General features: G+C 42.4%; 3 protein-coding genes across 3 annotated transcripts in view; 1 reads left to right on the plus strand and 2 right to left on the minus strand.

Moving 5' to 3' along the window:
• scn5lab (sodium channel, voltage gated, type V-like, alpha b) overlaps positions 1–17,846 on the plus strand; it is a 208,287-nt gene extending 190,441 nt beyond the window's left edge. Inside the window, 8 exon segments of the mRNA XM_065019402.1 lie at positions 3,264–3,437; positions 5,962–6,084; positions 8,289–8,561; positions 11,881–11,934; positions 12,150–12,291; positions 12,408–12,508; positions 12,734–13,004; positions 14,746–17,846. Of these exon segments, the coding sequence (XP_064875474.1) occupies positions 3,264–3,437; positions 5,962–6,084; positions 8,289–8,561; positions 11,881–11,934; positions 12,150–12,291; positions 12,408–12,508; positions 12,734–13,004; positions 14,746–16,004 (2,397 nt within the window). The 3' untranslated portion in view covers positions 16,005–17,846.
• A 17,895-nt stretch (positions 17,847–35,741) lies between these two features.
• LOC115130189 (nuclease EXOG, mitochondrial) lies at positions 35,742–45,174 on the minus strand. Its single transcript, XM_029661063.2, has 6 exons — positions 44,928–45,174; positions 44,538–44,687; positions 44,254–44,393; positions 43,989–44,065; positions 43,645–43,759; positions 35,742–36,646 (listed from the first exon to the last, which is right to left on the minus strand). Exons 1-6 carry the CDS (start codon positions 45,172–45,174, stop codon positions 36,161–36,163), a joined length of 1,215 nt encoding a protein of 404 aa, XP_029516923.2. The 3' UTR covers positions 35,742–36,160.
• Positions 45,175–53,425: 8,251 nt separating this feature from the next.
• Positions 53,426–114,524, minus strand: acvr2ba (activin A receptor type 2Ba). The gene is made up of 11 exons (XM_029661065.2): positions 114,095–114,524; positions 68,956–69,163; positions 66,604–66,710; positions 65,320–65,468; positions 64,477–64,623; positions 64,246–64,389; positions 63,557–63,705; positions 62,152–62,266; positions 61,790–61,928; positions 61,460–61,590; positions 53,426–55,703 (listed from the first exon to the last, which is right to left on the minus strand). The coding sequence occupies exons 1-11, from the start codon at positions 114,141–114,143 to the stop codon at positions 55,509–55,511; spliced, it is 1,533 nt and encodes a 510-aa protein (XP_029516925.1). The 5' UTR covers positions 114,144–114,524; the 3' UTR covers positions 53,426–55,508.
• Between the last annotated feature and the right edge of the window lie 29,655 nt (positions 114,525–144,179).

The raw sequence follows: 144,179 nt of genomic DNA on the forward strand, positions 1-144,179 counted from the left end.
TTAGCCTACTGTTATGACTTGGTGTTGCACATGTAACCTATAGCCTATTTTAGACAAATGTTATTATTGAATATTGTAAGAGCTTTCATTGTCTGCTTATATGCCCACTTTATTTATCAGACGGTTTTGACTTACTACACAGGGAGAATACTGTAAGAATGGCCCATGTTCTGAATTCTGTTGTAAATTTTAAAAGTTCTGAACAAATAGTTATAATGACTACATCCGTCCTACCTCGCTCATTAATATCTTAATCAAAATTACGGATTGCCTCTCTCTTCGTCATCCCCTTATGCCATAGTTTGTACATCTGTCAGTGGAAACCACATTTGTGTAAGCAAGTCAGCCATATCAGCTTTGTTTTTTTAAAGGCCGTAAATGAGGCTGAATGAACTGTTTCAATGCCAGACAAGGTTCCGCTGATAGTCAGGTGTATCAGTGGTAAAGGTTCACTCCATTGTGCTGAAAATAAAGCTCTGGTGTTGGGACAGCTTTATGTAGGCCCTAACAGTTTGTGGGCACTGTTATAGTGCAATGAATGTATTGTTAAGTGTTGGGTGGCTTTTTTTACCTTTTATTTTACTAGGCAAGTCAGTTAAGAACAAATTCTTATTTACAATGACGGCCTACTCCGGCCAAACCTAGACAACGCTGGGCCAATTGTGCACATGCCCTATGAGACTCCCAATCACGGCCAGATATGATACAGCCTGAATTCGAACCAAGGACACTAGTGATGCCTCTTGCACTGAGGCATTACATTATGAGATGCAGTGCCTTAGCCTAATGCGCTAATGCTGGCATGCATCTAACAAATGTTTTGGAGCTTTCCCCACGATAAAATCGCCACTGGTTGCTTCCTACAAGAGCACAACGTGTGCATTTCTAGCCATCTTTGAAAAGTGAGTCAGGGAAAGTTTTTTTTTATGTCTTAAAGAGGAAGTGTTGTATTTTGAGACAATCTTGAATAAGCTAAGCTAGCGAATAGGCAGAGCATAGTCTGATTCTCTGTAATAATGGAATGGTGATAATAATTTATTTTAGAAAGTGGTTTCTTGCATCAAACACAACATTTTCAGTCACCTCTTTGTCTGATGGACAAGTGGACAAACAGGTTAATGTCAAGCCCTGCATGTTTTGTTTTTTCAAAAGGCTCATGGAATGTAGGCATTGAACACCACACATTGGTTGCTACATTGGTTGCTACATTGGTTGTAGGCTGAATGACAGAACAGCTATTTCCATGTTAAAATGTTATGGTAGGCCTACATAATGATCAAATAGCCACAGTAGCCTACTTGTGGAAAAAACTGTCATTTAAAGCGGGTACAGCATCAGTGTTCATAGTAAATGCGAGCCAGAAGTAGCACATCATTTTCACATTATTCAAGCTTGCGGGTCCGCAGACCTGAACTTTGTTCAGTGACAAAAAAAATGTGAAGGAACATTATTTGTTACTCTTTTTTTGTTGTTGCTCTTTCTCTTCACAGTCATTGATTTGCTCTAAGATCGAAGCTATTAAATAAGATAATAATAAGATAATCTCATCAAAAAGAAGGTCAGCCAATAAACTTTGTACCAAAAAAATAATAGTCACAAAGTCCCATATTTGATGACGGGTGGATGTTAACATGGATGGCCGACTCTTGATCAGCGTGTGTGATGTGCTAACCTTGGTCTTAGGTTGTAATAACACTAACACTGACGGGTGTTTTTTGCATGAGCCCTCATACACTATTTCCCAGAGAGCACCCTACAACCCTCCAAGGACTAACACTAACAGCATTTGTTCCAGGGTGCAGCTCACAAACAAGGTCAGTGACTCTTTCACCTGCTATTACAATCTAACACCACGGTTGGCAGGCATGAAATGCCCAACATGGTAGAATTAGCTGATCATTTAAAGCAGGCGAAATTGAATATATACAGTGTATATGAAAACATTGAATATAAAGTTTCTATTGCAATAAATTGGACACACAGAATCGAGGAATGATTGGTTGAGGTGCAGCTTTTCTTTGCCTCTGCCCGGGCCCTCCTTCTTCTTCTTCTTCCTCCTCAGTGATGCAGTGCATGAGCAGATATGCAGCTGAGGGGAGTCAGGTCAATGATTGGCCAAGCCTTCTCAGCTCTCCTCCTAATTAGCAGCGGATTGGTCGGAGCCCGAACCTCAGCTGTTCTACCAGTGCCGGCCTCTCCCCTCCACCCTGGACCCTAGCCCATACTGCAACCATCCTCCTACTCCTCCCGCTCCATCTCTGTCCAAGCAGATTGTTGTTTCTCCTGGGTATTACCCGGTCTGTGCCCGTGTGACGTAAATGTAGGGCGCCTGGTGGCCGAGCTCACGAGAGCAGAGCAAACAGTTTCCAACGATGACGCGTCTAGCTGGATAGGGCTCTTTGTTCAGCAAAATCCCTCCATTTTGTTTGTTTGTTTGTTGTTTTCCCCTCTCTGAAAGCACTTTCCTTCTTTTACAGAAAACCATGCAGAGGCATATTCTGTATAAAGTATGTTAGTCATTATAATATAAAGAATAGCCACACACTGATGAATGCTCCTGTTGTTTTATTGTGCAACGTGTGTCTATATGACAAAGTCTAATTAATGACACACCTTGTATCACCTGCTTATGTTGAAACTATATATATCACTGCATTTCTCATGTGGAATAAGCCTGACAAAGACCTTTTGGGTTGAAACATTGTACAATAAACAACAGGGGCATTCATCAGTGTGTGAGTATCTATTATCTCAGGAGTTTATTTTGTACCCAGCACCTGCAAGTCATTGGATGTGAGTACACGATGTTTGAAACTAGTCATTATACATTACTAGACATTTTAGAGGTCAAAGTCCCTCACTCGTGAAATGTTATTATAAGCAAAATGCCCTGTTTTCATCCAACTTTATTATCGGGGTAATATTTATAATAACTGTGATGCAAACATTGCAGCATTATTATGTACTGTAGCATATAAACATACCCTTTTTCCCCTATTGTAAAATGAAATTTACTGAAAGGGTTTTTGGACAATAACGTGTAGACTTCCCTCATGGGTGCATACTGTCCAGTGGTCAGAATGAGACACTGCTGCATAGTCAGTAAATATGTCATCGTGATACTGCATAAATATTGCTATGTACGATTGATTGCCGAGTGAATATGAGTCTAGGGGCGTTCCACTGTATTACAACATGATACTAATTTACTATTTAAAAAGCAGTCCCTAATCATTACTCGTCTCTCTTGTATCTTTCACAAGGCCTTTGAGGACATCTACATTGAACAAAGAAAAGTGATCAAAATGGTGCTGGAGTACGCCGACAAGATCTTCACCTACATTTTCATCCTGGAGATGCTCCTCAAGTGGATTGCCTACGGATTCAAGAAGTACTTCACTAACTATTGGTGCTGGCTGGATTTCCTGATTGTGGATGTAAGTACAACGTTTATTTCCAACCCCTCAGACATGATGATGAGATGATAATGTCATTTGCTCAAGCAGCGGCCCACTTCACTTGATTGTGTTGTATAATCTGTCCAGACATTATCAATCGAGCTCGATCTGTTTGTCGAGTGTAATCTGTCCAGGCATGATCAATCGAGCTCGATCTGTTTGTCGAGTGTATTCTGAAATCCCTGAATTCGTTTTGAGACATGGACCATGTGGAATCCAGATGTGCCTTTGTTTTACTTTGTCAATAATAGTTTTCCAAAACATTGAACATTATTGAGCCACTTCACTTTCTGGGTGATTTAGCTGTCGTGCCAGACAGGATGCTCAATGGAGATTCTTGTCCGGGAATAGGCTTAATCTGTGTGCCGGAAACCGTTTCATAATGTAAAGTATACTGGTAAATACTGTCTTGGCAGGACTAGATGAATTCTCACCCGACCTACTGCGGTTCTCAAAAATTCTTTGTCCAAACAGCACAACCCTGAAGCGAGTTTAGCGACCCACAAAGCCCTGAGTTTATACGTCACTTATTTACATGATGTTTGTTAACACTATCCTCAGGGAGAAACATGAGAGGTGAGTTCACGTCAGTAGTTTGGACATATTGGTCTGTGGCAGAGAATCTTTGGGCAGAGAGAGAGGCTTGAGCAATTAGTGTTTGCTCTCTGCACACAGACATACCGCACAAAGGGAGGGAGAGAGTGTGGACAGGGAAGCGGGGGGAGGGAAGAAAAAGAAATAGAGTGAGGGAGGGAGAGAGAGAGAGCTGACTAGACAGATGTAAACAGCAGTTTCTCCCCGGGAAATGTCTCCTGCATGGCTTCATGTTTTATCATTGCCATGAAAACTGCCCAGTCAATACATATTCCCCATACATAGCTAGTTGGGTCTATTTATAATGATAGATTATATCTTAATGTGTCTTTGTTTTGGATTTGCAGCAGAAGTTGTTCTATTTAATTTGCCATGTGTTTCTTCAGGGCGATACATTGCCTTTTCTTCATGTAAATGTGAGATGAAGTGAATTGAAAAGCTGGCATTCAAAATGATGTCTTCCTATTGTCCAGCAAAATAATGGCGACATGCTGTATACAGGTGTACTATCTTAATTTGACCAGTTTCTCACAGCAGGAAACAATTTATGTGGATTAAAAGTAATATACATTTTTGTAGGGGTTGATACCTGTTTAGTTAGAACAAATAAAGTCTGACATTTAAAGTGGAAATGATACGTTTTAGAAGCCTTTTTAAAACTCACTACATGTTTAACATTTCCTGAATTGCAGGAAAGTTCTCCTGCAACAGAGGGATCAAATTGAGATCCTACATCTGTATAGTTCCCTCCTGAGTGAAGTGATTCAATATTCTAAATTGCTGATAAAGATGTGACAAGTGAAGGGGGAATCCCATTGTGTACATGCGCTCGCTGGATCTTCTGAAAGCCTCCTCAACAAAGTGTTTTAATGCATCCTAAAATAGTATGTGTAATGCCAAAAGATCTCCAAGTGCTGAAGTACCAAACCCCTTTAGCAAGAGGATAACGAATGAGTTCATCCCCTTTATCTCAGTGTGCTCTACAGTTCATGTTCAACAAATGATTACAAGTGTTTTCTTACACTCCGAGGCATAAAAGCTCAAAAAGACCCTGCTCTTGAATCGGTGATTCATTAAAACAACATGACGAAGTCTGTGAACCTTTGACAATATTATTTATCTGATTGTGATATTAATCTCATATAGTGTCTGGAGGGCAGTTGAATATGAAGTTGTGAGGGGTTTTGGGGGGGCTAAAAGTTTGCTCCATGCAACGTTTGCTGGTGTAGAAACCTGTGTGTAGTTAATACGTCTGTACTGTATATTCATTTACAAGTAAATAAGCAAGTAAGTAAGTAAATAAGTAAGTATCTGTTTTCACTGAATTAACTATAATTTGATTCACACAGATATCAGTGATTGGCCTGTTGGCCAGTGCCGTCAATATAGAGCAAATTGGCACCATGCGAGTTCTCAGGACCCTGCGAGCATTGCGTCCGCTGAGAGCGGTGGCCCGCTTTGCCGGCATAAGGGTAAGGCCTGATTTGACTGCTGACCACCGCCACGACCATCCACAGTAGACACCTAGAGCTGTAGTTTCTGGTTGGCTTTGCGGTTGACTTTTCATTGACCTCTCTTCCTCCCTCTCTTACACAGTTCCAAGAAGATGTCTTTAACAGTCCTATTTCTATTTCAGTCTGTTAACAGGCTTCTTCATTTCTTCAGCTATGAAATAAACTAAGTTTAACATTATATTCCCTTGAATAGCAGATAGACGTCCTCGATGGGTGACAGCACACCTTGGAGTCTAATGAACTATCCGTTTTCCCCTTAGGGCTGTTGCTAACAGGAGGGACTCGCCAGGGTTGTCCAGTGTTCCCTTTCAGGTTCTGTGTATCACAATTCCTTTTTACAGGTTGTGGCAGCCCCCCTAACCATGTGGGTTCTTGCGCTTTCTGTCCCCACCTAGGTGTCTTTGGTGAGTCTAGTAGCTAACATGCTGGGCTACTCGGACTTTGCTGCCATCAAATCACTTAGAACCCTCAGAGCTCTGAGGCCGCTAAGAGCACTGTCCCGATTTGAAGGCATGCGGGTAAGAGTCTTCTCTCCTCTCTGACTCATCAACTCCCGATTGTCCTCAAACCGTCTTCATCATCACTCTCTCTACCTCTGTTGCCACCCTTTCTTTCCCTGACCAGCAGTTTCTATTCAGAATACTCCAAATGTTTCCCCACTTTATCTCTCCACTTATAGTGTTATAATGCTGTCAAATCCAATTCTCCAGCTAATGCCACTAATCCCTTGACATACTTTCCCTTGGAGCTGGCAGTGGCAATATTAGCACAAAGTGGCAATATTAGCACAAAGAGATAATTTGGTTTTCATATTTCAACTCTCCCCTCTACCTGACATGACTACCTCATTATCCGACTTATCAATTTGGATAAGCTTTATTTCATATTAAGCTTTATTTTGTAGTCTTTTCTACCTGTTATTTACATAGAGCTTTCATGGTGAAATGATCATTAGGCCCTACATCATCATTTGGAAATCATCAAAACAGGCAGTATAAAATGTGTACAACATACTGAAGTTAGAACAGAAAGTGGCCTATTGTTACCACATAATTACCAAGTAAATACTTGACAGACACATGCTGTAACACGTATGTCAAATACAGCATCAGCATCCATTTTTGTTGGATCCTTAAAATATTTCATGACCATCGATGCACCAAATCATGTCTAGTTCTATAATGTCTAATTATACATAATGGTTCAGATAATTATGAGAATAGACCGAAGTGCCCGAGCAGAGTAAATGAAGTAGATAGATTGAATTACAACTGCAGTCTTAGAGCTCTCCAGCAGTATTACATTTCATGTCAATTCTTCCACCCTAGGCTCTAACATGTAACATCACCACACGATTTCTTCCTTAGATTCTTCGATAGCTTCTTTTGAAAGGAGAGATTGCACATGTATGTGTCTAATGAGAAAACCAGTGTAATTACGTAGAAGTTGAGAAATTGCTTGGTAATGGAATTGAGCATTTTTTGTAATTACAAGTTTGCAGTTAGACCAGTTCTCAATAAATCGATGTTGTTACAGGGAATTACAGCATTATTACGCAGGAATATGGACACATTTATGTAGTGTTACCAGAAAAGCTGATAAATATAGCAGCATTATTATTCATGTACATGCCTAATCCACTTAGTACGGAGTATTTCAATTATCTCATTCCAATCTTTCCATCCTTTCTCACATCTATAGTTATCTGTGATATTACATTACAAGTTGTTGCTCACTTCTGACAGTATTAATATTATTCTCCTTGCTGTTCCACTGTTTGTTTCAGCTGTTGATTTTGTTATCACGTTCTCTTGCATGCATCCCCGTGTTCAGATATTCCCATGAATGTTTAGCCCGTAACATTTCCATAATCGTTATTCATTCCCTAAAGCACATCCTTAAACCCTCTTGAACATTTCATGCACACTATAGTTAGGATTTTGGGCTATTGTTCCCTCCCATTACACAGTGTTCGTTTTCTAAGTCGACACCTGTCAGCCTAGCTTGTGGCCTCTAATATGTATATCATTTCCCCTGACATCCACTGGAATTAATTTGAATTCCTGTCCATGAAATTTGCATGCTGTCGGAAATGGGGGGCTGATGTCCGCCGAGCTCGCTGCTCTCCGCCACTGTAAATCTGGCAAATGGGATTAGGCGTCACGCTGCTTTAAAATGACTGGGTCCACTACTCAGTGGTAAACGCAAAGTGGAAGTGCAGCCCGGCTATACAGAGGCGCGAGTCTGAGTGAGCAGCAGATTTCTTTGTGACACTCTCTTGAGGGATGCACGGGGCTAAACCCCCTATCTACTGGTTCCATTAGAGCTGTGATACTCAGGATCTCCTGGCTCAGCACTCATTTCCTCTCAACCAGGAAATCTCTTACCAGGGTGGTTTGAAAAGCTGCTGCTGCTCCTGATTGAATATAAGACACACACTCTTAATAATCTCATTTGCCAGATTCAGTAGTTTGCATGAACTTTGGACATTTTGGGTTTGATTATTATCTTTTCATTAGGATCTCTTTTGTTTGAGTGGTTTGATATTTTGTGTTTTGGGGGGGGATGTGGATTGGGTAAGCACTTAGGGTAGGTGAATTGAACCACAAGCATGTAGACACTGAGTTTCTCTGATTGAGTTACTGTCGTGTATGAAGTGTGGCACGTGACAGCAAAAGGGGGCCGGATGGATACCTGACTTGATGTGTTTCCATGGAAACAGGTTGTGGTGAACGCCCTGATTGGCGCCATCCCATCCATCATGAACGTCCTGCTGGTGTGCCTCATCTTCTGGCTCATCTTCAGCATCATGGGGGTCAACCTGTTCGCAGGCAAGTACGGCCGCTGCGTCAACCGGACGGGCTACATCCACAACGTGTCCGTGGTCAACAATAAGACCGACTGCCTGGCCATGAACGACACGCAGTTCTACTGGACTAAAGTCAAAGTGAACTTCGACAACGTGGGCGCTGGTTACCTTGCACTCCTACAAGTTGTGAGTTTGGCTTTTTTCCCCCTTTCCTTTTATTTTTCCTCACAGTTTGAGACGTTCTTTCCTCCCACTTTGTACTTTATACTTTTTGTCGCTGCCCACCTTGTCTGTCCAGAGAGCCCCGAATCAATCAACAAGTCGCTAGGCTCTTATTTTTAGCAGCGACGGGGGCCATTACAGAGAATTGTGTGATCAGCGAGAGTGCACTTCATTCTTCGTTTTAACTTAGTTGGCGCGGTAGCCTAGCAACAGTTCACTTAGCTCCTTTCTGTCACCTTCTTGTGACTTGCCTCCATTCTACCATTTGCATCTGGAAATAGTCTGACCCTCAGTCATTCACAAAAGCCAGTAATAACACGTAACCAAAGGGAAAAGGCCCACCGGTGTGATTTCTCGCTGATAAGAACTCACTTGTGTTGAAGTGGGGCTCCCCACTCACTCTCCTTTTTCCTCCAACTAGAAAGACACTCCATGCAGTCAGGAGGAAGCCCATATAAGTCCTTTCCACTGCCATTAATAAAAACATAGCTCTCACATGGCACACATGCAATATTTATTTTGTACAGACTTTAAGTGTTTTTTCTCTGGGTGGGGGGGGGGCTTCCTTAAAGGAAAGGTAGATTCCCCCACTCTGTGTCATAGTTTGGAAAAATCCAGAGGCTGGAAATACAAACATATACACTATATATACAAAAGTATGTGGGCACCCCCTCAAATTAGTAGATTCAGCTATTGCAGCCACACAATTTGCTGACAGGTGTATAACATTGAGCACACAGCCATGCAATCTCAATAGAGAAACCAACTGGAACAACTGTCTTCATTGACATTTTCAACCTCTCCCTGACCAAGTCTGTAATACCTACATGTTTCAAGCAGACCACCATAGCCCCTGTGCCCAAGAATGCCAAGGTAACCTGCCTAAATGACTACCACTCCGTAGCGCTCACGTCTGTATCCATGAAGTGCTTTGAAAGAATAGTTATGACTCAAATGAACACCATCATCCAGGAAACCCTAGACCCACTCCAATTCGCATACCACCCCAACAGATCCACAGATGATGCAATCTCTAATGCACTCCACACTGCCCTTTCCCACCTGGACAAAAGGAACACCTATGCGAGAATGCTGCTCATTGACTACAGCTCAGCGTTCAACACCATAGTGCCCACAAAGCTCATCACTAAGCTAAGGACCCTGGGACTAAACACCTCCCTCTGCAACTGAATCCTGGACTTCCTGACGGGCCACACCCAGGGGGGTAAGGGTAGGCAACAACACATCTGCCACGCTGATCGTCAACACAGGGGCCCCTCAGGGGTGCGAGCTTAGTCCCCTCCTGTACTCCCTGTTCACCCATGTGTGTGTGGCCAGGCATGACTCCAACACTATCATTAAGTTTGCTGATGATGCAACGATGGTAGGCCTGATCACCGACAACAATGAGACAGCCTATAGGGAGGAGGTCAGAGACCTGGCAATTTGGTGCCAGGACAACAACCTCTCCCTCAACGTGAGCAAGACAAAGGAGCTGATTGTGGACTATAGGAAAAGGAGGGCCGATCACACCCCCATTCACATCGACAGGGCTGTAGTGGAGCGGGTCGAGAGCTTCAAGTTCATTGGTGTCCACATCACCAAAAAACTATATGGTCCAAACACACCAAGACAGTCGTGAAAAGGGCATGACAAAGCCTATTCCCCCTCAGTAGACTGAAAGGTTTTGGCATGGGTCCCCAGATCCCCACTATCGAGACTGGTTGCATCACCACCTGGTATGACAACTGCTCGGCATCCGACCAGAAGGCGCTACAGAGGCCCAATACATCATTCTGGCCAAGCTTCCTGCCATCCAGGACCTTTATACTAGGCGGTGTAAGAGGAAGGCCCCAAAAAAATTCAAATACTCCAGTCACCCATAGACTGTTCTCTCTGCTACCACACGGCAAGTGGTACCGGAATACTAAGTCTAGGTCCAAAAGGCTCCTTAACAGCTTCTACTCCTAAGCCATAAGAATGCTGAACAATTAATCAAAGTGCTACCCCAACTATTTGCATTTTTTTACACTGCTGCTACTCCCTGTTTATTATCTATGCAAAGTCACTTTATTCCCCTACCTACATATACATATTACCTCAATGACCTCGACTAACCTGTAGCCCGCACATTGACTCTGTACCGGTATCTCCTCTATTTAGCCTTGTTATTGTTATTTTATTGTGCTACTTTTTATACTTTAGTTTATTTAGTAAAAATGTTCTTGACTCTTATTTTCTTAAAACTGCATGGTTGGTTAAGAGCTTGTAAGTAAGCATTTCACGGTAAGGTCTATTCGGCCCATGTGACAAATCAAATTTGATTTGAAACATTGGCAGTAGAATGACCTTACTGAAGAGCTCAGTGACATTCGACGTGGCACTGTCATAGGATGCCACTTTTCCAACTAGTCAGTGTGTCAAATGTCTGCCCTGCTAGAGCTGCCCCGGTCAACTGTATGAGCCGTTATAGTGAAGTGGAAACGTCTAGGAGCCACAACGGGACCGCTGAGTGCTTAATCACGTAGCGTGTAAAAATCGCCTGTCCTCAGTTGCAACACTCACTACCGAGTTCCAAACTGCGGCTGGAAGCAACATCAGCACAAGAGCTGTTTGTCGGGAGCTCCATGAAACCGGTTACCATGGCCGAGCAGCTGCACACAAGCCTAACGCTTCAAACACGCTGACAGCATTTTGGTAAACCAGAATTACATTAATTTCCAATGAAACGCTGCGTTCGCCTCACAGTATTGCATTGCAGAGGCAGTTGCAGTGCGTTCGGTCTGGTGCATATGTTGGATTTATCTAACGCATGCGTCAAACTGTTTGCGTAGACGGCTTGACAGAAATAGTAGCGGAAGGTGAATGTTGAACTTTTGTTGCATATATATCCAGATGATGCTGCATACTATTTTGCGCAACGACACTATGGGTGAGTTCAAAGCGTAAGATCACCATGTGCAATGCAAAGCATTGGCTGGAGTGGTGTAAAGCCGCCCGCGTGGTGTAAAGCCTTCCCAGAACAGTGGAGGCTGTTATAGCAGCGAAGGGGGAAGCTGGTCCATATTAATGCCCATGAGATGTTTGACTACCAGGTGTCCACATATTTTTGGTCATGTAGTGTATCTTCAAATCTGATGTCAAAAGCGAACATCTTTTACTGCATGAACGTTGTGTATACAAATGCATCTTTTGTCCTCTGCATGTGTTTATATGGCGATAATAGTGGCACACCTCTAATTACCTCATCATGCCCATTGAAGTTTATGTCCTTTCTTACAAGGCTACCTTCAAAGGCTGGATGGACATCATGTATGCAGCAGTGGATTCTCGTGCTGTAAGTATTAAACGCCAATGTACTTGTTTTGTATAACATTATCGAAAGGGTTTGGTACATAGAGCTTTGGTATTTTCATTAATTTCATTAATGGCTGTCTTTGTCATAGCCATGCCTTGATGCAATATCACAATAACATTTACCAGAATAACACAGATTTCAACTGATAAAAATGTAACTGAATGATGTATTGCTTTTTCCACTGGCTGGACTAGGTGGAGGAACAGCCTATCAGAGAGGTGAACATGTACATGTACCTATACTTCATCATCTTCATCATCTTTGGCTCCTTCTTCACCCTCAACCTCTTTATCGGGGTGATCATCGACAACTTCAACCAGCAGAAACGAAAGATAAGTATCAAAAGCATCATGGCCAACAAATGGTTTGATGTGAACAAACCAGATACCTGCCATGAAAAAAAGTGTTATTTTCACAGTGAAAATAACAGAAAAGGGGGTCTCTTTACTTAGGTGGGCAAGACATCTTCATGACAGAGGAACAGAAAAAATATTACAACGCCATGAAGAAGCTAGGGTCTAAAAAGCCTCAGAAACCGATTCCAAGGCCAGTGGTAAGCTGGAGCTAATTGAACCCTACTTTCTTGATCTTATTAAAGAGAGAGATCATTTCTTTGAAGGTATTAACTTGTTTTTGATAACACCCCAGATAAGTCGAAAATAAGTTAAAACCTAAATAAAGTGACCTATTCCTTTAATTTTCTTTGCCCTAGTGTATTAGCCTCTTGGGTTCCAAAAGGGCTTTTCACCCACTTCTCACACCTCCTCTCTTCTCCCAGAACCAAGTGCAGGGCTTCTTCTTCGACCTGGTGGGCAAGCAGGCGTTCGACATCATCATCATGGTCCTCATCCTGCTCAACATGATTACCATGATGGTGGAGACGGACGAGCAGCCGGCCCGCATGGAGTACATCCTCAACAAAATCAACCTGGCCTTCATCATCATCTTCTCCTGCGAGTGCCTCATCAAGATCGTGGCGCTGCGGTGCTACTTCTTTACCATTGGCTGGAACATCTTTGACTTTGTGGTGGTCATCCTCTCCATCGTTGGTGAGTCTGTTGCTTGGGCTTAATCAGAGGTTTTCAATTATTCTCGTTACAATTACATGGGTTCATCACCTGGCAGTTATACTGGAATAAGGTTGCTATATGTAGCTATATGTACCTGATGTCTGGCCAACGGTTTGTAGTTCTCTTCTAATGTCACTGTGTCCTTGGGTGTCCTTGGGTATTACAGTTGATCACATGACCTTGCGTTGGCTGACAATGTCACAAAAATTATGCCTGCGCATCGATTGGGCTGGAAGCTGTGCTTAGCTATGATTCTGAGCGGTCAGATAGCTAGCAACAATGACAAGAAGCTGCCATGTGGGGAATCGTAGGTGGCTCGTTTCAGCTAGTTTTATCTTGTTCATGATACCATGTCTTGTTTTGCGGTGTTTTGACTGATTTCATGTCAATGCTAATATGGCTAAAATTCGCTAGCTAGCTAACCAACAATTGAGAGACAACAATGTATTTGAGAGACAACAAGTGCTCCGTGTGCAAATGTATTTCTATTTTCAATAAACATTTGGAGACTAAATATAGTTTACATGTTGTCAAAAATCTAATCCAACCCCATCTGTTTGCCTCATACTTGCTCACACACTTGCTAAACAACCAACCCGTCTGTAAGCAAGGCAAACCACGTCACTAGCTGGCCCATACACAGATTATGACATTTAGCTTGGAACCTTCAAATTTACAACAGATTACAAATAATTTGAATTTAGTTCCAAACAATATCATGCTCAAAGAACACATCTCAGAATCTTAGTTGTGTTTTTCAATGCAACGGACAATACACCTTGGCCATCATCCAAGATTTTAGTGTCCATTTGGCAAGGTTATCTATCATGTCAATCAAGTCATTGAACTTAAGTGGGGCTATATCTGATGAAACTAGGGCACTGTGGGTAAGGTAATAGCCCCCCTGTTCAGTATCCGCCAAACGAATTCCCCGTTCTGGGGGGGGCTGAAGCAAACCAAAGGGCCAGCACATAGATTGAAGCTAAGTAGCTGCCTCCATGCTAACTGATGTGTGTGGACAAGGATGCCCCTGTTGAGGTGAAGGTAATCCTAGCAATCAGGGCTGTCAGTGGGGGTGATTTGGGCGTGATTGAGGTGCTGCATCAGCTGACTGTAGTCGGTGAGGGGGCTGGGGGCTTGACATATGGCTCTAAAGGGTGGCTCCCAACCCCCCTCTCCGATCCATCTCAGGTGACAGTCTTGTTCCATGGAGAGTCACAAATCAGGGACAGATGGTAAATTGGTTGTGGGGGTGAGAGGGTTGGGAGGCAACATGAACGTCATTTGAGGGCAGATAGACTCTGTAGTAAGAGTGGAATCCTTTATCGTGGGCTCATTGGTGATTGAGATGGTGGAAGCTGGAATTTACATGGAGGAGAACGAAGCTAATATTCACTCCTGGTTACCAATTGTCAACCTAATTTTCTAAGATATTGTGTACATAGTGTGTAGGGGTGGCACGTAGCCTAACGGTTAAGAGTGTTGGGCCAGTAACCAAAAGGTTACTGGTTCCAATCCCTGAGCTGATTAGTTGAAAAATCTGTCAATGTGCCTTTGAGCAAGGCACTTATTCCTAATTGCTCCTGTAAGTCACTCTGTATAAGAGCATCTGCTAAATGATGTGAAAAAGTTGACCTTACTCTATGCCGTTAAATGGTTCATGATGGTCTATTAGAAGTACAGAGATCTCATTCATGTTTTTTCCCCTCCTTTCTTCCAGGTATCGTTCTCGCTGACATCATAGAGAAGTACTTTGTATCGCCCACTCTTTTCAGAGTCATTCGATTAGCCAGGATTGGACGAGTACTGCGACTCATCCGCGGAGCCAAAGGAATAAGGACCTTACTCTTTGCCTTAATGATGTCCCTTCCCGCCCTGTTCAACATCGGCCTCCTGCTCTTCCTGGTAATGTTCATATACGCCATCTTTGGCATGGCCAACTTTGCCTATGTCAAGAAGCAGGCAGGGATCGACGACATGTTCAACTTCGAGACATTCGGCAACAGTATGATCTGTCTGTTCCAAATCACCACGTCGGCAGGCTGGGACGGCCTGCTCAGCCCCATCCTCAACAACTCTCCGGAAGAGTGCAACCCCAACCTCATCCACACAGGCACCAATGCCCGGGGCAACTGTGGCAACCCCTCGGTGGGCATCACCTTCTTTGTCACCTACATCATAATTTCCTTCCTCATCGTGGTCAACATGTACATCGCCATCATCCTGGAGAACTTCAGCGTGGCCACCGAGGAGAGCACCGAGCCGCTGAGCGAGGACGACTTCGAGATGTTCTACGAGGTGTGGGAGAAGTTTGACCCGGAAGCCACGCAGTTCATCGAGTACGCCAAGCTGTCAGACTTTGCAGACACGCTGTCGGAGCCGCTGCGCATCGGCAAGCCCAACAAGATCAAGCTGATCTCCATGGACCTGCCCATGGTGAGCGGTGATAAGATCCACTGCCTGGACATTCTGTTTGCCTTCACCAAGCGCGTGCTGGGTGAGTCGGGCGAGATGGATGCTCTCAAACAGCAGATGGAGGAGAAGTTCATGATGGCCAATCCGTCCAAGATCTCCTACGAGCCCATCACCACCACGCTGAGGCGCAAGCAGGAGGATGTGTCGGCCGCTGTTATCCAGAGGTGCTACCGCAGGCATCTGGTGCGGAGGCAAATGAAGCAAGCCTCCTTCCTGTACAGATCAATGCAGATCAGTCTGACGCAGAGCCCCTCGGGCGAGGGGGGCACCGCTCCAGAGAAAGAGGGTCTCATAGCCTCCATGATCAAGGAGCACTACGGGGGGCCTGAGATGGAGCTGATGGAGACCCTGTCCTCCACCTCCTCTCCACCGTCTTACGACAGCGTCACACGGGCGACTAGTGAACTTTTCCAAGTTTTAATTTCCGAACAGTCCAGGAACAGTGACTTGAGGGAACATTGCCCCGCACCCGACAGAGTACCAGATCGCGAGACATTTCTGTAATGGCAACTAGGAAATGCTTTTTTCTCTTTTTGTTGTTTACCGAATGTAACATAGCTCAAATGACACTAGTTTAATACTTGTGGTTGTCCAGAGAATCTGCAGGGGTTTTCATAGAGAAAAGGCTAACTATTTCTTTCTTTTTGGAGAACATGCTTTGAGGGAGTACACAAAGGCAGTGTGTGTAAATCCTAGATAACCTTTGACCCTGCTCATGTCAACTTTGCTTCACAGTTAATATGCATGAATGACCTTTGCAGGGTCACAACAATTATATCACTGATGTAATAATAATTTATTAGACTGAAGGAAATACAGTTTATCAATATTTACAAAGTATGCCTGACCTTATGAGTTCATTAAAGGTCTTACTATTATTGGTGTGATTACTTATAATAAATAGTTTTCAAACTGTGAGATGTGAGAAAAAAACTAAGGGATACAATTTTTCGTAGTAAAGTATAACATTGTTGATGTTACCAGTCTTTCATAGCAGTACAATAATTACTATTTTTTATATTTTTAGAGTAAGAAAAAAAACATGGCCTCTTCTGAATTACAGTACTACCACATTGTATTTGAGCATATTTTGAGCATTTTTGCATTTACGTTTACACGTAAAGATATCCCGAGATATCCGGGGGCCCTGCATTTTATCTGGGCCTAGTTACACAAAGCTAAGAAGCAGTGCAGTAACCATGATCTGTATGTGACAATCAAACCTACATCTATCTCATGGTTACGATTGACAGATTTCTCTTTCTCCATAACTTCTGTAGGATTAAAACTGCCCCAATGGCTATATATTTTATATGACCATCAGCGATCATATTCACTATTAGTCGGACAGATAATCGTCCTATTTATTTTTTATTTAAAGTGTGTTTCGCATGTTTTGACTGCATCATATAGAGACGTTGTGCTCAAGACTGAAAAACAATTATTTATCTATTTTGCACAAACTGTGTTTAGCAATAATTTACTACTTTTTAGGATAAAGGGGTCAAAGTTTGTACAGCATTTATTTTTGCTTGAACTCTACAAACCGTTCAGCTTCTCTTGGTTACCCATAGCTTAGGCCTACTCTCAACTATATCACTGACACTGGTTTCTATTTGACTCCGATAATAATAAGGACACCGCTCAACTTTAATATGATACATATTTTCAGGTTATGGTTGCAGGTGTGTTGAAGGGCTGTTTTCTGTAGCAATAGATCCAGTGTGTGCCTGGTATATACCCCTGTCCTGTTTCGAAATGGACCTCTACTCACATCGTACTCCCATTAGATGCCATGGGTGTGTGACTGGGATCGGACTGCTATTTACCAGTGTCTACGGGGACTTTTCTAAAGACATTTCTGATTGCATGCTTTGTATTGGGAATGTTGGGGAACATGTTTAAAAGTCGGGAGCGATCCTATTCGTTTTTGGGTGGGACATTTTTATACAAAAATGTCATGGTGAAAAGTCAACTCTGCACATCTCTGTCATAAATGCACTGTTTTCATCCTAACGAGAGCTGCTTCATCGTAAAAACATCCAAGACATGCACAGAAAAAGCTTATTTTTCATTCTTATAAACTGTCAGAAATGCAATAACCTACAACAGTCATCTTCTCAGCAGTCCGTATATAATCGTTTTGTTGTTATAATGATTATTTCCAGAGCATTTCTCACTGCTCAACCACAATGCAGTGCCTCAGTGAAGCCCCCGTTGCAGTAAATATTATTCAGAAAGACGTTTTACTACTTTCAGTTGACATTTTTTTTAGTATGTTGCAAACACATGCCTCTGTATTTAAGATAACAACCTCCTGTGAAATAAATGAGAAAGCCTACAATATCACTGATTATTCTTTTGATTTCAGAGTCATGTATGTGGTAGTGGTGCGCGGGTCAGCTGTTTGTTCACCTGCACCCACAATTGCTAATAACCCATCTGCAACTGCCCGACTTCATGTGATAGTGAAAATCTGAGGCCTGCACTCGACCCCAACCCTAATATAGAAAATGCACTGTAAGCTACAGCCAGAGATGGCAGAACGATTTCTTTACGGGGGTACAGGATTTCTTTACGGGGGTACAGGATTTCTTTACGGGGGTACAGGATTGTTTTTGCCTGATTTAGATGTGTTTCTGCTGATAATTCCTGACATTTTGGTCTGGTATTTGTTTGTCAACTTGTCCATAATTAGATACATGCAGCTTCTCCTCTGTCATTATATGTTGCCCTAGAAGAATACATAAACCCTTGCTAACCAGAATAATGTCATAAATCAATAGAATGAATGCTTCTGCTGCTTTCACACAACAAATACATTTAGGGACCAGGGAGAAAATGCAATAACTCAACCCCAAAAAACAGGAAAGATATTCTGTGCAAAATTTCCAAATGACATCCGTTTGATCGGTTGTAACGAAATAGAAAACTGTGAAAACGACCCAATATGTTTTAGAAATCCTATTTTATGTGGTTGAAATACTATCAGCTTTTATGATGCTGATAAAGATGATGCACCTACAGATGGTATCTAACTGGCATTCACATTCAAGATGCTGAAAGAAAGAAATCATATTTCTTCACTCCTGTTCCGAGTCAAACTTTCACCGACATTTGGAGTATCATTTTACTTCAATAAATGCTTACTTCTGCAGGAGTTAATATTAAGGCTATGTGAGAGGTTATAGACCTACAGTCAGTGTCTGGATTTCAGTTTCCATTTAAAACATCTGAACAGTAGGCTACAGTTCCCTTGACGTGCCATAGGCCTATTTGAAGTCCCCATCTTGTGACTGTCGAATTTGTATAGCGCCCTCACAATCATCACACAACATAACAGACACTCCTATCATCCTCTTTAACCACTTTGACAAATCTTTCCCAAACAACTTTTCTGGGCCTCCTTTCTCTTTATTTTCAACTCTACATTTCGCAGCTTTTCTCCAATTGAATTAAACTCAGACATTGTCCTTTTGCCTACATGGATCATGTTAACATTTTCTGTCATTTCCCAAAGCATTTGGCGATTGGTGTGTAGGCTATTTGGCGATTGGTGTGTAGGCTATTTGGCGATTGGTGTGTAGGCTATTTGGCGATTGGTGTGTAGGCTATTTGGCGATTGGTGTGTAGGCTATTTGGCGATTGGTGTGTAGCCTATTTGGCGATTGGTGTGTAGCCTATTTGGCGATTGGTGTGTAGGCTATTTGGCGATTGGTGTGTAGGCTATTTGGCGATTGGTGTGTAGGCTATTTGGCGATTGGTGTGTAGGCTATTTGGCGCATGTACAGTTAGGCCCTAAAGCTTATAGGCTTACACATTAGTACCAGGTAGTCTAAAATGATAAAAGAAAAACTCAATGTAGCCTATAGATATAAACTGTAATAGAATGATACATTTATGGATTTCTAAAAGGTATTGTTTTCAACCCCCAATATTTAATGACCCTAAACCCACCAGCCCCACACCTCGGACTGGGGTTATGACTCAACCCGCTCATCCCTAGTATGTGGCAGACCTGGGTGAAAATATTTTCTTTCAAATACTTTAGCTGCACCTGATTGAGCTTGCTTGGCACAATGGAAACAATGGGATAGTCCGAGCTCATCCCATCTGGAACTGCAGAAAGGCTCCATCAATGTTTTTGAAAGAAACAGATACTATTTGAACCCACGGCTGGTATGTGGTACAGTATAATGCGAGCAATCTTCATTTTGCCAAATGAGAATGGCATTATGTTGAGAAGAAGGCGATGGATTGTACTATGACTCCGCAGCATACATACAGAAGGGATGCAGCATCATGCTACAGTAGCTCAGAACATCAACTCAAGTGACCTACTATGATGTAGGTTACTGGGTGTCAGTAAGTATTACGTCTCTATTATGGTTGCGTTTAGACAGGTAGACCAATTCTGATCTTTTTTCCACTAATTTGTCTTCTGACCAATCACATCAGATCTTTTCACGTCAGATATTTTTCAGAGCTGATCTGATTGGTCAAAAGACCAATTAATTTAGAAAAATATCAGAATTGGGCTGCCTGTCTAAACGCAACCTATTTGGTTATACAAGGAAGATTGGCTACTTAAGCGGAAACCCCACCAGGGCTACAATGCAGATGTTCCCACCGACCCTCAAAAGAGATGATGTAATTTGGAATCAGTTGGGTTAATTCTGGCATCAGTAATTTGGTAATTATTTTTTCCAACACAAATTGAAAGGGACTTAGGCTACCTAAGATGATCAAATCCTAAAGTAGGGCCAATAATACAGAAACTGCAGAAAAAAACATTACATGAAAGTCTTGTCTTGCATGGATGTTAAAAACAGTTAAAAACAGTAGAGGAAATGTCATTGTGCTGTGCATGTCATTATGTGCAACAAGAAGGAGTCAGTCAAAATGGATCCTAAACCTGTCTTCGGGCTCAATTCAATCAAGCGTAAAACACAGTATTTATACAGTAGCATATATAGAAATATTTTTTTTCCTGTAGTCAGAAAAATCACAGAGGATGACGCTGAGGTTCTCTGAGGATAATAAGAATGCACATCCGTAATTACTGTAAAAAGAAAAACCTTCACTCGTCATTGCTTATGGTTTTCCAAGCACAATACACGTGTGCAAGGACAGTGATTTTATACTGAAAGACATTGCATGTTTGACTGGATTCTGCCCAAAGTCTTATTGCTATTGCGCACAACCTGAGCTTTTATTATATGTGTGTGTGTGTGTGTGTGTGTGTGCGTACCCAGGTGTGTGCTTCTAGATTATACAGTATGTGTATATCTTGTGTATTGGGTGTTGTGTGTGTGGTTGTGGTTTCTTGTACGTGTGTGTACTTGTATTTGTATGTGCCTGTGTATGTGGACTTCACCATACCATGGCATACAGTGCTGCGTCTGATCAGCAGGACGAAAGCGGAGCGATGCTGCTATCTCTGTGATCTGATGCTTTCAGATGGGTTCTGTGCCGGAGAAGAGGAGCAGATCGACTTTGACACCTGGACGCAGGGCACAAAGGCCCCCTTCTGTTCAGGGCTTTGTTTAACAGCACATCGCTCTGGCTCCACTTCTTCTCTTTGCAGTCTAGAAGACCAGGAATTCACTGTTTATGTTTTTCTCATTTAAGCAATTACCATTATTTAAAAAATATATTTTATGTGGATGTTTATGAAGCGTGGTAACTTGCGCAGCATGAGACCATACACCTGATATGAGTGATCACTGCTGTAAGTGCACACAATTTTATTTTGTCAAAACGGATGTACTTTGTTTGTTACTTCTATAATTGCTAGTCCTGTCAATGTTACAGCCCTACACACACACGCAGGCAGACACACACGCACGCATGCATACACACAGCTTTCAACCTCCACTGGGGACAGACCTTGGAGTATTTTGTCTGGATTGAGGGACTTCAAAAGTAGAGCTGTTTAGGTTATATGGTGCCAATTCAGACGCACCCCCGACTTGTTGAGATGGAGACCCAAAAAGTGCACAGAAACTCTCTCTCTTTCTCACTGTCTTTTTTTAAAGAACGCCAGATGTCCTCAACATATGAGCAGAGAAAAAACACTGTGAGCGTGAAATAATCTGCATCTCTCTTTGCCTGAAACCTAGTTGTGCAACCAAGGTAAATAAGCCACTGCCCTTGATGCTACTCAGAGCATGTTCACGTCTTCTGCAATGAGGCTTGTTATGAGGAGAATATATTTAAAATAATCTAGTTGTCTGAACAAGGACGTCTATATTGAGTTGTCAACTAACTGCAGGACATGAGTTATTGTAGAACAAAATGCATAATTGTGTAGTCAATTATGTTGTTATTGTACTATTATGACGGTTTTGTAATTCAACAGTGATCCAATTTCTAGTTTCAGACCATAGCTAATCCAGGAATGCATCTCAATAGTCTAAAATAGGTTCTTCTCACTTTCTCTTTTCATGAATCTCCACTGCCTGGAAAGAACTGGTGAGGTGAAAGCAACTCCTTACAAGGCATCAATCATATTGCTTTCACCTAATCCTGTAGTTTCAGATCAGTGCAGTTGAAGAAGATTGAAGGAAGCCACTGTAGACTATTGAAACGCGCCCAGGGGCGACTCCAGGCATAAGCAACATGACCAGACTCTTTGGGCCCCAGGCTGCTAGGGGGCCCTCGGCTCCCCCCAAAATATGTTTTTTATATACAGTATATCTAAAATTTTTTAAAGAAACTCACTGTTGAGAACTAGAATAGTAGAAAACTTAAGGTGCAAGTTCGAAATTTGTACATCAGTACTTTTTCTCTTGTTAGGTTAGTCACTGACAGTCACTCAATTAGCTAACAATGTTTATATTGGTCAGTTAGTCTCACCAGCCTTCTAAACTTCTAGTAACCGAATATCGACCTCACTCAGATATCATTAACGTGTCATACGTCATCGCAAAATATGTAGAATTGCAGGAAATGAGTTTCAAAACTGATTTTTTTTCTCTCTGTCCCATGGCAAAATGAATAGAATTGCATGAAATTTGTTATAAAAACACTCTAATGGGGGGGGGGGGGGAAAACAAATCTCGCTTAGGGCCTGGACGCACCCCTGCAATAAGATTTGAAGAACTGTCTGTGCCCTAATCTGACCCTGGCCTGGTTAATGTCTAAATGCCCTGGACAATATCGACACATGGGCTCTGTGTGAACTGACTGAAAGTACATGACACACTCAACCACTGGCAGGACACAGACACACAAACTGACAGGAAACACACGCACGCAGACATGCACGCATGCGCGCACATGCACACACACACACATATTGGCGAATACCCAGTTTGGAACACCCCTAAGGGATTTGAATATTTTCCTCTGCAGGGTGTTTTTCAGTGAATGAGAAAGGCACCTATACCCATATCCACAACCTGGAGCAGATGGTGCCCACAGTGAGAATCTGAACCTAAAAGATCTTACAGTAAACATCACTGGCTTTAATTACTGTTTTACACAAACACACACACGCTGTACGGGAGACATGTGGCGTAGCCTTGCCAAGTGACAGACAGTGGCGGAAATGTTGACGTTAGCCTGGCAACCCACTCACTGTATGTCCTCATCAGTGTCGTTGGGAAGGAAGTTGCTTTGATGCTTTCTATTAGATTAGTGTTTGTACAGGAGAGAGATTAGCTGTTCCTCCACGATGACCTGGTATCGTCTGAGGACAATGCCCTTTAGAAAGCCTCAGTCCCTTCAGTTTGCTCAACTTTATTTGACTATAGGTGAAATAAAATGATGAAATAATTGACCTGTATTAATATTACTCCCTCCTTTTATCCATTATGATCTGAAAGGCAAAACTGATTCTAGATCAGCACTCATAGGCATTTTCAACAGTCAAAACAATAAATTCTAAGCACATGCAGGACCATGCTGTTTTCTTGTAAACATGTACAAAATTACAAATTATGAGACACTTTGTGTCCTGGACTAAAATACATTTTAAATGCAGATTCTCACTTGAGAATGCTTTTTAATCCAGGACTAAGCTTAATTTGGGTCTAGGAAACAGGCCCCATATATATATGACGTATTTATGTGTGTAATGTAAACACTGCCCATGTAGTCATCTCACCTGACTGTTTGGTGGTCACCTTGGGTTGTGTCTGTCATTAAAACACAGTGACAGCTGTCACTTTGGCTCAGTGTGTAACCTGTTTGTCTTGTTGTTAAGACGCGGTGCTTATTACCATACCTGCCCCGGCTCATTCCTATCAATCCGACAGTGCTGTCGCACACACTCTGCCACAGCACGAGTCAGGACTATGTATCCTCGTTATGTCAGGTGCATAAACATCGCCCAGCCCCCAACGCTTCTCACGCACATACATGTATATGTAACCAGCCTCGTGCTGCCACAGTATAAATGACCTATAGCATAACAGTATAGCTCCCGCCCTCATGAGCTCGCACTGAGACAAGCTCTTGGGACGTCTTTCTTGCAAACATAAGTGACTCTCGAAACACTGGTAGCCAGCTGCGCCACAGAGAAGCTAGCAATTTCATGGTGCGGGTTCGTGGGGGTATTTCAACATGAGCAGTGAGTTTAACCAATCAGCAATGGGGGCATGAGGGGCTCAGCAGATATATTGAAACATATCCCCATGTGACATACCAACTAGTCTGCTGTATGACTGTGATGGCTGAAATTCTTAACAAGTCAATCAGGCATTGTAAATGAACCTCTCATTTCTAATCTCTGAATGGTCATTAAATCAAAATAATGAATATAGTGATATGCTTTAACATGAACCTTAGACAACAGAAACCGTGAAGGCCTCAGGCTACAGTATGTAGACCTGCATAGTTTATTTGTTGCATAAGAGCTGGCCTGCGTTATGTGCCATCCACCCCATACTGCACTGAGTCAGTCTCGGAGTCCTTTCTCATGTCAAAGTGATATGACTGATGTGGCGTCTTGGTCAGAGACTGGATGGGGACTAGGAGAAATTGTGTGCCTCATTTGGGCTGTCAGTGAAGGTTGATGTGGGTGGTATTGGGGATGGGAGGGTTGGACATTTTAAAGGGGGATGGCTAGTCGCTAGTGGTGCACGTGTCAGCTGTTTGTTCACCCGCACCCACCCGCACCCACCCGCAATTGCTAATAACCCATCTTCAACGGCCAACTATATGTGATAAAGTGAAAATCTGAGGCCCACATCCGGCCCTAACACGCGAATATAGAAAATGCACTGTAGGCTACAGTCAGAGACAATGGAGCATTTTTTGACAGGGGGTGAGGATTTCTTGACAGAGGTGAGGATTTTTTGACACGGGATGCAGGATATTATTTTGCCTTTTTTTGTGTCTTTCTGACATTTTGGTAGGCTATATGTTAGTCAACTTGTCTATAATTAGATACTGTACATGCAGCTTCTCTTCCATTATGTTGCCCTGGAAGGCTAAATAACCCTTGCTCACCAGAACAATGTCGTAAATCGATAGAATGAACGCTTCAATCTAGTTGACATTGGTAAACTTTTCTCTGTCATCTGCTTTTTTCGTGGACCAAAGACATTTCGGGACCGTGGAGAAAATGAAAAAATGTCATGGAAAATATATTTCTGATATGATTTCAGTCTGGCTTAGATACATATTTTATGTGGTTGAAATACAATTAGCTTTTATGATGCTGATAAAGATAATGCACCGACAGATAGTATCTAACTGACATTCACGAGATCTCACAATTTCTCGCATGGAATAGCTTTCATTTCTCAGAACAAGAATAGACTGACGAGTTTCAGAAGAAAGTTCTTTGATTCTGGCCATTTTGAGCCTGTAATCGAACCCACACATGCTGATGCTCTAGATACTCAACTATTCTAAAGAAGGCCAGTTTTATTGCTTCTTTAAACAGCACAACAGTTTTCAGCTGTGCTAATATAATTACAAAAGGGTTTTCTAATGATCAATTAGCCTTTTAAAATGATAAACTTGGATTAGCTAACTCAACATGCCATTGGAACACAGGAGTGATGGTTGCTGATAATGGGCCTCTGTACGCCTATGTAGAAATTCCATCAAAAATCAGCCGTTTCCAGCTACAATAGTCATTTACAACATTAACAATGTCTACACTGTATTTCTGATCAATTTGATGTTATTTTAATGGACAAAAAATTAGCTTCTCTTTCAAAAACAAGGACATTTCTAAGTGACCCCAAACTTTTGAACGGTAGTGTACATTCAGCCTCTTGCATATTGAAGGAAACACAGAGAGACGAAAGATAAATAATGAGATGCTTTTTAAAATGTATATTATTGGTCAGATTTTTGGTGCAAGCCTGGCTTCCCTTGGCATCCATGAATACACACCACTGGGGATGTGGGGGTGTGGGGATAGAGGGATACAGTGGCGTGAGGAGTGGAATGGGCAAGGGGGTGGGTATATGGGAAGGGTACGGGAGAGAGAGACAGATGAGATTTGGACTAGTACACCACCAGTTGGGCAAACGTTGTCCTGTGCCCTACCCAGAAGCTGACGTGCAGTTGTATAGTCCTGGTAGGCACTTCACTTCGTCTGGGGCTCATTTGCAGTGTTAATGATGAAGTCAACACAAGTTGGTTAGATGTTAAGAGTTGGAGAGGTGAGTTGGTTAAGAGGGGAGGTTAGAGAGACCTCGCGGCATAGGGCACTCACACAATAGGTTGGTTAGAGGTTAGTGTTGGTTAGGAGTGGAGGTTAGAGAGACCTCGCGGCATAGGGCACTCACACAATAGGTTGGTTAGAGGTTAGTGTTGGTTAGGAGTGGAGGTTAGGGAGACCTCGCGGCATTGGGCACTCACACAATAGGTTGGTTAGAGGTTAGTGTTGGTTAGGAGTGGAGGTTAGAGAGACCTCGCGGCATAGGGCACTCACACGACAACAGCTGGTCTAACTCATGGGAAGGTTACAGGTCCTACTGTGCATAACGTTATCATCAATCTAGCTATTTTATTCTATTGCTCCAGCAATGATTAGGCTTGAATAGTACTTACTCCAAGATGAGGGTCAAATATATTAGGATATCAGCATACTAACGCAGAAAATATCAAGTCAACAGAAATTATTGTGGTTTTAGTAAGAAGTCACAACAACAAACAAATGGCCATAAAAATGAACTAAAACTTGTTGTGTCAATGCAAAACCCTTAATCAACTGAAATAAACTGACTAAACCAGCCATTCACCACAGGTCACTGCTGTGAGGAAGCAGAACAGAGCAGTAGTCAAAGAGTCCTGGGTCCGGTCTTTATCTCTCTCCCTCCCTCTCTTTCTGTAATTACCTCTCCTTCTCTCTCCATCTTCCACTCCTCTCTCCCCGCTCCCTCCCTCCCCCCATGTGTTAAGAGATAAGCGTATGTGTCTGCGGTGGGTCCCGGGGGAGTAGTGTGTTGCTGTATGACGTTGCCATGGCAGCCGCGGTCCTGATGAGGTCTCAGGATGGCCCGGGAAGATGACTGTGTTCTCCCAGGTGGAAGGCTCTGACCTCACTCTCCCAGGGTTAATCCTCCTGTTTGCCTCCCGTCGTACAGACAGAGATGACTACGAACCACACCACTCACACACACGTACATGTATACAGTATGTACAATACACACACATGTACACACAATGCGCAATACACACAGTACACAATTGTGTACACACACAATATTGGGACTATAAATTGTGCATCCTGTATTATACTTATGCTAAAATGTTTATTATATTCTACTGATTTTACTATATTCTACTATTTTCTTGCATTGTTTATTTTTGTTGTTGCATTATCAAGAAGGAACCTGCAGGTAAGCATTTTGTTGGATCGTGTGTATCCTGTACATAAGGCCAATAAAACTTGAAACACACACATACAATAAGCACAGACACATATGCAGGTCCACACATGTACGCCATTTCAATGTGCTAACACATGCTCACGGCCGTAGAGAGAAAATACCCTATAGTGATAGAGAAGGGCACCCCTTACCTTCAGAATCAAGGTTAGGAAAAGTAGCATTTCAAACTTCTGCAAACTGACTCATTGGTGACACCGTGATTGGCCTCGGACTCATTTGGGCTGACATTTTGTCGATGCAAAAAAGCTGTGCAGTTGTCACAACAGACATCATCACTTCAGCATGGCTTATATTAAAAAATTAAATGTTTCCTTATTTAGCTAATACTGCTTATTTTAACGCTAACAATACTTATGTTGACACTAACACTACTTATTCTGATGCTAACACTGCCTATTTTGACAGTAACACAGTTTATTATGGCACTAACACTGCCTATTTTAGTCTTAACACTACTTAATTGGGTCGTCAAAATGAGACCCTGGGTGATTGTTTCTGGAGGACCAAAACTTTAGGCCCGAAAGATGTGAAAAGAAGAGGGACAGTTTGATCATACACTCTGGGTGGATGGGACAGTCAATCCACTCTGGTGTGCTTATCCTATGTGTTCTTCTCAGTGTTGAATAGTGTTCAAGTGTTGAAAAGCGTTCAAGTGTTGAATAATCGCCTTTCTCAAAGACCATCCCACATACCCCCTGAAGTTTAACAAGATCGAGAGTAAACAATTCAAGCCGCTACCAAATCGTGTGGCCAGTGCCTCTCCTTGACGAGCTTCCAGGAAAGTCAAGCCAGCAAACGGTGAGTAGGGCCTAGGAGGGCCACAAATACAACAATACCGGAAGCCCCTCCGACAGCATATCGACTGCAGCTCTCCTTACTCAGACTTAATGCGAGTGGTCCTCGGAGCCAAGCGTGTTGTGCTGTCCTCTAGAATGCCTGACCTCAGAGCGTCTCTGTGTTTTCCAAATCTTTCAGGGTGGCATTGTCACGCTAATTCAACGTGACAGCTCGTTAGGGGAAAGAGAGAAAGAAAGAGAGAAAGAGGGAGAGAGAAAGAGAGAGAGCAACTGAAGTTCATTATGTCGACTTGCAAGTGTCAAGGGAAAGAAAGAGAGAGGGAGAGAAAGATAGACAGAGAGAGAGAAAAAGAGAGAGAGACCGAGAGAGAGACTCTTCACAAAGTCCATTACGTTGACTATTATCAGCTGGCCTAAACTTCTACACAAAGCATAATATTATCCGGCCTACTTCACAGCACTTAAAAAAGTTAATTGTTTCTATTTTTGATAGGTCTAGTTATAAGAATAAGACGAAGGAGGCAAAAGTGGCCTAAAAAATGGAGATTCATATTACAGTAAGCAGAACAAGTCCATTGTACAGGGCTAAGCTATAAATATTAATGAACTGTTTAAGTCTGTGTGGACAGACATGCCTGGGTCGTATTCATTGAGGTACCAAACAGAAGGAAACAGACAAACAGGGAGGGACTAGATGAACTGTCAAATAAGAAATGCTTGTTTTCGTTTTCCATTGCAAAACATTTTTCTATAGTGTGCCCTAAACGACATTACCTGTGTGGTTCTTGAAGCACCTTTAGGAGGATGATATTAAGGAACAGGGCAAAGGTCAGTGTAATTTACATGAATGGGAGAGAAGGCTAGTCTTAATCACAGATCCTTTGACCTCAATCCCCTCAAGGAGTCTGGGCTTGTTCCCCCCTCTCTCTATTTCTCTTCATCTCCCTCCATCTCTGCCACTCCTGTATCCTCTGTATCAACACATGCACGCACGTATGCACACACACTCACACAATTCAAGACTTCTGTGCTCCAAAGCAAGATCCTAAACCTGCTGGTATTAAACTACACTGTTATTACCATCAACTCTAAAGACGTGTGGTAATCAACTCACAAATAATATAGCACTGATACTGTCAGGACATGGTCTAACATCTCCCCCTGCTGGATTCTACAGGTAGGAACCAAGAGTGTCCTGAACACAGATAACCTGCTCTCGGCTGAAGGAGACACACCCTCGAAGGAATTACCAACAGTTTCCCTTATATCTGCTTTGACTGAGCGGAGATAGTCAGTAGTACTCATTGTCAGTATCCAGTGTTTACAGATCTGAGCAGATGATGGGAAGGAGATGAGGAGAGTAAGTTGTATTGAGCCTATAGAGCCCCAATGGTAATGCACTCTATGGAAGAAATTGATGAGTCAGGGTATTTCAATGAGCTATAGCTTTGCCACGCTTGGAAAACACTGGATTAAAGACAGTGGTTCAATAGATTCACAACAACTTTGAGCTTGGTCTATGAAGGGACACAGAGGAAGTGAGGGACAATGTGAGAGAGTGATTCCCCCCGCTTCCCAGAAGTGTGTAGGCCTACATACATAGCAAAGTTGATTATAAGTCAGCACAGTAGCCTTGTGTAAGCCAGATCGGCCCTCCTACTGTGCTGTAAACCAGAGGACGGGCAGAGCATAGATGGACTAATTGCTTACATGGCATGTTGTTCTGAGGGGGAATTCACTCCGACACAGTGGCAGACTGGGGCAGCTAATTACAGCCTTGGGTTGGCCAACGCAGCTGCTCCACACACAGTAACAGCACAGGTCTGCATGGGGAGGAGAAACACTGCAACTTCACACATACACACACACATGCATGAAAGCCTACACAGACACACACTTTCACATGCACGCAGGTACACACACTCACTTGCAGATATGACACTCACAAGACTCACAGACGCTACTCAAAACCGCCCATGCCATCGCCAAAACCGCCCATGCCACCATCAAAACCGCCCATGCCACCGTCAAAACCGCCCATGCCACTGTCAAAACCGCCCATGCCACCGTCAGAACCGCCCATGCCACTGTCAAAACCGCCCATGCCACTGTCAAAACCGCCCATGCCACTGTCAAAACCGCCCATGCCACCGTCAAAACCGCCCATGCCACTGTCAAAACCGCCCATGCCACTGTCAAAACCGCCCATGCCACCGTCAAAACCGCCCATGCCACTGTCAAAACAGCCCATGCCACCATCAAAACCGCGCATGCCACCGACAAAACCACCCACGCCACCGTCAAAACCACCCATGCCACCGTCAAAACCGCCCATGCCACCACTCGCTCCCACTATTTCCTGCTTTTGGAGATTTGAAGTCCTGTGGAGGTCATGGGCAGCAACTAGTAGTTTCTGAATGCTCTCAGGGGTGGAAAGACACCCGATAGTGCTCCTGTGTCAGTAGTAGTTTCTGATGACTTAAGCTGCACTGTGAAAAATAGAGTTAATTTTATGTTTAATGCACACGTGCAAAAGTAACCTGCAATGCTTGATAGAGCCCTGTGGGTTATATAATCTGGTCTAATATGAATAACAATGCTTCCAAACAGGGCAGTAATATATTTAAGCTTCATCTTTGGGTGGTGCAAATAGCCGTCCTACATGAATTCAGCCTGGCCTCAAATGTTCGACGTAAAATAGTAAACGTAAGTCTGTGACACTCAAATTAGTATGATATGTTACGTTTGGTATGGTTACATAAGACAGAAGGTTACTTAAGCCAAAAACCAAAGGAGGAAGGTTGGTCAGGGAGGTGTATAATGCAAAAGTCTAGCAACCCAAAGGTTGCGGGTTCGAATCACATCACAGAAAACTTTAGCTAATTAGCAACTAGTTACTACTTTTTTGCAACTACTTAGCATGTTAGCTAACCCTTCCCCTAACCTTAACCCTAGACTTAACCCTTAACCCATAACCTTCACCCCTAACCTAGCTAAAGTTAGCCACCTAGCTAATGTTAGCCACAACAAATTGTAATAACATATCCTACAAAATGGGTGATGGACATCCACAAATTAATACATACCATATGAAATGTAACATTTCATACTAAATGGAGGGAGACAAGAGTTACACTTGCTATGTTACATCTACCCCTGAGTCCAGCTTGGAATTAAACATAACCTTTTCCACGCCATAGTTCTTGTAACCATGCAACCGAGCAGCACAATACGGTTTGTAAGTATTTCTCTTGCTAGCATATTCAGATTCCATTCACATTTTTAACACCTGTAGCCAACACCTTTGAAAATATTATGATATCTCCCAAAGGCCATGTGAAGTTATGAACTCTCTCATGTAATTTACAATGTAATGACCTGGATTACACAAAAAATGTGATTACATTTGATCCAGCTGCATTCAATTTCCTTTATGGCGTCTGCCTTATTAGTAAGGTTAAGAGGATGTAGGTCAGTGGTCACCAAACTACGGCCCGCGGGCCGGATACGGCCCGTCAGCACATTTGGCCCGGCCCTCTGAACAATACCAGAGACGCTATCGAATTTTTTTCCTATTTGGCCTCCAGAAAAAAAATCCTAGGCCCGGCCCTGTCAAAGAGAGAACGGAATAATGGCGAAAAGGTTAGGTAAGAGAAAAATTGATTCAGAATGCAGGGTATTTAACCTGCAGTGGACAAACAATTTTTTTTTTGTTCAATGCAAAGAAAAGGCTGTTTGTCTCATCTGTCAAGAGACGGTGGCGGTATTCAAAGAATACAATCTTCGCCGACACTATGAATCCCGTCACAAAGACAAGTACGATAGCTTGCAAGGCCAAATACAAGCAGACAAACTCTCAAAGCTAAAAAGTGGACTACTATCTCAGCAGAATACATTTGTACGCCAAGCTCAGCTGAACCAGGCATCCGTTCGGGCCAGCTTTCGGGTTGCTAAACTGATAGCAAGAAGCGGTAAGCCTTTCACTGACGGAGAGTTTGTTAAGAAATGTATGGATGCTGTCGCGGAGGAGGTGTGTCCCGAGAAGAAAGATGCATTTAATGCCGTAAGTCTGTCGGCGAGTACAATCACCAGACGCGTTGAAGAAATCGGGAGTAATGTATATGCCCAGCTGCAGCAGAAGACGAAAGAATTTGACTTTTTTTTCATTAGCACTGGATGAGAGCACGGACGTGCAAGACACAGCGCAACTGCTCATTTTTATTCGTGGAGTTAGCGCAAACTTTGAGATATGCGAGGAGCTGGCAGCCCTCCAAAGTCTCAAAGGGACTACAACGGGAGAGGATATTTTTGACAAAGTGTGCCAAACCATGGAGAAGTTGGACCTGGACTGGTCAAAGCTAGCTAGCATCACGACTGACGGGGCTCCTAGCATGGTGGGCGAAACTCGCGGTCTAATAGGACGCATGAACCGGGAGTTGGAAAAAAGGGGTCTCACCGCCCCGCTACGAGTCCACTGCCTAATTCACCAGCAAGCATTGTGCTGCAAAGTGTTGAAGTGGGATTCTGTAATGAAGGTTGTGGTGTCGTGCATAAACTTCATCAGAGCAAAGGGACTTAAACACAGGCAGTTCCAAGAATTCCTGTCTGAACTGGAGTCTACGCACGGAGATGTGCTGTACTACACAGAGGTCCGATGGCTGAGCCGGGGAAGAGTTTTGAGGCGTTTTTACGAGCTGCTACCCGAAATTAACGCATTTCTTCATTTAAAAGACAAAACGGTCCCAGAGCTGATTTACCCAGAATGGAAATGGCACCTCACATTTTTAACAGACGTGACAGAAATACTTAACAGCCTTAACTTGCAGCTACAAGGCGAGGGGAAACTCATTTGCGACATGTATTCACACATAAAAGCATTTGAGGTGAAATTAGCGCTGCTTTTGGAACAAGTGAAAAAGCGCAACTTCGTCCATCTTCCTGCTACCCAAAACCTGTCGACAGAGAACCCAGCGGTCCCGTTCCCAGCTGAAAAGTGCGTGGAAGCACTGGAAATGCTGAAGGCGGAGTTCGGTGTGCGATTCAGTGAACTACATGTTCATGCAAAAGAAATCCGTCTTTTTCAGAACCCCTTTGTTGCCGACATTGATGAAGCCCAGCCTTCATATCAGTTTGAGTTGGCTGAGTTACAGAACTGTGATGTTCTGAAAGACGCATTCAAGCCCAACAGTCTCATTGACTTCTATGCCGCCCTCCCAAACGACACATATCCAAACATCAAAAAACACGCAATGAAAATGTCCACAGTTTTTGGCAGCACGTATATCTCAACAGCTAATAAAAAGGAAGGTTTTCTCGCATGAAACTGCTGAAAACCCCGATGAGATCAAGATTGACAGATGAACATTTGCATCAGTGCTTGAGACTGGCTGTAACTAGAATGGAACCTGATATTCAACTTCTCACCAGCCAGATGCAGGCCCACAGTTCACACTGATGAACATACATAGGTAAGCTCACTTTTCTGACTTGAATGAGTCATTCTGAGCATAAACAAATATAATCATAATAAAATCTACTGGGATAAAATCCATCTTTACAACCATACTGGTAGTGAAATGTATTGTGCTGTGTAGGTGCTGTATCACTTAGTTCAGTTTCTCAACCTGCTTCTTTTGTGGTTTTCACAGGGAAGTTGATGAGAGAGAGCTGCAAACAGCGGTGTCTACAAGCCTACTGGAACCTACAAAAGGATTATAAGGAAGGAACACAAGAACTTTCATAAGAGACTGCTCATATGTGTCAGAGAGATTCTGCTCTGACAACTGAGCTGAACTTTTATCTGTTAAGATTGTGCATGGCACGACAGAAAGTTAATGTTCCATGGCTTTTTTTTCTATGAAGAACCCAGAGAGAGTTATTTAGTTATTATTTATTTCCTGTTTTTTCTGTGAAGAACTCAGAGAGGGTTATTTAGTTATTATTTATTTCATTAATAGTGTTATTATTTGTTTCCTGACTTTTTTTCTGTAAAGAACCTGGAAAGGGTTATTTGGTTATGTGTGGCTTTCTGGAAAACAATAAATTTTTTAAGCTCCCCTACGATCGTCACACTTTTTCTGTTACAAACTGACACCGGCCCCCCATCAGAGAAGGGAAAAGTTATGTGGCCCTCACAGGAAAAAGTTTGGGGACCCCTGATGTAGGTGATCAAAAAAAGTTAAAAGGAAAATCTGCTTTAAAATGGGACAAGGTCCCATCTTCCAAATGAGAACTTCTCTGCTCTTCATATTTATTAGCTGTTGGGAGAACTTGATCTTAATGTACAGTTGATTATTAATAAAACCATGCCATACATTGGAAAAGTAACAACGTATTTCTACATAATATATCATCACATGGTTCCCAGTGCCACCCTTGCCCCTGACCTTCCCTGGCTGGTGATCCCTGACAAACACAGTGGCACAGTGGGAATCTAACCGGTAAAGCAGTGCCAGCTGAGCTTAGACTGGATTACTGTCGCCCCAACCTACTGTAAAGTGGCATCAAATCATTTAAGATAGACGAATCACAAATATAGCATCTCAATAGTTGAAAATGGTCACCTATCTATCCCCTGTATCCTTTTAGTCACCTTTAGTAATCTTTTTATTTTATTTTTTAACTTCTACCCCTTTATCTCCCCAATTTCATGGTATCCAATTGGTAGTTACAGTCTTGTCTCACCACTGCATCTCCCATACGGACTGGGGAGAGGCGAAGTTCGAGAGCCATGCGTCCTCCGAAACACAACTCAACCAAGCAGCACTGCTTTTTGACACAATGCCCACTTAACCCGGAAGCCAGCCACACCAATGTGTCGGAGGAAACACCGTGCACCGGGCGAACCGTGTCAGCGTGCACTGCGCCCGGGCCGCCACAGGAGTCGCTAGTGTGCAATGGGACAAGGACATCCCTGCCAGCCAAACCCTCCACTAACCCGGACGACACTGGGCCAATTGTGCGCCGCCCCATCGGTCTCCCAGTCGCGGCAAGCTGCGACAGAGGCTGCACCTTTAGTAATCTCACAAGACTGGAGAGGTCCAAGCAAATTCCTGGTAGGCATCAAGCATGAGAGTTTCAAGGAGAGAACACAAGCAGAGTAAACTGCATCGTAATATTGAGATGCAGCTCTGGTCTGCCAGACAGTGTGTGTACAGTAGACAGAGTGTGTGTTCATGTGTTCTCATTTGTCAATTACACTGCATTAGGCATAATACTTCTCATCCTGGTTCCAATAGGCTATGGTTGATTTTTCTTTGGCTGAGTAAGATCCTGTGTGTGTGTTTGTGTGTGTAAGGTGGATGATGGGTGAGTGATGGGGTCTAGGCTAGTCTTTAGTGATGTGATACTACTGTATATCTGATATCTGCGTGGTCCATTTGGCGGACGGCAGTGGTTGAGTGGTAATGTCCTGAAGTCAGCTATGAGGTAATACAAACAATAAAGCGACCCATAGTGCTTCTCGGCCCTTCTTTTTCCTGCGGTCCAATTGAAATGTCTCAATGCAATTAGTGGCGACAGGAAACACATGATTCCGCCTGGGTCTCTATTAACGATTAGTACCCATTAAAAGCCTGATAAGCTGATTGAGTTAGACGGGGGGGACAATACATTTATTTAAATTGACTGATTTCCTTATATGAACTGTAACTCGGTAAAATGCTGAAATTGTTGCATGTTGCGTTTATATTTTTGTTCAGGGTAAATAAAAAAAACAATCCACATTTAAAAAAAAAAAAAGGTTTTGTAATTCTGGCATGGGAAATACACCTTCCAATGGGAAAAAAACAAAGAAATATACAGAAAAACAATCTAACAAACTATGTAACCCAGAGCAAAACAGCCACTTGACCAGCTGCTCGTTTCACAGAGCCATAATGGACATTCCATCCAGGGTTGTGTTCATTAGGCACCAAACCAATGAAAACAGGAGGGACTATGTGGACTTGTCCAATTAGAAACCCTCATTTTCTGTTTCTGCTACAAAACGTTTTCTCTTAGTGCCCTAAGGAAGATGAGCCAGGTTATGCTCTTTGTTTTCCAGCTCCTTCTTCTTCTCCTGGTACAGTTTGAGTACGTAGTCGTCCGGGGCGATGCCTTGCTCTTTCAGCTCCGCCATGCTCTTCTCCAGCTTCACCGTGGTGCGGGCACTGCCCACCTTCCTGGCCGTGAGGTACAAGGTGAAATCCTTAAAGTCCATCAGTTGGCAGGAATCCCTATCGCACAAGTTGGGGAGGCTCGGAGTTGTCCGCTCCACATTGGGAAAGAAGGTCAGGCCCGAGATCTTCTCTAGTTCCGATAGACTTACCTGGAAGTCCGTCAGTGGGCGCTTGAAGCCGATTGGCTGGTTGGGTACGACAAAGGCCCCGAGGGCCAAGGTTTCTGATGCCGATTGGTTGTTAGTCAAATTGCCCGATGCCGATTGGTCTTTCCCGACGAGGATGACTTTGAAGAGGTGGGTGGGGACGGCCACGTCGTCTTTGCCTATGACCTGCACAAATAACAACATATTACGTTAAATCACACATTTTTTTTGCATTTTGCATATTTTGGTCTACCCGTGCCTCGATAGATTGTGGGCTAGGCTGTTCCGAGATACGACAGTGTTAGTTTATGGAGGCCTCGTAAAGAACAGATGGACTTATGCCTTCAGCGCCCTGAGATCTCAAGGAGAGGTCCACGCTGATTTATGGTAAAGGTTGTTTGTTCTAGATTAAAGTAGCCTCGTTAAATAATCCAGGAGCCAGGCAGATCCGCTTCAGCCGACATCCGCATATCTGTAGCTGTTGTTTTGATGGTGTCTGAGGTGGAACTGCATTAGAGCTGTCAAATCCACAAGCGGCACCTAAATAGGACAATGCCATTTGTTAGAGGGGCAATAACCATTCAGTTAAAGGGAGAATCATTCACCACACCTGCCCAGTGCCCGGGTCTCCAACTAAGGCCTTGACAAATCAAGGAGACCTCTCAATCGGTTACATTACTCGAATAAACGGGAGTACAGACTGTACACTAAGATCACATTTCCCTTCATAAGGTCATATAATAAAATTGGGGTTGTGAAGGAAAGTACCGAAAATAAAACACATATATAGGCTTAGACATAGTATCAAGGGTGGCTACTTGAAGAACCTAAAATATATTTTGATTTGTTTAACACTTTAATCGTTACTACATGATCCAATACGTGTTATTTCATAGTTTTGATGTCTTCACTATTATTCTACAATGTAGAAAATAGTCAAATAAAGAAAAACACTTGAATGAGTAGCTGTGTCCAAACTTTTCGACAGGTACTATATACATATATATATACATATATATATACATATATATATACACACAGTGGGGCAAAAAAGTATTTAGTCAGCCACCAATTGTGAAAGTTCTCCCACTTAAAAAGATGAGAGAGGCCTGTAATTTTCATCATAGGTACACTTCAACTATGACAGACAAAATGAGAAGAAAGAAATCCAGAAAATCACAATGTAGGATTTTTTATGAATTTATTTGCAAATTATGGTAGAAAATAAGTACTTGGTCAATAACAAAAGTTTATCTCAATACTTTGTTATATACCGTTGGTTGGCAATGACAGAGGTCAAACGTTTTCTGTAAGTCTTCACACACTGTTGCTGGTATTTTGGCCCATTTCTCCATGCAGATCTCCTCTAGAGCAGTGATGTTTTGGGGCTGTTGCTGGGCAACACAGACTTTCAACTCCCTCCAAAGATGTTCTATGGGGTTGAGATCTGGAGACTGGCTAGGCCACTCCATTACCTTGAAATGCTTCTTACGAAGCCACTCCTTCGTTGCCCGGGCGGTGTGTTTGGGATCATTGTCATGCTGAAAGACCCAGCCACGTTTCATCTTCAATGCCCTTGCTGATGGAAGGAGGTTTTCACTCAAAATCCCACGATACATGGCCCCATTCATTATTTCCTTTACACGGATCAGTCGTCCTGGTCCCTTTGCAGAAAAACAGCCCCAAAGCATGATGTTTCCACCCCATGCTTCACAGTAGGTATGGTGTTCTTTGTATGCCACTCAGCATTCTTTGTCCTCCAAACACGACGAGTTGAGTTTTTACCAAAAAGTTACATTTTGATTTCATCTGACCATATGACATTCTCCCAATCTTCTTCTGGATCATTCAAATGCTCTCTAGCAAACTTCAGACGTCCATGCCTGGACATGTACTGGCTTAAGCAGGGGGACACGTCTGGCACTGCAGGATTTGAGTCCCTGGCGGTGTAGTGTGTTACTGATGGTAGGCTTTGTTACTTTGGTCCCAGCTCTCTGCAGGTCATTCACTAGGTCCCCCCGTGTGGTTCTGGGATTTTTGACCCCCCGGGGTGAGATCTTGCGTGGAGCCCCAGATCGAGGGAGATTATCAGTGGTCTTGTATGTCTTCTATTTCCTAATAATTATATATATACACACAGTTGAAATTGGAAGTTTACATACACTTAGGTTGGAGTCAACAAACTATAGTTTTAGCAAGTCGGTTAGGACATGTACTTTGTGCATGACACAAGTCATTTTTCCAACAATTGTTTACAGACAGATTATTTCAATAATAATTCACTGTATCACAATTCCTGTGGGTCAGATGTTTACATACACCAAGTTGACTGTGCCTTTAAACAGCTTAGAAAATTCCAGAAAATTATGTCATGGCTTTAGAAGCTTCTGATAGGCTATTTGACATCATTAATGTCAATTGGAGGTGTACCTGTGGATGTATTTCAAGGCCATCTTCAAACTCAGCGCCTCTTTGCTTGACATCATGGAAAAATGTAAAGAAATCAGCCAAAACCTCAGAAAAAAATTGTAGACCTCCACAAGTCTGGTTCATCCTTGGGAGCAATTCCCAAATGCCTGAAGTACTTTGGTGCGAAAAGTGCAAATCAATCCCAGAACAGCAGCAAAGGACCTTGTGAAGATGCTGGAGGAAACAGGTAAAAAAGTATCTATATCCACAGTAAAACGAGTCCTATATCGACACAACCTGAAAGGCCGCTCAGCAAGGAAGAAGCCACTGCTCCAAAACCTCCATAAAAAAGCCAGACTACGGTTTGCAACTGCACGTGGGGTCAAAGATCGTACTTTTTTGGAGAAATGTCCTCTGGTCTGATGAAACAAAAATAGAACTGTTTGGCCATAATGACCATCATTATGTTTGGAGGAAAAAGGGGGAAGCTTGCAAGCAGAAGAACACCATCCCAACCGTGAAGCACGGGGGTGGCAGCATCATGTTGTGGGGGGACTGGTGCACTTCACAAAATAGATGGCATCATGAGGTAGGAAAATTATGTAAAATAATTATATTGAAGCAACATCACAAGACATCAGTCAGTTAAAGCTTGGTCACAAATGGGTCTTCCAAATGGAAAATGACCTCAAGCATACTTCCAAAGTTATGGCAAAATGGCCTAAGGACAACAAAGTCAAGGTATGAGAGTGGTCATCACAAAGCCCTGACCTCAATCCTATAGAAAATGTATGGGCAGAACTGAAAAAGTGTGTGCGAGCAAGGTGGCCTACAACCCTGACTCAGTTATATCAGCTCTGTCAGGAGGAATGGGCCAACATTCACCCAATTTATTGTTGGAAGCTTGTGGAAGGCTACCCAAAACATTTGACCCAAGTTAAACAATTTAAAGGCAATGCTACCAAATACTAATTTAGTGTATGTAAACTTCTGACCCACTGGGAATGTGATGAAAGAAATAAAAGCTGAAATAAATCATTCTCTCTATTATTATTCTGACATGTCACGTTCTTAAAATAAAATGGTGATCCTAACTGACCTAAAAAGACAGGGAATTTTTACTAGGATTAAATGTCAACTGAGCTTATATGTGTATATATATATATTTACAGTTGAAGTTGGAAGTTTACATACACCTTAGTCAAATAAATCTAAACTCAGTTTTTCACAATTCCTGACATTTAATCCTAGTAAAAATTCCCTGTCTTAGGTCAGTTAGGATCACCACTATTTTAAGAACGTGACATGTCAGAATAATACTAGAGTGAATTATTTATTTAAGCTTTTATTTCTAATTGTTATAATGGACAAAAAAAATGTGCTTTTCTTTCAAAAACAAGGACATTTCTAAGTGACGCCAAACTTTTGAATGGTAGTGTATATATATAATATCCCCATAAGGACAAAAGGTAGACCTACTACACAGAGTTTTCATTCTTCTCTACGCTCTCCTTCTCCACTCCATCCCTTCCTCTCTCTCTGTTTTATCTTCCTCTCATTCTCTTTCTCTCTCTTCTTCCTCTCTAGGTGGGAGTCCTGTTCCTGCTGATGGGGGGACAGTGTGTTGGCCCCTGATAAACCACAGGGAGACCCCACTCCAGGGGAGTTCATCTGGGATAAAGACACTGCACTCCAGGCCTCTCCACCACGGATGTTAGAGGCTGGCACTACCAACCTAAGGCGGGCATCCCCGGAGCCCTCTAAACCTCTCAATCCCTCACAGGAAATAAGGACCGCCTGGCAAAGCCCAGGTGGCACTGCCATGGCAACTGGAGAGCTAGCAAAAGGAAACAATAAACTGTGGGTGTGTCGTGTGTGTTTAATCCCCACCGCTGCAGCTCAGGCCCCAGGTGGGTTTGGGGTTTCAATGGGTGGAACACGACCCCTGTCACAGATGATCTGTGTGTCTAGGTAACAGCCCTAGGGCTAGGTTCCCCAACTGGCGGGGAACCCATACACCTGTCACTGTGACATTATTTGGCCCCCGAAAAAGTGTTATTTTATTTATTATCATTTTTTATTGGAAGACATAAAAGACTGTAAAAACACCAGCAAATCAGCTCCCAAGTTATTTTGATGTAAAAAAAACTGTTCCAAAGTATTCCCACGAATAATAGAGATATGTGATCGTATACAAATGTAAGCAAGGTTTGAAATGATGTTTTAGTCAAATACTATATCTGTTTGGGCGTCTTGCGGTCAATTTGCAGTCTACAAATTATTTAAAATTATGTTCTGGCCCCTTGACCATCGACTCAAGAAAAAATCTGCCTGCGGCTGAATCTAGTTGATGATCCCTGCCCTAGGGCAACCGTCTGTCCTTGTGGGTTTACACTCTGGGCCTCACTGGAGGACAAAGAAACATTCATAGCACACTCTCTCTGATAGAACAGCCACAGGGGGGCAAAGCATCGATGCAAACCTAACTAACGCAGAGGAAAACAAACACTAACCTAACCAGCCGACAGCATCCAGATATTCAATTTCTTTTTAAATGAAAAGCTACTAAACAGCCAGTCAGAATCTAGCGAGTGTTGTCCGAGAGTGTTGGCATATTTTATTAATGAAAATATGGGCAGTGTACAAAAGTCTCAGTGAATAAATAACAACTTAGTACTTGTGTGCTTTCTGTGGGTTGGAAAAACTTGAAAAAAAGATGGGCTTCATCAACAAGAGGGATTTTTGTGCAACAGTGACATCTAGTGGCCATGAGGCTGCACTGTGATATGTCCAGGAAATAACCATCATGTTACCTCCTCCCTCATTGTATATGTAAGGGATAATCAACGAGCTGCATTTGGAAGCAACGGTCAAATTGAAGTTATTGGCATTGCTGAAATCTATTTTCATAATAGCGAGCAAGGACTAATGGGTTGGTTAGCTAAACTAGTAAGTCTGTTTGTTTGGTTACCAAGGCAACTACTGTAGCTATCTAGTGAACTTGCAAATTATTTCAGTAGATGTTGAACACATTTATTCCTGCAAATGAACACATTTCTAGCGGCAAATGTGTTAAATTATAGCCATGGTATAAAATAGATAATCAACTTGGGGCACTATGTGTTCTCTGGAAAATAATGTAACTCCTTGAAAGGTTAGTTCCACTCCCCTAGCGTGTCGTGGAATACACCTTCCATATCATACACTTTTTCTCCAGAGAACGCATAGCTCCTCGTTGATTATCCCTTATTTATAAACTGGGTGGTTCGAGCCCTGAATGCTGATTGGCTGACAGCCGTGGTATATCAGACCGTATACCACGGGTATGACAAAACATTTATTTTTACTGCTCTTATTAAGTTGGTAACAGGTTTATAATAGCAATAAGGCACCTAGGGGGTTTGAGGTATATGGCCAATATACTCCACATTGTGTAGTGCTAAGAACAGCCCATAGCCGTGGTATATTGGCCATATACCACACCCCCTCGTGCATTATTGCTTACATAATAAAGCACATTCTAGAATGTCCTTCAAGCCAATTAGAAACGAGTATTCAACAATGTCATGGTAGAATTAAGTGATGATGCCCGAGCATAATTAAGTGACTCTTCCTAGAGCTGGCCTCCCGGCCAAACTGAGAAATCGGGGAAGAAGGGCCTTGGTCAGGGAGGTGACCAAGAACCCGATGGTCACTCTGATAGAGCTCCAGAGTTCCTCTGTGGAGATGGGAGAACCTTCCAGAAGGACAGGTTCTGCAGCACTCCACCAATCAGGCTTTTATGGTAGAGTGGCCAGACAGAAGCCACTCCTCATTAAAAGCCACATCACAGCCCACTCTCAGACCATGAAAAACAAGATTCTCTGGTCTGATGAAACCAAGACTGAACACTTTGGCCTGAATGCCAAGTGTCACATCTGGAGGAAACCTGGCACCATCCCTACTGTGAAGCATGGTGGTGGCAGCATCATGCTGTGGGGATGTCTTTCAGCGGCAGGGACTGGGAAACTAGTCTGGATCGAGGGAAAGATGAACAGAGCAAAGCACAGAGAGATCCTTGATGAAAACCTGCTCCAGAGCGCTCAGGACCTCAGACTGAGACGAAGGTTCACCTTCCACACAGCCAAGACAACGCAGGAGTGGCTTCGTGGACAAGTCTCTGAATGTCCTTGAGTGGCCCAGCCAAAGCCCGGACATGAACCCGATCAAACGTCTCTGGCGACACCTGAAAATAGCTGTGCAGCAACGCTTCCCATCCAACCTGACAAAGCTTGAGAGGATCTACAGAGAAGAATGGGAGAAGCTCCCAAAATATAGGTGTGACAAGCTGGTAGCGTCATACCCAAGAAGACTTGAGGCTGTAATCGTTGCCAAAGGTGCTTCAACAAAGTACTGAACAAAGGGTCTGAATACTTATGGAAATGTGATATTTCCATTTTTTTTTTAAATACATTTGCAAACATATCTAAAAAAACAACTGTTTTTGATTTGTCATTATGGTGTATTGTGTGTAGATCGATGAGGATGTTTTCTTTTTAATCAATTTTAGAATAAGACTTTAACGTAACAAAATGTGGAAAAAGTCAAGGGGTCTAAATACTTTACAAGTGCATTTCTTTTTGGAGCTCTCAAACAAACCACTGACATTGAGTGGACACTGTACAGTTGCCCCTAGTCGCACTTCCCCCATTAATGGTTAAGGTTAGGATTTGGGGAGATCCTAGAGCTGTGCACCCTGGACAGCACAGTGTGGTCCGCCTAACAGCTTCAGTTACCTGGTAGGACACTGTCTTTTTCCCATCAGCCCTCTCTTCAGAAAGGACCAGAGGTCCCGATATGACCCACACGTCATCAAAGCGCTTGGCCAGGTCCCTGCAGTACATCTCCAGTCTGAAATACAAAACAGTATATTATACTGGGGCAACACACAGATCACGGACTTCAAAATGATCATTACATTGATCATAAGTCAAGTTTGGCTTCAAGGTACAATAGCTTAGATTAAGAGAGAGTTTTATTTCAGCATAGGTCCTTCTATTTATATACAGTACTAGGACCAAGTAGTATCACCTAACTTGTGGAACAAATGCAATGAATATCACTGGGGGTTCCCATATACCTGTTCCAGTATCCAGCGTTGTTTTCATAGTTCTGGGGCACAATGTTGGATAGGTAGAAGGTTTCAGCCATTGACTGCTGTTAATAGGAACAGAAAGGAGAGAATTCTGTAAGACCAGTTCACCTCACATACCATCAAAACGAGAAAAGGTCTTAACAAACCACTGGTGTAAACCACATCAACTAAGGACAAGACATTACTCCAAGCTCAATCTATGACACTAAATGTCACCAATATGTTGGATAGGTGTGATGTTGCTGGGTACCTCGGAGGTCTTGTTGTCTCCTGCGGGGGCCATGTGGCCCCTGGACCAGCCACTGCCCAGGTAGTCAGCATTGTGTGCAGTGAAGGGTTCTGGGATACTGGGGTCTGGCTTGAATTTACAGTGCTTTCTGTCGGCTTTCCCTGCGGCAGCAAGAAGAAGAGAATTAGCCTATATCTAGAATGTCTGTATAACAGCTGCCTATGACTATCCCAGTGAGCACAATACATTTTTGCTCATAGGGATATTATGACTACATTATTAGATTATCATTACAACATTATTACCCAATAGTTTCTCATGTGACAGGTGCTCTGCGACCCATCTTGGTGTTTTCATGGCTTGGTTGTAGGACAATGTGTGGTTGGCGTAGTATCGTATCTCAGCTCCTGTCAAGGGGAAGCCATACCGCCCTATCTCCTGCTGTGCCTGAGGAACTGTAACAAAGAATTGATGTTATTTACATAGGCAGAACTCACAAATATTGCAAAATTCTACCACATTTGGCTGGCCTCTGAACTGGCTAAGTTTAATATGAATCATTTGGGTACTTGTGTATCAGCTATGATAATTGTTCATTAGGTAATCATTACGTATCATCTGTGTATACTGGCTAATTTCATTACAGGTGACGGCTAACTTAACTTAGCTAGCTAAATACTAACTTAAAAGCAAACCTTTCTCGGGCTCTCTCTGGTCCTCTGTGTCCTCATCCTTGTAAAGTTTCATCACTGCAACACATGATCCAGTGGTGACGGCGGCGCCGCACACATAACCACCGACAAATCTAAAGAATTTAACATTCCCTGCCATCTTTATAATATTCAACTGATAAAATACTTTGAAATAGTTTGTCTTGTTGTTTTGTGTTTTTAGGTAGAAGCGATCACCAGGGTCTCGTGGGCAACACAAAGAAAAGTACATCCGGGTCACGAAATTTCGAAAATTTTCAAAATAAAAGTCTCCTACGTTCATGATATGTGAAAAATACTAGTCTAAACATGAACAATAATCCATATTTGTTTATATTTATGTGACTTTTGTACGTTTATTTGGGTCAAATAAATGCCCCAATGAAATACACTGTATATGCAATACAGTACATATTGGCTTATTATATTATTGGCCTACATATTGGCTTAGAAAACTACTCCAGATGCTGAAGTAAAAGTGGGGTTGAGGTTACTCACTAGAGAATGTAGAATCTATATATGTTATTTAATGGGGGACTGAGGTCTATGTGCCCAGCAACACTTTCTACTCCACCCACTCCATTCGTCCCAATGTAGTCTCGTCTTGCCATACCTCCCATATCACGTTCTATAGCAAAAACGGTTTGAATGGTCCGCTGGCTCCCAGTGGCAAGATTTTGATTGGATGTTACATTTCAAGAACCCTCCCCTTACACGCCCGTAGAAGGAGGTGCTGTATGTCATGTGAGTCACTGTTCCGTCATTGTAATTGTTGCCTCTGCTAGATTCAGGCAGTGTTGCCATGTCCGCGGTTTTCCTGTTAAATGGGCTACTTTGAAAACGATGTCGCTTGTGAATGTTTTTTTTGTTGTCGCAGGTTGCTTTTTGCGTGCCCAGTTGCACCGCAGCCGCAATGGAATTTCTCTTAAACATATATATATTTCACTGTGACCTGCTGCTGACTGCCAGGCTGTTGCTGAGTGCGTGAGTGGTGGGGAGGGCTGGAGCGGTGTGTGTTGAGAGCAGTAAGAGCTATTGGCTGAATCACGTGAGCGAGAGGAGAGAGCAGCATGCGCACGTTCTAAACCGCTCTGGTGACAAAACACACCTGTCCTCCCCATTCCATTTGTCAACATGGCTGCGCTTTGCTACCACCAAAAATATTGTGACAGTTGAACATTATTTTGTTTTTGTAAGGACACAAAAAACAGGCAGTGGGAGAATACATTTTTAAACATTTTTAAGTAAAAAAAACTATTATTAGCTAGCTGCTACAGTAGGCCACGTTATAGGCTAACTCAACTGAGCTGTAAAATTTGCTAAGCGAATTAAGTGTCATCAGCTAACTAACTTCTTATTAGCTAGCTATCTTGATGTAATCCTTGTAAATTAAAAATACAGACTCCAAATGCATTTGTAGATAACAGCCATGGGACAGGGTGAAATTGCAGCTCCAGCTGTCAGTAAAGGGAGTGTACAGTAGACTACTGGATAGGGTGAGGTAATTACGTTGGAGGACATGACAATATTCTCCAGTTCCAGTTTATGTAAAGTCTATGTCCTCAGATATGTAAAGCCTGATTGCGATGAAGAGAGAGGTCCCAATGAATGTCCTAAGATATTAAGGGTATATCCTATATGCCACGTGTAGGCCTACCTATGTTAGCAAATATTATATACATAAATATAGTTAAACATCACACAAAATGTATAAACATATTGCAATTGGAGCAGGCCAACCCTGCTGGAGGTCTGCTGGATATGCAGGGTTTTCTTTCAGCCCAGCAATAATACACCTGATAATCAAGCAGGCTATTTCTAGGCTGGAATATAAATCCACTAACCCAGTAGATCAGGGAACAGTGGAGCAAGGTTAGCCACCGCTGGTATGGAGTTTTTTTTGTTCACCTTAAATTATTCTTTAGTAATAATAGCCTACTTGTTACTACTCAAGTACCTATTGTTGTTTAGACTAAGATGTCTAATCTTTACATATGATCTTATTTGTACATGTTGAAGTCATGAGAAGAATCATGAAGTGTTGATTCTTTGAAGATCTCCAATCTGTTTTATTTGATTGTCACTCTCTCTCAGTATATCCGTTATTTGAATACATTTTTCAGCTTTTCACATGGCATGCGTTGCCAATGCAGCCATAAACCTAGATAGAGTATGATAGCATAATTGACTTTATGGACATCTGTCATCTGAAGCAGAGAATAGCGAACCTCACACATTGTTTACAGGTTGAGCTATATGCTCAATTTAAAATGATACCAGTCGACAATGAATATGAGGCAAACCATATACCAGATTTGGCCTTTTAAGTGCTGACAAATAAAATTGTTTAGTGGGAATCCATCCCTTGTAATTTAGGTACAGTGGGAAAATAAGGACATGACAATTAAACTACATGAGATCCCCATTACAGGTAACATTTTATTTAATTCAATTTAGCAATGTTGCTAGGAACATGATTGCATATGTTTTTTTCAGGGGGTTGGATCAGCTTTAATATTGCAGATCGATTGTGGCTTCCATCAATGTAATTGTCTGCATAATTTCCAATCCACCATATGATTGCAGTTGTTCCCATAGATAGACAGTACATGGTTTATCTATGTATCACTGACCCTGGATACGCTAGCAACGGCTAACCTTTTAGGTCAATAATATGCCCTTTTTCTTAAAATGTTGGCGTTATAATCGTGAGAGAAATTGAACTAGCCAGTAGCTAGCCAGTTATACCCTAGGTATTTTACAAGTTAGCTGACTTCTCAAAATGAACGTCGTTGTGGCTAGCTGCTTCTTGTCCCTCATATTTACCTTTACAGCCAAATATAAATTCAGAAATGTCCAAATAAAAAATGTTGATATGGTCAGCATGGTTGACCATTTCTCCCCTCTTGTTGCAGCTTTAGCTCATCTCGAAATAACAGAGTAATTCATGCTTTGAAAACCAGCGCGCTGCAAACGTTCTAAAATGTTCTGTAACGAGTGCTTGTTTTGTTGAAATAGACCTCAACAGGTCTATATGCCCAACAACACTTTCTACTCCACTGGTCCCAATGCAATACACTATAGGCCTATAAATTACATATGTTTATATATAGAACAAAAACACATGTAACAATTTCAAAGATTTTACTGAGTTACAGTTTATATAAGGAAATCAGTCAATTGAAATCAATTCATTTGGCCCTAATCTATGGATTTCACATGAGTGGGCAGGGGTACAGGCCCACCCACTGGGGAGCCAGGCCCAGCCAATCAGAATACATTTTTCACTTCAAAAGCCGTTATTAGACAGAAATACCCACCCCAGATGATCCCGCAGGTGAAGAAGCCGGAGCTGGCGTGGTTCCACGCGGTCTGCAGTTGTCAGGCCGCACCGCCAAATTCTCTAAAACAACGTTGGAGGCGGCTTATGGTAGATAAATGAACATTGCATTTACCGGTAACAGCTCGTGGACATTCCTGCAGTTAGCATGCCAATTGCAGGCTCCATCAAAACTTGAGACATCTGTTGCATTGTTTTGTGTGACAAAACCACACATTTTAAAGTGGCCTTTTGTCCCCAGCACAAGGTACACCTGTGTAATGATAATGTTTAATCAGCTTCTTGATATGCCACACCTGTCAGGTGGATGGATTATCTTGGCAAATGAAAAATGCTCACTAACAGGGATGTAAACAAATGTGTGCGCCACATTTTAGAGAAATAATCTTTTTGTGTGTATGGAAGATTGGGGATTTTTTATTTCATAAAAAAATAAAGGACATCTTTAATTGATTTGCAAAAATGTATAGATTTTCAGTGTTTCATGACTCAATAACATGTTATATTTATGTGGTAGCAACTGAGCCAGGGGACACGGTTAGCACAAAGCACTTGAACAGGCTATACTACCTCAAGCAAGAACAAATTGAGAATGGTCATTGAAATCACTAAATTGCTGCTGTGCTTTAATATAAGTTCCTTTAGGACATTCCATAGATCAGCCTTGGAGAGTTCATATTTAATTTGCATATATGCTAGAATGTGCAGTAATCTTGTGTAATTATCAATAGTTGAGGCATTTAGCCCACTCCTGCATGGTAGTTCACTGCATGTAGAGCATTTTCGAATTCCAGAGAATAAACATTGTCAGCTCCCTTCAAGGACACTGTGGCTACACAGAATACACACAACATTATCACAAAAACTTGTGATGGATAGAATCTCTTTCTATTATGGTGTGATGATTAACATCCTAGCACATTAGAAAAATTTAACATAATTCTGATGAACGGTCATTCTAAATGGACCACACATACACAATAAAGTAGGAACATGCTGCAATCAAATGCTTTAACAGTATTTTATTCGTTACTTTCATATACAAAAAGATACAATTGAAATAATCCATTCTAGTATTTTTTCTCTAACAGTCAGGGTGTAGTTGTTTCACACTGGGCAAATACTACATTCATACTGGTTTATTCTGGCACCAAGTGCAGAGTAGAAACAGCCACACCCCAACAACTAGGCAAATCTACTTGGATAATGAGTTCTAAAATTACCACAGTAAAAAGGAACAATGATCCACTGCAAATTAAAGAACTATGTTACACTGATCTTTCAAAAAGTCCTCATGTCATTACGGCAATACAATGGATGTTGGATTTTTCCAGGGCATTTCATATACATAAAACTTAAACATATTCTTCAATCCAAAAGGGGTTTACAGCAACAATCTCAACTCTCCGTATACATTTTTATCTTATACAGATTTATTTGAGTATATTTATGTTAAAATCAGTAGTACAAGCCATCTCTGTTCTACAATTTAGCTACAATAGTGAAACATAACCTACAACATTTACATTTCACGTATCCTGGTATAGAAACATCACTTTTAAATAAGACCCCTTGACAAAACAAGAAACCCCTCTTGACCCGTTTGCCGAATCCTGCACCCTTGTTTTGGTGGGTCTTGGAAGAAAGACATTGTGAATCAGTTCTTTGCAGTGGAATAGTTTTTCGGATTTGTTTGAACACTTCCATGTGCAAAAAGCCACTGATGAGCTCTTATGAGGAACAAAAAACATTCCACATTGACATGGTTTACCAACAGCAAATTCCACCTGGTTTTAAAGGAGCGAAAGAAACTGGCACTGTATGGAAGTGGCTTTTTAAAGCAGCAAGCTCTACTAACCCAGAGGCTACAAAGATATTGGACGTTCTTAGTGTTTAGTCATTGGCATTTAGAATCAATAGTTCTCCCCTGCTGGGGAAGATCTTAATACTTAAGGAGGGTAAGTCGATTGCCCGGGCTCACAGCTCGCTGCTGATGTTTGACACAGGACCTGAACACTGATCTCTTGGAAAACGAGGTAACATTAACATGGCCTGAGTGACTGTCCATGCACAGTAAATAAGTAACGTAATAACACTAAAAGATGCTCAGAGAGTTGGGTAAAGAAGTAGACGTATAAGAGGGATTGATGACCAATCTAAGGGTACAATGGTAATTAGTGTTGGGGCATTTTTAGTGAGGTAGACAGGACTATAATGAAATCTCAGCTAATTTAAATGTTTTTTTTTCTTCAGTTCTGTCAGGTGACAGAGTGAGCTGTCAAACCAGTGTACACTAACAATTTCAGCTGGGAAAGTAGCAGAGGAAGCACTTGAACATGGTTTTCCATACAATACCATTTCTTAGCTGTTGAAAACTAGAGGCGAGAAGCTCGGAAAGGAAGAGGATTTTCACATTGTCAAGGGGTGGATCATACATGTTACACCAGTACAAACGAGGTTTCCTGTTGGTATGACGAAAGTGTACATCATTTTTCTGTAGTAGACGACTATCCAGCTAGCAACACTGTTTCACGTGAGGTCTGAGGTAATTGGTTCCTGAACAACCTGGATCTAAGACTGCATCCAGAATTACAGCTGGTCACTAAGATTTTTATATTTTAATATATATATATTTAGATGAATATATATATATATATATATATATATATTAATATATATGAATCTATATATTGTAATATATATGAATCTATATATTTTAATATATAGATTCATATATATTAAAATATATAGATTCATATATATTAAAATATATAGATTCATATATAAATCTATAAATATATATATAAATCTATATAAATATATACATAAGTCTATATATATATATTAATCTATATATATTAATATATATGAATCTATATAAATATATATATAAGTCTATATATATATATTAATCTATATATATTAATATATATAGCATTTTTTTGTCAGGTACTAATAACAAACAAACAAACAAGAGGGGCGCCGCAGCAGTGGCTTCAGCAACGACGATGAGGAAAATAAAAGGCACAACATCAGAACACCTCAGGATTTTAGTCCAAAGCTCCAGCAATAGCAATGTTACTGATATTACATGCTGTTTGTATTCCAAGACTTCAGCTTTGTCATCATGAACCCAAATGTGAGTATTGGTAATAATAGATCACTGATTTTACCCTATGTCCAATGTACTAAAGCTAAAATATTCATTTGGAAAGATGTGTTAAGTCCAGCTCCCATCCCTCTGCTCTCAGATAAGACTAAACTAGAGTGACGGTAGAATCATTAAAATGGCACCAGAGTAAAAACCCAGACAATGATGAAAGACCAGAGTAATACTTGCCTTTCCCATTGTGGCTAAAACTTTAAAACCACCGATTGGTATTGCATAATTCATCATAACAGTGACCCCCACCAAAAACTGAAAGAATTAAACCCTTAAGACCGCACGACAAATGTAATGCTGAGAGTGCAACGGGCCACTATTTGGAAAGAAACTTTAGAGCTTTTAATTTGGAAGTCTAACAACTCACTTTTGTAGACCTTACTCCCTGCACTGACACTCCCTCCCCATCAAATTAATCCACTTAGCTCTGGAAAAGGTGGCAAAAATGTCAAAGCAAGGAAGAAACGTCAGATTATTTTGTCTAGCGTCTCAAATCATCAACGTCAAAGGATCATAGGACAGAAGGATTTTGTCTCCGCTGTTCCACATAAACAGAAAGTGAGAGTGGGAACACATTACAATTCTCTCAAATATAGAAAAAAAGAAAGACTTTGATTCCCATTCTTTCAGACTTAGGTGCAAGGATTTGGCTACATGTTTTTCATGGTCAAAGGTCTATAACTGAAGGTAAACCTATCATAACTCAACAAGCATTATGACCATGACTTGGGGATCAGCAAACCCACCAACCTTCCTCTTGACAACAAAGCGCATCTTGAACAAGATGTTTTGGTTGGTCGCTAGCTCAAGGGCCTATTGCGGTACCTATGAGGTTATTCTGTCATACCAGAAACAATATGTAGGACTATTGCTGTAGATATTGCTTGCTACATTTATATCAAAACTTGCAATTTCTTGATCCCATTACATTTATAACAGAAATACTGTAAACCATAGTGTTACAATAAGCTTCCTGAAAAGATAGATATCAAACACTAACCTGATAATTTGACACAAACATAACCCCGATTTGCTAACAGGCCATTGAAATCAAAGCAAGAATACCTCCATTCTGGTTACTGATAAAATGGTGGGGAGTCAATCCAGAGAAACTAAAAAGTGCTAAACAAGCGTGCTCTACCTTGGCAGAATGATAAATTATTTTCTTACCCTCTTGGCAAATATTACAGAGAGAGTGGGTCTCCTTGAAAAGTAGTCTCTTAACAGACCTAAATACATGTTCAAGTTTCCTAAGCCCAAAATAATAGCTAGCTGTGGTTTTCCTACTCAAAGCAGCTGGATCACAGCGATCTGCAGGCCCACATCAATCACTGGGGTTCATGATGACAAGAGATTGAAGTCATGAGTGTCTCAATGCTCTCACTTCTCCATGGGTATCCCTAAAACACCCTGAAAGACTCTGCGCACATGGTTCCACTTACACACATGCGGAACACTGGTAAACGATGTAGAACCTTAAGAACGTATGACACCATGAATAAAACTTAAAGCTCTCGTCTGTAGGATGTAGTGCTAAGGTGCTGAAGCCGCCGCCATGGTGTCTCGTCAGTCAATGTGTGAGGAAAGGAGATGAAGGGATGAGAATCTAGGGACACCCCCCCCCCCCCTCAAAGGCGCTATCAAATCAATCATCAATTGAGAACAATTTCATAAAAATATGACTATGCTTTAAAAAGTTAGAACGCTATAAATCGAGAAACTAATTTGGAGATGCGTTGCTTTGTATAAGGAAATTCAATGGTATCTCTTAGTTCTCAATTTGTCTTTTCTGTATAAATGCATTCTTTTTTTTATAGAGGAATGGGATAAGTCATTAAAATACATTTTAAAAGCAATGACAAACCCAAGGTATATCCTGGGGTATGCAAAAATATTACAGGTGAGACACGGTGGTGGTGGTGGTGGTGGGTAGATATTCGTTTTTCTGGGAGGAAAATCAAATACAAGGTTCAATGTCCCTTTAGGTAACGGAGAGGGGGGGGGGGCAGCACAAATCATGAATAATGCCTAGGTGTCATATATTGGTAGAATACTACAACTGTATACAGCTATTTACACTATTTTCTTTCATTTATACATGTTGCGGTAGCACTATTTTTCCAAAACTCCCTAATCATATAAGCCAAAAAAACTCACATTAAAATATACTTAATACAAGTCAACACAACTAACAAAATATATAACAGAACTCATACACATAGAAAAATCTGAGGTATTTCTGGTTTGAGGTGGTCTGTGGTTCATTAATGTTTTTTGTTTTTTTTGCGTTTCGTTTTATGTTTTATCTACTAGATTTTATTGTTCACCTCGGAAGCCTTGTACGTTGGTAGACATGACTTTTGCTGTTTTATGCATGTTTCCTTTACTACTGAGAGTTGCACGTGTAATGCACAGAAAAAAAGGAACACAGAAATATATTCATCTTTGAGTTGAAACAGCAGCATTGTGGACATTCACTGTTACATTATGGCATACGGAAATGTGGTTTCTTGCGTGCCACTTTTAAGACAAAAAAAGTTCCATGTTCGTTTTCAGTTTCTTTTTTTCCTTCCAATGAATGAGAACGTGTAACTAATCGTAATGAAGTTAAGTTTAAACCGCTTGTTACGCTCGGTGCCCTGTCAAAAACGGTTCTACAATGCAGGACCTACCCGGTACAAACATAGTTGGTCCCTGTGCGAAAGAGGTAAATAACAAAGGGACCAGGCAGTGATGATTCAACTGTATTCCCTCCCGCTCAACACTAGTGAAGGATATAGGCTTTTGCTGAGGCCTAGGATGGGCCTCTGGAGAAGAGTCTAGGTCCTTAGCTCCCAATGTCCAATCTACTGACTGAAATAAAGCAGGAGAAAAAAAAAAACTGAACAAAAATACATTTAACTTATCTTCAGATGTTTACGGCTGAAACTTTTTATGGTCTTAATCTCCATCCCTCTCCGCTACACACACATACACAGTCACTCTCACTGCACAAGTAGTCACACGCAAACACACGCAAACCCAAAATGCATACATATCTTCCCCAGGGTCTTGCACCGATTGTGTTTTTTTGTGGTCGTTTGGGCACGTTCTGTGTTTAGACTCCATTTTGATCTCAGATAAAAAGGCTCTGAACCAAGTCAGAAAAGCCCCCCCCACTAAAGTTTGCCCCCGCCCGACCACTCAAGGGCAGCAGTTGTGGCTCTCGCCCTACTTTTACGGGACGCGTTGCGATATCACCTCAAATCAACATCTCCTGCCCCTTGAGACTGGTTACCTGAGAAGTAGTTCCATACCAAATGCACTATCCAGATGATGTGATGTCCAATCTCTGAATGTAAGCCATTTCCTTTTGAACTTTTCAACATGCACTCATAAGAATGCTGTAGCCAACCCCATCCATAGTCACCAGGCTGAACACAGAAAAAACTTAAAAGAAATGAGTCCAGTTGTTTTCCACTTTGCCCTGTGTTCTAGAGACACCCGTTAGTTCCGAAGGTTTGTATGGGACACGCTGTCGGAAAGGAAACGTTTTCTGAAAACTAAAATCCCTTGAGGAAGGTTAGTTGTGTGTAACAGTCTTAATGTTCCTACAAGGTTTATGCAGCATTGTTGTATTTGTCCAACGTGGTAGATGGGTGCTTGGTTGGTGGGTGAGTTGGTTGGTTCTGTCACAGGCAATCCTGTCCAGAAGACAGAAAAAGAGGAATAAACTAAACCCAAAGAAACTACTGAGAGCTGAAAACATCTGAGGTACCTGCACCTTGTCAGCATTCATAAGTCGGCACCTGAATGCGCTTTTGAGATTTCCATTTAGCTTTTTTTGTCCTGTATTGATAAAAAAAAAACAGTATAGAAGAAGTGTGCTGGTAATAGTGATCCGATCGGAAATCAAATAAAAATAATAATAATTAATCATTAAAAAAAGTTCAGGATAAAATAGCAGCTGCATTCATGTTTTTTTTCTGAGATCCGCTGAGGCTTAAGAAGAAGAGTGGTTGTTTTGTATGCTTGCTTGCTTGTCGCTCTGCGATGGGAGGGTTGGTGGTGGTCGGGTTGAGACTCAGATACTGGACTCTTTGGGTGGCAAGTCCACGTTGGTGACAGAGGTCACCATGGAGACCAGGCAGTCCGAGGTAGGGGGGCTGGTCAGCCGGCGGATCTGCGAGATGCGCTCCTCCACGCAGCCAGCAGAGAGGCGCGCCTCCGCGTCATGGTCCCAGCACTCCTCTATCGTCTCACACATAGACTCCAGGCCCTGGGAGACACATCAGTTAGGACAGGAACTCAGCATTTAGCAAAACCAATCTGCTTATTTATTGTCATTTAAGTGTTACTACATGCATGTATTAACATCTTATTCAGTGTTTGTTAGATGTATTCAATGTGTATTAACGGGCGGAGCGGACATGTTTTTAGTGCTCTCCTGCCAATTTCGGCTAAACTTCTTTTAATCTCTTATTTTCTCTTATTTTAAATCCTCGTAACAAACAAGACAATGTCAGGCGTATCTACATCCGTTATGAATCGACTTAAACATAGTCCTCCTAAAACATGAACATATCACAGACAACGTGGTCCAGGTTAGACCAGTTAGCCCTGCTAATTCAGCCAGCTCTACTAACCCAGTTAGCTCTGCAAGCTCCTCACACCACGAGTCTGACATGACAACCAACAATGTAGATGACCTAAACCAGAACCAAGGGGTTATGGAAGCAATCTTAGCCATGAGGGCAGGCTTTTTTATTTATTATTATTATTTTTTTAATTTTACCCCTTTTTTCTCCCCAATTTCGTGGTATCCAATTGTTGTAGTAGCTACTATCTTGTCTCATCGCTACAACTCCCGTACGGGCTCGGGAGAGACGAAGGTTGAAAGTCATGCGTCCTCCGATACACAACCCAACCAGCCGTACTGCTTCTTAACACAGCGCGCATCCAACCCGGAAGCCAGTCGCACCAATGTGTCGGAGGGTACACCGTGCACCTGGCAACCTTGGCTAGCACGCACTGCGCCCGGCCCGCCACAGGAGTCGCTGGTGCGCGATGAGACAAGGACATCCCTACCGACCAAGCCCTCCCTAACCCGGACGACGCTAGGCCAAATTGTGCGTCGCCCCACGGACCTCCCGGTCGCGGCCGGTTACGACAGAGCCTGGGCGCGAACCCAGGGACTCTGATGGCACAGCTGGCGCTGCAGTACAGCGCACTGCGCCACCCGGGAGGCCATCATTAAGTTTCTCAACTTTCAAGACAAACTCCAAGTGATGCAGAAAGCCAGGTCTGTGTATGGGCAAGGTGATGTACCCAAGAGATCATGTTCTTCCCTGACCTATCCACGGACCTGCACCAAAAAAAGAAAAGGCTACGATGGGGTGAAACGCCAGCTCAGGTCCCTCAACATTGCCTTTGGAATAGCCTTCCCAGCTAAACTACCTCTGACTTACAATCGACGGTCACAAGACTTTGAATCTCTATATGACAGGTGAGATGGCGTCCAATGTCCATGTTAAGTTTAATTATGTTAATCAATCTCTTCCATTGGATTATATAAAACACTAAAATGTCAGACAAGATGTTTAGCTCCATGTCAACGGACACATCGGGACCTTATTGGTTCTGGACCACAGAGAAGCATCGGGACCTTATTGGTTCCGGACCACAGAGAAGCATCGGGACCTTATTCGTTCCGGACCACAGAGAAGCATCGGGACCTTATTCGTTCCGGACCACAGAGAAGCATCGGGACCTTATTCGTTCCGGACCACAGAGAAGCATCGGGACCTTATTCGTTCTGGACCACAGAGAAGCATCGGGACCTTATTCGTTCTGGACCACAGAGAAGCATCGGGCCTACTTTATATGATGACTTAAGTTTCAATCATATCCTTGGACTAAAATGATTGACACTCACGTGCAAGCCTGACATCAACATCATGTGCAAGGGTCTTTATTCAATGGTATCGCTTTATCTCAAGTAGCCTGTTCATTTCTGAGCTTTGATCTTTTTGGGGGGGTTTATAAACTTACTAATGGTATACTACGTTAACACTATATGTATGGGCCATTTTGCTACTTGGTAGACCCTGTGTTGTGGCTCATCTACAACTATTTAGGACTGTCCATATTGTAACGTTAGTTAGGATTCACTAACTAGCGTTACTGTTTTAGGTGGAGCTATTCTTCGCTACTTTTCAAACGAATACTACATGATATTTCACATATCTTCCTAGATATGCCTTTTGGTGTGATATTTCACACAACATCTTTTCAAGATATGCCTTTTGTTTTGTTCATGAGGAGTAATGGCCGAGAGAAGGCAGGAGACACTTTGTTTTGTTGAGCGTCACATTGGTTAGACTGCTCCCTGTAACGGATCAGTCGTCCACCAGACTACACTCTACGATTAGAGGGAGGTGGGAGAGGAAGCGTTGGGTGTCTCGGTTAGGGAGACAAGGGAATGGGGTTCAGTGTTTTCCGTTTAGGATAGATTTATGTTCTTTCAAACAGATCTTTACATATTTTCCTCACTACAAAATATTAATGCGGTCCTTGTGGTTACTAAGCATATTTTAGATATGCCTTTATGCTATAGCTTACTCCATGTTTACATCTTTGGTTAGATGACTTCAAATGTAAAACAAATGTACTTTGTGGAATGTCCATGGAGTTTGTAAACTACCCAAGCTTAAAAAGGTTATTACTAGGTTTGAACAACTTTATTCCTCTATTGTGTTTCTACAAGATACTCACTTGTTGAAGGATGAGCTATTGAAAGTATGCAGGAGGTGGCAAGGGCAGGTAATAGCATTCCGTTTCTCTTCTCGTGGTGTTATGTTTTTTAAAAAAATCTGTTCCGTTTCAAGTGGACAATATTATAACTGATACAGCTTGTAGATACATTTTGATACAGGGAACTCTTTTGAATAATCGTATTAATCTGGTTAATGTTTATGGTCCTAATGATGATAATCCCAAATTCTTTGAGAATGTATTTCTATTGATAGGACTTTACCAGGAAGGGAGTCTAATGGCAGGGGATTTTAATTGCACCTTTGATCCTCATCTAGATCACTCCTCTTCATACTCGCAGAGTTGAAAGGAATTAAAGCATTTCATGACATCTATGTGAACCTCGGAGAACTCAGAACCCGAGTAAAAAGGCGTATTCATGTTAATCGTTGACATTTAAATCATATTCTCGTATAAACAACTTTTATGTTTCTTGCTGATTGCTTCCCAATGTAGCAGGAAATGGATATGTTAGTATTGTTCGGTGTGACTATTCCCCCGTGTCATTATTCTATTGGGATACAAAACTAGTAAAAGGATCTTCTAGATGACATTTGCATCGCAGATGGTTACAGGACCAAGACTTTTACATGACTTTTAGTTTGAAATCAAATCAATTCAATCTAAAAATTAGACAGATGGACAGCCAAATCTGAAAATTGGAGAGGGAAGCTTTTTTGGATAACTTAGAAGACGTAAACAAGGAATTATTTGTTCTTAAAGCTCAGTATGAATAACTTCCTCCCCTCCTAGGCCACAAACAGCTTAACGAGGCTGAAGCAGTCCTATGACCAAGGTGAAAAACCTGGTCATTTGCTTGCCTGGTGCATTAAGAAGAAGTTAAATTCAGACAGACCCATTAATGCAATTCATTATTTACCAGGACAATTATCAATGGAGCCTGTAGAAATAAACCAAGCATTTGGTTCCTACTACAACACACTTTACTCTGAATCTCCTGAGAACTTAACTAATCAGACATCATTTTTGGATGGTCTTGATTTTCTCTATTTCAGAAGACACAAAATTGGACCTGGAAAAGGGAATTGGATGGTGTTGAAATATCTGATGCTATTTCAAATATGAAGGGAGGTAAAGCGGCAGGTCCAGATGGGCTCCCAATAGATATTTCGAAGATATTTAAGGACAAACTTCAAGGTCCACTTTTGGATATGTATGCTGAATCCTTTCAGCAAGGTTGTTTCACCTTTCAATCACTCTTATTCTGAAGTCTGATGAATCCCAGACAAAACGTGAAAGTTAAATTGGTCTATCTTCTGAACTCGGACTCAAAAAATTATTGCTAAAGCTTTAGCCAGGAGATTGGATAGAGTGCTCCCATATAATACACAAAGACCAAAATGGCTTCGTGAAAAAACGTCAAGGTTTTCACAATGTGAGGAGAGTACTAAACATAGTATCAGGGGACTGCACTGCCATACTCTACCTTGATGTAGAGAAGGCATTCGATAGAGTTGAGTGGTCTTATTTATTTGAAGTGCTTAAGAGATTTGGGTTTGGGAACTACTTCTGTAAATGGATTAAGATATGATATACAGACCCCACTGCAGAAGTTGACACTAACAACTTGATCTCACAACCTTAAGTTTTTTCAGGGCACGAGACAAGGATGTCCAGCCAGTCCATTAAGATGAATATCCTGCATAAATGTTTTATCCATTTCAATAAATTCTTCTGGCTCCACCACCTTTTTTTCTCGCCTAAAGTTCAGAAAGATACTTCCAAATTGTATCTGGATCAACAGAAAACCAAGGTTTAGACTTTCTCTTCTTTATTTGACCTATGGCAGAGGGAGGTTGCAACTTCTACACCTACAGTTTTATTACTGGGCTACACAACTTAGGGCTGCAATGTTTTGGTTCTCCAAGAGTTCTGCAGACTGCAGACTGAAATGCTGTCCACAAAAGGCTTAACTTTGGATGGATATTTGTACTCTGCTCCCTTTAAGAAGCTAAAGAAGAATACTAGTAATCCCCTTTTAACAAACACCCTAACTATATGGCACGAAGTACAGAAATATCTGTACGAATCCCCTGTATTATCCAGTTTTTTTTTCACACCTTAAAGAATGGGCAAGAAAAAGGTATTGTTAAAGTAATGGATTTATACAATGAAAAGGGGCTCATGTTGTTTGAAGAACTAAAGGTAAGATTTAACTTAACACAAAAGCATTTTTTCAAATACTGACAATTGAGAAGCTTTATTCTTTCCAGTCTATAACAATCTGCCCTACAACCTCCTTTGACCACTAGAGAAACGCTCTCTGTTAATATGCGTTATGAGAGAGGTCAGATGACATTATATGGGAAAATGGTAGCTACTCACAAAGACAACTCTGATAGTAAGAGACTTCAGTGGATATACGATTTGCAGGAAGATATTTCAGCAGAGGACTGGGTTATGATATGCTCTAGAGCTCAGATAGAGACAAACACCTGCCTGAGATTGCTGCAATACAATTGGATAATGAGAACATATATCACACCCATGTTAAGCTCCACAAAATGGACCCTAATACCCCAGACCTGTGTTTTAAATGTAACACACATTTAGGCACCTTGTTTCATTGCCTGTGGGAATGTGCTGAGATACAAATGTTTGAGCTCAGTACTGCACTATATCTCTGAGATTACTTCTACCCCAATACCATTAATCCCTAAACTTTGCATCCTAAATCTTTACAGAGTGAATATCTCTTTACATAGGAGAGAGAAGAAAATGGTTGACCTCTGTCTATTACAAGCTAGATGTTCAATTTCTCTCCACTATGTCAGTTCCCCATCACTTGGTCATTGGTTAAAATAATTAACGTCAAGCCTAGCTCTTGAGAGTTTTTGGAAACCAGTGATACTGTAGAAGCATTGGAATTATAAATCTGTATATTCTTTATTTTTTTTTAGGTGAACCTTGGCTATAGTCTAAGCGTATTCTGCATTATCTGCGACTACATATTATACTTCTGCATTTTTATTTTTGGAAATGGACTTTATTTTATTTGTCTGTTGAATGTTTGGGGGTTATGTTGTCGTCTCTTTGGGTTGGGGGGGATGTTAGGAAAAAAAGGAAACATGTTTACGCACTCAAGTCATGCCTGGGTGACATATTGTGGGAAATGTGAATCAAACTGTACTGCTTTAAGTACTGTACATCCCAGCATTGACCCACTGCTCTCTGCGTTGGAGACAGAGCTGGCATACTCACAACGTGTTTGAGCCAGCAGTCCTTGAAGACCGGTCTCATCTTTTTGTGGACCACCACCTCCTGTAAGTCCTCCAGGGACGGGTGCTGGCCGATCTCCTCCTCAAATGGCAGCATGTACTCATCCACTGGGCCTGACCAATCAACACAACAGCAACGTGTCTTAGCACGGAACACCTTACAGGCTATGCTACATCGTTACCCATAAGCTATGTGCTCTCATTTGTCTATTACACAGCATTAAAAAGGTCTCATCCTGATTCCAATGTGGTATGGTTGCTGATAAATCGCAGAGTAGGATCCTGTGTGTGTGCTTGCGTGTTTATGACTCACCGTCGGCCGCCTTGCAGCGCGACACCAGCTCCCACAGCACCAGGCCCATGGCGTACATGTCTATCCTGAGAAAGGCGTCCCGCTGGAAGTTGATGGCACCTTCCAGGACCTCCGGCGCCATGTAGCGCCTGGTACCCACCTGGACAACAGAGATAGACAGACAAGACACTGTCAGACAAGGTCCACTACGCACACACACTTCCTTGTCGTGTGAGTATGTGGAGCTAACTTTAAAACAGTATTTCCATGATGGCACTTGTTCATAGTTAGTATGGCTCCCTAATATGGCTCCCTAATTCATGTACACTAGTCAAAAGCAGCTAACCCTTGGGACGCAACCAGACTGATGGTAGCCCACTCACCTGGCCGTGAGTGTCCCCTGGGGGCTTGCCCGGCTCGAACCGCACCGCCAGCCCAAAGTCCCCGATGATGGCCGTCAGGTCCTTCCGCAGCATCACATTCTTACTCTTGAAGTCCCTGGAAGGAGAAGGAAGAGAGGACGGGGGTTCATCGACAGTTTTCTTTTTTAGCCAATCAATTAACATCGGTGATTGGCCTGTGAGTTTCCCCCCCTGACTTGGGATCAGTTTGCCCTTTGTCAAGCCTGAACTTATCCTGAACTACAAACAAATAAAGCCCACCGAGAACAGTCCCGTCTAGACTTATGGCTCTGTTTGATTGTAACGGAATTGAAGTGAATTCCCAATGGAATAAACTGTAAACAATTTTGATGCCAGGCAGAAAAATAAAATTGCAGTCCAGAGATTTGAGTGCAATAATAATAATAACAGACTCCCTCAGGGTTAGATGCCTCCGGATTGCAGAATGAAGACACAGGGGACCGCAGACAGAACGAAGATTCAGCATAAACATCAATACGCTATAGGATTAACCTCAACTTTACTTAGCCAGATGGATCATTGAGAAAACAAGAATATGCTTGAACCGGGCCAAGTCTAATGTTTCTCTCTTTTACACACGCATTTTTGAGTTAGGTTCGGTTTCGTTTTGATTCTTTAAAAAATAAAATCAAGTTTTCGATTTCGGTTTCAATTATTTAATTAACATTAAATGCCCAATGCATTTTGTGGGTTGAATGCTGTAACACAGAATAAAACTATTAATGGAAGTCCTATGATGGTAGTGACTGCTCATTACTGCTTATCACTTATTAACACAATTTATTCACATTACTTTAATAAAATATTTCATTTGTTTTACTTGACTATTTCATTCCAAGTCATCTCATCTCTATAGGGCTGCTGCCTATGCTGTCTGACAAAATACCCATTTTGTAGTTCAACGCATACTTTTTTATGACAGCGGAATACCAACCATCAATCACATGGATCATGTATTTTCAGATAGAGATGCCTCGAAGCAACAGCTGCTCTCTATATCACCTCAATCTCGCATTCTTCGCTCTTCAGCAGCAGTCGTAAAAGAAACAGACCGGACAAGTATATGCGCAATGGATTATGGTCATTGTAGTTAATTACCACATTTTATGTGCTAAACTATGTAAGAATATTGGCCTGTTGGAAACTACAACTCCCTTCTACATCGCACAGTTCAGGCTGGATCTAATTTTTCTCTAGAGAAACTGTGCAATGTCTGTATTGAGCTCACAGAAAAGTATCAAAAGAAATCAAATTCATATAATTGAACCGACGTCACTCAAGTAGTTCATTTTTTTAAATAAATAAACATTTCTGTTAATCGCTCAGCTCTAAACACACACCTAAGTGCTGAACTCGTGTGCCTTACCTGTGAGCAATGGCCGGTTTGGGTCCCTCTCCTTTGTAGCGAGGCACGTCTTCGTGCAGGTAGGCCAGCCCGCAGGCCATGGTCTCAGCGATGTGGCACAGCTCAGTCCAGCTGATTGCATTTCCTTTCAGATAGTCCGTCAGGGAGCCCTGGAGCATAGACAGAGAGAGACACACACGCCGCGCGCATACACAGAGAGAGAGAGAAAGAAGTGGCGCTGTTAACAACTAGCTACAGTAAGACATCCCCAGAGCACACTAAATAGCTTGTCAATGATTGAACTGGGAAAAATACAAGTGAACTCGACTGCAGAGACAGGGTTCACATCGTTTATTGTCCGAGAAATGCCAGCCAACCCACTGTGGTCAGTCAAATTGAGTGTTATTAAATTGTAGCAAACAACTTTCACGCTACTGAAAATTAAACAGAGAGGAAAATTAAAAGGCAATAGCTCTGAGCAACAAAACACAGCTTCCTCAGTGCCAATAAATAAATAGTGGATCTTTGTAGCAAGCCTGATACGAAAGCCTAGAGGACATTGCTAAAGCTCAGTGGCGGGACCTTGTGAAGGCTAACTGATATAAACTTATGTCCCAGGCTTACAGCTGGTTTTATACTTCCTCCCCCAAACCTAACCTAACCTCCCCACACCTTAACACCTCTCCCTCCACCCCAGTCTCGCTCCTCACCCTCTCGTGGAACTCAGAGATGAGCCACAGCTCCATCTCCAGGTTGGTCCCGCGCTTCTCGGCGGCGATGTAGCGCAGCAGGTTCTCGTGCTTCATCCCCGGTGTTAGGAACACGTCCCGCTCGTTCGTCCACGACTGTTTATCCTGTGGGAGGACACACAAACAAAGAGGTGTTGTTACACTAAGGCTTCAGAGGACACAGACAGTTGAATCAACCTTTCAGCAACTTACCTGAATGGGGAAGACCTTGACAGCCACGTAGTCGTTCATCATCTGGGCCTTCCACACACAGCCAAAGCGCCCCCTGGCCTTAATCTCCAGCAACTGCAGGGGTTTGAGACCTACCAGGGGGGAGGGAGGGAGAACGAGGCCGGGATCCTGGTAGATCAAGAGGTCAGAGGTCAGAACAGGTAAACACCGGGTCATTATATTCAACAAGGTTATGAGGATTGATTGCCACTCGCGACATACTTACAATTTATATAATAACTGGAGCTTTTATATCAATGTAAAATATGAATTCTAATACTCCGTTTCAAAACAGTTAAAAAGAAAAACAGATAAGGCTTTATGCACAATGGCTTGTGTAAAGTAGATGTACAGATAGTGACAGTAGTAAACTAACAATGGTCCTATAGGTGGGACCTGTATCACGCCAGTGGCATCCGACTACCTCTAGATGGGGCTAGTCGTTAACAGAGGTCCTGTGTGGCCTACATGGCAGCTTTGGGGCTACTAACAAGATGGCCTCCGAAAAACAAGGGATGAAAACGGCAAGAGCGAGAGAATACAGGAGTGAGAAACCACAAAGAGGTAGCACCACAGAAGATAAGCAAACAGCTCTACAGACAAAGAGAGTAAACAATACCGACAGACAGGAGGACCACAATAAGTAGCAACTTTCCTTTGATTTGAATCCTCTATTTGTTTTGTGTGTGTATTGTTCCACTTAGCTGAGGGAAGTCTACATGCACTTTAAACATGTCAAATAAATTCAGTCATTCAAAGATGAAAACAGAAGAGTGATGGGAAGCAAAAGTGAAAGATGCGTAGCTAGGGAGGGAATTGGCCGACCTCATTGATGTCCACATGGCCATAGGGTGGCTTGCGGTGGCGGTACATCCAGAAGGCCAGCAGCAGGGCCATGGAGAGCATGGTGATGGGCAGCAGTGAGTAGACCAGCACATTGAGTAGTGTGGGCATGGGGGGAGGCGACTTGATCACTGGTGGTAAAGAGAGGGACAGAACACAGTGTTAACCAGCAGCCATCGAGGAGCGGGGGGGGAGAGAAAAGATGGAGGGTGGGAGGGGTGAGAGAAAATGACAAGAGGATAGGTAAAGAGGGAGAGGAAGGAAGAAGGGGAGAGAAGAAACCAGGAGAAGGGGGGAAAACAAGGAGGGAGTAGTGGAAAGGAGGGAAGGATAGGGAGAGAGGTAGATTGAGGAAGGGTAGAAAGAGGGGAAGGGGAAACTGGCAGAGATATAGGAATAGTTAGGCACACACTATAGTTTTTTCCACCTTTCTAAGCCAAGCTTTGGCTTGAACACACACAAATAAGTTTGCTGCCTGTCTGGATGTCTGTGTGCTCAAGAAAATCTGGAGAGGAAAGGGAGCTGTAAAATAGAAGAGGTGCTATTCTCCTGGGCAGAATTGCCCCTAACTTTTGGAGCTTCAGTCTGCAAACAGGCGGTGTAATTCAATACTCGTGTGGCCTCTTGCACATTTCTGTCCATCGTGTTTAAGATCCTACAATACCCCACTGTGAGGACCTTTCGGGGAACAAAGTCAATACTTAACCCTGGGTGAGGCCCGTGGAGCTTCCAACTCAGTTTAAAGCTGGTATAGGTCTTAGACGGATGTCAAATATAATATCAACTTACTGGGTTTCACGTCACACCAGGCAGGGTTAGAATACCAAGTTAACATACCAAGATATCACAGCAAAGCAGGTGATATTGGCTTCAGGAAACAAATGGAGCGAGCAGTGATTGGGAAAATCAAATATTCCAAAATGACGACAAGCTAATTGAGATATGGGTCAATATAACATCTACATTTGACTAGACCTTGACATCTGACCCCAGACAGAGGAGTACGGGAGTCATCAGGGGTGCGATCCAGAAACACAAATTCTACTCAGGTCTGCAAAAGACTATCAGATCTTAACAATGCCTTGAGGTCCAGAAACACAAATTCAGAATTTGTTTAGAACATTGCAATCGAGGTGTAGCCTAACCATAGAAATGTAATTAGTAGCACAGACTTTTCCTTTCGTGCTCTGTGACGGTTGGACCTGCGGCCCTATCTACTTTCTATGGGTGTAAAACAAAGAGGTAGAGTCCTACAGGTTCACTTACATGGTCCGTTGATATCAGGCAGGTGAGTGAACCTCTCGTTGCAGAAGTTCCCCTCGCAGCAACAGAAGAACACCTGAGGATTCTCCTCTGTCGCCACACACTCTTGCCTGAGAGAAAGAACGGGAGATAACATTTAATTGACCGTCAAAGGGAAATGTTTTGGTCTAGGGTAGCGAAGAGAGCGCCTCCGCTTTCTATTGACTTCAGTAGTTCAGAGGGAATGTGGTTATAGCCTATGAATGGTTGTGTTCAGAACGCCATGAAAAGCAGTGAAACAGAAAGGTTCTACCTGAAACTGTCCGATCAGAAACTGTTCTTATATTTTCAGTTGCCAGACGTTTTAAAAAGCTTTGCTACAGTGTTCCCTACTGAACATGACCCTGGAGACAGAACTAGATCCTATATGACCTGCTCAGATACCTAACTAACCCTTAGCTAACCACCCCCCTCCGTTCCCTTCCCTCACCATGCAATGCTCACACTATTGGCCTTGGTCTGATGCGGGGCCCACAGCGAAACGACTTATTGACCTCTGTGGAGGACAGGACTGGAAGGAGGGAGAGGACTGGCGGTGTCGCCATGATTCTGCTGGCGCCAGGCACATCGGCAGCGTCGGGCCATGTCAGCAATGTGGCGGCCTGGCGGGTCATTGGGCAGTGTCCTCTCTCCTCAGAGAGCCAGAGCCAATGGTGAGGCCAGCCAGTCGCCCCTGACAACACTGAAAGGAGGCCGGGATTAAGGGCTGCTTAGCCTTGTGAGAGTCTCCTCAAGCTGTCCCGATAGGAACTCAAAACTCCCATAAGAAACATGCTTGTAATCATGATGGAATTAAGATTGACATTTGAAGACATCATTGTATGTCTAGAGAAGCGGGATCACACTGAGATAACTGGCCTCCAGGATCAACTGAAATGCTTTACTATTTCAATGCATTTATATCAATGCATTCGAGGAACCTGGATCTTTGATCCCGCAGGGTATTAATGTACACAATTCATTCAGAGCAGGTCGGACCACCTCACTGGTGCCGGCAAAGTAACATCCCTTTACCTAAATCTAATCTACAACAGTCGTGAGCGTTTAAAAAAAGCTTTCAGACTTAAGCCTGTCACTCAACACACTTCAGTGTTTGGTATTTCAAACATGCACCGGAGACTCTACTCGTCTGCTATTTTAAGAAGTGGTGACCTCTAGTTTTAAGCAACCTCGAATTGCTGCTGTTGCGTTTCAGATCAGTCATTGTTGCTGGCCCACTTTCACGATGAGGGATCGGGGAATCGTTTCATAGATAGCGTCCCACTATAATAAAGGCAAAAAGTTTTAGAATTGAGCTTTTAGAAAACGTCTGGTTAAATACCTCAAAACAAAAGCCCTTAATGCATTGGTACCTTGGCTGTTCTCATGCAGCACTACAACATGTTTTTCAGCTTTTATACAAATATCCTGCAGAAACATTTTAGAGTTGATCATTCAAACCATGTACACATCCACACAACATTTGTCTCGCTCTTTAAACAATGCAGTGGACTGGTCCTAGTCAAAACTTAAGGCACTTTGCTCCTCTCTAATGTGTATCTGGGGAGAAGTGACTGTATTCAAGCTTCTTATCTGGATCCATTTATTCAATGATTTCTCTTGGTCTCGGGAGCAAGGCCAGAAATAGATTGCAATGGCAGCAGGCAAGTGGTAGAAAAATCTACCGCACCACTCCGCCTGACTTCTCCCGAGACGTTATCGAGCACCTACGGGACCCGCCAGGCGCGGGATAATTGAATATTCCAGTTTGACGGAGAAACATTTAATATAGAGTCCAATAAAGCTTCCGATAAACGAAATGAAAACTGAAAAATGTTGGTAATGCGAGCAAACGTCAGAGACTACCTTGTGTGAGTTTGCACACACATGCCAGCTGTGAAGTCAATGCAGTAATGAGTGAATGACAAATCCAACTGTGTTTAAATGATGTTTTATATATGGTGATATCTGATGTTTAGATGAACAGTCATTATCATACTCTAACATTTGTTGAGCCTTTGATCACACTGGGAAAATAAAACATTTGAACCCAACCATAGAGGGGGACACAGATTCTACCTCAGCTCCACACCAGGGACTGTTTTGATTAAGCGTCTCAGAGTAGGACTGCTGATATAGGATCAGTTGCCACCTTTAGAACTTAATGGAATATTGTTATATGGGCAGGGGGGGCCTGATGCTAGATCAGCACCCCCATCCCGAGAAACTCTGTGAATACAAGGACCCTAATATTTTAGGCGGAAGAAGGCAGAGTTTATCGAATGTACAATACAGATTTATTAAATAGTTGATAGGCACAACGGTAGGAGATTCTACCTGTCATAGCAGTTGAAGTCATCCAGCCAGCAGCCCTTCTTCACCAGCTCTATGGTACCAGAGTTGTTTCGCCATGAGGCGTAGCAGTGCGACCGCTTGTCCTTCTCACCCTCGCAGCGCTCTACCCCACTCTGGTTGGTCTTCTCAATCTCATAGTTGATGTTATAGAACAAGCACTCCTGTGTGTCCACCTCTCCATGGCTTGGTCCTGTCAGACAGAAAGACGAGGTGCGTTAGTTTGGTCAAGTATCATAGTGGCACTGTTAGCCCAGGTTAAGCACACCCGGTAACAGATGGTTAAACACACCCGGTAGCAGATGGTTAAACACACCCGGTAGCAGATGGTTAAACACACCCGGTAACAGATGGTTAAACACACCCGGTAGCAGATGGTTAAACACACCCGGTAACAGATGGTTAAACACACCCGGTAACAGATGGTTAAACACACCCTGTGACTGATGGTTAAACACACCCGGTAGCAGATGGTTAAACACACCCGGTAGCAGATGGTTAAACACACCCGGTAGCAGATGGTTAAACACACCCGGTAGCAGATGGTTAAACACACCCGGTAGCAGATGGTTAAACACACCCGGTAGCAGATGGTTAAACACACCCGGTAGCAGATGGTTAAACACACCCGGTAGCAGATGGTTAAACACACCCGGTAACAGATGGTTAAACACACCCGGTAGCAGATGGTTAAACACACCCGATGGTTAAACAGATGGTTAAACACACCCGATGTAAACAGATGGTTAAACACACCCGGTAACAGATGGTTAAACACACCCGGTAACAGATGGTTAAACACACCCGGATAGCAGATGGTTAAACACACCCTGTAACTGATGGTTAAACACACCCTGATGGTTAAACACACCCGTAACTGATGGTTAAACACACCCGGTAACTGATGGTTAAACACACCCGTAACTGATAACTGATGGTTAAACACACCCGGATAACTGATGGTTAAACACACCCTAACTGATGGTTGAACACCCGGTGATGGTTAAACACACCCGGTAACTGATGGTTAAACACACCCTGTAACTGATGGTTAAACACACCCTGTAACTGATGGTTAAACACACCCTGTAACTGATGGTTAAACACACCCTGTAACTGATGGTTAAACACACCCGGTAACTGATGGTTAAACACACCCGGTAACTGATGGTTAAACACACCCGGTAACTGATGGTTAAACACACCCGGTAACAGATGGTTAAACACACCCGGTGACTGATGGTTAAACACACCCTGTGACTGATGGTTAAACACACCCTGTGACTGATGGTTAAACACACCCTGTGACTGATGGTTAAACACACCCTGTGATTGATGGTTAAACACACCCTGTGATTGATGGTTAAACACACCCTGTAACTGATGGTTAAACACACCCTGTAACTGATGGTTAAACACACCCTGTAACTGATGGTTAAACACACCCTGTAACTGATGGTTAAACACACCCTGTAACAGGGGTAGAACACTAGATTCAGCTGCGGGCTTATTTTTGTCGGAGAGGATGGTCGGGAAGACATACTATAATTATAATAATTTGTACACTGCAAATTGACAACTAAACCCAAAAAGAGATCGAATTTGAAAATAATAATGTCATACTTTGATACACAACTCACTTTTGGCTGAATTCCTGGTTATTTTACACTCCTTTTTTATACCAAAACACATTTGTGTTTGGTACAACCTTCTCCGAAGTTCCACATCTAGACATAAACAATCAAAAAGACGCTCTCCCTTTAAATACAACTAAATATGCAAGTCAGGATTCAGATATACAAAGATCAGGACCGATCAGAAATCACAGATGACCTGTAAAACCACTCAACCACTGTGTGTCAATGTGTTTTTGTTAAAAGAAAAGTTTGCTACTGAAGCACTCTAACCGAGGCAGGGGATTCTCCGGTATCACGTAGTGTGGTACAGTAGCGGTGATTCCTGTGGCGGTGGTGGGCGTGTTTGATGAGGACATGGCTCCCGGCACGGCGCCACAAATAGAAGCACCGGAGCCACCACCCTGCGGCGCACAGAAACTTGTCTCAGTTCCCTCTTTTGTCAAAACAGCACTCGAGACGTTACTCACGCCTTATTTTGATAACGGGGCAGAGGGTGAACATTTTCTGATCATGAAAGCGGAGTACGTGCCGTGCCGAAAGAGGTAACGAGAGAAGTAGAGTAGTTTAGGGGAGAGAGGAAAATAGTGAGAGTACACAGTATGCTGTAACAGACTGAAGGCAAGTGCAGCATTTGCCAGCACACAAAGCAGCATCAACGCGCCTCAGTGAAGAGGGAGGGTTTCATCATCATCATCATCATCATCTAAAGCCATGGCTGTGATCATCAAAGAGCATGGCCGGGGGAAGTGAAGGGACAGACCTTTGACCTCTGATATTCTCTGCTACCCAGAAAGTGAGGTCATTCAGATAACCTCGTCGGTACAGAAACACAGAGACGCATTTTTCTTTGACAAAGAAACACCAGGAGAAAAGGGTCGATAGTCAGGGGATATCTTTACATGGTGTTTTTGATATTGTACAGGATGACTTGATGCATTTCTGAGTTTTTACCACAGGCTCAATTTCACAAATATGAAATCCCTATTTTTCTTTCATGCACTAATCATTTTTGGATTCCCTCCGGATAAATTGAATCATTAGTATGTGAATCATTAGTATCTTTTTTCCCCTCTATATGACAAATACTTACACTAAGCCTACACAGTATATTTACTCAGCACATACAATGCATATGCTCTTGACTGAGGTCCATATCAGGATCTTGATATGCATGTTAGAATATTATACAAATATGTAAGCGGGCGCATGCGCATCAGGTGCGTCGCTCACCCCAGATATATCCCTGCATGTAGAAACTGTCCAGGTATTGAGCATATCCTAGCTCTGCATATAAAATGAAGGACATGAGTATCTGGAACATCCTTACTCCTTAGATCTAACAAAATGTCAGATATCCAGAAATATGAATTGAAGATACACCCTGATATTGGCCAAACGGTTTTCCATTGATAGAAGAAATACTTGCTGGAAGAAGAACACATTAAAAACCTGTTGCAAACCAAATGAGCTTGAGCGGTAAAAGACACATTTTTCAGCACCCAAAATACATTTTTACCAACCGTTTAAGAGCATTGTCGACAAATCTTCACTCCATTGTTTAACAGCCAGTGGCATTAGCAGTCCATAGCAACAATTAGGGATGTGCATGAGTAATCGAAAACTCAAAACAGACATCAAAGCTGGATTTTTTCCCCTTTTTTTTCACCAAATACTGTAAAACTATTTGGTGGATTGTGCTTTGAGGCTGCCTGAACGAGCAAGTGTAATTGTCTTGAAAACAACATTAAAATTGCTTGGACTCTAGTTTACCATTTGTACATGTGCATTTGAGGGGCACAACCAAAAATAAACCAAGCATCACAGTTCTCCCTAAATTCCCCTTTCCCCGTCTCACTTCACTGTGTTCCGAGCGTTTCCTCCACACACACACACACACGCACACGCACACACACACACACACACACACACACACACACACACACACACACACACACACACACACACACACACACACACACACACACACACACACACGCGCGTGCTGACTGCGCACACAAGCTACCGTTAGGCCTACAGAAATAAATGCCTAGAAAAACGTACCTGATGGGATACACAGGCTACATTCCTTGCCAAATGACGACAGTTACATCACAAATTCAAAATGGACATGTTGACTGAAGTAGGGAAATGTGTTACAACTCCCAAATGGCTCCCACAGCTGTGCCCCTGCCCAGTCATGTGAAATCCATAGATTAGTGACACATTCATTTCAATTTGACTGATTTCCTTATAAGAACTGTAACTCAGTAAAATCTTGAAATTGCGTTTATATTTTTCTCCCAGTATAGATAAATGTGCACATATTTGTTACCAGTGTGGGACTTGTGCTCTAAAAATATGCATTTTTAATTATTTGAGTACTCAACCAAAATGTTAGTATTCAAACAGCCACAACATTTCAAATGCTCATCCCGGCAACAATCCCCGCAGGCATAGAGGCCTCATCTCTGCATTTCCTGGAATATTACAATTGGCCGCTTGACAAGGGTGGCGTATCCTTGACTTGGCAGAGGAGTGAAAGGTCATCAAGGAGACTACCCGGGTGGTGTGTGTGAATGGAGAGAAAAGATAAAGAAAACAGACCAAAAGAACAGCAGGAAGGAGAGCTCCTCTTCCCCTTTCCGCTGGAGCGAGAGAGGGTGAACGAGAGAGAGAGAGGAGCAGTGTTTACTATACAACACAAATTTGGCAGCGCCGACCACGGCAGATGTTCTTGCCAATCTGTGCATTACTGTCGCTAGGCGACGGGAAATGTGGGAGCATACGACGTCGCCCCACTTCCCCAGACAAAGCCTTATTCAACCCCTCATTCACACACACACACACACACACGAGAGAGAGAAACACACATACGGTGTACATAAACACTAACGGCAGAGACACACACACCCCGGGATCAGTGTGAGACTGGAAATGGAGCTCGATGCCAATGTCCTGTTCGTGTTGCTGCACGACGGGTTGAATACTTAAAACCCTGCTGCCTCAGCAATGGACCCTCATCAACATTCAGGAGCTGAATTTACAGGGTTCCATGGGGATATTAAGGCTAATGGCAATAGCAGATGTCAGGAGCAACAAAAGGAAGTATGCACTCAAAATGCTGCTCCGGACACTGGGCCTTTAAGGTGCACGTTACAACCACTGATCTCCCCCTTTACATTATGTGGGCAATATAATTTTACTGTTACCAGTTTTTCTGGCCCGTGTACAGTGGGGCTGGCAACAGCGCTTTGAACAGGCTAATTGACGACAGTATGACATAACCAAAAGCTTTTTTTTTTATAACTATATTTAAAGTTAGTGCTGATAATCATTGGTGGTCTTAAAAAAGATTGGGACGCCGTAAAAGCGAAGTCAACTAAGCCCAGGCCTCACTAGAGAGAGACGCTAGAGAGGCCTGCTGCTTCCTAGTCAATAGAAAAAGAACAGTGGATCATTAGAGCCAGCCAAACAGCTTTACCCTACTTCAGGAACAAAAGACAAAACCATCTGTTCTAGCACATCTTCAAACAGAACATCTTGTTCAGTACTGACTGCCTGAAATGGAGCGACTTAGCAAAAACACTAATTTCCCCAGGAAGACGGTGCAACATGTCAGTACAATGTTCAATCTTAGCTATACAGCAGCATTTTGAAGGGGGTTTGTGGCACCAATCTGAAATGGCCGAACCAAACACTGCTTTTTATCCACAGCAGTTGGCGAACTCTGGTGCGAAATAGCCACTGGTTATAGAGCAAAAAACGCAATCAGAAACCAATTCACACTCAACGGAGGCAAATTCCCTTCGAATTCCACACAGTCATGAAGCCAAAGGAGAAACTCTAAATCCAGTTTCCCAGAAGCACACTGGGCAATTGCAAAATCCTCAGTTAAATTAACTTATTTTCCAGTTCTCTTGTCCACATACCACACTATGAATCATCAAGGCTTGTTGAAACTACAATAACACAAACGGTTGACTCACTTATAGGTAGATGCATGCCAAAAAATAGATTCATTAGCTTAAATTCACCAAAGTGAAGTGCCAAATTCAAAGATTACAGTAAAACGATTGCATTCGACTCAGATGCACAACAATATCGACCTAAACATTTGCCACCCCGTGCGAACTCGCCATCCAAAGAACGGTTAGAGTGTGAGAAGGACAGCTCAGTCTAGATATCACCACGTGAAATGAACCAAACGTGTTTATCGGAACAAAAAGGCCAGAACTATGCTGTTTCACATAGGGCTGGGAATTGCCAGGGAACTCACAATATTATCATGATACTTAGGTGCTGACACGATATGTATTGCTATTCCATACTGTGATTTTGTTGCGATTCGATGTTCCAAACGTATTGCTCACCATATGTCTGCTGCAGAGAGAGAGCCACGAGAAATTGATCATTCATGGAAATAAAACAAAAATCGGCTACCTATTTAAAAAGATGGAGAACAAGCTATGATGTTAAAATACTGGAGTTTTGGTGCAGGTACAGCCAACTAACGCAACAATCATATTGCGATAGAACGATACAATATAGAGCGTAAAAAATAATAATCCCGATATGTAACTTATACATTTTTCTCTCCCATCACTAGTTTCTCGGCTACAGGCCTATTCCTAGGAACCCTGTACCATCACAGCAATTCAAAGGGGAAGAAAAAGCAGTGGGTCTCCAACGCAGACTTACATAAAGACGGCTGGGCGGTTTGTGGGGATGAGGGAAAAAAGAACAGGGAAAGTCAAACTAATTTCATATGGCTCATAAACGGCGTCAGTCTGCACCCCTGTGCACACACACACACACACGGGGTCAGAACAGAACGAGGCACAACTGCGAGCAGTGCTCCCGCATTCCTTGCAAGTACCTCAGTGTGTAATTAGAAGCAGAATTTGGCAAACCACAAGAAGACAGCGGCAAACGCTTTATCACACAAAACATATTGAGGTCTTCTCAACAAGGCTCCGAGGCTTGTTTGCTGTATAAACAACAGAGGAATTATATTACGGTGCGTGTTCATTTTGTTGGGGACATCTGTAGCCCCGGAATGAGCTATGACTTGGAATTTTTTGGGGGGGGCTTTACGATGACTGGGTACTGGAAGCGTTCACCCTAACAGAATAGGCTACATGGAGTATCACAACACTTGAGTCCTACATTTCCCGAACAAACCGGATAACTTTGATAACAGGCCTACAAAAAAAGAAACCATCATGCTGTATGAAAAATATACTTACAACAAAGCCTATACAAGACACGGACACATGCTTCCAGGGAAATAGGTCTCAATATCTGTAGCAAAACAGTCAAACACACTACTAGTTGCTACCAACTGCATTCTTACTTAAAAATGTCAGTCAACAAGCAAATGTGAGTCATTATGTACAAACATCTACAGTTGGACAATAAGCACTGGGGAAATTCAACAATGCTTTGGATGAAAATCTATTATCAAGCCAATAAATTCCTACAAAGATGGTCATTACCTGCCATTGAGTTGTTGACTGTGCTAATTGTCTTGCCTCTGGTTAATGGGGAGCCTTGTATGCAGGCCTAATCTTTACTTTTGAGAGAGAGCGAGTGAGAGTGCGAGAGAGCAGCCCCTTGAATTGAGAGAGAGACAGAGATTATGTTGGATACACAATCTGTCATCACTTCTCTTTCTCTGGCTTGGGGTTTGGCTTGGGGTTTGGCATGGTGGATGGGACCACATGAAAAGCCTGCGGTTCACCCACTGTGGTTGAGACTCTTGTCTGTCAGAGTTCATTTCTAGGCCTTGAGCCCAGGCGCGTGGCTAGAGCATTGTCCTCTCACCAGCAGAACGCAAACATTCTTGCAGCTTCACTGAAATAACAACACTGTACAAGAGCCAAGGATAATAAAATGTACTCAATATTGCTGAGCTATAATATGAACAAGGTCCTGGGTATTGTGTAAATAAATAATCTATATGCCCAAATATACCCTTATAGTGCACAAGCTTCCTCTACACTCTCCAATGGGCTTTAAATGTACAAATGAGGCACCTTGATTGATCTTATATAATTTCGACAGCATTGAAGAGCACAGAATTTGCTTGAGGCACATAAGATTCTACCTAAAGTAGCTACAGTGGGACTAGCATAGCTCTATACAGGAATGGCTGGGGCAGGTTTATCACTAATAAGAATGCACATAGGTTACAATAAGAATGAGACATTAACAAACAAAGGCGCATCCATATATTCTCATAGAAACCTGTTGGAAAAGAGGAATGTAAGAATTGAGCTGTGAATCCTTGACAAAATCCTGGAAAATTCTTGGTTGCCAAAACACGACATTTATTCTCTAACACTATGCTCAAACCAGACGTTCGAAAAGCATTAAACATTTATGGCAATTTAATTAGCTAGCTTGCAGATGCTAGCTAATTTGTCTTATTTAGCTTGCTAGCTTGCTGTTGCTAACTAATTTGTCCGGGGATATAAACATTGCATTTCAGGTAAAATAAAAACTCACAAGGTCCTCTACTCCAACAATTAATCCACACTTAAAATGTTAAACCGAATCGTTTCTAATCATCTCTGCTCCTTCCAGGCTTTTTCTTCTTTAGACTTCATATGGCAATGGCAACTAACCTTCATAATAAGGTGTATTATCACAACCGACCTCAGTTCATCTTTTAATCACCCATGTGGATATAACCAATGAGATGGCACGTGGGTATATGCTTCTAAAAGCCAATGAGGAGATGGAGAGGCAGGGCTTGCACCCCGTTCTGCATCACAAATAGAAGCAACTTCCATTTTAGCGCCTGGCAACGCAGATGCTCAAAGGCACACGCAAAGCAGTGTGGGTGCAATGATTGAATGACATGTATATGTAAATGTATTTTGCAACGCACTTGACGCGTCCGGTTTGGGCAACATGTAAGGCAGTGGTTCCCAAACTGTGGTATTAATACATATTTTGTTATTAAGGAACTCAGTCTGGCTTCAACTTACTCTTGAAAGTTGTAATAGTAAAATGCACAAGGTGCAATTTGGAAATTGGGTATAGGATTATCAATTTCCCTCGTAAGTCATTGAATACCGTAGAGCAACATTTCCCAGGACTAAAAACTTGCAGACCCTATAAAACTGAAGCTCCTACTCAACTCTTACTGATAACTTAGCTGAGGCCTAAATACCCAGGTCATGTTCAGAAGGACACACTTAAGCAAACCATTTTGAAACTGAAAAAGAAAATCTGTGTTATTATGGAACAAGTTCAGTAATTTTTCCATACTGAAAACAACCAAATTGTAAAACAGGGAGAGAGTCTGCATCAATCATTGGCTTTATCAAACGCTGATCTGCATATATCATGGAGATTAAGATGAATGAGAAATGTGTTCAGACGAGAAAGTACTTTGCATTGATGTGGCTATCTGGATGAAAAATGTATACCAAAACAATACAAGCTTTGAACCTTAAAATAGATATACATTTTCGACTTTCATCAGCTCTCTTCTTCGGGCACTATTGGAGTGTCAGAACAGTAAAGACTAAAACCTAAGATGTGTAGCGTAGTTCCTCTGATCTATAAGGGTACCAGTTGAACCACTAATCAATTAGGACATATATTAAAAGGGATAGTTCACCAAAATGATGACACTTACCATGAAAGGAGTTTGGACACGCTTTAGTTTTGTTTCCCTAACCATGGTCACCAACTGCTAACTTTAGCATTGTTATACCAAAGACCAAAAAAAGTAAATGTACCGAAATTAACATGTTTCTTAAGTAGGCCTATCTGAGAGGGATTGTGTAATGCAATGACTTGGTTAGAAGACACCCTGAATTGTCTAAAATAGGCCTAGTATAATACTTTAGGCTTAGTATAACCCACACGTTTAACTTCCAAAGGGCCGGCATTGAAATCTAAGGACTCTTAAAACAGATCTTAACACACATCTCCATTTCTGATTTTTGTGACTCCTCTCTTTGGCTGGAAAAATGGCTGTGTTTTTCTGTGACTTGGCTCTGACCTAACAATCGTTTGTGGTGCTTTCGCCGTAAAGCCTATTTGAAATCGGACACTGGTGGGATTAACAAGAAGTGTATCTTTAAAATGGTGTGAAATAGTTCTGTGTTTGAGGAATTTTAATTATAGGATTTCTGTTGTTTTGAATTTGGCGCCCTGCACTTTCAATGGCTATTGTCATATCGATGCCGTTAGCGGGACCTCAGCCCTAAGAAGTTAATCACTTACCTTTGATGATCTTCATATGGTTGCACTCAGAAGACATTCATTTACTCAATAAATGTTTGATAAAGTCTCTCTTTATATCCAAAAACCTCAGTTCTGTTTGCGCGTTTTCTTCAGTAATCCACAGGCTCAAAACGCAGTCACAACAGGCAGACAAAAAAATCTAAATTGTATCCGTAAAGTTCATAGAAACATGTCAAACAATGTTTATATTCAATCCTCAGGTTGTTTTTAGCCTAAATAATCGATAATATTTCAACCAGACAATAACATCGTCAATATAAAAGGTAAACAAGAAAGGCGCGCTCTAGGGATTGCGTATGAAAAAGCTCTGACACTTTAGGGTCCAGTCCTTCAGACTGGTCTTACGCCCTCATTTTTCAGAATACAAGCCTGAAACAATTTCTAGACTCTTGACATCTAGTGGAAGGCATTGGAACTGCAATTTGAGTCCTAAGTCAATGGATACTGTAATGGCATTGAATAGAAAACAAAAAAATCCTACTTCCTGAATAGCAGTTCCGTTATACTCAGACACTATTTTAAGTTTTGGAAACAGTGTTTTCTATCCAAATCTACCAATTATATGCATACCTATCCCCTGGGCCTGAGTAGCAGGCAGTTTAATTTGGGCACGCTTTTCATCCAAAATTCTGAAATGCTGCCCCCTACCCTAGAGAAGTTACTTTTTTGGTTACTTCATGATTTCATATGTTTTATATCATAGTTTATGTCTTCACTATTATTCTACAATGTAGAAAATAGTTCAAATAAAGAAAACCCTTGAATGAGTAGGTGTCCAAACGTTCTCTGGTACGTTACATATATATTTTATACCTAAAGGGGCTCATAAATTCCGTATCAAATAGCTAAATTATCCTTGGTATGACTTTTTTTTAAATCCATATGTTAGTTTATATAGCTCCACAGAGCACCAAAAAATAAAAAGCAAGCAGCTCAGAACGAGAGATGGCTCCCATAAGGAAGAGGTATCTGTGCCGTGAAATGCCGACAGGCTACATATTGAAATGCCTGCAGGCTACGTATTGACAAGCCTGAGAAGAGAATTTTTTGCTGCAAGTAAAAGAGGGTCTTCCAAGCCATTTGCTTGCTGTCAGACCATTGAAGAGCTTGGCAAAGTGGGTCTGTCACGTAAGCTGCGCGCTACTGTCATGTAGGTAAGTGCTATGTCCTTATAACCAATGTGACGTAGACTTCCAGAATGGTGAAAGCTTATAGCCAGGCTATTATACAAATAAAGCACATATTGTTTGTGCTGATATAAAGCACAAATCATAAAATGTGCCCTATATCAATCCTGTATATTCTTATTTCCATCCTAATGCTATTGTAAAGCAGTGGGTATGAGGTGCAATAAAGCAGTTTTGTCATTTAATCTGACATTGCCGCAGGGTCATATTTTCTAGGTCTACGAGGAGAAGCTCAGAGCTGTTTCAGGTGGATTTTCACAAGGTGAATTGGTGAAGGGGGAGGGGGGGGGTCTTCCTGCTCCAGTTAGCGGGTCCTGCAGGGTGTGATGGGGAGACACTCCTTTCTCTGTCTTCCCTCCGGCCATGTAAATAAAGCACTCCATAAACTCCTGGCCTGCCCTGGAATTCCACGCCCACTTAACTCAGCTGCCTCCCACGCCCACCACTCACTCCTTTGTGGTGTTCAGCCTTGCTTAACTGGTCCTGGCCAAGTCCCATCTCTCTCTCTCGCACACACACACACACAGTCCCATCTCTCTCTCTCGCACACACACACAGTCCCATCGCTCTCTCTCGCACACACACACAGTCCCATCTCTCTCACACACACACACACACACACACACACACACACACTCCCATCTCTCTCGCGCACAGGGTCTATTTCTCAGCCCTGTCTGTGAGCAACTGGAGAAGTCCAGTGTTGTTCTTGGCAGATGCAGCTACCTGAGCAGAGAACACTTCCATCTCTGATCCCCACACTGAGCCAGTCACTTCCTGCAGAGGAAACTAGGCCACTGGATGAGGTCAAAGGCTACTCATTTGAGCGTTATATGTTTACTTCTGCACATCTGGGTGCCTAGCTAATAAAACAAGACAAGCCTAAGGCTGCAAATTGCATCACAATATGTATGACACGTGTCCTGAAAGCACTAACATACAGTTTACATGCGGAAAAGATCACCCACGTTGCAAAAATAGGTATACACATACGTTATTCAATAATTTAACCCAAACTGCTCGCATCTGCGTAGCCATGCGCTAAAATACAACTTGGTTCTATTTTAGACGCATTGCATGTCCCACCTCTACCATCTAATCATTGGTGTGTAGCCACATGGGTGATTGAAAGATGAACGAGGTCCACACTCCTGTCCAGTTGGTGGCGGTAGTGCACCATAAAGTTGGTTGCCAACCACCATATAAAATCCACAGAAGGACGGAAAGATGTATCAAAAGAACACTAAAAACGAACTAGGTTCCCCCTTTTATTATATCTGTGGATTAAGTAGAGAACACATGATTTTGTATGACTCTACAATGGGTCAAAATTCTACAACGATCCAGCAAAAAATAACATTAATTTCAGGTAAAATAACAACCCAATGTTTATTTCCCAGGACAAATTATCTAGCAACAGCAAGCTAGTTAAAATGTCCATGTATGTTTCAACCTGTCCCCAAATTAATATATAGTTGGCTCACATTTGGATTTAGTATTTTAACCCGAGTTTCAAGAATGCGCCTGGTCGGGATAGAAGAAAAATCACCATGTGCACGTGCAGAGCCAGTCTGGTCAGCGTGTTAGACTACATGGAGTGTACAAACACTTTCACCTGGTCAGTCTGTCATGGAAGGAGCAGAGTTTTTGAAAAACTCACTGTATATGGAAATCAGTAGGGCTTAGTTTCATTTTGCACAAGCAGCAATGCTTTTGGGTCACTTAATTGTAGTCCACTAAGGAGTGATGCAAGTGAAATACCTATTGATTTGATCCTTTAACATGCCAGTGGTCACAATTTAACATCTAGGGGAGGATTGCATTAATACAGCTGTACAAAACAACTGAAAAAGGTGAGTGCTAACAGTTACTACACATTAAATAGGACAGTGCAAGCAAGGTAAGTGTGAAGCTAAAATGTAGGTCTACCTGAGAAGCAAATGATTAAAATGGACATGGAAATCAGATGCCACGCTCTCTACAATCAGCAGCCTTTGAATTAAACACAGCAAGCAATGACAACCTGCTTGCATAAGAGTTTATAGAATCATTGACAGCTCCAGCTCTAGTGTTACTACAATGCCTTAACGGCATAAAGTGAACCCATTCATCAGCACAGCAGGAGAAGTTCATTACAAACATCTGGCCTTTGAGGGCTTCTTAGAGGAACGACATGGAGCAGGGGAAAGCAAATGTGTAATTGATGCAGAAAGTCAAGAGAGGAGTTGTGTACACTGGACTGTATTGTCAGCTGGGCAGAAGAGAGGATGCCACTGTTGCATGGCCACTGGGCACACACGTCTAATTACTGTTGCAGAGCTGGAGCTGTTGTGGTGCCTTCCACAAAAGATGCTGAGACATTCCATTGTTTCATTCTTGAATTTGCTATCAACACTTGTGGGCCATGGTTTTATAGAGTATCCTTGAGCACCATAGCAGATGGATATGGCCCCTCATGCATAGCCTGTAAGAACCTTAACTCTGTGTACAATCAATGAAGAACCACCACTTGGAGACCATTGTTCATATACAGTGCCTTCGGGAAGTATTCAGACCCCATGATTTTTTTCTACATTTTGTTACAGGCTTATTCTAAAATTGATTGAATATTTATTTTTTCTCAATCTACACACAACACCCCATAATGACAGCATTATGCTACAAGCTTGGCACAGTTGTATTTGGGGAGTTTCTCCCATTCTTCTCTGCAGATCCTCTTAAGCTCCGTCAGGATGGATGGGGGGTGTTGCTGCACAGCTATTTTCAGGTCTCCCCAGAGATGTTCGATCGGGTTCAAGTCCGGGCTCTGGCTGGGCCACTCAAGGACATTCAGAGACTTGTCCCAAAGCCACTCCTGTGATGTCTTGGCTGTGCTTAGGGTCATTGTTCTGTTGGAAGGTGAACCTTCGCCCCAGTGAGGACCCGAGCAGGTTTTCATCAAAAATCTCTGTACTTTGCTTTGTTCATCTCTGCCTCGATCCTGACTCGTCTCCCAGTCCCTGCCACTGAATAACATCCCCACAGCATGATGCTGCCACCACCATGCTTCACTGTAGGGAGGGTGCCAGCTTTCCTCCAGACTTGACACTCAGATCAAAGAGTTTAATCTTGGTTTCATCAGACCAGCGAATCTCGTTTCTCATGGTCTGAGAGTCTTTAGGTGCCTTTTGGCAAACTCCAAGTGGGATGTCATGTGCCTTTTACTGAGGAGTGGCTTCCGTCTGGCCTGATTGGTGGAGTTCTACTGAGATGGTTGTCCTTCTGGAAGATTCTCCTATCTCCACAGAAGAACTCTAGAGCTCTGTCAGAGTGACCATTGGGTTCTTGGTCACCTCCCTGAACAAGGCACCTTCTCCCCCAGATTGCTCAGTTTGACCGGATGGCCAGCTCTAGGAAGAGTCTTGGTGGTTCCAAACTTCTTCCATTTAAGAATGATGGAGGCCACTGTGTTCTTGGGAACCTTCAATGCTGCGGAGACGTTTTTGGTACCCTTTCCCAGATCTGTGCCTCGACACAATCCTGTCGTCTCGGAACTCTACGCACAATTCCCTTGTTTTGTTTTGTACTGTCAACTGTGGGACCTTATATTAGACAGATGTGTTACTTTCCAAATCATGTCCAATCAATTGAATTTACCACAGGTGGAGTCCAATAAAGTTGTAGAAAAATCAAGGATGGTCAATGGAAACAGGATGCACCGGAGCTCAATTTCAAAACTCATAGCAAAGGGGCTTAATACTACTGTAAATAAACGTTCTAAAATGTCTAAAAAAAAACTGTTTCCACTTTGTCATTAAGGGGAATTGTGTGTAGATTGTTGAGGATTTATATTTATTTAATCCATTTTAGAATAAGGCTGTAAGGTAACAAAATGTTTATAAGTCAAGGGGTCTGAATACTTTCCGAATGCACTGTACTTATTAGTACAGTATAGACAAGAAGATCCCCTCGTCTCCAAAAACATAATTCCAAATTGACTGGACCTCAGAAGCAAGGAAAGGAGACTTCCAGGGTCTTCAAAAATGCAGCACGAAACAAACAAGGAAGCATTCAAAACAGCATTACAGTGGGACTCATTCGGTTACCGGCGGTGTATTTCTCAATGCCACTTAGAGCACCCCAAAAAGACATTGCCAAATTACAAACGCTTAAATCAAATGTTATGTTGTTTTAAAAGTAGGGTTTAAGGTTCTCCAAATCAACTCCATCTTCGATCCCACAATGTCCCACATGATGAACAAAAAACTTAAATACATTAATGAGAATGAGGGCAAATGTTTATTTCACCAGGTAGGCCAGTGGAGAACAAGTCCTCATTTACAACTGCAACCTGGCCAAGATAAAGCAAAGCAGTGTGACAAAAACAGAGTAACACAGGATAAACAAACGTACAGTCAATAACGCAATAGAAAACTCTATATACAGTGTGTGCAAGTGTAGTAGAATTAGAGAGGCAAGGCAATAAATAGGCCATAGTGGCGAAATAATTACAATTTAGCATTAACACTGGAGTGATAGATGTGCAGATGATGTGCAAGTAGAGATACTGGGGTGCAAAAGAGCAAAAATAAATAACATGGGGATGAGGTAGTTGGATGGGCTATTTACAGGTGGGCTGTATACAGGTGCAATGATCAGTAAGGTGCTTTGACAGCTGATGCTTAAAGTTAGTAAGGGAGATATGTCTCCAGCTTCAGTGATTTTTGCAATTCATTCCAGTCATTGGCAGTCAAGAACTGGAAGGAGTTGGCTTTGGGGATGACCAGTGAATTATACCTGCTGGAGCTGTGCTACGGGTGTTGCTAAGGTGACCAGTGAGCTGGGGATAGAATTGGGCATCTACTCTATAATCTGCGAGGCACATTTCATCCCTGAGAACTTTGACTATCAATGGAAGGAGGGATTCAGCAATCAGTTGTTTTTCAAAGTGGATGCTGTCCCTACCATCAATGTGGCTTCTAAGAATCTCAAAAGAGCCAGTAGCACACCAGCAGAAACCGTGAGATTGGAAGTGAATCGGTTAAGTGAAAGAGCCATTTTTCTACCTAATATTAGCTAGCTATAGCACATTTAGCTCACATCTTCCATCTAAATAACACTGATAAAACTAACCAAATGTAAACATGTCTGACAGCTGTTGGTAGCCAACTACTGATGCTTACATAATTTATTGGAAAGGAAATACAGAAATCAAATTTACATAAGGATACACACACACACACACACTTCAATACTTTGTAGAAGAACCTTTGGCGGTGATTACAGCTTTGAGTCATCTTTGGTATGTCTGTACAAGCTTTGTACATCTGGATTTGAGGATTTTCTCCCATTCTTCCTGGCAGATTTTTTCAAGCAGTGAACAGAAATCTTCAAGTCTTTCCACAGATTTTCAATGAGATTCAAGTCTGGGCTTTGGCTAGGCCAATCAAGGACATTCACATTCTTGTTCTGAAGCTATTCCAGTGTTGCTTTGGCTGTACGCTTGGAGTCATTGTCCTGTTGGAACATAAATCTTCCCCCAGTCTAAGGTCATTTGCACTCTGAAGCAGGTTCTCATCAAGGATTTGCCTGTATTAGGCTCCATCCATTGTTCCCTCTATCTTTACCAGTCTTCTAGTCCGTCGCTGAAAAGCACTCCCATAGCATGATGCTGCCATCATCATGCTTTACGGTAGGGATGTTGTTAGATGGGATTGCGTTCAGGACAAAGAGTTAAATTTTTGTCTCATCAGATCACAGAATCTTATGCTCTCAAGTCTTCCATGTGCCTTTTTGCACACTCCAGGCGTGTGGTCATGTGCTTTGTTCCCAGGAGTAGCTTCAGTCTGGTCACTCTCCCATAAAGCCCAGATTGGTGAAGTGCTGTAAAGATGTAAAGACTGTTGTCCTTCTGGAAGGTTCGTTCATCTCTGCCAAGGAAATCGGTTGTTTTTCCAGAGTGGTCATATGGGTTCTTGGTTACCTCCTTGAACAAGGTCATTTTTGCCTGGTTAATATGTTGGTTTCACAGGTCAATAGTATTTCATTAATAATGACTTGCTTTGACTCTAAAGCTGGGGGACTTACAACAAGAAGTATAGTTTTTCCTACTTGTAGAATAGCCTACCTGTACCAAAGGTAATTCGCTGAATACAAATCTTGAAAACATACAATATTAATTTAAAATATTAGAACGAGTGGATCTAACAAACACATCAAAATAAACCTGAACTATAAAGGAGAGGATGAAGGTATAAACAGACAACTATATTTCTAGAGGTTGATAGTTTTACAAAGCATTTCAAGTGAAATTAAAGACCATAAAACCTAGAGAGAAGTAACAAGAAAAACTGTCATCCATACAATATTTCAAAATACTAAGTAAGAGTAGTCTCGAGCTAGTTACCAGACACTGCAGAGCTAGGTGGTTAATTAAACGGACTAGAATGTATGCAACAGTCCTGCAGTGGTGTAAAGTGCTTGAGTAAAAATACTTTAAAGTACTACTTAAGTTGTTTTTTGGGGGTCTGTGTACTTTACGGTTTACATTTGACAACTTTTAATCCACTACATTCCTGAGGAAAATCTGTCATTTTTACTCAAGTACTTTTCCCCGACACCCAAAAGGTACTCATGGCATTTTGAATGCTCGTGCAGTACAGCAATATGGTCCAATTCACACACCTATCAATATAACGTATTGTTATCCCTACTGCCACAAATCAGGCGGACTTACCTAACACAAATACTGTGTTTGTAAATTGTTGGAGTGTGCCAGTCTGTCCTCACATTAAAAAAAAGAACATTGTGTCATTTGGTTTGCTTCATATAAGGAATTTGATGTACAGTGTTTACTTTTAACTATGTCAAGTATGTCAATGTAGTACTTATACCAATGTACATTTAAAACCAGATACTTTTACTCAAGTGAAGTCATTTTCTATTAAGTTATCTTTACTTTTACTCAAGTATGACAATTTAGTACTTTTTCCACCACTGTAAGGTTCCATATAACGCAAGGTATAAGAGCTTTTCATCAGGCAGGTTGGCGTTTGTCATTGTGAAAGAAAATCTAAAACTAGGCCTATGCTACAACGTGGGCCCAGCAAATGTCAACTGCTTTCTGTACATTAATGTCAAGGCTAGAGTGCAACCTTTCCATGAGCTCCATAGAAAAGGTAAAAGGAGTAGCAAGAAACGACTTTCGACCGGTTTCTATAAATTGATGTCAGCAAGGACCAGTGGAAGGAAAAGGCCAATGAAAAAGTAATGGGCTTAGAACTTATTGAGCGGGTTGTTTGCGTTGCCTAGAGAGTGCAGGTTTATACGGACATAAAAACAAAAAAAGGTACAAATATAACGTTGGAACACTTAGCTTTTTGGACCCATTCTTGTCAGGCAAAGCAGGTGACCAAAACAGACCATATAAGATATTTAAAAATATCTTCGTGTTTCTTCAACCTCATTCTTGCATCATTTGTTCTGAACATTACCAAGAGCGCCAAACACTCATGTTCAACCAAACCATATCTTCATATTCATTCTATATATCTCTTCATTACTCAATGCCTAGGTTTACCTCCAATGTACTCACATCCTACCTTACATTTGTCTGTACACTATGCCTTGAATCTATGCTATCGTGCCCAGAAACCTGCTCCTTTTACTCTCTGTTCTGAACGTGCTAGACGGCCAGTTCATATAGTCTTTAGCCGTACCCTTATCCTACTTCTCCTCTGGTGATGTGGAGGTTAATCCAGGTCCTGCAGTGCCTAGCTCCACTCCCACCGCCCAGGTGCTCTCATTTGTTGACGTCTGTAAACGTAAAAGCTTTGGTTTCATGGATGTTAACATTAGAAGCCTACTCCCTAAATTTGTTTTACTCACTGCTTTAGCACACTCTGACAACCCAGATGTCTTAGCCGTGTCTGAATCCTGGCTGAAAACCACCAAAAACCCCGAAATCTCCATTGTTAACTATAACGTTTTCAGACAAGATAGAACTGCCAAAGGGGGCGGTGTTGCAATCTACTGCAAAGATAGAAAGTAATACAGAACTCTGCAGGCTAAGTCTGTACCCAAACAATTTGAGCTTCTACTTCTAAAAATTCACCTTTCCAGAAACAAGTCTCTCACTGTTGCCACTTGCTCTTGACCTCCCTCTGCCTCCAGCTCTGCCCTCGATACTATATGTGAACTGATTGCCCCCCATCTATCTTCTGAGCTCGTGCTACTAGGTGACCTAACTTGGGACATGCTTAATTAACACCCCGGCCATCCTACAAACTAAGCTTGATGCCCTCAATCTCACACAAATTATCAATGAACCTACCAGGTACAACCCCAAATCAGTAAACACGGGCACCATCATAGATGTCATCCTAACTAATTCGCCCTCCAAATACACCTCTGCTGTTTTCAATCAAGATCTCAGCGATCACTGCCTCATTGCCTGCATCTGTAATTGGTCTGCGACCAAACGACCACCCCTCATCACTGTCAAACGCTCGCTGAAACACTTCTGCGAGCAGGCCTTTCTAATCGACCTGGCCGGGGTATCCTGGAATGACATTGACCTCATCCCGTCAATAGATGATGCCTGGCGATTCTTTAAAAGTGCCTTCCTCACCATTTAAATAAGCATGCCCCTCAAAAAAAAATTGAACTAGAAATAGATATAGTCCTTGGTTCACGCCAGACCTGTCTGCTCTTGACCAGCACAAAAACATCCTGTGGCGTTCTGCATTAGCATCGAATAGCCCCCGTGATATGCAACTTTTCAGGGAAGTTAGGAACAAATATACACAGGCAGTTTGAAAAAGCTTGCCTTAGCTTTTCTAACAGAAATTTGCATCCTGTAGTACTAACTCAAAAAAGTTCTGGGACACTGAAGTCCATGGAGAATAAGAGCACCTCCTCCCAGCTGCCCACTGCTCTGAGGCTAGGAAACATTGTCACCACCAATAAAATCCACTAAAATTGAGAATTTCAATAAGCATCTCTACGGCTGGCCATGCTTTCCACATGGCTACCCCGGTCAACTGCCCGGCACCCTCCACAGCAACCCGCCAAAGCCCCCGCCATTTCTCCTTTACCCAAATCCAGATAGACAATGTTTCTGAAAGAGCTGCAAAATCTGGACCCCTACAAAAATCAGCCGGGCTAGACAATCTGGACCCTCTTCCTAAAATTATATGCAGAAATTGTTGCAAGCCCTATTACTAGCCTGTTCAACCTCTTTCGTATCAGAGGTTCCCAGAGATTGGAAAGCTACCATGGTCATCCCCCTCTTCAAAGGGGAGACACTCTAGACCCAAACTGCGACAAACCTATATCTATCCTACCCTGTCTTCCTAAGGTCTTCGAAAACCAAGTTAAACAGATTACCGACCATTTCGAATCCCACCATACCTTCTCCACTATGCAGTCTGGTTTCAGAGCTGGTCATGGGTGCATCGGTCCGACTCTTTTCTGTATACATCAATGATGTTGCTCTTGCTGCTGGTGATTCTCTGATCCACCTCTACGCAGACAACACAATTCTGTATACTTCTGGCCCCTCCTTGGACACTGTGTTAACTAACCTCCAGGCGAGCTTCAATGCCATACAACTCTCCTTCCATGGCCTCCAACGGCTCTTAAACGCAAGTAACACTAAATGCATTCTTTTCAATCGATCGCTGCCCGCACCTGCTCGCCCGTCCAGCATCACTACTCTGGACGGCTCGGACTTAGAATACGTGGACAATTTACAAATACCTGGGTGTCTGGTTAGACTAAACTCTTCTTCCAGACTCACAATAAGTATCTCCAATCCAAAATTAAATCGGCTTCCTATATCGCAACAAAGCATCCTTCACTCATGCTGCCAAACATACCCTCGTAAAACTGACCATCCTACCGATCCTCGACTTCGGTGATGTCATCTATAAAATAGCCGAGAACACTACTCAACAAACTGGATGCAGTCTATCACAGTGCCATCCGTTTTGTCACCAAAGCCCCATACACTACCCACCATTGCGACCTGTACGCTCTCGTTGGTTGGCCCTCGCTTCATACTCGTCGCCAAAACCACTGTCTCCAGGTCATCTACAAGTCTCTGCTAGGTAAAGCCCTGCCTTAACTCATTGGTCACCATAGCAGCACCCACTCATAGCACGCGCTCCAGCAGGTATATCTCACTGGTCACCCCAAAAGCCAATTCCTCCTTTGGTAGTCTTTCCTTCCAGTTCTCTGCTGCCCATGACTGGAACGAATTGCAAAAATCTCTGAAGCTGGAGACTCACATCTCCCTCACTAGCTTTAAGCACCAGCTGTCAGAGCAGTTTACAGATCACTGCACCTGTACTTAGCCTCTGTAAACAGCCCATCTATCTACCTACCTCATCCCCATACTGGTATTTATTTTGCTCCTTTGCACCCTACCTGCACATTCATCTTCTGCTGATCTACCATTCCAGTGTTTAATTGATATATTGTAATTACTTCGCCACCATGGCCTATTTATTTCCTTAACTTACCTCATTTGCACTCACTGTATATAGACTTTTTGTTTTCTTTTGTTCTACTCTATTATTGACTGTATGTTTTGTTTATTCCATGTGTAACTCTGTTGCTGTATGTGTCGAATTGCTACGCTTTATCTTGGCCAGGTCGCAGTTGCAAATGAGAACTTGTTCTCAACTAGCCTACCTGGTTAAATAAAGGTGAAATAAAAATAAATAAATAAATATTATCTTTCAGAAAAATAATACGCAAGTTTTGTATAGGTGCAAGATCAAGTTGTTCTGCTGAGAGAAACTGAATAAGATTGTGAGGTTGGAAAATAACACTGTGGTTCATTTATGAAATAACTAAATGGAAAAGCCGATTTAAGCTCCGCTCACAAAAGCTCCATTCTGTTTTTCAATATCCTCCTAACAGAGAAGGCCCTTCTCATCACTATGGAGATGGACTTACATTTTAAAACACGTCATTTCCCTGAACGGAGGCTTGACTATACCCCTGAATGGAAGCCTATGGCTGTAGAGTTACGCAAAGTCACCTTTCTCACACGGTGAATAGGCGGTGGTGACAATGACAAGAGATGCAGCTCCGATGTGGACATTAACTACGTGTAGGTTTTTCACACAGGAAAACGCAGAGACAAAAAGGATTCTCCTAACCATGCTATACACAACCCATCAACGTGTCTGATTCATCTTTGCCAGATACATTCAAGTAAATAGGCTGAAAACTTGCATTACTTTCCTTTAAAAAAGACAGATGCTCTGTTCTGTCTAAAGAAACCCAGGCCCAGAATAAGGTTTGGGCCATGCGGTTCCATTGAGCAGTTCATCTTCAAATCCATATGATCAAATAGGGTCATTTGCATGTGTGTGTGACCCAGAGTCTCATGACAGCAAAATGTGTTAATGACATGAATATGGTCATTTTGCATGATAATATACATCTCAGATATACATCTGGCAAACCTGTGGTGTAACGTGGCGTTGGTGGATGGAGCGAGACATGTCTCAGATGTGCTCAATTGGATTCAGGTCTGGGGAACGGGCGGGCCAGTCCATAGCATCAATGCCTTCCTCTTGCAGGAACTGCTGACACACTCCAGCCACATGAGGTCTAGCATTGTCTTGCATTAGGAGGAACCCAGGGCCAACCGCACCAGCATATAGTCTCACAGGGGGTCTGAGGATCTCATCTCGGTACCTAATGGCAGTCAGGCTACCTCTGGCGAGCACATGGAAGGCTGTGCACCCTCCCCCCCCCAAAGAAATGCCACCCCACACCATGACTGACCCACCGTCAAACCGGTCATGCTGGAGGATGTTGCAGGCAGCAGAACGTTCTCCACGGCGTCTCCAGACTGTCACATGTGCTCAGTGTGAACCTGCTTTCATCTGTGAAGAGCACAGGGCGCCAGTGGTGAATTTGCCAATCTTGGTGTTCTCTGGCAAATGCCAAACGTCCTGCGCAGTGTTGAGCTGTAAGCACAACCCCCACCTGTGGACGTCGGGCCCTCATACCACCCTCATGGAGTCTGTTTCTGACCGTTTGAGCAGACATGCACATTTGTGGCCTGCTGGAGGTCATTTTGCAGGGCTCTGGCAGTGCTCCTCCTGCTCCTCCTTGCACAAAGGCGGAGGTAGCGGTCCTGCTGCTGGGTTGTTGCCCTCCTACTGGCCTGTCTCCTGGTAGCGCCTCCATGCTCTGGACACTACGCTGACAGACACAGCAAACCTTCTTGCCACAGCTCGCATTGATGTGCAATCCTGGATGAGCTGCACTACCTGAGCCACTTGTGTGGGTTGCAGACTCCGTCTCATGCTACCACTAGATTGAAAGCACCGCCAGCATTCAAAAGTGACCAAAACATCAGCCAGGAAGCATAGGAACTGAGAAGTGGTCTGTGGTCCCCACCTGCAGAACCACTCCTTTATTGGGTGTGTCTTGCTAATTGCCTATAATTTCCACCTGTTGTCTATTCCATTTGCACAACAGCATTTGAAATTTGTCAATCATTGTTGCTTCCTAAGTGGACAGTTTGATTTCACAGAAGTGTGATTGACTTGGAGTTACATTGTGTTGTTTAACTGTTCCCTTTTTTTGAGCAGTGTACATATATATATATATATGGTATTCTATAGCCCTAGTCCCGTGTACAAAAAATGATGAACACTTGCTCTTCCCATTACATAGACTGACTATGTGAAAGCTTTGAAGCCTTTGATGTCACTTGAAGGGGAGAACAGGTTAAATTATATATATATATATAAACAATGGGATATATATATATATATAATTTAACCTGTTCTCCCCTTCATCTACTCTGATTTGTGACAGCCTAAAAAAAGGTTATATATATATATACACACACACACACACACACACACACACACATATATAACCATTTTTTTTTTTTTTAAAGAAGGATTGTGTATGTGTTACATTCAGAAGGTGAATGGGTAAGACAAAATATTTAAGTGCCTTTGAACGGGGTATGGTAGTAGGTGCCAGGCGTCCCGGTTTGAGTGTGTCAAGAACAGCAAAGGCTTCTGGGTTTTTCATGCTCAACAGTTTCCCATGGGTATCAAGAATGGTCCACCGTCCAAAGGACATCCAGCTAGCTTGACGACTGTGGGATCCACTGGTCAACATGGGCCAGCATCCCTGTGGAACACGTTTGACACCTTGTAGTCCATGCCCCGACGAATTAGGCTGTTCCAAGGTTAAAAATATATATATATATAATTTAAAAAAGAGGGGGTGGGGTGGTATCAATATTAGGAAGGTGTTAATGTTTTGTACACTCAGTGTATATGACTGGATGAAGGTTCTGAATTAAGTTCACATTGCTGCCTATAATTGAGGATACCAGAAGACTTTTGTTCTAGCATTGAAGCCCGCCCTAATTTAACTCTCATAACCCATGGCCTACTCGAGGAAACCCCAAATGATAGCAATTAGCAACCCCAACGTTACTCAATTGAGTTCTGATAATGACTACGCAGGCTAAGGAGATACAAAAACAAGACAGCGCCTCTTCCCATTCATAATGCTCCATGGTCCAGTTGGTAGAGCACGACGCTTGCAACGCCAGGGTTGTGGTTCCATTCCTACAGGGGACCAGTACGAAAAAAGTACACACTCCCTACTGTCAGTCGCTCTGGATAAAAATGACTTCAATCAATCCATTTTTAAAAAGAAAAGAGAAATCACCCCCCTCCACACAAAAAAGCAGCTCTTTACTACGCCACCTCCAAAACAAAAACACTCCCCCGCCACGGCTACACTCAGCCAGGCCTTGGCCAGCAGCCAGCTGGATGCCAAAAAGGACTTTTCCTTCTGTGCTGCGCCGCTCCCCCTCATTCAGATACTTACTCCAACACTCTGCTATTTATAGATGCTGGCAAGACACCAACCACAACCACATAACCACGGACCAAGGCAAAAAGAATAATAATCGGGGTCAAGAATAGATATTAAGAGAGAGGGACAGGGAACGGGAGTGGGCGGGAGGCCTGCCAATGGAGCAGTGGCACGTGGTGGTGTGTGGGAGACGGTAGGGGAGGGATTCTGAGGCCAGCCTGTTTCCAGAGAGAAGAGAGAGTGGGATACGGGCAGGCTGCAGCCATTGGACCGCACGGTTCCCTCATTCCCGTCAAAAACCAACATGCATCCTGGTCTGCAGAGAGCACCTTCCTGGTGGAATCTCACGTGTGAGTAGTGGGGCTCTGAAACTAGGTCAAGACCAGGCCTGAACCGCATACCTTATGCAGAGGTGGCAGCATAGCATAGGTCTGAAGTTACTGCACAGCACATTCAGTAGTCTACAAGGTCTGTTTACAAAGTCTGAACTTCTGAACGCTGTTGTCGTCACAATATAAACCATTGATATTTCAAAGGACAATTAATACAGCTGCCATTGTGTGTGTGTAATGTGGGAGGGTAAAACACTCATCTGATGTTCACCAACCACACTACAAGCAACATAAGAAGAACAAATAACTCTGGCCACAGGGAGTGGCAGGTAGCCTAGTGGTTAGAGCGTTGGACTTGTCAGCTCAGGGATTCGAGCTGACAAGGTAAAAATCTGTCGTTCTGCCCCTGAACAAGGCAGTTAACCCACTGTTCCTAGGCTGTCATTGTAAATAGGAATTTGTTATTAACCGACTTGCCTAGTTAAATAAAGGTAAAATAAAATAAAAAAACATAGCTCAAGGCAAGTCAGCTGCACAGTTTTCAAACGAGGATATGATTAACCTCAAAACCTCAATGTTTCAGACTCATTTTGGGTCTGCATGGCTCTGAATACATTTCTGCTCATCTGACAGTGACAGCATAATATCAGCCTCTTGCTCAATGTGTGGCAATCAGTGTTTTCCCTCAGTGACAGTACAAAAGGACCCTAGACAATGGACCCACAATGCACCAACTGAGCCTCAGCAGCATCAGGGAGAAGGGGGGGGGACAACTCCCAACGTTCCATTTCAAGGTGTCTCAACTGCTAGACAGAAATGTTAGGGGCTAAATCCTAACTAATTCAAAGGTTTGAGTTGTGTAAATATTTAGCTGTAGGATTTGGCCTTGGGGGACGTTTGCCAGACCTGAGAGTGATCCTAACAAATATAGACAATACGAAAATGCTGAGCCACCTATTGGCCAGCTTGTGGTAGTCTGGCCTACATTTTAGGCTAAATCACACACACCTTGGAGCATGACCTTCGCTCACCATTTAGTTTTATTAAGCTCGGAGAAAATGTTAGCTCTGTAAATTTAAGCTTCTCAATTCCCCCAAAATAAGCCTATAATCTTTACATTTCCCCTGGTGGTGTGATAAAGTTTTCAGAGTTAGTCTACATCCTTGGGGGCTGTTCATTTCCCATGCAGCTGTAGACATCTATTGTTGGGGCCTTATGCACAGCAGGTGGTCAAGTTACTGGGTTTACCATGACAAAAGACTCACCCCGTGACCTTCTCCCTCTGTTGTTGCTGCCCTTCCCTCCCCGGCGAGAATCTTGCCCATCAACATGTCTATGGTTCAGCCTGCTACCCTTCTTAGAGCTAGGGGGAATATGTGACCCTCTCCCACACTCCTCCAAACATCATTGTCCATCAATAGTGAATGGCAATTCTCTAGACGGTCACGGTAGCCATCAATTAAAACCAGGGTAGAACAAAACCAAGGATTCATGCAACGTGTTGGCTGTTGCCTTGTCTTTCAATATGATACATATGATGAAGCCGAGTAACAGGCAGCGTCATAAGAGGAATCATTCTAAAGCCACAGAAAAATGGCTTCAAGGTCTGAAATGTTCCCTTTCTGTACAACCAAACATTCTCCACACAACACATGCAGCAGGGTTTTTCCATTTTGCTCACATCAAGGGCATACTGGAACAGGATGCCGAAGACATCAGAGAAATTGCCAAACAAAAGTTTGTGTAAGTGTGTGTGTGTGTAAGTGTGTGTGTGTGTGTGTGTTGACGGTCCGCGACAGATGGGCCAGAGACGCGAGGGTCATCAGAGCAGCCTGGGAGTCAACATGAACCAGCGTACGCCTCCATCTGTAGACGGCAGACCAGGAGGAAGCCAGATGAGCAGCTGCCGCCGTCATCTCCATCTGAAAAAACTCCAAGTTCAAGCAAGCAAGGTGAGCTAGCTCCACAGTCCACACACGGCACAGGCATGGGGCATGAGGTTTAATGGAGATGGGAGGGGTAGAAGAGTGTTGAACGAAACCAGTCTGCAGCCTGATCATAGGCCTTCACTCGTCCATCTGAGAGAAAGAAACACTGTCTAGATCCAGAGAGCTAAAAGGGATCGGTCAGCCCAGGAAGTTAGTTACATGTTTTCAGAAGTGGTCCAACAATTCAATTGAACTCATAATAATACAATTCATTTTTTTGCCAAATCCACAGGCCTACACACCAACTGAATAGTAAGGATTGGCCTATCTAGATGACGGACAACTATTTTGATACAAAAAAAGTGTGAGAATCTGGGGTGAACTAGCCTAACTGCTTAGGTAGTTGAAAAATGTAGGCCATATATGGAACAAATGTTACATTTATGTTGCTCTTCCGGTTCCCCTGACAGAGAGCATGCCAAAGGAGGTGTCGATGGAAAGCATTCACAGCAAAGGAGAATTGAAAGGGAAGTAGGCTATGTTGAATGAAACCTGAATGAGCATTGGACGTCATTTCAAGTAGCGGTGACACAGGGAAAATCACCTCAAAGATGAATGCTAAATGTTTCGCATTCCCTTATTGTTTAAACCGTTGTGGTTTAAGTTAACATCCCTTATACACACACAATTACAGAACAGTTCTTCACACGTTCTCTTCCTCCAGAGTCCAACCCAGAAGTAAGAGGGAATCTTTGTTCTCTTCATTCCCCCCTGACAGGAACAACATGTGGATCTGAGGGAGGAGGTGTCAATATCATGCTAAACTCAAAGGGGGGTGGGTGACCACCATGCCCCTTCTCCCAGTCCCACGCCCAGCCTCAAATCCCCCAGCATGGGGCACAGGGGCTTGACAAACAGGCCCCAGCAGCAGCCTGCCTGACACATCTCCACACAGAAGGGGGGGGGGGGGGGGGGGTCAGTGCGTGGGACACAAAAGCAGAGAGGGGCCCTCCACAGGGGCTGGATGTGGAGAGACACTGCGCAGGTCCTCTGGGGGAAAGGGGGGCTTCTTTCAGACACAGGAGCATGAGGGCCATCAATCCCACCGTGAAAGGAACTTCAAAACCAGTGCCCAACCCCCTTCCCCTCTAGCACTCAGTGAGTGAAAGTTGTTGCAACCACTGCTCTCTGAAATGGGGCGAATGGATGGAGCAGGAAATCAGAGAACAGAGGAAGAGAATTCTAACTAGTGCCAAAACTAACCCCTAGCCTATAGGGCTGGGAATTGCCAGGGACCTCACGATATTATAATGATCCTTAGGTGCCGATACAATATGATTTGCGATTCGATACTAAGGCTGTGACAATACCAGTATCGCAATATTTTTGATCAGTCAGGAAAATAAGTGTTGAAAACATGTTGGCTCACTATTTTCAAAAAGATAGGATGAAAAATACTGGAGTTTTGTCGCAGGTCCATCCGACTAGTGTTAGCTAACGCTACCTACAGTAATATTTTTTACATCCTCTCTAGACACTTCCGGTAGTTACGGATAGATTAGGTTGGAGAAAGTACTATAAAAAAAAAAATTGTTCCACCTAACCTCTCTCTGTTGCAGGCCAGGTTGAGTTAACCTTAATTGCTCCTGTAAGTCGCTCTGGATAAGAGCATCTGCTAAATGGTTTTATAAAATTAGTTTCCACCATTTTGCTTACACCCATTTGATTCTTGCAGATCAAAGTGTCTAGCAGTTGGGGCTATAAGGTTGATGTCATGACATCAGTCTGGGTATTGGTGATCACCGCAAAATGTAGAGAAGAGAATGTCCTGACAACTTTAAAATGGATAGAGAATGACATGGTACTCCTACTACAGAACAGTTCCAAGGCAGAGAAGACCGCATCAGTCCTTACCATACATTACTTCAATAACTAGAGGCTTCTGCTGTGCCTCCTAATGGTCAAGCATATCCCATTGTTTTATATTAATGATTTGTTTACAATAAAATAAAAGGCCGAGAGTCAAATTGGAATCTCATTTACTTTCTGGAGAGAAAAACCATGAAAGTGGATATGGCCCGAACATGCAACAATTTCACAGAGTTACAGTTTATACAAAGAAATCAGTCAATTGAAATGAATGAAATAAATTCATTCGGCCCTAATCTACAGACTTCACAACTGGTCAAAAAATGATTGGAGGCGGCCGTTGGTAGAGAAATGAACATTCAATTGTCTGGCAACAGCTCTGGAGTAAACATGCCAATTGCACGCTCCTGCAAAATTGACATTGTGGCATTGTGTTGTGACAAAACTACACATTTTAGAGTGGCGTTTTTTTGTCCCCAGCACAAGGTGCACCTGTTTAAATCAGCTTCTTTATATGCCACACACCTGTCAGGTGGATGGATTATCTTGGCAAAAGAGAAACTCACTAAAAGAGATGTAAACAAATTTGCGCACAACATTTTAGCGAAATAAACTTTGTACATGTGGAATATTTTGAGGATATTTTATTTTAGCTCATGAAACCAACATTTCACATGTCTAATTTATATTTTTGTTCAGTATAGATCATTGGATGTTGTCCATCCATTTCCAAAGAGGGATCTAGAATGGACTCTAAAAGCTTGATCTCTGCGTTTTGTGCTAAACAGTAAACATTGATAATGAATTACCATACTATGAAACGTGGCACGTATCTTCTGGAACTAAACGCTTGGCTAATCCCATCCCACCGCATGTTCAGCAGGACTTTAAGTGCTGCGTATAATGTACGACGCGGCCTACACAAAGATAAGGCCCTGCCGAATATCATTGTTTACGTACCGCATTCCACCCATGCAGCTTTGCCCAGATAAGTGTTATCGGCAAAGGTAAACAAACGCTGGGGCCAGAACATTGTGGCTTCTCAGCAGCACGCGACTGAGCGGGGACACTCACAAGCTTCCTCCCTTCCCACTTCAAAAGCTGGAGCTCACACTTAAGAAATAAGAGATTTGGGCACACAAGGATATAGCTATATTGGGACATTATCCAAGGCTTGGCAAGCAATTCCCATTTGTCAGCAAACTCGGCATGTTTCCCAGACCCAAGCAGAGGAAAATAGTTCACAAGGCCGTAGATACTGTGCAAATTAACCTCTTTCACTTAAAAGTAAACCAACATCATCTCTATAGGTTTAAAGGTTGCCCATCCCCAAGCATGAGCATAGTCAATGACAGTTTTCACTCGGTAAACAACTAAGCATGAGGCCTCATTATGGCAGTTAGCTATGGGAGTCAACAGTGCCCCACCAGGGAAGGAAAGAGAAAGATATAGGAGCGTTAGGACAAGGTTTAACCTAAAAACTCTTAACCAGCCTGTTCACTTAAGATGACCCCAAACAACTGCAACCTTCTCTGGCTTATGCATTTCTGTTTAATGTAACAGCCTATATAAAGAATGGATAGGGGAGATGCTATTTATGCTTTAGCTTAGCAAATAGCTGAAACATCTGGCAGATTAACTGTAGTTACATTATCAAGAATAAATCAGTACTAGTGTGCTTTTTCCACAATAGGCAGCACATCATCCATTTACCCCTACACAATCATCAATTCAGCCCCTGTGTCAAAGCAAACATGCGCCATTTCCTTTCACACAGGGTATTTTCCTTGGGAAAGAAACTGGTATCGCTCACTGGACCACTGTGTTCCATTTATTTAGTGCCTTCAGAAAGTATTCACACCCCTATACTTTTTCCACATTTCGTTATGTTACAGCCTAAATTTAAAATGGACTAAATTGAGATTGTGTCACTGACCTACACACAATAACCAAGTGGAATTTAGGTTTCGAACATGTTTACCAATTCATTTTAAAATGAAAAAGCACTGAGTTAATAAGGCAAGCCTAAATAAGTTCAGGATTTCTTTTTTTTTTTTAAATGTGCTAAACAGGTCCACCTGTTTCACACATGGACTGTGTGAAAGTGTTTAACATGATTTTTAAATGACTATCCCATCTCTGTACCCTACACATAATTGTAAGGTTCCTCAGTTGAGCAGTGAATTTCAAGAACATATTCAACCAAAGACCAGGGAGGTTTTCCAATGCCTTGCGAAGAGCACCTATTGGTAAAAACTAAGCAGACACTGAATATCCCTTTGAGCATGGTGAAGTTATGAATTACACTTTGGATGGTGTATCAATATATCCAGTCACTACAAAGATACAGGCGTCCTCCTAACTCAGTTACCGGAGAGGAAGGAAACCACTCAGGGATTTCACCATGAGGCCAATGGTGACAGTTACAGAGTTTAATGGCTGTAAGAGGAGAAAACTGAGGATGGATCAACAACATTCCTCCACAATACTAACCTAAACTAGAATGAAAAGAAATATAAAATGTAAAAAACATCTGTTTGCAATAAGGCACTAAAGTAAAACTGAAAAAAGTGTGGCAAAGAAAATGTACTTTATGTCCTGAATACAAGACGGTATATTTGGGGGAAAAGCAACACAACATCACCGAGTACCACTTCATATAAGCATGGCGGTGGCTGCATCATGTTATGGCTATGCTTGTCATCGGCAAGGACTAGGGAGTTTTTTGGGTGGATACAAATAAAACAGAATATAGCCAAGCATAAGCCTTGTCCTAGAAGAAAACCTGGTTCAGTCTGCTATCCAACAGACACTGGGAGAAATTCACCTTTCACCAGGACAATAAGCTAAAACACAAGGGCAAATATACACTGGAGGGGCTTACCAAGAGAGTGAATATTCCTGAGTAGAGGTTGACCGATTAATCGGAATTGCCGATTAATTAGGGCCGATTTCACGTTCATAACAGTCGGAAATCGGTATTTTTGGGCACCTATTTTTTTTATTATATACCTTTATTTAACTAGGCAAGTCAGTTAAGAAAACATTCTTATTTTCAATGATGGCCTAGGAACAGTGGGTTAACTGCCTTGTTCAGGGGCAGAACGACAGATTTTCACCTTGTCAGCTCGGGGGATCTAATCTTGCAACCTTACAGTTAACTAGTCCAAAGCAATAACGAACTGCCTCTCTCTCATTGCACTCCACAAGGAGACTGCCTGTTACGCGAATAAAGTAAGCCAAGGTAAGTTGCGAGCTAGCATTAAACTTATCTTATAAAAAACAATTAATCATAATCACTAGTTAACTACACATGGTTGATGATATTACTAGATATTATCTAGCGTGTCCTGCGTTGCATATAATCTGACTGAGCATACAAGCATCTGAATGAGTGGTGGTAGGCAGAAGCGTAAGCATTCATTCAAACAGCACTTTCGTGCGTTTTGCCAGCAGCTCTTCTTTGTGCGTCAAGCATTGCGCTGTTTATGACTTCAAGCTTATCAACTCCCGAGATAAGGCTGGTGTAACCGAAGTGAAATGGCTAGCTAGTTAGCGCGAGCTAATAGCGTCCCTTGCTCTGCATGGGTAACGCTGCTTCGAGGGTGGCTGTTGTGTTCCTGGTTCGAGTCCAGGAAGGAGCGAGGAGAGGGAAGGAAGCTATAATGTTACACTGGCAATACTAAAGTGCCTATAAGAACATCCAATAGTCAAAGGTTAATGAAATACAAATGGTAGAGGGAAATAGTCCTATAATTCCTATATTAACTTTTTCGATATAGGGGGCTCTTTTCATTTTTGGATTAAAAAAAATGTTCCCGTTTTAAATAAGATATTTTGTCAAGAAAAGATGCTCGACTATGCATATAATTGACAGCTTTGGAAAAAAAACTCTGACGTTTCCAAATCTGCAAAGATATTATCTGACTTGTTACAGTTAACTTAAAAATCAGCTTGAAAATCTATGGCAAGACTTGAAAATGGCTGTATAGCAACGATCAACAACCAACTTGACAGAGCTCAGAGACTTACCCAGAAAGACTCACAGCTCTGGATAAGAGCGTCTGCTAAATGACTTAAATGTAAATGTAAATGTAAATCGCTGCCAAAGACGATTCTAAAAACATGTTCACTTTGTCATTATGGAGTATTGTGCGTAGATAGGTGAGATTATCATTTTTTTAGCCAATTTTAATTCAGCTTGTAAAAACAAAATGTAGTGCAAATCAAGGGGTATAAATACTTTCTAAAGGCACGGTAACTTCAGTTCAAACCTTCAAAAGGCGCAATTGGTGCCAAGCCAAAGTAGCAGCAGAGTCAAACATGGAAAGCTCATGCTTTCTATAAACTGTAAGGGCAGATAAAAGGACATTCATGTTGCAAACAATTTTTTTGATCTGCGTTAACCAAATTAGCCCGATTCATACTGTGGGTTTTTAGAGAGCTACAGTTAATTAGGAAAGAAGCCAGAGTAAAACCGACAGATTAACTTCTTGGTGACGGGGCAGTATTTTCACGTCCGGATTAAATGCATGCCTAAATTCAGCTGCCTGCCACTCATCCCCAGAAGATTAGATACAGTGGGGCAAAAAAGTACTTAGTCAGCCACCAATTGTGCAAGTTCTCCCACTTAAAAAGATGAGGCCTGTAATTTTCATAGGTACACTTCAACTATGACAGACAAAATGAGAAAAAAAAAATCCAGAAAATCACATTGTAGGATTTTGAATGAATCTCCCTCGATCTGGGGCTCCGCGCAAGATCTCACCCCGTGGGTTCAAAATGATCACAAGAACAGTGAGCAAAAATCCCAGAACCACACGGGGGGACCTAGTGAATGACCTGCAGAGAGCTGGGACCAAAGTAACAAAGCCTACCATCAGTAACACACTACGCCGCCAGGGACTCAAATCCTGCAGTGCCAGACGTGTCCCCCTGCTTAAGCCAGTACATGTCCAGGCCCGTCTGAAGTTTGCTAGAGAGCATTTGGATGATCCAGAAGAAGATTGGGAGAATGTCATATGGTCAGATGAAACCAAAATATAACTTTTTGGTAAAAACTCAACACGTCGTGTTTGGCGGACAAAGAATGCTGAGTGGCATACAAAGAACACCATATCTACGGTGAAGCATGGGGGTGGAAACATGTTATTAAAATGGAAAAGATGGCTGCTGATTTCAAGACTAGCTGCTATCGAATACAGATCGCCCCGTGATGAATTGTATAGATTATTAATGTTTATTAATACCTAAAGTTGGTTTAGAAATGTAGTTTGAAGTGTTTTGTAAAAGTATATAGGCAACTTTTGTCATTTTAAAAAGTGATGTTGCGTCTTGTAAAAGGGAATATTCCTGGATCAGACCGGTCTTCAGAAAAATGACATTTTGGCTATACAATGACGGATTTAAATCGGGAAAAAAGACCCAATTGTGATGTTTATGGGATATATAGGAGTGCCAAGAAAGAAGCTCATCAAAGGTAATGAATGTTTTATATTTTATTTCTGCGTTTTGGGTAGCGCCGGCTACCGCAAAATCTGTCGTTTTAGATGACGTTACAGTACTTTGGGGGGTGCATGCTATCAGATAATAGCTTCTCATGCTTTCGCCGAAAAGCATTTTACAAATCTGACTCGGTGGCTAGATTCACAACGAGTGTAGCTTTAATTCAGTACATTGTATGTGTGTTTTAATGAAAGTTTGATTTTTATCAAAAACTATACGTGGCGCTCTTGAAATTTCCGCTGATTTGATCCCGACAGCGGAACCCACTCCCTAAAAAGTTAATGGAAGCCACATTTCTCCAGTTTCAGGGACCGATGCCAATTACATAAGGCAAGCGACCGAGGCATTGTATACATTTCTTCCAGTGTTTGCACAACATGTTCTGAAGGACCACGCCAAGTCTCGCGTTGTGGGCAACATGAGAAGGAAATTTCACAGGCAGTGCTGATCGCACTCACAGGTAGGCCCAAACTATTTCTCTTTCACCTTTCTCTGTTGGGTGTAATTTCCGGTTCTGAACACCACTATGAAAAATGAGACTTTTGCTTGAGTCACTGACAGAGGTGGCGATGAGAATAAAGGTCTCCATTCAGCTATTTACATTGTACAGATGCCGTGTGTGTTAATTCGGTCATGGTCACAGCCTATTTTGTACAATAGACCTACAGTGCATTTGGAAAGTATTCAGACCCCTTGACCTCTCCCACATTTTGTTGGTCTTATTTTAATCCAATTTAGAAATGTTTTTCCCCCTTATCAATCCACAAACAATAGCCCATAAATGAAAAAATATATATATATTACATTTACATAAGTATTTAGAACCTTCACTCAAAACGTTGTTGAAGCACTTTGGCAGTGATTACAGCCTTAAACTCAGTCAAGTCGGATGGGGATAGTCGCTGCACAGCTATTTTCAGGTCTCTCCAGAGAAGCTCAATCGGGTTCATGGCTGGGTCAATCAGACATTCAGAAACTTGTCCCAAAGCCACTCCTGCGTGGTCTTGGCTGTATGCTTAGAGTTGTTGTCCTGTTGGAAGGTGAACCTTAACCCCAGTCTGAGGTCCTGAGTGCTCTAGAGCAGGTTTTCATCAAGGATTTCGGTACTTTGCTTTGTTTATCTTTCCCTCGATTCAGACTAGTCTCCATGTCCCATCCGCTGAAAAACATCCCCACAGCATGATGCTGCCACCACCATGCTTCACCGTAGGGATGGTGCCAGGTTTCCTCCAGATGTGACGCTTGGCATTCAGGTTAAAGAGTTCAATCTTGGCTTCATCTCGACCAGAAAATCTTGTTTCTCATGGTCAGATTCCTTTAGATGCCTTTTGGCAAACTCCAAACGGAATGTCATGTGCCTTTTACTGAGGACTGGCTTCTGTCTGACCACTCTACCATAAAGGCCTGATTGGTTGAGTGCTGCAGAGATGGGAGAACCTTCCAGAAGGTCAACCATCTCCACAGAGGAACTCTGGAGCTCTATCAGAGTGACCATTGGGTTCTTGATCACATCCCTGACCAAGGCCCTTCTACCAAGATTGCTCAGTTTAGCCCGGAGGACAGCTCTAGGAAGAGTTGGTGGTTCCAAACTTCTTACATTTAAGAATGATGGAGGCCACTGATCTCTGGGACCTCCAATGCTGCATAAATGTTTTTCCAGACTTCCCCAGATCTGTCTCTTGACACAGTGGGCAATTCATGGCTTGGTTTTTGCTCTGACATGCACTGTCAACTGTGGGACCTTATATAGACAGGCGTGTGCATTTCCAAATCATGTCCAATCAGTTGTGGAAAAAAACTCAAGGGTGATCAATGGAAACAGGATGCAGCGGAGCTCAATTTTGAGTTTAATAGCAAATAGTCTGAATGCTTACGTAAATAAGGTCCATTTTATTTGTGATACGTTTGCCAACATTTCTAAAAAACAGTTTTTGCTTTGTCATTATGGGGTAATCGTGTGTAGATTGATGAAGGGGAAAATGTATTTAATACATTTTAAAATAAGGCTGTAACGTAAGAAAATGTGGAAAAGGTCCAGGGGTCTGAATAATTTCAGAAATATGTGTACATGTACTATAGGCTTCCTACGCGTATAAGAACATTGGTCTCGATAACTCCTCTTCCAAGAACTGAACAATGTGAGATTCGCTTTCACAACAATGTGAATGATTTTGGGGCCCGATTTCTGTAATATTTGACCTTTAACCCCATTTTCTCCCCAATTTCGTGATATCTAAATTGTTAGTTACAGTCTTGTCCCATCGCTGTAACTCACATACGGACTTGGGAGAGGCATAGGTCGAGAGCCAGAGCCAAAACACAACCCTGCCAAGCCACACTGCTTCTTGACACACTCCTTGCTTAACCTGGAAGCCAGCCGCACCAATGTGTTTAGAAACACCGTACAACTGGCAACCGGGTCAGCGTGCACTGCACCCGGCCCGCAACAGGAGTCGCTACAGCGCAATGGGACAAGGACATCCCGGCAGGCCACACCCTCCCCTATACTATCATAGACGACGCTGGGCCAATTGTGCGCCACCTCATTGATCTCCTGGTCACTGCCGGCTGTGACACAACCTGGGATCGAACCTGGGTCTGTAGTGACACATCAAGCACTCCGGTGCAGTGCCCTAGACCGCTGAGCTACTCGGGAGGCCGGGGGGGGGACCAGATGCAATGTAAGATTTTCTGCTCGTTTTGTTCCATTCTAGGAAATGACTGCACAAACATGATATGAATAGAAGTGTTAATGAATAAAGAGCATGGAGTCAAGCAGAGGTTGGGATCTTTAGGGAAGAAATCCAGCCTGTCTCTTGTTAAGTGCTCATTAACTTATTGTAGAAAGCAAAGACATGCTATGGAACTTTGGTGACTAGTAAGTATTTTCTTAAACCTCTCTTTGGGTTGGATGTGCACTTCATACATGCATAATATGAGCAGATTTACTGTTTTACCTCAATTAGCCACAAAATCCCTAGTCTGAAAGCGACCGTATTTTGGATGCTGTGCTATGTTCCCTTCATTTCCCCCCATATGGACCAGCCCCCTAGCAATTCACATTCCAGCCAATGAGCTTGAGTCCCTCGCCATTTGAGTGACAGCTAGCAAGATGCGAACACAGCAGAGAGAGAGCGCAATGACGTGGCGCACATATGCAGCGTAGTAGCAATTTTCAGGGACCACCTTTGGCTCGTGAGTGCTACTTTCAGAACTACTGGATAAAAAGTATACATAAAGTACCAGATCATTTCTTTAAGAGTTTGGGGGAAACTAAGCAAAAACAAGATGGTGTAATTTAGATCAGAAAGATTGATGATTTATGGCTTTCGGTTTGAGGGAAAAGCTCAAAACAAAACCACACCCTTATCTATGGGCTCATACGGTCATTCTGAATCTCCGAATGAGATTTTAAAGATGGTAACCTTTGACAAAAGTAGGCCGATGCTGTATGCATGGTGCCAAAAATATGCAAAGAGCTCAAGAAAATACACTGCAATGGGAACGATGTACACCAAAACAAAGCTGATCTTTTAGCTAAATACACTAATATAAGGTCGACCGATTATGATTTTTCAACACCGATACCGATTATTGGAGGACCCAAAAAAAAGCTGATACCGATTAAATCGGACAATTTATTTATTTTATAATAATGATTACAATAATACTGAATGAACACTTATTTTAACTTAATATAATACATCAATAAAATCAATTTAGCCTCAAATAATGAAACATGTTCAATTTGGTTTAAATAATGTAAAAACAGTGTTGGAGAAGTAAAAGTGCAATATGTGCCATGTAAAAAAGCTAACATTTAACTTCCTTGCTCAGAACATATGAAAGCTAGTGGTTCCTTTTAACATGAGTCTTCAATATTCCCAGGTAAGAAGTTTTAGGTTGTAGTTATTATAGAAATTATAAGACTATTTCTCTCTATACCATTTGTATTTCATTAACCTTTGACTATTGGATGTTCTTATAGGCACTTTAGTATTGCCAGTGTAACAGTATAGCTTCAGTCCCTCTCCTCGCCCCTACCTGGGCTCGAACCAGGAACACATTGACAACAGCCACCCTCGAAGAATCGTTACCCATCGCTCCACAAAAGCCGCGGCTCTTGCAGAGCAAGGGGAACGGCTACTTCAAGGTCTCAGAGCGAGGGACGTCACCGATTGAAACGCTATTAGCGCGCACCCCGCTAACTAGCTAGCCATTTCACATCGGTTATACGAGCCTAATCTCGGGAGTTGATAGGCTTGAAGTCATAAACAGCGCAATGCTTGATGCACAATGAAGAGCTGCTGGCAAAACGCTTGAAAGTGCTGTTTGAATGAATGCTTACGAGCCTGCTGCTGCCTACCACCGCTCAGTCAGACTGCTCTATCAAATCATAGACTTAGTTATAATATAATAACACAGAAATACGAGCCTTAAGTCATTAAATGGTCAAATCCGGAAACTATGATTTCTATATATTCTAAAACATTTATTCTTCAGTGAAATACGGAACCGTTCCGTATCTTATCTAAGTGGTGGCATGCCTAAGTCTACATATTGCTGTTACATTGTACAACCTTCAATGGTATGTCATAATTATGTACAATTCTGGAAAATTAATTAGTCTTTGTTCGGAAGAAATGGTCTTCACACCGTTTGCAACGAGCCAGGCGGCCCAAACTGCTGCATATACCCTGACTGCTTGAACGGAACGCAAGAAAAGTGTCAATTTCCCTAGTTTAAAGAAATTCATGTTAGCAGGCAACATTAACTAAATATGCAGGTCTAAAAATATATACTTGTGTATTGATTTTAAAGAAAGGCATTGATGTTTATGGTTAGGTACACATTGGAGCAACGAAAAGTGCTTTTTTCGCGAATGCGCACTGCATCGATTATATGCAACGCAGGACACGCTAGATAAACTAGTAATATCCTCAACCATGTGTGGTTAAGATTGGTTGTTTTTTATAAGATAAGTTTAATGCTAACAAGCAACTTAGCTGCCACGCAGGCTCCTCGTGGAGTGCAATGTAAGGCAGGTGGTTAGTAACCGGAAGGTTGCAAGATTGAATCCCCGAGCTGACAAGGTAAAAATCTGTCGTTTTGCCCCTGAACAAGGCAGTTAACAGTAAAAAAAAATATATATATATTTTTATTATACATTTTTTTTTTTTTTTTTTTTTTTTTTTTTTAAATCGGCCACAATCGGTGTCCAAAAATGCCGATTTCCACACAAAGGTATGTGGGGATAGCCCTTCAAATGACTGGATTTGGCCATTTATTTTGCTGACAGATGTATAAATGAGATGCATGTGTCCACATACTTTTGGTCATGTAGTGTTTGTATATTACACCAAAATAAAAAAATAAAAAATATATACATAATCTACTTCTGTGGAAAAACATCATGCTTCAATACTAGATTTTGGAATTACAGTACCAGCTGTCCCGACAAATACATCTGGCCTATTCTCACCCAAACAACTATGCAATGAATCTCCTACAGCTCAACATCTTTAATCCAAGGCAAGGGGGGGGGGGGGGGGGGGGGGGAAATACACACTGTCACTTTAAATCCCTTCTCCTGCTAGAGGCTACCCATCCCCCATTTCCCAGTGTTTCCCCCCCTCCCCATTTCCTGTCCATGCACAATAGACTGTATCCATAAGATGCATGAATTCACCGGTAAATATGGGGACGATATGCAGTAACTAGTAGATATGTTTCTAAGGCAGAAAACAGATGAGCGGGTTAAGCAGTGGCCATTACAACTCAGGAGTAATCCATCCTAGCAGAGCCACCCCTCCCCCCATTTCCACTACACCATGTGGCCGAACCTTAGAAAATCCAGCACAGCACACACACCATTGTTACGGATTCAGTAAAGCTGCGATGAGAGAGCACTAACAGCATTCCAAGCCCTGCTCTCACAAACACACACACTAACGGATCGGTGGGCAAGGCCAATCTGCACAGGGGGGCGCAGCCCCTGCCTCAGTTGACACTGTGCGATCATAGGCGATACCAGGACAGTCACAGACTCTCCTCAACTCAGCAAAAGCCAATGAATCGACAGGAGTGAGGAAAGATGCTATGACTCGGGGTCAGCATCTCCTCCTAGTAGCGAGAGCAAGCGAGCCATTGGCAGGGATCCGGCTTCCTTTGTCTCAACAGAGTGGATTATCAGTTGAAAAGAGCAGAGGACCAGAGCTGCATTCTACTACCTCTGCTGCTAGCCAGGGAGCCACAGAATGCACTCAGTGAGACCATTACACAATACATCCAGCACAGTGAAAACAGCTGGTTTTATGCCCCCCCCCCCACACACAAAAGCATTTACTATTTTGGCTCCCAATGGTCTAGCAGTTGTTATTTGGCATGTTTCATTACAATGACTTGTCTCTTGTGATCGAGTGATTTGAGTGTTAGTAGCCAAAATGTTGTGGTTGTGTATTGGCGTGACCATACAGCATATGACTATAATGTTTTGCTGCTTGCAAGAAACCAAGGGTATTGTCATTGACCTATCAAATAGGGTTGGGCAGTATACCGTATCTCGGGGTATTTTGAAATATATACGCAATTGGAAAATCCTACCGAGGGGGTGGGTGTGTATAACATAACATGCATGCATACATACATACACACACACACACACAACTGTTCAAAAGTTGCCACTTTCCATTAAAACATACATGAAGAGATACAATTATTTCAATAAATAGGTTATAAATAATGATATCCTTCAAACTTTGCTTTCGTCAAAGAATCCTCCATTTGCCACAATTACAGCCTTGCAGAACTTTGTCATTCTAGTCAATTTGTTGAGATAATCTGAAGAGATTTAAAATCAAATCAAAGTTTGTCACGTGCGCCAAATACAACAGGTGTAGTAGACCTTACAGTGAAATGCTTACTTACAGGCTCTAACCAACAGTGCAATTTCTAAGTTAAAAAGGTATTAGTTGAACAATAGATAAGAAATAAAAACAGTAAAAAAAGTGAAAAATAACAGTAGCGAGGCTATATACAGGCACCGGTTAGTCAGACTGATTGAGGTAGTATGTACATGAATGTATAGTTAAAGTGACTACGCATATATGATAAAAAGAGTAGCATCAGCGTAAAAGAGAGGTTGCACACAATGCAAAGAGTCCAGGTAGCCATTTAATTACCTGTTCGGGAGTCTTATGGCTTTGGAGTAAAAACTGTTGAGAAGCCATTTGGTCCTCGACTTGGCACTCTGGTACCACTTGCCATGCGTTAGTAGAGAGAACAGTCTATAACTGGGATCTTTGACCATTTTTAGGGCCTTCCTCTGACACCGCCTGGTGTATAGGTCCTGGACGGCAGGCAGCTTAGCCCCAGTGATGTACTGGGCCGTACGCACTACCCTCTGTAGTGCCTTACGGTCAGAGGCCAACCAGTTGCCATACCAAGCAGTGAAGCACTCCTCCAGCATCTTCTCACTTTTTCTGTGTCTCACAAAGGTTCATCTTTGAGATCAGAACACCTCAAAACAGATTTGTCTATCCAGAGTTAAGACCCAGAGTTACCTCTGTTGCAGAGGATAATTCATTAGTTACCAGCCTCAGATTGCAGCCCAAATAAATGTTTTGCAGAGTTCAATTAACAGACACATGTCAACATCAACTGTTCAGAGGAGACTGCTTTAAATCAGGCCTTCATGGGCAAATTGTTGCAAAGAAACCACTAAAGGACACCAATAAGAAGAGACTTGCATGGACCAAGAAACACAAGCAATGGACATTAGACTGATGGAAATCTGTTGTTTGGCCTGATGAGTCCAAATTTGAGATTTTCGGCTGCAACCACCGTGTCTGTGTGAGTCGCAGAGTAGGTGAACGGATGATCTCCGCATGTATAGTTCCCACGTGAAGAATGGAAGAGGTGGTGTGATGGTGCTTTGTTGGTGACACTGCGATTTATTTAGAATTCAAGGTACACTTATCCAGCATAGCTACAACAGCATTCTGCAGCAATACGCCATCCCATCTGGTTTGCGCTTAGTGGGACTACCATTTGTTTTCAACAGCACAATGACTCAACACACCTCCAGGCTGCGTAAGAGCTATTTGAACAAGGAGAGTGATGGAGTGCTGCATCAGATGACCTGGCCTCCACAATCACCCAACCTCAACCCAATTGAGATGGTTAGGGATGAGTTGGACCGCAGAGTGACGGAAGGGCTCCCGAGTGGCGCAGCAGTCGAAGGCACTGCATCTCAGCGCAAGAGGCATCACTGCAGTCCCTGGTTTGAATCCAGGCTGTATCACATCAGGCCGTGATTGGGAGTCCCATAGGGTGGCGAATAATTGTCCCAGCGTTGTCCGGGTTTGGCTGTCATTGTAAATCAGAATTTGTTCTCGTCTGACTTGCCTAGTTAAATAATGCTTAAATGTAAATCAAATCAAATGTAAAAGCAGCCAACAACTGCTCAGCATGTGGGAACTCCAAGACCGTTGGAAAAGCATTCCATGTGAAGCTGGTTGAGAGACTGCCAAGAGTGTTTAAAGCTGTCATCAAGGCAAAGGGTGGCTCCAAGCATTTTGCTACACCTGCAATAACGTTGCCTAAACACGTGTATGTGCCAATAAAATTTGATTTGACTTTGAAGAATCTAAAATACATTTAGATTTGTTTAACACTTTTTTGGTTACTACATGATTCCATGTGCTATTTCATAGATTTGATGTCTTTACTATTATTCTACAATGTAGAAAATAGTAAAAAAAACTGGAATGAGTAAGTAAGTATACAAAAATAAATCCTTAATCACTTCAAAGTTATTCAGAAAGAAATGGAACTGACTTTGACTGTATTCAGCTGAAATGTCATGGAGATACAAAATAGCTGGTCCCACGTGCTGAGAAAAGTCCTGTGGGTTTCCCACAACCACACTTATCAAACGCTCCTTGTATTAAATTGTAGGTTATTGAAAACCTCATGACATTACTGAATCTTGAAACTCATTCATGAATAGAAATAGTAAAATAGTAACTGTGGCTATTCTGTCGAATTCTATTTTTGTTTTGAAGCAATAACCATTTTCCTTTTCAATCAAAGTCTGAAGAGTGCAACAACCATGGCACCATAATCAAATAGCGGACTACGGTCATTCACAACAAATCTTGGAATTAGAAAATTGCAGAAATTCCAAGAACTACTAAGGTGAAGAGACGTAAAATGAAACAATATCAGCACTTCAATATGTAGGCTAACCAAGTCACTGTAGAATGTATTGGCTAAGTATCAAGAATTGCCACTTTAACCTATTACCAAAATATCAGAGATGTTAGGATAGTGTTTGCAACAATCATGCAGCCAAATGACAAATAACTTGTGTCTGACTGGGATGAATGGTAACCATAACCATACACAAACGGATTCATTAACATATCTACATTTCAGGTCAAAATAAATAAATAATTTTATTTCAGCAAAAGCGAAAATAAACACAAGAGCCATTTTCACCCCAACCCCATACGCACCCCTCCCCCAAAGTCGACTAAACAAGGAGGGAACTACACAACAAAGCAGCAGTGATAAACAAATGGCCAAAAATGAAATCTGCGAACCTACAGGTATATAGGCCTAAATGTATGCGTCACTGAACTAGATAATGAGGACATGAACAATCACATTTTGCGTGGAAATCCAGAGTAGAATGCTAAATAAATAAATATATAGTTATTTGGAGTACTCATCCTACTGCTCTGAGAGAATACATGCCAAAAAATACATTAATTATCAATTAGGCTACAAGTGATGTGGGCTGTGCGAAATAAGTGGAATTCTAAGCATCATTCACATCAATTTCAACACCTCTGTCAGCGCGCTTCAATGGAGATTGAATATCTATCATGTGGTTTAATTTAGTCTACACAGGTCAAAATACACTGAAGTCTGATACACGTGTAAACACTTCCAAATGCATCACCTTGTGTTTCTCCATCTATGCATTCCTAATAGAGTCGTAAACACTCCTAAAGCAACGATATCTTTGCAACATATGAGGCCACATGACTTCATCGTAGGCTTCTTTTTTTTTTAAACGGTCCTGCTTTCACATTTCAGCCAAATACGATAAGCTGTCGTTCAAATAAATGCGACACTTATATTTTAATGACTAATCATTGAAGATTGTTATAGGAAATATATCAAACTCATTCGAAATTGTATGTTGTCGCGAATTACTTATTGATCTACAGTGAACCAATGCACCGAAAAGCTTAAATAACCTTTCGCATCAATACTCAAAATAACAAACATACAAAATGTTACCCATTTAATTATTGCCTTAGCTATTGTAATGCCATTAAATGTGTCATTTTTGTACCATTCGATAGAGCCAATATCAATAGTCAAGTGACTACCTACAGCACGTTATCCCTGGTTTGGTTACATTAGAATAATCAGAATTTGTGTTCTGCTTTTCTGTTAGTGTGAAATCACTGAATACATTCTGATTGCCAATTCAAACCATAAGAGTAAGCGATAGCCTATTACATAAATATGGTGCTTACCTGCACAAAAAGTTCCCAGAAGTGCAAAAGTCAGACAGGAAGCAAACATATTCCTTTAATTAAAAAGAAACACACCAGATGTTCTCCTTTTTAACCTATTTTCCTTTGCGAACATTTAAAAAGATGATAGCACAACACAACGAGCCAAATGTCCCAAGGCCTTCGATGTCCACCGCACCAAGAGTTTGCGTTGCTTTTGTGTGTACCAGCCCCCCAATGCAACAAAATTGCACGGGCTAAAAACAAGTTTTAAATATAAACAAATCCATTGGGAAAGGGTCGGTCGAATCCAGGATGTAAAATCGACAGGGTAAAATAAACTCGATGTTTCAAAGAAACAATTTTCTCGCTCCGCGGTGCGCGTTAACCTTTTCTACTGTGTAGTGGTGAATGGCTGAGGACAGGGTCCGATATTCACATGCAAGAAACTGAACTGAGTCCAAAATGGCTTCTGAGAGGGGGAGTAAGCCAGAGTAAGCACAGTCAGTGGGAAAACCCGGATGTTTAAATACAAAGACAGGAACACAATCAAAGAGGCATGGGTAGGGAGTGCAGCAATGTTGGAGCTTTAACCAATGCTTTAATTTCAGTTAATATACTAGACAAGAAGTACGACTTAGAAAGGGAATTAAATTATACACATTGGTAATAAAGGTCAACAGGCAAAACAATAAAATAATAATAATAATAATATTAATATTGCTGATGCCCACATCTAAACATAAGCCTATTTTTGGCTTTAGAACAACAGTGCTTGGAAAGAAAACCCGGGGTCTTTTTTTCTGGAAAAGGCTGTACACTTTTCGTTCTGCTATTAAGGTAAGTCTGCTTTCATTACATGGTTATTTACCTTAGAGATACAACATTCTGGAAAAAAGGTTAAATTGCTAACAATGCCAGATAATAATGTAGCCTATAATGTATGTTAGCATTTTAATTATATATAAAGCCATAGGCCTATAGCCATATATAAAGCCATAGGTCTATAGCCATATATAAAGCCATAGGCCTATAGCCATATATAAAGCCATAGGCCTATAGCCATATATAAAGCCATAGGCCTATAGCCATATATAAAGCCATAGGCCTATAGCCATATATAAAGCCATAGGCCTGCCTATAGCCATATATAAAGCCATAGGCCTGCCTATAGCCATATATAAAGCCATAGGCCTATAGCCATATATAAAGCCATAGGCCTATAGCCTAAAAAAAGCCATGCATATCTTGATTAGTCTGTAGTTGTAAGAAAGTAGATCAGCTTTATCGAAATCTGTCAGCCCTTCAAAAAAGTATTGCACACATTAAAGGAGTTTTGTGTCATAACTTGAAAACACATGTTTTTGTTTTTACACAGTGTACACATTGGAATTCATCCAAAGATAAATTGCATTCATTGTGAAATTGGTGTAGAAAAGCATTCCTGAACTAAAGGAGAATATGTCGGCCAATCACCAACAGTGGATCTGCTTGGGAGCCTTCTCTTATACACTGAGTGAAACATGGCATTTTAGTTCAAGTTAAGCAATGGCATGTTATAAACATTTGCTACCTCAGCAACATATTTTTAATACCCACCGAAATATGTGACTGCCTGTTATTATTTGTATAGTGCATCGCTCTCTCATGCTCTCTTTCTCTCCCTCTCTCTTGCCAATCTCTCTTTTTCTCTAATTTGTCCATGGCTATTCTCTCTCTCTCTCTCTCTCTCTCTCTCTCTCTCTCTCTCTCTCTCTCTCTGTCTCTCTGTGAAAAGTGAAACTATTGATCTAGATCCTTTCTTGCCAGGAGCTGAAGATTTGGAGAACATTAAAGCCTAACAATGAAATATCTCCTCTTGTCTGGAGCTTCAACGTGAAGCACAATGTTTCCCAAACTCGGTCTTGGGGACCCCAAGGGGTGCACGGTTAGTTTTTTTGCCCTAAAACCACACAGCTGATTCAAAGCTTGATGATTAATTTAATCCCTTGTCCCTTAACATATGGGCCTTGATAGATATTCTATCGCAGCCATTTTTTTTAATCTCAAAGAAACTTCAGTTTTGGACGTATCGGTAGACTTGCACTGAAGTCCCAGATTTAGTTCATTTCAATTCTACAATGAATTTAATAGATAGAGAGATGGATCATGAAATAGCACACTTTCAGTTTTAGACATATCCTTGAAAAAAATGATGTTTGGTGTCAAGAGTTAAACCAGATCAAGATCAAACCAGTGGAAATTGCATTGGTGATATCAGTAGATGAGATATTCACATACACTGATTGACTGGCAGTAGTGTGTAAAATGCTCCCTCTTCACGTTTATGTACTTCATACATCCCTCCACCCTTAATGGTTGTCATGGGAACAGCAGAAAAGGTTAACATATCCTTAAGACAGTGGTTGATCCTAGCGACACTTTTTGTTTAACCTGCCGACAGATGCTTTTATAGCCAATGCATCCTTTGTGGTTAAACACTATCAGTTTACTCTTTCATGTTTGTATGAAACATTCATCTCACTTAATCAAATGGCATGGTGCACAAAAGCTAAGTTTGAAAAAACTCTCTAGCTTTTAGAAAAATACAAACTGTGTGATACTATCATCAGTCAACACATAGTCCTGATGACCTCCCTCATACAACCCATCCCGTACAATTGTAGTGTAATTACTCTGTTTGTTGTATGTCAGGTAGTGATGATGGACCACAAGGAAAGCGGAATAGCAACTGGCCATACATCAGGAACAATTGTATAGCAACCACTGCCAATATAGAACGGCCTGTTCCGTTTAGTGCCAGATTTCATAGAACAGTACTAATACAGTGCTTATCAGTTGACAGAAGGCCTGTGGTGGCAGTGGGCTCCTTGTATTTTGCACTACACTACTTCATGCACTCCTATGTATGAGCCAGGCAACACGTCTTACAAGGCCTCCTGGACAATGTGGAGTGAGTTATGTCATTCTGAACATTGTATCAAATCTCAGAGCAGGCTTGTACAGTGGGGCAAAAAGGTATTTAGTCAGCCACCAATTGTGCAAGTTCTCCCACTTAAAAAGATGAGAGCCCTGTAATTTTCATCATAGGTACACTTAAACTATGACCGACAAAATGAGGGGGAAAATCCAGAAAATCACATTGTAGGATTTTTAATGAATTTATTTCCAAATTATGGTGGAAAACAAGTATTTGGTCACCTACAAACAAGCAAGATTTCTGTCTCTCACAGACCAGTAACTTCTTCTTTAAGAGGCTCCTCTGTCCTCCACTCGTTACCTGTATTAATGGCACCTGTTTGAACTTGTTATCAGTATAAAAGACACCTGTCCACAACCTCAAACATTCACACTCCAAACTCCACTATGGCCAAGACCAAAGAGCTGTCAAAGGACACCAGAAACAAAATTGTAGACCTGCACCAGGCTGGGAAGACTGAATCTGCAATAGGTAAGCAGCTTGGTTTGAAGAAATCAACTGTGGGAGAAATTATTAGGAAATGGAAGACATATAAGACCACTGATAATCTCCCTCGATCTGGGGCTCCATGCAAGATCTCACCCCGTGGGGTCAAAATGATCACAAGAATGGTGAGAAAAAACCCAGAACCACACGGGGGGACCTAGTGAATGACCTACAGAGAGCTGGGACCAAAGTAACAAAGCCTACCATCAGTAACACACTATGCCGCCAGGGACTCAAATCCTGCAGTGCCAGACGTGTTCCCCTGCTTAAGCCAGTACATGTCCAGGCCCGTCTGAAGTTTGCTAGAGAGCATTTGGATGATCCAGAAGAAGATTGGGAGAATGCCATATGGTCAGATGAAACCAAAATATAACTTTTTGGTAAAAACTCAACTCGACGTGTTTGGAGGACAAAGAATGCTGAGTTGCATCCAAAGAACACCATACCTACTGTGAAGCATGGGGGTGGAAACGTCATGCTTTGGGGCTGTTTTTCTGCAAAGGGACCAGGACGACTGATCCGTGTAAAGGAAAGGATGAATGGGGCCATGTATCGTGAGATTTTGAGTGAAATGAAGGAAGTGGCTTCGTAAGAAGCATTTCAAGATCCTGGAGTGGCCTAGCCAGTCTCCAGATCTCAACCCCATAGAAAATCTTTGGAGGGAGTTGAAAGTCCGTGTTGCCCAGCAACAGCCCCAAAACATCACTGCTCTAGAGGAGATCTGCATGGAGGAATGGGCCAAAATACCAACAACTTACAGAAAACGTTTGACCTCTGTCATTGCCAGCAAAGGGTATATAACAAAGTATTGAGATAAACTTTTGTTATTGACCAAATACTTATTTTCCACCATAATTTGCAAATAAATTCATAAAAAATCCTACAATGTGATTTTCTGGATTTTTTTCCCTAATTTTGTCTGTCATAGTTGAAGTGTACCTATGATGAAAATTACAGGCCTCTCTCATATTTTTAAGTGGGAGAACTTGCACAATTGGTGGCTGACTAAATACTTTTTTGCCCCACTGTACATGCTACGCACAGGTAAACAATCTAGTCAGTCAGCAGTACACATCGCTGAAGGGCTTGTCAGACACACCAGTGAATGGCATGAAAGTAGACTTTCTCCCTAACATAACTGTATGTAACTTGACATGTACAGGTTAACCACATGTCAACAGTAGCATACCATACAATGTGTCCTCAAGACCACATCAATACCATATGTCCTCAAAATGAGTGAGAGAGAAATGTATTCATATTTTAATATTTGTATTCAGAATTGTACTTCCTGCGGGCGGCTAAGCTCAAGACAACATGTCACTGAGAGTCATTTTCACACACACAGCCTCAGGTGAATAACACATAGTTCTTCTGTAAGTACAGGACACACACTAATGATATGTATCAGCATACATTACAGACGAACACCAACATGGCACACAGACGCACAAACACACACACACACACACAGCCAAAAACACACACACAGGTGAATGGCGTGCTAGCAGTCCTTTCTGGTCAGAGTGTATCGATTTCATGGCGCCCTTGAGGGCACACCATGACTCAACAGGCAGGACAGGTATTCCATGATTCAGTCAAACCATACTGACATGCCGAGCTGGATGAGGACGTACATGTTGGGCTCCCGAGTGGTGCAGTGGTCTAAGGCACTGCATCTCAGTGCTAGAGGCGTCACTACAGACCTTGGTTCAATTCCAGGCTGTATCACAAACAGCCGTGATTGGGAGTACCATAGGGCGGCGCACAATTGGCCCAGCGTCGTCCGGGGTTGGCTGTCATTGTAAATAAGAACATGTTCTTTACTGACTTGCCTAGTTAAATAAAGGTTACTTTTTTTTAAACTAAAAATGTAACTGCCAACATAAAGGAAACACCAACATAAAGTGTCTTAATAGGGTGTTGGGCTATAGAAGTGTTTCCATTATTTTTGGCAGTTACCAGTATGTGGTTATCAATTATGACTATGACAGTTAGCCATGAGATTAGCGGACGTCTAGCTTTTAGATATGGTAACGGGTATACTCATGAGAGGCCAACGGCGGCAGCGCTCTTTGAATGGCATGTGGTGTGTGATTGCGTTCTGTTGAAGGAGAGACAATATGATAGAAGTGATGTGAATCTCGGTGTCAACATGTTGTTTGTTTCCTCTTGACGTTGCTTGTATCACATTACACACGCATACACACACACACTACGGCACATTCAGTTAATGTACTGATACACGTGTAGTATATGCACGTAGGCACCAGCATTATTTCTCTGTGAGGCTGGAGGATTTGATGCACGGCCAGGGAACATCACATGATGGCCTTGCATAAGTGCCCCGTCATCAGAAGAGCCTAATATATACAGTATATGGCTGTGATCTTAGCAGGCGTATATCATGATGTAAGTCCTCTATGGTCACAATGTGTTCCTAATGTCCATCAATGATTAACGCTCCCCATTATGTTTCATAATGAGAGGTGATCATCACATAGAAGATGGAACTCTCGCCCACAGATCTATACGAATCCTTTACCCACATCAAAAATATGATATGTTTCCATACAAATATAACTCTTGTTTAAGATCTAGGCCATTCTGTCCACTATGTGTTGGAGTGATTGGTACATTTACATTTGCTGTGTGGTGATCTTGAGGGAAGCATCTCGTATGACTCACAGAGCTGGAACTGTGTCAATATTTGACGGAGTGGAGGAAATCATTTTCCAGCAAAACAATATCTCTGGCATACATGAAATCAATCATAAGCAATTAAATGGAGGTGAAACATATCCAGCTACTTAATAATGTCCAAAAGCTCTTATCTGTAGGCCTATGCACCATTGATGAGACAAATGTATTTTCTTCAGGAAAATCTGTGGGCGAACTGTGAAATGATCTACTCACTCTTTTTAAATTCAGGACATAATATTATTTTGACATTTTCGTGGTGCCAATAAGCCTAAATCTGGCAGCATGATTTACATTGCACACAGTTGAAAACAACTTCAAAATAATATCACGCTGCCAGATTAAAATGGGGTTCATTGTATTTTTTAGCACAGATGTCTGCTCTTTTGCACCACAAAAATGTTGCCTACAAGCACGCCACGTCCAGTTCTAAGGGCACAAGCACTGTTCAAGACACAAACTGTTCACACCCCTCTTGTTAGTGGATACACAATAAGTTTAAAACTTATTTCCTGCAATTCACACATTTTGTGAAAGGTTGCCGATAACATTTAGCAGTTTTAAAGCAAATTTTCTTGCAATTCTATACATTTTGGCATGTCCAATGTGTATTCATGTGATATTTGAGTGACTCAAAGATTACAACTAAATCTATGGGCTAAAAAACGTAGCTTAAAAAACGTTAGCTGACAGGGGCTAGTTGATCTGGACATTTCTGACAAGTTATGCAATGACTGACATGACAAGAGAAATGAACCAATTAAAAAATGTGACCCTGTGCATTCTATTATTACAACTTTTAAGAGTAAGTTGAAAGCCGGACTAAGTTCCTTACTCCGCCAACCCCTCACGCCCCACAGTTTGGGAACGACTGGCCTAGGGTATCGTGTTTTTGGAAAAGAGAAGGCATTCATTTAGTAGAAATGGGTTGGTGCTTGTAGTTTAGATGAGGTAACCTGAAGACAAACTAGCAAAATGATCTCAATGGTCAAGATGCACAGACAAAAACACAGTCAATTTAATTCCACTTAACTCATTCTACCATAGTGATATTTTTGGGCCATAAAAATGCATGAATTCCCATCAATCATAATGAAATGGATAGCTGGTCTGAAGGGATCCACTACGCTACACCTGATTTACATAAATTCCCCTCAAACGAAAGGTCATGAATTTAAAAATCACACATGATTTATTTCACCATTTGTCAGTAGGTATGGAGCATTATGGAGATGAAGATAGAACAGCAATTATATGCAATAAATCTATAAATGTAAGTATCCAGTCTGAAATGTACCGTAATAACCTTATGAATGATGGCCTCAAGTGAACGCATATTTCTGCTCGTATAATTTTGTTTGTAAATGTTGCTCAATCTAATTTTGATATAAAATGATGATCAATCAAACAAAAAAACACAGTTGTTGATACTTCAGAGGATTGTCGTATGTCATCATTATTAACAAAAACATTTAGTTGAAAACTATTCCCCTATTTGACAATTGATCATGTAAAGAAAGCCCAGAGCGGACATGGGATGGGTAAAGATGACAGCTGACAGAGAGCTGTGGTACTGGGGCTTGAAAATGTAGAGCCATTTCTTTCTGGCTGGGGAGTTTAGCAATAGAGAGTGAAAGGCACTGTGGGGTCAACCTCCTCATGAAAAATACTAAATGCTGCCCTGTGGCTACAATTACCAATTGCAGCATTCCTCCAGCGTGTGTGTGTGTGCGTGCACGTGTATGTGTATTTGTAAATCAAATCAAATTGTATTGGTCACATACACGTATTTAGCAGATGTTATTGCTAGTGTAGCTAAATGCTTGTGTTCCTAGCTTCAACAGTGCAGTAGCATCTAACAGTGCAGTAGTATCTAACAGTGCCGTAGTATATAAAAACGATTCACAACAATACACACATCTAAAAGTAAAATAATGGGATTAAGAAATATGTAAATATTAGATTGAGCAATGTTGGAGTGGCATTGACTAAAAGGCAGTAGAATAGAATACAGTATATACATATGAAATGAGTATAGCAGTATGTAAACATTATATAAGCATTATTAAAGTGACTAGTGTATGTACAGTTGAAATCGGAAGTTTACATACACTTAGGTTGGAGTCATTAAAACTCCACAAATTTCTTGTTAACAAACAATAATTTTGGCAAGTGTTATTTGGCTTTATTGTGAAGTTGGACGCCAGTGTTATTTGTCTGTGCTCGTCCCAGAGTAATTCCTTGTGTGGATGTCAGTAATGAGAGAGAAGGGAGATCCTTGACAAGGGAGAGACTGGAGAGTGCAGGTTGGTCACAAGAAAGTCCTTGAGGATGTCGATATACAGTGTTTTCAGAAAGTATTCATACCCTTTGCCTTATTCCACATTTTGTTGTGTCACAGCATGAATTTGAGATGGGTTCAAGTGAAAACACATTTTTAGAACATTTTGCAAATTTATTGAAAATGAAATACAGAAATACTGAGCTCCTTAACATTAGTATTCACACCCCCGAGTCCAAACTTTATAGAAGCACATTTGGCAGCGATTACAGCTGTGAGTCTTTTGGGGTAAGTCTCTAAGAGCTTTGCACAGCTGGATTGTACAATATTCAAAACTGTAACTAGGCCATTCAATGTTGTCTTGGTGAGCAACTCCAGTGTAGATTTGGTTTTGTGTTTTAGGTTGTGCCATCAATCCCCTGCAACATATCCAGTACGTTGCAGCCCGCCTGGTTTTCAACCTTCCCAAGTTCTCTCATGTCACCTCGCTCCTTCGCAAACTCCACTGGATTCCAGTCAAAGCTTGCATCAACTCAGTGGTGATTTTAGCATGGACAGTTGAAGTTGGAAGTTTACATACACTTATGTTGGAGTCATTAAAACGTGTTTTCAGCCACTCCAGAAATTTCTTGTTAACAAACAATAGTTTAGGCAAGTCGGTTAGGACATCTACTTTGCGCATGACACAAGTCATTTTTCCAACAATTGTTTACAGACAGATTATTTCACTTATAATTCACTGTATCACAATTCCAGCAGGTCAGAAGTTTAAATACACTAAATTGACTGTGCCTTTAAACAGCTTGGAGAATTCCCGAAAATGATGTCATGGCTTTAGAAGCTTCTGATAGGCTAAATGACATCATTTGAGTCAATTGGAGGTGTACCTGTGGATGTATTTCAAGGCCTACCTTCAAACTCAGTGCCTCTTTGCTTGACATCATGGGAAAATCAAAAGAAATCAGTCAAGACCTCAGAAAAAATTGTGGACCTCCACAAGTCTGGTTCATCCTTGGGAGCAATTTCCAAATGCCTAAAGGTACCACGTTCATCTGTACAAACAATAGTACGCAAGTATAAACACCATGGGACCACGAAGCCCTCTCATACTGCTCAGGAAGGAGACGCGTTCGTTCTGTCTCCTAGAGATGAACGTACTTTGGTGCGAAAAGTGCAAATCAATCCCAGAACAACAGCAAAGGACCTTGTGAAGATGCTGGAGGAAACGGGTACAAAAGTATCTATATCCACAGTAAAACGAGTCCTATATCGACATAACCTGAAAGGCCGCTCAGCAAGAAAGAAGCCACTGTTCCAAAACCTCCATAAAAAAGCCAGACACGGTTTGCAACTGCACATGGGGACAAAGACCGTACTTTTTGGAGAAATGTCCTCTGGTCTGATGAAACAAAAATAGAACTGTTTGGCCATAATGACCATTGTTATGTTTGGAGGAAAAAGGGGGAGGCTTGCAACCCGAAGAACACCATCCCAACTGTGAAGCACAGGGGTAGCAGCATCATGTTGTGGGGGTGCTTTGCTGCAGGAGGGACTGGTGCACTTCAGAAAATAGATGGCGTTATGAGGCAGGAAAATTATGTGGATATATTGAAGCAACATCTCAAGACATCAGTCAGGAAGTTAAAGCTTGGTTGCAAATGCGTCATCCAAACGGACAATGACCCCAAGCATACTTCCAAAGTTGTGGCAAAATGGCTTAAGGACAACAAAGTCAAGGTATTGGAGTGGCCATCACAATGCCCTGACCTCAATTCTATAGAGAATTTGTGAGCAGAACTGAAAAAGCATGTGCGAGCAAGGAGGCCTACAAACATGACTCAGTTACACCAGCTCTGTCAGGAAAAATGGGCCAAAATTCGCCCAACTTATTGTGGGAAGCTTGTGGAAGGCTACCAGAAACGTTTAACCTAAGTTAAATAATTTAAAGGCAAGGCTACCAAATACTAATTGAGTGTATGTAAACTTTTGACCCACTGGGAATGTGATGAAAGAACTAACAGCTGAAATAAATCATTCTCTAATATTATTCTGACATTTCACATTCTTAAAATAAAGTTATGATCCTAACTGACCCAAGAAAGGACATTTTTACTAGGATTACATGTCAGGAATTGTGAAAAACTGAGTTTAAATGTATTTGGCTAAGGTGTATGTAAACATCCGACTTCAACTCTATGTATGTGCTTGTTTGTGGCTGTGTGTGTCAGCAAGTCATCAGTGTATTTGCTTCTGTATTAATGTGTGTGACTGTGAGCATGTGGGAGGGTTTGTGTGTATGTGGTTGTTTGTGCCATGGGACACCCAGTTTGCTGTCTGTACATCTATGCATTTGTGCGAGTGGGTGTTTGTGGAACTCCATGCAAGGGCATTGAACATGTTGGTTTATGATGTCTTGAGCCACTCCTCTAATCTTGCCCATAGTTCCTGCTCCCCGCTCAGCCCTTGTCGCTTAGCACTCCCTAGCCGAGGTGACGGTCTTCCAGGTCACCACCTGCATTCTTATGGGCCTGGATGGGCCCCAAGGAGGGGTGGAGAGGTCAGGGAGGGGAGGGTGACTCTTCCCTGCTGCCCCGATGCCACCCATCCCCTGCTGCCCTGATTCCCCTCATCCCCTGCTGCCCCGATGCTCCCCATCCCCTGCTGCCCTGATTCCCCTCATCCCCTGCTGCCCCGATGCTCTCCATGCATTGCTGCCTCTACCACAAAATAATCAACAGCTTACCAATTTATAGAACCCCCATGGAAACACCAAAACAAGTTGCTCAGGGGTTTCATGAATTATCATCAGCGCTTTGGTGTATAACACCCCCATTAACCATTGGAAAGAGAGAGGACTGAGTCTGTATGCTGTATTTATAGAACACAGCTATAAGCACATAGCATATAACAAGCGGACAAAACTGACGTCTTTTCCCACGTCACATGATGTATTTTTTTGATGTAGACTTATTTCCCAGACACCTTTAATTACCTGGTTACGGTTTGAATTTGAGTTTGTTTTGATTTTTACAGGGACAGTGTACATTAATCAACGTTTCAGTAAAAGTGACGGTTTTAGCCAGCCGGCAAATTTTCTACCGCAGTCCCTGGGCAGGTTATTAGGTCTGTTTTTTAATGACACAATTTCCTTATGGATACATACTGCACGTGTTAACAGGCATGCATTAGCAGCTGGTCTGTATGGAGTCTATGTTTATGTTCACGACAGGGACCAGGCCATTATGGTTGTGTTGTGGCAGTGGTTCCGTAGTCACACTTGTATGACCCCTTGTAAATCAGAGGTAAGCTAAGGTGAGGAGAGGGCTTAGTGAAGTGCTAACTGCTGCTCTGGCATTTCAGCATGTCGCAGATGGTGTCATAAAATTGAATTAACGGATATTACGCTCATACGAAAGCTTTAAGTTCCTTGGCGTGCACATCACTGACAACCTGAAATGGGTCCTTCACACACACACACACAGTGTGGTGAAGAAGGTGCAACAGCGCCTCTTCAACCTCAGGAGGCGGAAGAAATTTGGTTTGGCCCTGAAGACCATTAAAGTTCTACAGATGCACCAGTGAGAGCACCCTGTCGGGCTGTATCACCGCCTGGTCAGGTAATTGCATCGTCCGCAACCGCAGGGCTCTCCAGAGGGTGGTGCGGTCAGCCCATTGCATCACCAGGAACACTGCCTGCCCTCCAGGACATCTATAGCACCCGGTGTCACAGGAAGGCCAAGAAGATCATCAAGAATCTCAGACGTCCGAGCCACGGCCTGTTCACCCCAATACCCTCAAGAAGGCGGAGGCAATACAGGTGCAACAAAGCTGGAGCCGAGAGACTGTGAAACAGCTTCTATCTCCAGGCCATCAAAATGTTAAACAGTCACTACTAGCCTTAGTCACTGTCCTATTTGGATACCACCCGGTACTCTACCCTGCACCTTAGAGACTGCTGCCCATGTAGATAGTCACTGAACACTGGTCACTTTATTAATGTTTACATACTGCTTTACCTCTTCAAATGAATATACTGTATTCTAGTCATGGCTCACCCTACATATATATATATATATTTTGATGTACACACCTTTTCTCTTCACGTACTGTCCATACTATCTTTAAACACCACTTGTATATATATATATATATATATAGTGCCTCCGGAAAGTATTCAGACCCTTTGACTTTTTCCACATTTTGTTACTTTTACAGCCTTATTTTAACATTGACTAAATCGTTGTTTCCCTTATCAAATTGCACACAATACACCATCATGACAAAGCAAAACGTTTTTTGGAAATTGTTGCTAATTTGTAAATAAAAACAAAAACATTTCAATTTCAATCAAGTATTCAAACACTTTACTCAGCACTTTGTTGAAGCACCTTTGGCAGCAATTACAGCCTTGAGTCTTCTTGGGTATTACGCTACAAGCTTGGCACACCTGTATTTGGGGAGTTTCTCCCATTCTTCTCTACAGATCTTCTCAAGCTCTGTCTGGTTGGATGGGAAGTGTTGCTGCACAGCTATTTTCAGGTCTCTCCAGAGATGTTCAATTGGGTTTAAGTCCAGTCTCTGGCTGGGTCACTCAAGGACATTCAGAAACTTGTCCCGATGCCACTCCTGCATTGTCTTGGCTGTGTGCTTATGGTGGTTGTCCTGTTGGAAGGTGAACCTTCGCCCTAGTCGGAGGTCCAGAGTGCCCTGGAGCAGGTTTTCATCAAGGAGCTCTCTGTACTTTGCTTCGTTAATCGTTGCCTCAATACTGACTAGTGTCCCAGTCCCTGCCGCTGAAAAACATCCCCACAGCATGATGCTGCCACCACCATGCTTCACCGTAGGAATGGTGCCAGGTTTCCTCCAGATGTGACGCTTGGCATTCAGGCCAAAGAGTTCAATCTTGATTTTGTCAGACCAGAGAATCTTGTTTTAGGCGCCTTTTGGCAAACTCCAAGCAGAATGTCATGTGCCTTTTACTGAGGAGTGGCTTCTGTCTGGCCACTCTACCATAAAGGCCTGATTGGTGGAATGCTGCAGAGATGGGATAATCTTCCAGAAGGACAACCATCTCCACAGAGGAACTCTAAAGCTCTGTCAGAGTGACCATCGGGTTCTTGGTCACATCCCCGACCAAGGCCCTTCTCCCCAGATTGCTCAGTTTGGCCGGGTGGCCAGCTCTAGGAAGATTTTTGATGGTTCCAAACTTCTTCCATTTAAGAATAGGGACGTTCAATACTGCAGAAATGTTTTGGTGCCCTTCCCCAGATATGTGGCTCGACACAATCCTGTCTTTGAGGTCTACGGACAATTCCTTCAACCTCATGGCTTGGATCTTTGCTCTGACATGCACTTTCAACTGTGGGAGCTTATATAGACAGGTGTGTACCTCTCCAAATCATTTCCAATCTATTGAATTTACAACAGGTGGACTTCAATGAAGTTGTGGAAACAACTCAAGGATGATCAATGGAAACAGGATGCACCTGAGCTAGATTTTGAGTCTCATAGCAAAGGATCTGAATACTTATGTAAATAAGATATTCTCTTTTTATATATTTGCACAAATAAAAAAAATAAAAACGTTTTTCACTTCTATCATTAAGGGTTATGGGTTATTGTGTATAGATTGTGGAAAAAGTCAAGGGGTCTGAATACTTTCCGAAGGAGCTGTATATACAGTACCAGTCAAACGATTGGACACACCTACTCATTCCAGGGTTTTTCTTTATATTTACGATTTTCAACCTTGTAGAATAATAGTGAAGACATCAAACTATGAAATAACATATGGAATCATGTAGTATCCAACAAAGTGTTAAACAAATCAAAATATATTTGATATTTGAGAAAATCTTCAAAGTAGCCACCCTTGCCTTGATGATAGCTTTGTACAATCTTTGCATTCTCTCAACCAGGTTCATGAGAGGCCTTGGTCAGGGAGGTGACCAAGAACCCGATGGTCACTCTGACAACGCTCTAGAGTTCCTTTGTGGAGATGCAAGAACAGTTCAGAAGGACAACCATCTCTGCAGCACTCCACCAATGTAGAAAATAGTACAAATAAAGAAAAACCTTGGAATGAGTAGGTGTATATTGTGGCAAACCTCTTCAAGGTTAGGAGCGTTTGTCACAAACTAAGTGGTAAACTGTCACCAAATCACCCAAGAATGAGAGTTCTTTCGAACAGGACAGTACCTGTGTGTTTGTTTCTCCGTCCTGGTCCACCCAGGCCGTAGGCGAGGTCAAGGATAGCAGTGTTCGGTACACGAATCGGGTTCTCGGTAGGTCCAGGTCCAAATGCCAACAGGTATGTCCAAAACAATCCAGCTCATACACGGTAAATCCAGCCAATCTCTATAGTGTCTTTCTCTATTGTTCATAGCTCCTTCCAGCACTCTCTCTCCCTCTTCCTGGTTTTTCTTGACCCTTTATCTGTGGGTTGGCTCCACCTTCTGAGGGTTCCCCTTGCTTCTGGGACTTGTAGTTTTGGCTGTCGGCCATTTTGTGATCTATAGTTCTGACAGGGGTGGCCGTTTTAGTGATCGGGCAGAGCCCGTTTATTAGTTCTGCTCTCACATATCTGCCACTTATCACTCGACCCCCTTCTTTGCCACATATCTCTCCCCCTAGATCCGACCCCCTAGGTCGGGCTACCGCAGCAAAATATGCATGCATGCGGGATAACCCATCCGCGTTTCCCATTTCCTTCCCTGCTCTGTGTTTCAAGTCAAAATGAAACGGTTGGAGACTCAAAAACCACCGCATCACCCGAGCGTTCTTCTCTTTAGCCCTATGCATCCAGGTGAGTGGGGCATGGTCACTGATGAGGGTGAAGTGGCGCCCCAGCAGGTAGTACTTCAGGCTTTCTAGAGCCCACTTTACTGCCAGCGCCTCTTTCTCAACGACTGAGTAGTTGGTTTCCTGTGGTTCCAGCTTCCTGCTTAAAAACAGGATGGGGTGTTCCACCCCTTCTACCTCTTGGGATAGCACTGCTCCCAAGCCGACCTCTGAGGCATCCGTCTGAACCACAAACTCTTTCTCAAAGTCTGGTACCACCAGCACTGGATTACAGCAGAGAGCCTCCTGTAATGTCCTAAATGCTTTGGTGGCCCTTTCATCCCATTTGACCATGTTTGGCCCTCTGGCTCTAGTCATGTCGGTAAGTGGGGCGGCCACTGTGGCATAACTTGGGATGAACTTCCGGTAGTAACCGGTCAGCCCTAAGAAGGCTCGAACCTGCTTCTTATTTACTGGTTTCGGCCATTCTCTAATTGCCTTCACCTTCTTATGTTGGGGTTTGATTAACCCTCTTCCCACAGTGTATCCCAGATACTCTGTTTCCTCTAACCCCACATAACACTTGGCAGGGTTTGCCGTGAGCCCTGCCTTTTTAAGGGCATCTAACACTGCCTGTACCCGGGGTAAGTGGGATTCCCAATCTGGGCTGTAGATCCCCACGTCATCTAAATAAGCTGCGGCGTATGCTTTGTGCGGTTTTAGGACTTTGTCCATGAGCCGTTGAAAGGTGGCTGGGGCCCCGTGTAAGCCGAATGGCATGACGGTGTATAGAAACAAACCGTCAGGTGTTGCAAAGGCTGTCTTTTCTTTGGCCCTGGGGGTCAGAGGAATTTGCCAGTACCCTTTTGTCAGATCAAGGGTCGTAATGTACCGAGCATGACCGATTTTCTCCAGTAGTTCATCTACTCGGGGCATGGGGTAGGCATCAAACTTCGAGATTTCATTTACCTTCCGAAAGTCGTTACAGAACCGCAAAGACCCATCGGGCTTGGAGACCATCACAATTGGGCTAGACCACTCACTATGTGACTCTTCGACCACTCCAGCTGTCAACATTTTCTCAGTCTCTGCTCTAATCGCGGCCCGTCGAGCCTCGGGTACCCGATATGGCCTCATACTCACTTTTCTCCCTGGTAGGGAAACGATATCATGAGCCGTAACCTCAGTTCGGCCAGGTACCTCTGAAAACACATCTCTGTTTTTCTGGATCAGGGTATTTACTTCCTGTACTTGCGCTGGGGACAGAGTGGGTGAGATATTTACTTCGGCTGTCTCCTGAATGTGTGTGGGGTATGTGACCATTAGTGTTTCTCTCTCTCTCCATGCTTTTAACAGGTTTATGTGATAAATCTGTTCCTGGGGCCGTCGACCTGGCTGTCGGATCCGATAATTGACTTCTCCTATTCTCTCCAGTACTTCATATGGTCCTATCCATGTGGCTAGTAGTTTACACTCTACCGGGCGGATCAGCACTAACACCTTATCTCCCGGTTGAAATTCCCTCAGGGTAGCCTGCCGGTTATAAGTGTGCCGCTGGTGTTCTTGTGTTTGTCTCATGTGCTCTCTGACGATGGGCATGACTGTGGCTATCCTGTCTTGCATTTCCGTGACGTGCTCTATGACACTAGTATACTGGGTGGATTGGTGCTCCCAGGTTTCCCGGGCGATGTCTAAGATTCCCCGGGGATGCCTCCCATATACCAGCTCAAAGGGAGAAAACCCCAGCGAGGCTTGAGGAACCTCTCTAATGGCAAACATCAGATACGGCAACATGCAATCCCAGTTTTCCCATCCTTATCGATTACCTTCCTGAGCATTGACTTCAGGGTTCGGTTGAATCTCTCAACCAGCCCGTCCGTCTGAGGATGGTAAACCGATGTCCTCAACTGTTTCACCTGCCACAGTTTACAAAGGTCCGCCATAAGGCGGGACATAAAGGGGGTCCCCTGGTCGGTAAGGATCTCCTTTGGAACCCCTACCCTGGTGAACAAGAGCACTAATTCCTTTGCAATATTTTTGGAAGTCATCGTCCGAAGGGGAATGGCTTCTGGGTAGCGAGTGGCATAATCTAGAATGACCAGAATGTATTGGTGCCCTCTGGCGGATTTGGGTAGTGGGCCCACTAAATCCATCGCTATCCTCTCAAATGGCGTTTCGATTATGGGGAGTGGCACTAACGGGCTTCTAAAAGCTGGTCGGGGAGCTGTTAACTGGCACTCCGGGCACTCTCCACAATGCCGAGCCACTTCAGCTTGAATTCCTGGCCAGTAAAACCTTCTTACAATCCGGTCTCGGGTTTTATCGATACCAAGGTGTCCACCCAGAATGTGCCCATGAGCTAGATCCAGTACTGTCCTCCGGTACCGAGTGGGAACCAACAACTGTTCCACCACATCAACCCCTATTTTCGAGACTCTGTACACCAAACCCTTTTTCATGATGAAGTGGGGAAAACTATTAGGCATCATCCCAACATTTATGGGAGTACCATCTACGACCTGCACATCTGCTCTGGCTTGCTGCAGGGTTGGATCCTGGTTTTGGGCCGTCCCAAAATTAGTCAAGGACCCTGCCAGGTCTGCTGGTTCTAGATCGTCGTCCTCTGGATTCAGATCGACCCCAGCCCCACTAGTACCGGGCTGTTCGTTATCAGCGAGGTTTGCCACTTCATCCTCCTCCTCCCCTACTAGCACCTGTGATGTTGTCCCCTGGGAGACCTCTTTTCTTGGCTTTGGTTGAAGGCCCCATGCTTCTTCCTGCTTGGTCAGGGTTGTTGGCTTCTCAAATATGCCATTCTTGTGGCCTAACTTCGCAGTTAGGAAAGTCTCTACCCAATATTACATCATATGGCATCTTTGGGACCACGCCGACCTCATAATCCAGCAGACCGTCCTCTGTTTGTATGCTCACTAAGGCCGTGGGGTACAGACGGGTATCCCCATGAATGCATGTAACACTGATATCCTGTCTTGTATCCAGTTTATGAGTCGGCACTAGGCCTGCAACGACCAGGGTTAGCATACTGCCGGAATCCAGCAGTGCTTCAACCTCTTTGCCTTCAACCTTCACCCTGCACATATGTTTGTTTCTTGATCTTTCAAGTACAGTGGTTACAACAGGACATGCATACCGTATATCATATTCATTTTCACCAAGGTTACATTGCATTGGCTCTTCTTTAATAGGGCAGTAGGCTGCAATATGTCCTGGTTGATTACAATTGTAACAGATAATAGGGGTTCGGGGGGGAGACCCCCTCGACCCCCAGTCCCGGTTTCCGTTTTTTCCCTTAGTGTCTTGGCCTGATTCTTTCCTCATGGCCCCACGCTGCTCTCTTCCCCCTCTATATGTTGGGACAGCCTTGCCCTGTCCGCTGGTTCGCCCATGCCTGGGGAACGGGAATCTTTCCTCCTGTGCCTGCTCAGCTGTTCTTGCCGTACAATACCGTTCAACCAGGCCCACGAGATGGTCGGCGGAAAGTACCTCATTCTGGCCAACCCATCGTCTCACTTCTTGGGGTAGACCTCGCTGAAACTGGTTGAGTACGATGGTCTCGACAATCTCGGCGGATGACCGGGTCTCTGGTCGCAACCATTTCCGTGCCAGGTGAATCAAGTCGAACATCTGTGTTCGTGGGGGTTGTCCCGGTCGGTAGGACCACTGGTGGAAGCGGTGTGCCCTCACGGTATCAGTCACTCCCAGTCTAGTCAGGATCTCTCCCTTTAGTTTATCGTAATCCTGTGCATCTTTCAACTCCAGGTCGAAATACGCTTTTTGAGCGTCCCCTGCCAGGTATGGTGCCAGAAGCCCTGCCCATTCTTCTTTCGCCACTTCTCTCTCTCTCTGCCGTCCTTTCGAAGGTGGTAAGATATGCTTCCACATCATCCTGCGCTGTCATTTTTTGAAGAAAATGATTGGCCCTCCTCTGTGTATTTGCAGCTGGTAATTGAGCCCCAATTTGGTCCGCTAGCCCCTTTAGGCCTTCTCTTAACTCCCGGGTGTTTCTCTCTTGCTCTTCTGTGAGCAGCTGGTTGGTGCGGTGCTGGATCTGTAACGTGTCCTGATACATTCGCATTGCATCCTGATGAACTATTTGTTGAGCTCTAGTTGCCTCTTGTTGGGCGGCCGCCGCTTGTAACAGGGCATGTATGGCTCCCTCCATACTCATTTTCCTGAAAAACTGTCCTAACCAAACAAAGCCAAAACAAAAAAAAAACTGACTCCCCTTTGGAGTGCTAACTGAACATTTATTTATTTTTTCCTTCTACCTAACCAGTGGTATGTTAGTCCATGCCCGCATCCTCCACCATGTGTGGCAAACCTCTTCAAGGTTAGGAGCGTTTGTCACAAACTAAGTGGTAAACTGTCACCAAATCACCCAAGAATGAGAGTTCTTTCGAACAGGACAGTACCTGTGTGTTTGTTTCTCCGTCCTGGTCCACCCAGGCCGTAGGCGAGGTCAAGGATAGCAGTGTTCGGTACACGAATCGGGTTCTCGGTAGGTCCAGGTCCAAATGCCAACAGGTATGTCCAAAACAATCCAGCTCATACACGGTAAATCCAGCCAATCTCTATAGTGTCTTTCTCTATTGTTCATAGCTCCTTCCAGCACTCTCTCTCCCTCTTCCTGGTTTTTCTTGACCCTTTATCTGTGGGTTGGCTCCACCTTCTGAGGGTTCCCCTTGCTTCTGGGACTTGTAGTTTTGGCTGTCGGCCATTTTGTGATCTGTAGTTCTGACAGGGGTGGCCGTTTTAGTGATCGGGCAGAGCCCGTTTATTAGTTCTGCTCTCACATATCTGCCACTTATCACTCGACCCCCTTCTTTGCCACAATATATATATATACAGTGCCTTGCGAAAGTATTCGGCCCCCTTGAACTTTGCGACCTTTTGCCACATTTCAGGCTTCAAACATAAAGATATAAAACTGTATTTTTTTGTGAAGAATCAACAACAAGTGGGACACAATCATGAAGTGGACCGGCATTTATTGGATATTTCAAACTTTTTTAACATTTCAAAAACTGAAAAATTGGGCGAGAGAGAGAGAGAGAGAGAGAGAGAGAGAGAGAGAGAGAAACTGTACTGATCATCCGTCATTTAGGAGTTCAGGAAATGGCAACACCGGGCCAAGCGAAATGGTAAATTCCCCACTGTATATATATATATATAATGATGTTTAAAGACAGAATGGACAGTGCGGAAATTTAAACTCAGTCTTTCAACAATTCCTGACATTTAATCCTAGTAACAATTCCCTGTCTTAGGTCAGTTTCGATCACCACTTTATACTTTATTTTAAGAATGTGAAATGTTAGAATAATATTAGAGATAATGATTTATTTCAGCTTTTTTTCTTTGATCATTTTCCCAGTGGGTCAGAAGTTTACATACACTCAATTAGTATTTGGTAGCATTGGCCACTCCAATACCTTGACTTTGTTGTCCTTAAGCCATTTTGCCACAACTTTGGAAGTATGCTTGGGGTCATTGTCCATTTGGAAGACCCATTTGCCACCAAGCTGTAACTTCCTGACTGATGTCTTGAGATGTTGCTTCAATATATCCAAATCATTTTCCTGCCTCATGAGGCCATCTATTTTGTGAAGTGCACCAGTCCCTCCTGCAGCAAAGCACCCCCACAACATGATGCTGCCACCTCCGTGCTTCACGGTTGGGATGGTGTTCTTCGGCTTGCAAGCCTCCCCCTTTATCCTCCAAACATAACGATGGTCATTATGGCCAAACAGTTCTATTATTGATTCACAAGACTAGAGGACATTTCTTCACAAAGTACGATCTTTGTCCCCATGTGCAGTTATAAACCGTAGTCTTGCTTTTTTATGGCAGTTTTGGAGCAGATCGTACTTTTACTTCCTTGCTGAGCGGCCTTTCAGGTCGATATAGGACTTGTTTTACTGTGGATATAGATACTTTTGTACCGGTTTCCTCCAGCATCTTCACAAGGTCCTTTGCTGTTGTTCTGGGATTGATTTGCACTTTTCGCACCAAAGTGTGTTCATCTCTAGTAGACAGAACGCGTCTCTTTCCTGAGCGGTATGCCGGCTGTGTGGTCCCATGGTGTTTATACGTGTGTACTATTGTTTGTACAGATGAACATCGTACCTTCAGGCGCTTGGAAATTGCTCCCAAGGATGTACCAGACTTGTGGTGGTCTACAATTTTTTTTATTGAGGTCTTGACTGATTTCTTTTGATTTTCCCATGATGTCAAGCAAAGAGGCACTGAGTTTGAAGGTAGGCATTGCAATACATCCACAGGTACAACTCCAATTGACTAAAATTATGTCAATTAGCCTATCAGAAGCTTCTAAAGCCATGACATAATTTTCTGGAATTTTCCAAGCTGTTTAAAGGCACAGTCAACTTGGTGTATGTAAACTTCTGACCCACTGGAATTGTGATACAGTGAATTATTATTGAAATAATCTGTCTGTAAACAGTTGTTGGAAAAATTACTTGTGTCATGCACAAAGTAGATGTTCTAACTGACTTGCCAAAACTATAGTTTGTTAACAAGACATTTGTGGAGTGGTTGAAAAAATGAGTTTTAATGACTCCAACCCAAGTGTATGTAAACTTCTGACTTCAACTGTATATATTTATATTCCGGTCTCTGACATTGCTTATTGCTCATATTACTGCACTGTTGGAGCTAGAAACACAAGCATTTCGCTGCACCTGCGATAACATCTGCAAATTTGTGCAAGCGACCAATCAACTTTGATTAGTGCTTCATCAAATGAATCTGCAATTTGGCCCTGGCAGCAATATGTTATTACCCACTCCCTGATAGGATATGATTGACTCCTCACACCAAAGACTCATATGCATATACATAGCTGGTGTTTCAACTCTTGTCCCACTGTATGGCCTTTTTCCTAATTGTCAATGTTTATTTAATCCGATTCATCAGTTGAGGAAAGAGACCGGAACAGCAGACCAGAATGGTCGATAGCAACTGGGTGCATTTTCAGTGTATGGTGTGTGAGAGAGTGAGAGAGTGAGTGAGTGAGTGAGTGAGTGAGTGAGTGAGTGAGTGAGTGAGTGAGTGAGTGAGTGAGTGAGTGAGTGAGTGAGTGAGTGAGTGAGTGAGTGAGTGAGCGAGAGAGAGAATGAAAAAGAGAGAGAGTGAGAGAGAGAATGAGAGAATGAAAAAGAGAGAGCGAGAGAGAATGAAAAAGAGAGAGAGAGAGAGAATGAAAAAGAGAGAGAGAGAGAGAGAGAGAGAGAGGGAGGGAATGAAAGAGAGAGAGAGAGAGAGAGAGAGAGAGAGAGAGAGAGAGGGAATGAAAAAGAGAGTGAGGGGAAGGAGGGAGGCAACACTATGTGTGGCTACTTTCAAAACTGCAAGGCTTCTCCGGTGAGAGGAACAAAGGAGAGCCAAAGCATGAAGGAGAAAGATCTATACGCAGCTCAAGGATGACCTTCATATGGTGAGAAAATATCATAGACTCTTTAGAAAAGACCGCATACAAATGTAGGATCTTAATTTGATCACCCTGTTGTTGCAGGACTCTCGTAGTGTCTTCAAGGTTTAGAAAGGCTTATAAAGTTTGTGATTTCCATTTTTAAATTTCACTCTTGATTTGCCCTAATGAAAAATGTATTGACCCCAGCAAAAATGTCCATTAATTATAATCCACACAATAATTTACATTTCCTGTGGCTGCAGGATACTTTTTCCTGCTATGAGAAACTTTAAATTTCAAATTGAAATCTTGTATACAGTTGGTCACAATGGAGCCATTGTGTGAGGGTCCTTGTTGAAACAATGGAGAAATGTTTCACCTTTCAAATGTTTACCAGTCACAAACATTTTCTCAGTAATGTTTTCCCTATGCGCTAAAGGTCTTGTATATGACTCATATGAGCACACTTAATGTAGTAAAATGAAACCTGAGGGAAACAAAATAATACAATTGAATTGCCTATATAGCCAGTATGGATATCATAAATCATCCTGTCTTTACCTGGACATGCAAAGAGTCACAGACTCTACAGCCTTGACCTGACATTGCATTTGTATTGTTTTTGGGTTGGGGGGGGGGGGTATTGTAGTTTAGAGAGAGGGAGAGCAACCCTGCCAAATTTGACAGCTGTGTGTGTGCGTGTGTGCGTGCGCATGTGTTTGTGTGAGTGTGTATTCCCCAGGTGGCATAGCTCTGTTCTATCTGTCAACCCTGTGGCAGCAAATTAGCTCCCAAGCTGAGGCAGAGGGTTCCTCCAGCACTGCAGGTTTGTGTGCCTCCATCTTCATGCCTCCATTCCAGTAAACATATGCACACAAACAATGCATTCGCTTTTGATGAAGGCAATTCAGCCTCACAAACGCATCAGATGCATATCTCCTACAAGAATCAAATCAAATCAAATTATATAGCCCTTCGTACATCAACTGATATCTCAAAGTGCTGTACAGAAACCCAGCCTAAACCCCCAAACAGCAAGCAATGCAGGTGTAGAAGCACGGTGGCTAGGAAAAACTCCCTAGAGAGGCCAAAACCTAGGAAGAAACCTGCAGGAGGAACATGTATCATGGTGGCCTTTTGTTTAAAAAAAACCTGGCTTGTTTTATTTATATCCGGAGCAGATTTTTATCTGGGTTCATTTGAGTTGGCTTTATTATTAACACTTATATGATCGTAAATCGGGGAAGAAAACGAAAACCGATAAAAACTACTTAATTCATCTTTAATTATTTGATAGGGAAACATTTCATACCAAAAGATGGGGGAAGAACCTGACAGTTGGTCTCTTTCCCTTCCCCTGCTCTGTGTTTAGCAAAAATATACTCTAGTCTGACAAATTTGAGATAAGATCAGAAGTAATTTGCACGGCATTATTGGGTTGGTCTCAGAGATCCATTATTATGGATCATAATAATGGATCAGAAGAGTCAGAAGAGATTTGATCAAGCCCGCATCAATCTCCAATGGCAATTGGGGGAAAGTATTTACATTCTCTTACAGTGATATTAGTGTAATTTGACTTAAAACATCCACTGTAATACAGGCCGCAACACTTATTGTACATTTCATGAAAGTTGTATGATGAAGTAATTTATAACTGTATCTGAAAGACCAGTGGTCTCCTGTGTGGATATATAGGCTTCTTTGTTGTCTGTTTTTGTGAGTGTACATGTGTAGGATCTTAATTTGACCTATATTGTCATTGCTAAATAATCCTGCAGCAACAGGATTTGAATATTTTAATGTTGCTTGATCGGTGGTTAGTCTATTAGCTGGCCAAAAGTAGGCTACATGAAAAGTGCAATATTGTTAATATTGTCGGATTTCAGTGAATTTATGTAAATCACAAATCACATCTGCATTTCGTGAGGCACAGGAAAATTCTCAGTAACTAAAGGTCAAATTATGATCCTACACCTGTAGGTATAATCATCTGAGGTAAAAATCAACACCACTGGCAAGGGAGAGGGGAAAATGGAGAGAGAGAGAGAGAGAGAGAGAAGCGTCTGTCCAGTCCAGTATGAAGCCTCTAATCTAACCCAGCAGTGTGGTGTGCCCGGGCAGAGGCAGATGTTCAAATACTGTTGCCGAGGCGATGGGAAGTGTAGGCATGCCAGCATGGAGACAAGGGTCATAAAAGCTGGGAGGGAAAAAAAATCCCACAAACTGGCAAATGCACAGAGGACAGAACATAGGAAAATAGTTAGGTAAACCAAAAAAACAGCTTCAATGAAGCAATTGTGAAGTCTGGTCTACTCTTGACTACACATTCGACTGAACTGCAGGCCTATCAGGATCAGAACCGTAAAGATACAATATAATGTTCTACTGTAATTCTGTGATCAGAACGTTGCCGATCTCGCTTAAAAATTGAATGTGTTCGAATCCGACCTTCATATTACTTATTAACAATCACATTCTCGAGGGGAACAGCTCAAATGAAGTGTGACACAATGACACCATTCCACCACTGGCCATTTGAAAACGAGCAGAGCTAACAATAGAGGGTTAAAGTCGTTTGAGTGAAGTCAAGCAGTTCCAACGGCCCTTCTCTCTCCAACGAAGCAGCAGAAAAGGATGAATATCCTCAATCATCATTGTTTCTTTCACCACTTATTTTCCATTACCATTTCGCTTGGCCCAGTGTTGCCATTTCCTGAACTCCTAAATGACGGATGATCAGTACAGTTTCTCTCTCTCTCTCTCTCTCTCTCTCTCTCTCTCTCTCTCTCATTGCTGCCATCGAGAAGATGAACTCACAATTGGACTATGGTCGGTTGCTCTGCTCTTCTCTGAAACCAAACAGGGTAATTCATTTGCCGGCCAGAAATAAAGGTGCATGCATAATTGACGCTGCTTTGTTAAAATGAACAAATTGCAGTCATCGGTATCATCTCAATAAATCATGGGCTGGCCGGCCATGCTACGGACCCAGAAGCCATTTCATCACATCTTCAAGCCCAGGGAGAACAGAGGTTTGTTGGGCCAAGGGGAAGAAATGTATCATACTCTGACTTCTGATCCTCATTATACCATCCTTATGATATTTTACAATACCTTTTGATATACATTACTAGTCAAAGGTTTGGACACACCCATTCATTCAAGGGTGTTTATTTATTTTTTACTATTTTCTAAATTGTAGAATAATAGTGAAGACATCACTATGAAATAACACATATGGAATCATGTAGTAACCAAAAAAAGTGTAAAACAAATTAAATAATTTTATATTTGAGATTCTTCAAAGTAGCCACCCTTTGCCTTGATTAGAGCTTTGCACCCTCTTGGCCTTCTCTCAATCAGCTTCATGAGGTAGTCACCTGGAATGCATTTCAATTAACAGGTGTGCCTTATTTAAAAGTTAATTTGTGGAATGTCTTTCCTTCTTAATGTGTTTGAGCCAATCAGTTGTGTTGTGACAAGGTAGGGGTGGTATACAGAAGATATCCCTATTTGGTACAGAAGATAGCCCTATTTGGTACAGAAGATAGCCCTATTTGGTAAAAGTCCATATTATGGCAAGAACAGCTCAAATAAGCAAAGAGAAATGACAGTCCATCATTCATTTAAGACATGGATGTCAATCAATCCAGAAAATGTCAAGAACTTTGGCAGTCGCAAAAACCATCAAGAGCTATGATGAAAATGAGGACCGCCACAGAAAGGAAGACCCAGAGTTACCTCTGCTGCAGAAATTACCTCAATAATGGCAGCCCAAAGAAATGCTTCACAGAGTTCAAGTATCAGACACATCTCAACATCAACTGTTCAGAGGAGTCTGCGGGAATCAGGCCCAAATAAACCACTACACCACACCAATAAGAAGAAGAGACTTGCTTTGCCCAAGAAACACGAGAAAATTGACATTAGACTGGTGGAAATCTGTCCCTTGGTCTGATGAGTCCAAATTTGAGATATTTGGTTCCAACCGCAGTGTCTTTGTGAGAGGGAGAGTAGAATAACGGATTATTTGTTTTTCAACAGGACAATGACCCAACACACCTCTAGGCTGTGTATGGGCTATTAGACCAAGAAGGAGAGTGATTGAGTGCGGCATCAGATGACCTGACATCCACATTCACCCGACCTCAACCCAATTGAGATGGTTTGGGATACGTTGGACCGCAGAGTGAAGGAAAAGCAGCCAACAAGTGCTCAGAATATGTGGGAACTCCTTCAAGACTGTTGGAAAGCATTCCAGTTGAAACTTTTACTCTCTGTTAATAGACAACCAGTTCTTATAGCCTTTAGCCGTACCCTTATCCTACTCCTCCTCTGTTCTTCTGGTGATGTAGAGGTTAATCTAGGCCCTGCAATGCCTAGCTCCACTCCTATTCCCCTTCTGTAACTGTAAAAGCCTTGGTTTCATGCATGTTAACATTAGAAGCCTCCTCCCTAAGTTTGTTTTGTTCACTGCTTTAGCACACTCTGCCAACCTGGATGTTCTAGCCATGTCTGATTCCTGGCGTAGGAAGACCACCAAAAGCCCTGAACTCTCCATCCCTAACTATAACATTTTCCGACAAGATAGAACTGCAAAAGGGGGCGGTGTTGCAATCTACTGCAGAGATAGCCTGCAGAGTTCTGTCAGAGCTTCTACTTTTAAAAATCCACCTTTCCAGAAACAAGTCTCTCACTGTTGCCACTTGCTATAGACCACCATCTGCCCCCAGCTGTGCTCTGGACACCATATGTGAACTCATTGCCCCCATCTATCTTCAGAGCTTGTGCTGCTAGGTGACATAAACTGGGACATGCTTTAACACCCCAGCCATCCTACAATCTAAGCTTGATGCCCTCAATCTCACACAAATTATCAATGAACCTACCAGGTACAACCCCAAAGTTGTAAACACGGGCACCCTCATAGATATCATCCTAACCAACGTGCCCTCCAAATACACCTCTGCTGATTTCAACCAAGATCTCAGCGATCCCTGCCTCATTGCCTGCATCCGTAATGGGTCTGCGGTCAAACGACCACCCCTCATCACTGTCAAACGCTTCCTAAAACACTTCAGCGAGCAGGCCTTTCTAATCGAACTGGCCCAGGTATCCTGGAAGGATATGGACCTCATTCCGTCAGTAGAGATGCCTGGTTATTCTTCAAAAGTGCCTTCCTCACCATCTTAAATAAGCATGCCCCATTCAAAAAATATTGAACCAGGAACAGATGGTTCTCTCCAGACCTGACTGCCCTTGACCAGCACAAAAACATCCTGTGGTGTTCTGCATTAGCATCAAATAGCCCATGTGATATGCAACTTTTCAGTGAAGGTAGGAACCAATATACACAGGCAGAACAGAAATTTGCATCCTGTAGCACAAACTCAAAAAAGTTCTGGGACACTGTAAAGTCCATGGAGAATAAGAGCACCTCTTCCCAGCTTCCCACTGCACTGAGGCTAGGAAACACTGTCACCACCGATAAATCCATTATAATTAAGATTTTCAATAAGCATTTTTCTACAGCTGGCCATGCTTTCCACCTGGCTACCCCGGTCAACTGCCCTGCACCCCCACAGCAACTCGCTCAAGCCTCCCCATTTCTCCTTCACCCAAATCCAGATAGCTGATGTTCTGAAAGAGCTGCAAAATTTGGACCCCTACAAATCAGCCGGGTTAGACCATTAAAAAAAAAAAAATATATATATATATATATATATATATATATATATATCACCTTTATTTAACCTGTTGCCTCTACTTGGGACGCTTGCGTCCCAACTAGAGCTCTGGAAATGCAAATGCGCTACGCTAAATGCTAATAGTATTAGTTAAAACTCAAAAGTTCATTAAAATACACATGCAGGGTATCAAATTAAAGCTACACTCGTTGTGAATCCAGGCAACAAGTCCGATTTTTAAAATGCTTTTCGGCGACAGCATGAGAAGCTATTATCTGATAGCATGCACCAATACACTACAACAGAAAAGCACAGCAGGGGACGTAAACAAAATAATTAGCATTTCGGCGTTACACAAACCGCACAATAAAATAGAAAACAGTCATTACCTTTCACCATCTTCTTTGTTGGCACTCCTAGATGTCCCATAAACACTATTGGGTCTTTATTTCGATTAAATCGGGCCATATAAAGCCAAGATATCGTTATATGTAGACTGTGTGATAAACGAAAAAAACAGCGATTTCACAACGTAACGTCATTTTTTTAAATTCAAAAAGTAGACGATAAACTTTCACAAAACACTTCGAAATACGTTTGTAATGCTACTTTAGGTATTAGTAAACGTTAATAAGCGATAAAAATCATCCGTAGGCGATGTAAATATCATTAGCTGTCGTCTTGGAAAAAATTTCAGGAGAGAGCTCTTCCGGAATGATCTGGGCGGAGACCGGAGGTAAGTCGTGCCCCTCTTTCGGTTCAACCAAGAATCAAAGAGGATTCAATTCACAAGACTCTAGACAACATGGGGATGCTGTGGGAGTTGAATGCTCGGTCTTATCTAATTCGGCTCACTGTTAACAATTGCTGGAAGTGGCGCAAGGATATTTATTTCCATTTTCTGTGATTAGGTTTTCCTGCGCTTTCCGATGTAACGCACGTTATGTAATAGCCACAGTCGTGATTTAACCAGTTTTAAAAACGTCCGAGGGTTTCCTATCCACACATTCTAACCATATGAACGTACTATATTCCTGGCATGAGTAGCAGGGCGCTGAAATGTTGCGCGATTTTTAACAAAATGTTAAAAAAAGTAGAGGGTTGACTGAAGAGGTTAATCAGGTAGGCTAGTTGAGAACAAGTTCTCATTTGCAACTGCGACCTGGCCAAGATAAAGCATAGCAGTGTGAACAGACACAGAGTTACACATGGAGTAAACAATTAACAAGTCAATAACACAGTAGAAAAAAAGAGAGTCTATATACATTGTGTGCAAAAGGCATGAGGAGATAGGCGAATAATTACAATTTTGCAGATTAACACTGGAGTGATAAATGATCAGATGGTCATGTACAGGTAGAGATATTGGTGTGCAAAAGAGCAGAAAAGTAAATAAATATAAACAGTATGGGGATGAGGTAGGTAAAAATGGGTGGGCTATTTACCAATAGACTATGTACAGCTGCAGCGATCAGTTAGCTGCTCAGATAGCAGATGTTTGAAGTTGGTAAGGGAGATAAAAGTCTCCAACTTCAGAGATTTTTGCAATTCGTTCCAGTCACAGGAAGCAGAGAACTGGAACGAAAGGCGGCCAAATGAGGTGTTGGCTTTAGGGATGATCAGTGAGATACACCTGCTGGAGCGCGTGCTACGGGTGGGTGTTGCCATCGTGACCAGTGAACTGAGATAAGGCGGAGCTTTACCTAGCATGGACTTGTAGATGACCTGGAGCCAGT

Source organism: Oncorhynchus nerka, linkage group LG6 (genome assembly GCF_034236695.1).
Source record: "Oncorhynchus nerka isolate Pitt River linkage group LG6, Oner_Uvic_2.0, whole genome shotgun sequence".
Taxonomy (NCBI): Eukaryota; Metazoa; Chordata; class Actinopteri; order Salmoniformes; family Salmonidae; genus Oncorhynchus; species Oncorhynchus nerka.

Excerpts from the sequence above, each read along its gene's own strand:
- acvr2ba (XM_029661065.2), bottom strand. The coding sequence starts at position 114,143 with ATGTTTGCTTCCTGTCTGACTTTTGCACTTCTGGGAACTTTTTGTGCA. Across the intron at positions 64,624-65,319 it reads GCCATGTGGACATCAATGAG|GATCCCGGCCTCGTTCTCCC; the intron begins GTCGGCCAATTC and ends TTGATCTACCAG. Across the intron at positions 55,704-61,459 it reads ACTGCTGGCTCAAACACGTT|GGCCTGGAGTCTATGTGTGA; the intron begins GTGAGTATGCCA and ends TGTGTCTCCCAG.
- LOC115130189 (XM_029661063.2), bottom strand. The coding sequence starts at position 45,174 with ATGTACTTTTCTTTGTGTTGCCCACGAGACCCTGGTGATCGCTTCTAC. Across the intron at positions 44,394-44,537 it reads GTCACATGAGAAACTATTGG|GGAAAGCCGACAGAAAGCAC; the intron begins GTAATAATGTTG and ends TTGCTGCCGCAG. Across the intron at positions 36,647-43,644 it reads AAAAGACAGTGTCCTACCAG|GTCATAGGCAAAGACGACGT; the intron begins GTAACTGAAGCT and ends TTATTTGTGCAG.